This window comes from Lacerta agilis, chromosome 8, assembly GCF_009819535.1.
Source record: "Lacerta agilis isolate rLacAgi1 chromosome 8, rLacAgi1.pri, whole genome shotgun sequence".
Taxonomy (NCBI): domain Eukaryota; kingdom Metazoa; phylum Chordata; class Lepidosauria; order Squamata; family Lacertidae; genus Lacerta; species Lacerta agilis.
This window is the reverse complement of record NC_046319.1, coordinates 63,517,143-63,661,321: the sequence shown is the minus strand read 5'-3', so window position 1 is coordinate 63,661,321 and position 144,179 is coordinate 63,517,143. Positions and strand designations below refer to the sequence as shown.

At 46.4% G+C, this 144,179-nt stretch overlaps 1 protein-coding gene across 8 annotated transcripts; it reads left to right on the top strand.

Annotated features, from left to right (window-relative positions):
• The first annotated feature begins 91,999 nt into the window (after positions 1-91,999).
• LOC117051497 (mitochondrial peptide methionine sulfoxide reductase-like) lies at positions 92,000-135,657 on the top strand. Of its 8 annotated transcripts, XM_033157921.1 has the most exons (7): positions 92,048-92,136; positions 99,411-99,685; positions 109,197-109,265; positions 109,881-110,000; positions 117,317-117,421; positions 124,632-124,738; positions 134,923-135,657. In XM_033157921.1, exons 3-7 carry the CDS (start codon positions 109,223-109,225, stop codon positions 135,079-135,081), a joined length of 534 nt encoding a protein of 177 aa, XP_033013812.1. In that variant the 5' UTR covers positions 92,048-92,136; positions 99,411-99,685; positions 109,197-109,222; the 3' UTR covers positions 135,082-135,657. The 8 variants fall into 8 exon arrangements, with proteins under 8 accessions (XP_033013808.1, XP_033013811.1, XP_033013812.1 ...); XM_033157917.1 differs by lacking the exon at positions 99,411-99,685 and having other exon boundaries at positions 92,000-92,136; XM_033157916.1 differs by lacking the exons at positions 92,048-92,136; positions 99,411-99,685 and adding an exon at positions 99,858-100,003.
• The last annotated feature ends 8,522 nt before the right edge of the window (positions 135,658-144,179 follow it).

The window sequence follows — 144,179 nt, the reverse complement described above, 5'->3', positions numbered from 1 at the left end:
GTGAGCTCCCGTTGCTTGGTCCCAGCTCCTGCCAACCTAGCAGTGCAAGTAGATAAATAGGTTGCGCTCCGGCAGGAAGGTAAACGGCATTTCTGTGTGCTGCTCTGGTTTCAGTGTTCCGTTACACCAGAAGCGGCTTAGTCATGCTGGCCACATGACTCCGAAAAACTGCCTGCGGACAAACGCCAGCTCCCTCGGCCTGTAAAGCGAGATGAGCACTGCAACTCCAGAGTCGTCTACGACTGGAAACTCAGGGGTCCTTTACCTTTACCTTTTTAGCGGATTTGGACTGGGCAGTCCATCCATACTTCCTTAGTTCTTTTGTGATGCTTCCATGGGCAGCTCCCCACTCCCAATCAAATAAATAAATAAAAATACTTAGCTAACTGACCAATTGCATTGCAGATAACTCGGTTCTGCCTCCCCAACATAAAGCCTGCCCCGCTAAAATTAATCCTGGCTATGCCTATGGATGCTTCCCCGATATTATTCCACTGATATCTGCAGGGGGTGCTCTTGTGTAAGAAAAACAATGAAGGTAGGGAACAGACGCTCCAGTGGAACATTTGTGTTATGAAAATTTATGGGATTTCAATAGAAAGCTGTGGACCTGCACTGATTGGAAATGAAACAGTATATTAAAATTTAATAAATTCTTTTAAAAAAGGAAATGAAACAGTATGGCTGTCCTAAAACTATGCAGGTGCAACAGTATTGCTGCGTCGTGCCACTGCTCTTGTTTGCCCCAGCTTGTATACACTAGTGGAGTGGAAGCACTTTGCAGGCATTTTGCTAGAAGTGTTGTGTGGCTTGGCAAGGCTGCCGAGTTGTCAGGTGGTTCTGCCGCCTCCCAGCTCAACCACCTGCTCCGAAACCTGCCCATCTCACTGAATTTCCTGACAAACAAACTAACCTTCAAGCTTCTCCTGGAATACTGTGTCCAGTTCTGGGCACCACAGTTCAAGAAGGATACTGACAAGCTGGAACGTGTCCAGAAGAGGGCAACCAAAATGGTCAAAGGCCTGGAAACGATGCCTTATGAGGAACGGCTTAGGGAGCTGGGTATGTTTAGCCTGGAGAAGAGAAGGTTAAGGGGTGATATGATAGCCATGTTTAAATATATAAAAGGATGTCATATAGAGGAGGGTGAAAGGTTGTTTTCTGCTGCTCCAGAGAAGCGGACACGGGGCAATGGATTCAAACTACAAGAAAGAAGATTCCACCTAAACATTAGGAAGAACTTCCTGACAGTAAGAGCTGTCCGACAGTGGAATTTGCTACCAAGGAGTGTGGTGGAGTCTCCTCCTTTGGAGGTCTTTAAGCAGAGGCTTGACAGCCATCTGTCAGGAATGCTTTGATGGTGTTTCCTGCTTGGCAGGGGGTTGGACTGGATGGCCCTTGTGGTCTCTTCCAACTCTATGATTCTCCCACCTGCCATCCTTTTGCAAAGTTGTTGGCTGGTTCCCTTTGGTTTAAAGCCCCGATGAACCTAAATAATCATGCATGGTTTGATGGGCTTTTATCAGGAATGGGAAATATTTTTCAGCCCAAGAGCTGCAAACCAACTGGTAGCTGCATAGCAGTGGAGGGCAGAGTCAGAGGCAAAAGTGGGCAGAGCAGTGGATCCGTCCTTTGGGTAATGGACCTTTGTCCAATCTTCCAGCCATGGAATAAAACAGTTGTGGCGGTGGTTGTTGGCAACTGCATGCCTCGAGAGACAATGGAGTGTGCCTCCGGGGGTGAAGTCAAAGCGCTGCATTAGCACCAAAGTGACCTTCCTGGAGCACAAGCCTGGGCAGTGTGTGTGGAGGTCCTGGGCTGCCCAGAGGACAAGACATCCTTCTCGGCCTTGCTGATGCTGCCCAATATGTTTGGCACCAGCTTGGCTTCAGGAGTTGCTGGAAGGAACTCCTAAGGTGCCATCCAGCTGTTTTAGGGCAGGGGTCAGCAAACTTTTTCAGCAGGGGGGAAATGAATGAATTCCTATGCCCCACAAATAACCCAGAGATGCATTTTAAATAAAAGCACACATTCTACTCATGTAAAAACATGCTGATTCCCAGACCATCCGCGAGCCGGATTTAGAAGGCGATTGGGCCAGATCCAGCCCCAGTGCCTTAGTTTGCCTACCCATAGGATCTGTCCTTCCAGTGAGCACTCAGGGCTGATTTCCTTCATTGCTTTTCTCCCAAGAAGCAGGCGTCTTTTAATTTTGTGACCATCTGCAGTGATCATGGAACCCAAGAAAGTACCCCTCCCCTAATACCCCATACGCAACAAGAGGTTTATATTGGAACTTTCCAAACTGTGTGTCGTGCGAACGCTCCCCATGCTGGAAAGGGGTTAGTTTAACCTCCGGTTTCCTAGGAAAACTGAATTACTGCATCGTTAAATGATGCGTGTCTAAAAAGTGTGTCACCAACAAGAAAGGTTTGGAAAGCTCTGGTTTATATGCACACGTCTTTCCTCCAAAGAAGCAAGAGGCATTATTGCAGTTGCAAGGACACATTCCAACCAGGAATGGGGACTGAGGAGGAGGTGTTGCCTAGAGCAAGTCCCAAGGGCCATATAGAGAATGTGGCCCTGGGCCCTGAGGTTTCCCGGTCTGTTTCCTGCAACACTCCCAAACATTTGCAGGCTAGATGACAGCTGCAAGAGTTCTGATGCTGGTGGTTCTGTTGCTAAATTGGGACCAGGCAACAGTTATTTCTTGTCCACAGTACTTAGCTGCTACAAGGCAGAAGAAAGCTTTACAGCTTTGGAAGGCTTGTAGCCTCCGCTTATGATAAGTGTGGGTTCAGTATCTTGAGGCAAGAGGTTACAAGGGTTTATTAAGCAGAAGTTAAAACAAGTGGTTTTCGCTGGAGCCCTCTCAGCCAGTCAGGCTCTACAGCCTGCTTGCACCATTCTCCAGGGATCATCTCTAAACTCTCATTCCAATGTTTTCTGCAAGGAAATGTCTCCAAATCACTACATTTACAACTCACTTCTTCAAGATAGTATCCATGATGTTCACTTGAGGCCTCCTATCCAGGCATAGACAAACCTCAGGCTCTGCATGTGCTCCCAATGAACTCCAGCTGCTGGATTGTGAAACCATGTATATATGACGTATTTATATTCCACATAAATACTGCATTTTGATAGATCTGCTCTCTCCAAGCCATCAATCCAATTTGAAAATGTAAGCCCCCTCTCTCTTTGCATTCCACGTTCTCTGTGCACTCACAATTTTCAAGAAAAAGAAGGAAATACAGCCATTTTGTAAATTTAGGGAGTGATTTAAAAGAGTAAAGGATAACTTAGGATAGATATTTTTACAGAATGCTTGGAGTTTTCTCGTTATTTTACCCTTAAACTCTTACTTTTTGCAGCAAGCAAGCAAGCAAGCAAACATGCTTCTTTATTCTGAAACTGAAAAGCAAAGCAAAGTCCAGAGGGTAGAATCTAACTCTAGTCCAGAATGCAAAGTTCTAATATTTAATTTGTCAAGTGTTATGCTGCTACACAGATTGACTTTTTCCACGGTCACCGAAGTAATTATACGGGCTGGTTGCGATAATGCAAAAATCCATCCTCTGCCAATGAAAGTCTTGAGTGAGCAAACACTTGGGGTTTCTTCTAGATGAGACTTCTGCTGTGCACTCACCCTGCCTTATTTGTCAATTTTTTTAGAGGGTCGTGCTCTTAACTTGCTCCTGCTCTTAAAGCAAATGGCTGTTCCTTAAATGGAGGCTGTCTTATCATGTCACAGATGAAAAAGACAATTTCCCCAGAAAAATCCTGTGTGTGAGGAGGAAGCACCCCCCCCCCCCACCTCGCTGCAGATCTGCTTATCAACAGATAAGGTCTGTTGATAAGCTACAGATCTGCTTATCAGTGTATTTACTCTAACTTGGGGTACAACCCAAAGGAAGGCTCCATATGCAAATAGTTGCATTGAAAGGACGAGGCTTCATTGGAACTGTACTCTACCCATTAAAGGTAAAGGTAAAGGGACCCCTGACCATTAGGTCCAATCGTGTCTGACTCTGGGGTTGCGGTGCTCATCTCGCTTTACTGGCCAAGGGAGCCAGCGTACAGCTTCCGGGTCATGTGGCCAGCATGACTAAGCTGCTTCTGGCGAACCAGAGCAGTGCATGGAAACGCCGTTTACCTTCCCACCGGAGTAGTACCTATTTATCTACTTGCACTTTGATGTGCTTTTGAACTGCTAGGTGGGCAGGAGCTGGGACTGAGCAACGGGAGCTCACCCCGTCGTGGGGATTCGAACCGCCGACCTTCTGATCGGCAAGCCCTAGGCTCTGTGGTTTAACCAACAGTGCTACCCATTACAGAAGTATAATTCCTAGTTCCTTTCAAAACTACAGTCCCCATTTTTTGGGGGGAAGTGGCACTCTTTGGGGTGTGTGTACTCAGCCATGTCTTATGCAGAGCTCTAATCTTGACCGTAACCACAACTTGTGCTTCCAAACCCCAACCAGCAGAGGGACCCCTTACCTTACTACAATTTTTTAAATTTGATTTTACAGAGAACCTTTAAAGAAATATAAAAATGTAGCACTTTTGGCCTTAAGAAAGCAGTACTGTATCTCCCCGCTTTAAACAAGTCACGGCTTCACTCAAAGCTTCCTGGGAACTGTAGTTTGTGAAGAGTAGTGAGAGTTGTTAAGAGACCCCGCTTTCCCTTAAATAGAGTTGCTATACGTCCAGAATTTCCCAGACAAGAGCCTGGAAAAATGGCATTCAGGCAGAATTTTTGCAAATCGATGAACATCTTTTGTGTCCAGATTTTCACTTTTGGAAATATTGGCAACCCTATGCCACAGAGCTACAATTTCCAGAGTCGCCCTGGGAAGAGGATTGTTGAACCACTCTTGAGAATTGTAGCTTTGTGAGAGAAATAGGTGTTTCCTGACAACTCTCAACACCCTCAACAAACTGCAGTTCCCATTATGCTTTTGAGGAAGCCAATACTGCTTTAAAGGTATAGTAGTAGTAGTAGTAGTAGTAGTAGTGATGATGATGATGATAATAATAATAATGATAATAATAATAAATGAAACTTGTATACTGCCCTATACTCACAAGTCTCAGGGCGGTTCACAAGATAAAATCACAATATAAAAAGACAGAATACATAATCAAAATAAAAACAGAAAACCCCAATAACCCCCCCCAAACAACAACAACAACAACAACAACAACAACAACAACAACACATATTTTAAAAGAGCATTGGATGTCGATCAGCCAAAGGCCTGGTTAAAGAGGAACGTTTTGCGCGTGCGCGCGCGCACACACACACACACACACACACACACACACACACACACATTCTGTTTTATACTTTAGAATATTCATTTAAACAACCTTTAAATATCAAAAACTTCCCTTTGTCTCTTTCCATGGTTCACTTTGCATATCATAGATCCCTGCATATTTTATATAAACTAAACCATTCAGTTTAGTTCAGTTAAACCATTCAGTTAAACCATAGCTTTAACTATACGCACCTTCCCGACAAAGGTCTGTATAGTTAAAGCTATGGTTTTCCCAGTAGTAATGTATGGAAGCGAGAGCTGGACCATAAGGAAGACTGATCGCCAAAGAATTGATGCTTTTGAATTCTGGTGCTGGAGGAGACTCTTGAGAGTCCCATGGACTGCAAGAAGATCAAACCTATCCATTCTCAAAGAAATCAGCCCTGAGTGCTCACTGGAAGGACAGATCCTAAAGCTGAGGCTCCAATACTTTGGCCACCTCATGAGAAGAGAAGACTCCCTGGAAAAGACCCTGATGTTGGGAAAGATGGAGGGCACAAGGAGAAGGGGACGACAGAGGATGAGATGGTTGGACAGTGTTCTCGAAGCTACTAACATGAGTTTGGCCAAACTGCGAGAGGCAGTGAAAGATAGGCGTGCCTGGCGTGCTCTGGTCCATGGGGTCACGAAGAGTCGGACACGACTGAACGACTGAACAACAACAAAACCATTCAGTATTCCATTACTGCATCCATCAAAAATTATTTGCACTGTTGAATTTATCTGAATGTTGGCAACATTTTCAAGTGTACACAATCCCCCCCCCCATATATTCGATAAACATTTTCCAGTCTTCTTTAAACGTATGTTCTTCTCGTTCTCTTATTCTGTGTTAGGTCTGCAAGCTGCGCGTATTACTAATGGTAACTTAAAGAAGAACGTTTTTGCCTGGCGCCTAAAGTTACCTAATGAAGTGTGAAGGGGTCTGAAGACTTCCAAAATCTACACCAGAACAGTACTTTCACATGCCGTGCAAACCTGGATGATTTAATCAGGACAGTGGAGGGTATGCTTTCATCAGGCCAGTCCAAACCTCACAAAACGGGGTTTGAGCCTCTGAGTTTTTCCGAACTCTTTATCAGGCCTAGATGGTAAACAAAAGGAGAAGAGAAGGGAGCAAGTAGGCGGATATGGAAGCCAGGGAGTCTGCATCCGGTCACCATCTTAAGATGCAATATGAGAGGAAGTAGCAGGCATTCAAGTGAGGGAAAAGCGACTAATGTTTGATAAATCAAATTCCTCAAAAGGAATACTTGTAAACAAAAGCAAACCAAAGAGCCTTGTGGCACCTTAAAGTCTAACAAATTGATTTTTGTTTGTGTGGCATAAGAAACATCTGATGAAGTGGGCTTGGGTCTAGAATCATAGAATCATAGAGTTGGAAGAGACCACAAGGGCCATCCAGTCCAACCCCCTGCCAAGCAGGAAACACCGTCAAAGCATTCCTGACAGATGGCTGTCAAGCCTCCGCTTAAAGACTTCCAAAGAAGGAGACTCCACCACACTCCTTGGTAGCAAATTCCACTGTCGGACAGCTCTTACTGTCAGGAAGTTCTTCCTAATGTTCTTTCTTGTAGTTTGAATCCATTGCCCCGTGTCCACTTCTCTGGATCAGCAGAAAACAACCTTTCTCCCTCCTCTATATGACATCCTTTTATATATTTGAACATGGCTATCATATCACCCCTTAACCTTCTCTTCTCCAGGCTAAACATACCCAGCTCCCTAGGCCGTTCCTCATAAGGCATCGTTTCCAGGCCTTTGACCATTTTGGTTGCCCTCCTCTGGATACCTTCCAGCTTGTCAGTATCCTTCTTGAAAGTTTAACATAGCATCATGTGGGAATGTTCAGGGAGGCAGGAGAGGATATATTGTTTATTAGTATCCTTCCTAACTTGTGCTAGCAAGTTCTATAACTTAGCTGAGTTTTACATTCCCCTTTTAAACGCACAGCGGGTAGCTGGTTGCAGGCTTATTTGGTTCCTGGAAAGTTCCCTTTTATCCCTCTTAAAAGAATAAACACGCCACAATCTTGTGTAAAGTATATGAAAGAAGTTTACTTGCATCATCAGTTCACAGTTGGATCCCTGAAGGCAGACTTAGTTGCAAATATGTACATGTGGATCTACCCTATATGGAGGGTTAATCCCAGTGACTGCAGACTGGCAGTCACTGCAGTTCACACGACAAAAGGAAAAAGAGGAAGTCAAAGAGAGGGGGTGTGATGCATGCCTTGCCCTTTTGTTACCTGGGCAGGAAAGGTCACACCCACCTCTAGTCACATGCAAAGGAAGTATGTCCCAGCCAGGAGGAAACAGGAAGTTTTTGACTGGCTGGACCAAACATTCCCCCCGCATGTCCACTCTAGGGAAACAAGGAATGTTGTACTTGACTGCTACTTATGTATCACATCCCACACATCATAGAAGTGCAGTGTTGGAAGGGACCCCAAGATTCCTCTAATCCAACCCCCTGCAATGTGGGGATCACAGCAATCCCTGACAGAGAGCCATCCAACCTCAGTTTAAAACTCTCCAATGAATTAAGAGTTCACCACCTCTCATGGGAGTCTGTTCCACTGTTCAACACGTTCGTTGTTGTTGTTCAGCCGTTCAGTCGTGTCCGACTCTTCGTGACCCCATGGACCAGAGCACGCCAGGCACGCCTATCCTTCACTGCCTCTCGCATTTTGGCCTAACTTATGCTAGTAGCTTCTAGAACACTGTCCAACCATCTCATCCTCTGTCGTCCCCTTCTCCTTGTGCCCTCCATCTTTCCCAACACGCTTACCATAAGAAAGTTCTTCCTAATGTTTTATTGGAATCTCCTTTCTTGTAACGTGAATCCATTGTTTTGGGTCCTACCCTCTGGAGCAGCAGAAAACAAGCTCGCTCCATCTTCCATGGGATAGCTCTTCAAATATTTGAAGGTGACTATCTGATGCCACAATAAATAAAGGTGTTCCTCTTTAAGGTGGAACAATACTCCTTTGTAGGTTGTTGTTTTTTTTTCTTTTTTTGCTGCAACGTGAAGCTTGTAAGCAAATCAACTTGGGAGCCTGTCTATACAGGTTAAATGGCAGGGAATAGACATGCACACACATTCATCAAGGGTGAGGAATCTGTGGTCTTCTGGGTTCTTTCTGACTCCCATCTCCCCCCAAAAACCTTGCCTATTGGACATGTTAGTTGGGGTCAATGGGGAGCTGAGCAACAACATCTGGAAAGCCACAGATTTCTGATCCTTGATACGTGTATAAAAATAACAATAGCAACCCCAGGACTTTTTCCTGATGTGTCCAAGACCCCTTGATTGCCTCTACTGCTTAAATAGCTCATTCTTCTTGCTTGCCTGTCAGGTAGAGATGGGAGATCCAGGTGGCAGATACAAAAGAAGTATTCTCTAGAGAGAGATGTGAGCCTTGTAAATCTTTTTTTTAAGGGGGGGATGGGGAGGGAACAGAAAGGGTTAATGAAAACAGCTAATGCTATGCATGAACCCGGTTGGGGGTGGGAAGTGGTGCAGTTGGTGCGCTCTTGCAGCCTGTTCCCTTGGGAGGTTGGTCTGTGTGTTCCTCTCTCTGAGCCTGTGGCTGCTTGAAGTGATGCATTTATGTATGAGATGCATTTATTTATGAACTGCTGGCCTCTCTACAGTGGGGAGCAGCCCTTCCCTGTTATCATCCACGCTCTGTCAGATTAATATAACCAAGGCCTGGAACTGCGCTGAAATATATCAGCAGGTTTGATCCTATTCATTCAGGACTCAACTGAGACCAAAGCTCTCCCTCCCACAACCAGGGTTAAATCAGCCATGGCCAAGGTAGGGAGACTGCTGTGTTGCCCATTGCTAACTTTGTGAACGGTCACTGTGCTTGTGTGGTACATATCTGAGCTTTGCATGAAATGTTTCAGACTGAGTGACTCCTGCATTTCATGGCCTTCTTGCCCCACACCGCAGAACTTTTTCTGCACGTGTGTGTGTGCATGCGTGCCTGCGTATCCTTGCATATGTTATACACAGACTAAAGACAACGCATCACATGAAGTGGCCTCTCATCGACAGAATGTATAACCAGCTAGTCTTTTAAGATGCCACAAGACTCTTGGTTGTATTTTTGAAAACAACCATGCAATGCCTCATCACCAGTAGTTCCAGGATGGATCTAAATACAGGTGGGACGGGGCACTATAAATAAGTCAGAAATTAGTTTGTTTAAGCAAGGGGGGTGGAATCCCTATGGAAAATCACATTTTAAAATTTCCTGCTCTCTGGTGCCATCAGGTGTTGCATGTTTATAGCGCATTCAAATTGCTGTTTCTTTACTATTGTGCCCGAGTCCCCAGTCTCTCCTCTCCTATTTGCTGCAGTGGCTGCACCATAGTTTAGTGGGGACACTGCTCCTGCCATAGTTTAGTGCTGCATACACACCATCCATTGAAAGCACAAGGGTTTCCTTAAAGAATCCTGGGAACTGTGGTTTACCCCCCACAGAGCTATAATTCCCAGCACCCTTAATAAACTAAAGACCCCAGTATTCTTTGGTGGAAGTCATGCTTTAAATATGCTTTAAATGGAGCACTGTCACCAGTAAACTATGGCTGGGAAAAATCAAGGACTCAAAAGAAATCAAACCAATGTCTATTGTTTCCCCTTTGTTTGCTGAAGAACATTATGGTAGTTACCAGATTATTTTCAACAACAAGTGCTGTCTGGCTCCCTGTTTGAAACTCTGGGAAGCCTCTGCCAGTCAGTCAACACCGAGTGAGATGGACCAATGGCCTGTCTCAGTATAAAGCATGTTTCCTATCTTTCTCAAAGAGACTCCAAACAGTGATTTATATTTGGAGAAATCTCTCTTTCAGTTGCATTGAAATATCAGCCGGAATCACTGGGGAGGGTAGCTGACATATTTTAAGCTATAGAGAGGCAATAAAGTTACTGCAAATGTCAGTAGTTCAGTTCAGGTAATATTGAAAGGGGATTAGGTAATATTGTGCACCTGTAAGGTGTAACAATTTCCTGCATTTTGTTTTGAGTTTCTAAGCAAAGCCCCATTTCCTAGATGGAGATGGATTTCTTCCACACACCTACTGCTCCTTACAGAGCTATTTTGGCACATAAATAATAGTTGGGTTGCTTCTTTATTTGGTTCAGGGTTTTCTATCCTGCCCTTTAACAAATCCCCAGGGTGGTAAATTTTCCACGAAGAAAAACCCTTAGTTTCTATTGAGCCTTGAATGAATAGAATCAAACTTACTGGGCCAAAATGTCCCCCCCTCCCCAAAGCCCTTGCCCCAAAGGCCGTGCTCACCCCTTTCCTCCTCCACTGCAAACTCATCCCTTCTCTCTGTTGGAGGGAATTGTCCAGAGGACCAGACTGGAGACCATGTCAGAAGCATTCCTTTGATCCTTCATGTTGATGCAGCAGCTGCTGTCTGGGTCAGGCTGCTGCTCCATCTGTTAACCTACCCACCCAAAGTCCATGTCTTCTGAGGACGTGCATAAGCCCCTTCCTTGTTAGCATGTGCATGCATATACCTCCTTCTTGGTCAGCCTTGTGCATCCAGGAAAGTAGGCTGTTTCTAAGCAGAGCCCATTTCAGCCTAACACTTTGGGCAGAATCCCATTCGTCTTTCTATAGGGCTGGTTTGTATTCCATATGCAAGAAGAGAAGAAGATGTTGCCCAGTGGGTATGAAAATTTATCAACAAAACCAGCATGTTTGCATTTTGTCTTATAGATAGAGAGGTAGTTGTAAAAGGATCAAACAGCACTTCATGCAAGCTTGGTCTAGATCCCTTTTAGGTAAAGGTAAAGGTACTCCTGATCATTAGGTCCAGTTGTGGATGACTCTGGGGTTGTGGCTCTCATCTTGCTCAATAGGCCGAGGAAGCCGGCATTTGTCTGCAGACAGCTTCCAGGTCATGTGGCCAGCATGACTAAGCTGCTTCTGGCGAGCCAGAGCAGCACACGGAAACGCCGTTTACCTTCCCGCCAGAGCGGTACCTATTTATCTACTTGCACTTTGACGTGCTTTTGAACTGCTAGGTGGGCAGGAGCTGGGACCGAACAATGGAAGATCACCCCGTCATGGGGATTCGAACCACCAACCATCTGATCGGCAAGCCCTAGGGTCAGTGGTTTAGACCACAGCGCCACCTGTGTCCCTTTTAGGATCCAGTTAATCAGTAACATAATATGCCTGTTACTGTGATTAACAAGCAGAGGTTTTTTTCAAATTTACATGGCAACACTTTCCGGCTTTTGCATTCATCAGCTGCTCTGTATACCTGAAGGAGCATCTCCACCCCCGTCGTTCAGCCCGGACACTGAGGTCTAGCTCTGAGGGCCTTCTGGTGGTTCCCTAACTGTGACAAGCGAAGTTACAGGGAACCAGGCAGAGGGCCTTCTTGGTAGTGGCGGCCGCCCTGTGGAATGCCCTCCCATCAGATGTCAAAGAGATAAACAACTACCTGACATTTAGAAAATACCTGAAGGCAGCCCTGTTTAGGGAAGTTTTAAATGTTTGATGTTTTATTGTATTTTTAATATTTTGTTGGAAGCCGCCCAGAGTGGCTGGGATAACAACAACAACAGATAAAAATGAAATGATGTTATTTCCAAGGTGGCAGTTATAGATCTTTGAGGATGCAGTGCTCAGAGGGGCTTCATTCACTGAAGCTAAGTGATGGCTGAGACCATAGAAACATAGAGTTGGAAGGGACTGCGAGGGTCATATAGGCCAACCCCTTGCAATGCAGGAATCCTTTTCCCAATATGGGGCTCGAACCTACAGCCCTGAGATTAAGAGTCTCATGTTCTACACCCATAAGTTCTTCCTCTTTGCTAACATTGTTAGATCTGTTGGTATCTCTGTAGCCATTATTGGTAAGTCTGACAAGGTGTGGTCCTCAGAACTGAAATGTTTAGCAACTGGCTGCTTCACCTTTTTTGGGGGGGGATTGTAGATTTGTGGTTTCTAAAACATGTGCATAGGATGGCTGTAGTTTTACCTACCTACTGGATGTTGCATTCAAAAAACGTTTGCACTCTGTGATATGGCTTATATTGCAGGGCCTGCAGGTGGTCAGCGTTTATTTGGTTTTTGAAATAAACACCTAGTCCTAGACCATACTGAGGCTTAGAAATTCTTGAAAGTGTATAAGGTGAAACCTCCAAAATGGTACTTAGTGTGTGCTTGTGCGTGTGTTGTATGGCAAGTGACATTTCTTAATAGCTTTTTGCATGCACGGCCCTCTCCGTGGCTATGACAAGCAGGCTATCTTATGGCAAACATACGCATAAAACACATTTGCATGCCATTTTTTCGGAGTATGGACTTTTGAGAGTTAAAACATTCTGTCAGAATCGGACACAGAGCACTGGCTGTTCTGCTTGTAGTAGAGGTGTATGCAAAATGTCACCAAATAGCATAAATATTGTGCGGCTGGAATGAGTGCAGCACAGGTAGCTTGGGTTGCCCTCACAGGTGACGGGACTTAATGCATTACAATGATCCACTGAATCGACACAGTGACCCACTTTGTGTATATGCATGTGTAGTGGATGGGGAGAAGGAGTGCCGTGAACCAAGTCCTGTATATATAGCAGGACCTGGGTGAGTGTGTGGTGGTCCAGAGAGAGGGAGAGAGAGCGCACAGCCATGCTTCATCAGCCTGCAAAACTGCTCCGCAGCCGCTGCCAGCACGGTCTCGATGAGTGCGACTTTCCCCTCTGCAGTACGTCAGTTGCACAGAATGTTCTTTGTGCTGGAGCAGATGCCTCTTGTATGCAATCTGGCCGTGTTTGCAAAGCCGGGACAAGGATGGGGGCAGGGGAGGGAAGCGAATGGGCTCAATTACGTAAGTGGCAGTGCAGCATTTGGGCAGAGAGGCCCCAGTGATGCGTAACAGTTTGGAGGATCTTTAAAAATAGCGTGTGTAGGGGGGCTGTGTGGAAAGTCCGGAGGAAGCCAAATGGTGCATTGCTTGTTGCAAAAGTAAACAAAGGGAGGGATGCTTCTTTTGAATCTCTGTATAACCTTCTTCAGTGCCCTGCAGAGCCTGTCCATGGGCAGGCACTCCTTTCCGATTGCTAAACCTCTCAGCTTTCTTTCCATCTTCAGGCTCGTCTCCTGGTCCTGGTCCCCTCCTACTCATTATTCTGGACCACTCCCCTTTCCCATTTGCTTTCCTTGACCCCCTTGCTTCCTCATCCCCACGACTCTTTTCCTAGGCCCCTTTTTCTTATCCCAGCTTGGGTTAGGGCATTCTGCAGAAGGTTCCTGGTTCAATTCTTGGCTTCTCTGCTTAAACCAGGGTTAGGGAACCTTCTGTCTGAGGGCCATATCCAGGGCCCTGTCCGGCCGGCCTAATTTCATGCTGGATAGAAGAAGTAGAGATGGGCAGGTAATTATTATTATTAATAATATAACAGATGTAGTGCTGCTGCCTACTGAGACCGGCGTCATGGAAGGGCTGGAGCAAAAGATTATTTCCTTCTGCTGCAAAAGATACCAACCCTATTGCTCAATGCATGTATCTTGCAACCACAAAGGAGTAGAAGAGAAGTGGATACTCTTTCTTCTTTTTCTTCCCACAGGCACCCCCAAAAGGCAAAATACAGACGGATTTGTGAGAGGCAAGACCCAGAAAACAGAGTCTGCCCCTGGCAGGTGGGGCAGTTGGAGGCCATGTGGAATTTGCCCCACATATTGCTCCATTTGGGAGAGACTCTGCTCAGCATAACAGTGGATCCGAATCACAAATCTGCTGCATCTTGCAAGGAGAACAAACTTTTCCTGGATAGCCCTTGTGGCTCTTTGCAATGACAATCACAAAGCTGGACTCTGGTTCTAGCTTTACACTTAAAAAAAAAAGCAGATAAATTGACTTCAGTTATGTCCCCGAGGTTGTTACCCATACCCTGCTCCATGGCTGTGGTTGCTATGGAGATGGAATGACCAATGAGAGCTGAGGTGGGTGGAGGAGTCCAGCTGCTTAGTGCAGAAGTGTCTGCTGACCACAGGAAGAAATGCAACGTAAGCCCCTTTCCTACTTTCCTGTACAACCAGCTTTAAGGATTCAGCTACCCATCACATGTGGCTAATGCCTGTTTAACACCTAAAACTCAAGGGTGGGGTTTTTTTATGGTCCGAGGGCCGCATTAACCTTCTGGGAAGCTTTCTGAGGGCCACATGCCCAGAGCCAGATGCGAAAGTGGGCGAAGCAATGCATATAATTTTTACCTTTGTGCAGGAGGTTAGTTTCTGCACACAGCCACTCACCTTTCTCTCTATCCCTGCTTCAGGCAAGCAAGAGGCATTCTCAGAGTGCCAGGATCCATTGCAGTCCACTCTGGATGTGAAGCATTGCCCAGAAAGGGGTGTGACCAGTGGAGAGAGTGGACTTTGAGAGAGTGCAATGGGCCAGGAAGAGACGCCGCCGACGCCGCATACCGTACCCCTGGCCTGATGTTCCCCACCCCTGCTATAATAATAATTATTGTTATCATCAGTATTAATTATCTGCTCTTTGCCCTAAGTCCCCAGGAAGCCTTCTATTTCACCAGGCATAGGCAGGCCATTAAGAATGCATCCTTCCACAAAGGTTTATTGATGTCTCTTTTAAATGGTTTTTGTTGTATGTTTTTGTTTATATTTCTGTAAATGGCTTTGATATACCGTATTTTTCTGTGTACAGTATAAGACTATGTTTTTTGCTAATTCTTTTAAGTCAAAAATTGGGGGTTGTGTTATACACGGATGGGGAATGCACAGGGGTTTGGGGTCAGGCTCTGGTGCAGTTGGCCTGGGCTTGGGTTTGGGCTCGGGGGGGGGGGTGGCATGGGCTTGGGTTCAGGCTCTAGCTCTGGCCCAATTTCTTAATTTAGGGTTCAAAAATATAGGGGTCATCTTATACATGGGGGGCGTCTTATACACTATATTTTCTGACTGCCATAATAATAAATAACAACAACAATTTACCTGCCCTTGACCCTAAGGTCAACACTAAAACGCAATATGGAAAAAAAAAACCTGTTTAAAACCAACGTAAGGCTCTGACGAACCCTCCGTGATAAGCATGAGGATGAAAACCAGTCCACTGACTCTGCATTGCACCAGCTCCTTCTGTACCTTCTCTCTTCCCTCTCCTTCCTGTTGCCGACTTCTCAACAGTCTGTCCATTTCCAGGCTGCAAGCAGAGGGAGTCGGGGGCTGGGGAGCCTTCCCGCAAGTGCCGAGCCCGAGAGATCGGCATTGTGCTAGCTCCTGCCACATGGAAATATGGCGGTGCAGCTGCAGCGTAGGCAAGAGCAGGAGGCGCAGGCATGCGGTCCAGGCGGGGCTTTTTAAAAAGGAAATAAAAAATAAAAACCCAGACCCACCCCTCCATCACTTTCGGTAGCTCAGCCAGGGCTTCCCCTGGATGCAAGTCAGCGCATCAATCTGCGAGAAAAAAAGAAGTTTGTTTCCTTATCATCCAAAGCATGGTCTAGGCCAGAGGTAGGGAGCCACAAGGGCCCTCCAAGCTTCTCTATCTGATCCTCATTACTCACCCCGCATCACATACACCTCCCCATCTTCTCCCCCTCCCCAAATGTTTTCCCCGGCTGGAAGATATCCTTCAACCTGGAGAATGCCGTTTGCTTGCCAGCATGGAGATTTGAGAGGTGTGTGTGTGTGTGTGTGTGTGTGTGTGTGTGTGTGTAAAAACTAGCTCAATGTACACAGGGAAAGCATGCATTTTTTGCTCCACGTAGTTCTGCCTCTGGCTCCACACACCACTGTCATGTGACCCCAGCATGCAGCCCTCAAGGTTGTGAGAAGGTCCCCTACTCCTGTTCCACACTGTTCAAGACCTGCCAAGGGATGTGGCTGGGAGCCAGGGGGTGGGATTGTTGGGGGGAAGGAGGCACTTAGAGAAGAAACCAATGTAGTGGAAGGGGAGGCCAGTTATGGGTGGGGTTCCTTTGCTGTGCTATTGTATTGTGAGTGGAATAGTATTGTATAAGGTACGTTTATATTGCAATGTAGCCAAAGCAAAATTCCAAGTATGTTGGTACTTGGCCAATAAAATTATCCCTATCCCTATTCCTATTATTCCAAAGTTTTGACAAAATCAAATCTACGAGCCTTAGCACCTTCTGATGTGTTTCCTTGCTACGATTAGTTCAGAGATGCAAATGAGAGGCAGTTTCTCACAAGCTCAAACGGGCCTTTAAAATTTCTGAGTGCCTTGCCACAACAAGGGATGTTGGCTGATCATCTTTCAATGTGCCTGGTTCCAGGGAGGTCCTTGAAGGTCAGTGACACATTTCCCCTTCCCTCCCAAACAAGGCAGTCACCACTCCTTGGACCCACCCTGCCACATCCGTTTTGTCTAGTTCTTATCAGCCATGATGGGCTTGGGTGGAGAGGACATGGTGCTGGCCGAAATCCTTCAAGCAGCTTGCCCACATCCTCAGATTGCAACCGTGGAAACTAATCCAAGACGGCCTGCAGCCAGACGGTGCTCTGGGCACTTCCTCATTTGAATGCCGGTATCGCTTTTTGTGTGATTATGAGCGACTTTTTCCTTGGAGTGTCTCGCAAATTTGTCACCACAGGCCTCTGAAGGCACAATCATCTCCGTCTTCTGGCCAGATGTTACTAGCCCTTTCATCACTTGGAAAAGCTCTGCTGGACAGCTACTTGAGGATGCAGCGGCAGCAGCAAAGCATGTTTTTGCCACCACCGTCACCACTTTATGGCAGATACGACAGTGACGGACCTGTGGGTCAGAATCAGTCTTGCCGCCAATTTGCAATAAAATGGGTGGAGGCAAGTTCATTTAAAGTGTGTTGGGGGAGGAGAGATGGAAGTGCTGAACTGTGCGTTTTCATTTGAGATTGCTTCTTAAAGCTGTTCTCCTAGCCAATGATAATGGTATGTCGTCTAGCAAATTTATTTTATGAAATATAAAAAGTTCATTAAAATACTACCCCTGTTAGTGTCTGGGTCTTTCTGGGCAATCCATGTTTCTGTACACATGTTCCTTATTTGTTTATTTAAATGATTCCGGACCACACAATCATAGATAATATAACAAGACAGTATACATGATAACAATAAAAAAATCACTAACATGTCAATAAAAACTAGTTAGTAAAACATTTCTCATTCCAAAGGCCTGTCTGAACTGCACAGAGCAATAAAAAGACACATGAAAGCAAGCAAGGTGTGACTCTTCTCAAAGTGTCCCATCAGAAGATGTCAGTGACTAAAGTGGAGCATAAAGAATCTGGTGATCCTGCAAGTATTTTTGGCCCAAGTTGTTTAGAGCTTTGTGAATTAATGCAAGAAGCCTGAACCTGGCTCGGCAATGAATTGCTCCTCTTGTTGCTCCTGGCGAAAGGAGATGCACACAATAGTTCTCCCACACAGTGGTGGCCCTGTGATGGCTGCATGGTTCCCCCGGAACTCAGGAACGCTGTTTTCGGCTGCTTTCTTCCAGGCAGACAGCATCAAGAGAAACGATCAACAGGGGACCGACGTCTCGGGACCATCCTCTGCTACCAATGTTATGACACGTCCCGCGGGGGCAAGTTGTGAGACTGACCCCCAGGTAGGGACGAAGCCTGCGTGCCCTCCTGGCTACTCGAGTCCAGGGGCACGTTAATAATATGCGATTGCTCTCCAGCGTGAAGAACAACACACACAAGCCATTAAGGCTAAAACTACTTTATTGCAGATAAAATGCAGAGTATGTCTCTGCGTGCCAGCTCACATAGTCAGAGCTGAGCATAAAAGCGTCCAGCATCTCTCGAGCCAGAACTGAAAGTAAAGTACAACAGTACAGTACAAAACATCATGTGTGTGTGAAAGCTGGTAGGACCGGTGGCTTTCCCACAGGATGGAAACAGACACATAGTCATGGGAGCCTCACTGTTGAGGCGTTTGCAGCTCGGCTTGTAATAATATCACAAGAGTCACAACACCTCCTCCCGACATTGTTAGTGGTGGGGTGAGCAGCATGGCTCATTGCCTGCACCCTGGTTCTCAACGAACCTCGTTGTGCAACTCCAGTGTCAAAGAGTTCTTCTATCCGTATCACACACCCCCCCCACTAACAGATGGGGCACCACATGATTGCTACTGAAAATCATTACGCAAAGGCAAAAATGAACATTGTGGCAGGCTTGGATGGCATACAAGGCCTTCAGATTGAAGAACTATTTGGAATTCAAAATGAAACAATACTTTAATACAGGGGTGGGGAAGCTTTGGACCTCCAGACCTTCCTGGGGTACAGTTCCCATCACCCTTGACCACTGGCTGTGCGGATGGCAGCTGAGGGCTACACGGAGCGTGCGCAATCCGGCGTATGACTGTAAATAAGAAATAATAAAAAATTGTCCAGTAGCACCTTCGAGACCAACTAAGTTTGTTCTGGGTATAAGCTTTCGTGTGCATGGTATTGGAAGAAGTGTGCATGCACACAAAAACTTATACCCAGAACAAACTTAGTTGGTCTCGAAGGTGCTACTGGACAATTTTTTTACTTTTTATATTTAATGTGACTACAGTGTCAGATTCAGAGACATTTTGCTTTCCCTATATTTATTTGCCCTACCTTATTTATATAGCTGCTCTATAGTAGAAGTAGGACGTGGGTGGTGCTGTGGTCTAAACCACAGAGCCTAGGGCTTGCCGATCAGAAGGGCGGTGGTTCGAATCCCCACGACGGGGTGAGCTCCCATTGTTCAGTCCCAGATCCTGCCCACCTAGCAGTTCAAAAGCACGTCAAAGTGCAAGTAGATAAATAGGTACTGCTCTGGCGGGAAGGTAAACGGCATTTCTGTGTGCTGCTCTGGCTCGCCAGAAGCAGCTTAGTCGTGCTGGCCACATGACCCAGAAAACTGTCTGCGGACAAATGTCAGCTCCCTCGGCCTATAGAGTCCCAGAGTCGTCCGCGATTGGACCTAATGGTCAGGGGTACCTTTACCTTTACCTTAAAAGCAGAAGTATGCTAGGAAACCAGGATGGTGTAGTCGACTCCCAGGTCAGACTGGGAGATCAGGGTTCAAATCCCCACTCAGTCCTAAAGTTCCCTGGGTAACCATGGGCCAGTCACAGCCTCTTCACCTACCTCATAGGGTCATTGTAGGGATTAACTTAGGGGTGGGTTGAACCATATACTCTCTGGAGAAAAAGGCCAAGGCATAAAAGGGTTCAGTCTGGATCCAAGCTGCTCACTAGGAGCTCTCCGTGGTCCTGTCTTGCTCCACCTGGTGCTACTTCAGGGGTCCAGGACAGAATGTATATGACCTTATTCAGCTGTGTATGTAGATCAAGCTCCACTTTGAAATTCATCCCAGATTTATTATGTTCTGTGTGGGTTGTGAATTGCCTTGCAGGCTTAGTAATAACAGTAATAGTAATGGAAATAATAATTTCCATTGGACTTGATGTAGAAGCTGAGACTGACAAAATGACCACCATCCAGCTTTTCAGTTCATGCTAAGATGATAAATGTTGTAGCTGATCTTTAATTTCTGTCCTGGAAATGCATTCTCATGAGGGCAGGATTTCATAGAAAGATACAAAGAACACAACACTCTTCTACTTTTTTTTTTAATAAAAAAGAATAAATTATTTTCATTGTTCAGTGCTTCAGCTAATGCAGCATCCTCTCCCCCTTCCCCCAGATGCCCTCCATTTATATTCATTGTTTCCACTCCATTAAGTTTTTGTAACAACATATAGGGGCCTAGACACACGCTCTCCATGCTGAGACACACATTGAGAGAGGGAGAGAGAGCGGGGTGGGGTGGGGTGAACATATTAAGAAATAATTTAAGTAAACAGTTTACAGACTTCTTAATATTTTCCACCACTGAATAAGTAAACAGCACCAACCAACAAGAACATTAGATCGGAGAAATCCTGAAAGGAACCACCTAGCTATTTCAGTCCTTGCATTTATAAAAGCTATTAGGAGAAAGCCTTGCCCGATAGCCATAATGTTGGGGAAGGAAATTGTATAGAATAATGGGATTGGCCCCATTTTCTCAAGTGGCACTAATAAAGAGGGCACAAGATCCACCAGGAAGTCCTCCTGTGCCAGCCCCATTGAAATGGATAGGAGGCCTCCTTTGTTCCAAAGGGGTTTATTCATCTTATTTGCTTATGGAAGAATCCTTGGGTCCTGGGAATGGCAGATGGGACAGTGCTGGATATGGTGGCCTCCAGGTGCGCCGACTCAGGTAGGAGATTGGGGGTGGTTGACGTCATGCTGGTGGCCTGGAGTCTCATGCTGGTGGCCTGGAGGCATCACACTGGTGGCCTGTCAAGCCTTGTGCCAGTGGCCTGTCGGGCTCGGGGGGGGGAAATATTTCCCCTCTACTCTCTGGAAACAAATTGGTAGATTTTTGCTATCAAAACTAGTGGGGCTTCTGAACAGAGCTATGCAAGCTTGGGAATTTCAATCTGACATAGTCATGGTGATACTTGAACCAGAGCTAGAGGTGCTAGCTCTTGAAAAAGAATGGGGGAAGGGTCTGGCAGCACATGGCTCACAAGGTTGCACATGCAATATCCCAACGTTGTGAGCATGACATCAGGATATTGCAGGAGCCAGAGGCAAGTCCCAATGTGGCAGAAGTGTGGTGGCAGCATAGCTTCAATTGCCTTGTCTCCTTCTCTTCTTCATCCTGCCGCCATGGCCACCACCATCCTGGGGCTTCTTCCCGCCTCCTTCCCCTCCACGGCTGGATGAGGAGGAGGTGCCAACTTGGGGCCATGCTCAGCTCCGTGCTCAGTCTCCACTTTTGGACATGGGGGACAGCCCCCTCCCAGAAAAAAATTCAGGCGACTCAGAAGGGCTTAACCCCTAGGAGACGGCGCCCCTGAGCACGGTAGTCTTTAATCCAGACTAGTTAATCCAGAACTCTTTTGTCGCTGACTCCATCCACCATGGCCTCAGGCTCAGTGGTGGAGCAACCTTCTCTGGCACCTGGGGTGGGGCAGCCAGTATGGAGTGCGTACGCAGGGGATGCCGCACATGCACAGTCAGTATGGGATGCCGTTCGCGTGTGGTGGCCGTATGGGCTGCCTCTTGCACGGCGACAGTACAGGCTTGCTGCGTGAGCGGCATCCCGTACGGAGTGCGCATGCGCAGCAGGCCGCGCAGTCGCCGTGCAAGAGGCAGCCCGTATGGACGCCTGTATGGGTGGCGCGCGAGAGCGGCAGCCCGTACGGACACTGCCCAAGCGGAGCCCATATGGATTGCGCACACCCTCGGCTGCTCTACAGCTGGGGGGAGGCAGGGGTCACCTTGTCACCTACTCCGACTGGCACCCAGGGTGGCCCGCCCCCCACTTCTACGCCCCTGCTCTTCCACCTGCTGCCACCATGCCATTCCCCCTGCATATTACAAGCCTCCGGAATGTGTTCCTTGACTGGAAAAAAAAATGTAGAGGGTGGATTGTAGCTTCATATGTGCCAAGAGCTCCTAATTCAGGTCTGGGAACCCATAGTCCTCAAGATGTTGTGGGACTGCAGCTCCCATCATCCCTGTTTATTGGCCATGCTGGCTGGAGAGTCTGGGAGTTGAAGTTCAACAACATCTGGAGAACCACAGGTTCCCCACCCCTGTTCTGCTCCTTATTTAGGGCTGCTGCAGAATCTGGGAATTTGTTTGCAATGTGCTGAGGGGGAGAACCATATATACCTATCCCCTTAGCTCAGTGTTTTTCAACCACTGTTCCGCGGCACACTAGTGTGCCGCGAGATGTTGCCTGGTGTGCCGTGGGAAATTACTTTATATATAGTCAATATAGGCACAGAGTTAAATTTTTTAACATTTTCTAATGGTGGTGTGCCTCGTGATTTTTTTTCATGAAACAAGTGTGCCTTTGCCCCAAAAAGGTTGAAAAACACTGCCTTAGCTCCTTGGAGGAAAGGTGGAATATGAACATGACAAATCAAGGAGAGTGGCTTGCCTGTGTTATTAGAAAGAGGGAGCCCATTCAAGTGTCCAAATTACTATGAAGTCACTTTCTCTTTTTGATCATCCCGACAGGCAGTAGCATGGCTTTCATCACCACACATCAGGTGTGAACATGTGGTAAAATATGTAGGAAGGTTTGTGGTTAAATGGTTGCCTACATTTAATCTCTACCATGAGGAAGGTGTGAATTTATCTTTGGGTCCCATTTTGCTGAATTCTACGGAGAATAGGAAATGCTGTTGCACTTGTGGTCTTCCAGGGTCATAGATGTAAAGCAAGAAGGTCTGTCTTTGTTTTTAGTCTGCCTTAGCAGATGTTCCCCACAAAGCAGGAAAAAGGTTTAGCTGCTTAGGCCAATTATACATTACAGGAAATCTTACCTTTAAAGCCCTGGGATATTTGAGCAGATGCCTTCTTCCAGATGTGTCTTCCTGCTCTTTAAGAGGATATTCTGACGGTCCCACTGTCTCCAAGGCCAATGACCACTGAGCACACCTTAGCATTGGTGGCCCCTACATTCTGGAACCGGCAGTGCAAATGATTCCCGTTGCTTGCCCCTCTTAAGCAGGCCATTGCTTTATTTGAACAGGTCAGTTGTTCTGTTTATGGCTTCCAAGCACAATTCAAAGTGTTGGTGCTGACCTTTAAAGCCCTAAACGGCCTCAGTACTGCATACCTGAAGGAGCATCTCCACCCCCATCATTCAGCCCGGACTCTGAGATCCAGCGCCGAAGGCCTTCTGGCGGTTCCCTCACTGCGAGAAGTGAAGTTACAGGAAACCAGGCAGAGGGCCTTTTCGGTAGTGGTACCTGCCCTGTGGAATGCCCTCCCATCAGATATCAAGGCAATAAGCAACTATCTTACTTTTAAAAGACATCTGAAGGCAGCCCTGTGTAGGGAAGTTTTTAATATTTAATGCTGTATTGTGTTTTTAATATTTGGTTGGGAGCCACACAGAGTGGCTGGGGAAACCCATCCAGGTGGGCAGGGTACAAATAAATTATTATTATTATTATTATTATTATTATTATTATTATTATTATTATTATTATTATTATTATTTGGAAACTGCTTCCATAGCTCTGACCTGTTCTTCTGCCTGTTTTATTGATTTTTCATTTTTTTAAAAAAAAAATCTATTTGTTTAACCTTGTACCTCACTTTCAGACTTGCAAACAGAAAAGTGGGTTATAAATCTTCCAAGGGCCCCTCCTGGCATCCTATCTGTTGTACATTCCTGATTATTTATGCTCATGATGGTATCTGGGGGAGGGTGGTGTGTTTTATGCAATTCCATTTTCAACCCTGTTGGCATCAGCAAATGTCTTGGGAAGGGCACATTGATTCTCATCAGTGTATTTCCCGTTAACTTCCTGCCGAAGTCTCGTGAGGTTTCATGCCACAAATGTTCCAGTTTATTTATTTTATTTTATTGTCCCACTTTTGTTACTCTATAGAGCAAGGGTGCCCCTGCAGATGGCAAACAGGGAGCTGATGTTGGGGAATAATCACAGAACAACTAATAAAGCAGAATGATGTGTAGTCAGTCTACCACTTATGCATGATTATTGTGTCTATGCTACATTGCTGGATATGCCTGCCTCCGCCCCCCCTCACCCCCCCCCAAAACAGCCCAGAGAGGTCCTGTGTAAAGGGCTTAGTACAATTATTTAACCCTCAAAATCTTTTGGCCACAAAACCTAGGCATCTGAATGTGGATTGGTTATAGCAGTATTAAACTATAAGGGCCAAATGACCCAGGAACTTCTCCTATTGGTCCATCTACCTCAGTATTTTCTACACTGAACAGCAGTGGCTTTCCATGATTTCAGGCAAGGAGTCTTTCCCAGCCATAAAATGCCAAGGATTGTACCCGGGACATTCTGGGTGCAATGTGGATTCTCTACCATGGAGCTCCAGTCCTTCCCTTCAGCAAGTGTCCCATGGAATGGTCCTGTCCATCTTTCAGGGTTGTGTGTATGCAGATGTGCATAGGTGTCGTCCACCTCACCTGTTGTTGATTCATTTGGGGGGGAAATGAAACAGGTAAGATCATGGAAGGTTTTGAGCCTCCTAGCATAGGATGGGCATCTGGCTAGCACACGATTTGGATTGTGTGATGAGTTGATTCAAAGGAGAGCATTGAGGAGGCCTTGTGTTCCCAGGTGTATTTTTTGAGGCTGTAGAAAAGTTCTCAAGGCAGCAGAGAGCAGCATGGTGTGTGTGTGTAGCCATCCCTCACCTGGGTTTGAAGTATTCTATTTGAAGTATTCACAATTGTATTGGAATAGATGGGGGTCCACTTCTTAGATATGGGTTATAATATATTTCTTAAGGATCTGCAACACAACCTATTGGTAGTTATCCAAGACAGCTGAGTCCCCTCCCAGGTTTCTTTCTTTGGCAGGGCCAATGCAGGTAAAAAGGGGGTATAGATTAAAGTACCTTGGCTGTTAAAGGAGATTCTTTAAACCAGGTGTGGGGAACCTTTGGCCCTCCAGTAATTGCTGCGGTACAACTTCCATCAGGCCCAGGAATGTTGGGCTCTGTAGTGCAATGACATCTAGAGAGCCAAAGATTCCCCATACCCACTCTAAACCAACATCTCAGGACCATTGGGCTTGGCGGACAAGGGCTAGAACCCTTTGGGAGCTGCCCAACTCACCAACTTCAGGTATCTGAAGAAGTGTGCATGCACACGAAAGCTCATACCAGGGAGTGTGAGGCTCCCTGCTGAAATCCGTGGATCCTTAGCAGATGCCAACTCAGGCCGACTCTTAACGCCAGCTGCACTTACTGCTCTGAAGTTGTGCTGAGGAGACCAGGAGATGGACCTCTTTGATGACAGTGGTCCTACTGCTGTCACTCGAGCTGGATCAGTTTGGGCACACAGTCAAAATCAGCTTTAGCCAGGGAAAGACAGTAACATTTTATTTCTACACACCCCTCCTGCTGCATTTCAAGCAGATTAAATAACACCAGTGGAAAAAGAAATTGAGGCCAAACTATGCTTTTATTTCCTTCATCTGTCGTGCGAGTACAGTTCAAGAAGAATATAATCAGAAAAATATATAATAATAATAAGATCATCACTGGAATGTACAGGTCATACGTGGCGCAGGTGATCTGTGATCAGATTTCCCAATGTCTGTCTGTTTATATTTCAAAGCCGCCATGCTGGGTCTCAGGGTTGATCAGAGAAGTAGCCCATGTTATTGCTTTCAATCTAAGTCATCAGTTGAAGCTGCTATAAGCAGTGGAGGAGGAAAAAGTATATATGCTGAGACTTAATCCCAATTTCACAAAGCATCTTGGGGCCTGGGAGATTGGGGTGCTTAAGCTTCCCTCCCTCCAGTTTCCCACTCTCTCAGTATGGTTGCTCTGATCAAAATAAGAACCAAGAAATTGCTTTAAACTTTTCCCCCAAAAATACGGTGAACCTGATCACAGATTTCCTATAGCATGTGAAGTTTGCCCTTAAACTGCCAGTGGTTGTCAGAAGCACAGACTGCAAGCATGTGGCATTCTATGAATCAATACCAATGAAAGACAGAAGGATTTTGGTTGAGACCCCAGGTATGCAAAGTGGAGAAAATGGGATATTTACCAATCCTGCTTAGTAGCACCTCTCTCCTGATGGTCCAATGTGGCTGTTTCGCAGTCCCAAAACACCATGCCTTTGAATGGTTGAGGAAGGAAAGCCAAGCCAATGTCCCAGGAGATGGAAGTGGAGCAGTAAGGTGATATTAAACATGATTCTAATTATATACTGTGTAAAGTATAGATCCAGTTGTAGGAGACCACCCTACAGTTGTGATGGTCAAGTTACACTAGCCTCCTCCAACTTGGTGCCCTCCAGATGTTTTGAACTACGGCTGCCATCAGCCCCAGCCAATACATAGCCATGATCTCTGGATCTGATGGGAGTCGTTGCCCAAAAGAATTGGGAGGGAACCAGGTTGAAGAAGGCTGATTACATCAATGGCGCAGTGCTGAAATACCACTTGAGACGTGAGTTTGGGTGGTATGGAGTTTTGCCCCAATAACTTTCCTCTTGAAAAGATTAAAGTGTGTTGCTTTTGCCCACAGCCAAGGTATAGGGAAGGGAATAAATTTCCCGGAAGGTCAGGGGTGAGGGAAGCTGTAGGCTTCCAGCTCTTGTTGGACTACAGCTCCCATCATTCCTGACTATTGGCCAGCTGGAGCTCATGGTAGCCAGTGCACAACACCAGCTGGGCAGCTGCAAGTTCCCGTACTCCTGCAATGGGTCACTTTGGCTGATGATTGGAGATAGAGGAGATGCCTTGGCTTTAATTCAGAGATGGGGAACCTGTGGCCTTCCAGATGTTGGTGGATTCTACCTCCCACCTGGAATGTCTAATAATAGTCTGGGATGATAGCAGCTGTAGCCCAACAACATCATGGGGGGACACAGTGCACCGCTCCCCGCCCACTCAAATGGTTTGGCCTATTTGCTCTTTGTATGTGTGCTTTCCTTCTGGCTCTCTGCCAGAGGGACACTGAGGTCTAGATTATATGGATCAGCTTGCTGGAGTAGTGGTAGTCCTTGGACGGTCCTGACTTACAGCAAGCAGGTGGATAAATAGCCATCTGATCCGATTCAGCAACTGAGAGGCGAATGGCATGTTCAGGCAATATCATACGATAGGTGAGCTGAATATGTAAAAACAGGCAAACCTCCCTGTGCATTAAAGAAAAAAGCCCAAATGTATTAGGGAGAAGACTAGGCTACAATTCTTCTCCTTACCATGCCAGCTTTCAAAGGGCAGGGCGTTAATGAATGACAGAGCATTAAAACATACATGATGTGATATTTCTCAACAGATTATGCAGCAGCTACAACAGTGCTTGGGCTACAAGCTCTCTAGAGCTCTGGCAAAAGGGTTTCTTCAATCCTGGCCTCAAATATCTCTTCATTAGACACACAAAATGTGTGTCCTTGTGTTCATGAATATCACGTGCTTTGTCACTGAGCTAGAGCCCCTGTCCTTTGTGAAAGACACTCAAGGGAGCAAAATTATACATCACCATCTTTCCCAAGCTCATTTTTGAAATATAAAAACCAAGCAAACACTAAGCTGCTCTTGGAAACCAAGGTTGCATCTTAGTGACTTCACTTTGTGGGGAAAATATCAGTGGTTTGATGCACCACACTGAACACCAAGGTTTTTCTTTTATGGCTGAGGAGGAAAGACCTTAATACAAGAATGTCTCTCAAACGATTGCCAGTTACGTAGCCATATATTGGGGTGAAGTGAAGTGAAGGGAGGGGGGGTGGCATTTAGGAGGGCTATAATTAGCTGTCACTCCATCTCCAAGGATGCAGATGGCTTGACACATGCTTGAATGGTTTGTTAGACAGATTTCCTCAGTAGTGGGATGGAATATATTCCTGTGGAGTTCTTTAGCAATTTATAAAGACTACAGAATGTGTGTGCGTGCGTGTGTGCGCGTGCGCGCGGGTGTGCACATGTGTGTACACACACACACACACACACACACACACACGTTTGCAATAACTGGTCCCCTGATTCTTCTTTCAACACTGCTTTTTTCATTCTGAGTAAAGTTGTTTGGAGGGAAAAGTCCTTCTTATCCACACAGACTCCAAGAAAGATGGACTGCCCTTTTTGTCCCATGGAGCTGTTTAACCTGGAAGTTCTAAAACAGAAACAATTTTTAAATAGTTTAAAAAGCCAACAAAACAAGTGAGGAGCATCAGTTGTATTCTAAGTGGCTGCGATGATGTTATATCAGGGGCTGCCAATCTTTTTGCAGTGCACATTTCAAATTGTGAGTTGGTGCCAGGGGTGCCAGTCGCAAAACAGCTGCTGTGGAGGGGTGTGGCATAACAAAATTAGGAAGACATCTCCCTCCCCCAACAACCTAATGCTTACCGTGGGAAGTCAGCTATGTGCTGCAGGTCCTGATTGTGGACATCACACAATATTGATTTCACACAGATACGCAGAGATGCTATTGCTGTCTAATAGTCCCAGGAAACATTCCTCAGTACCAGCAAAAAGATACAAGGTGGCCACACCACACTCACCCTTATTTCACAAAATTCACTTAAAAGGTACCTGCACATTTTGTCCCATAACTTTCTTTCTAGGAGGGCTAGAGACTGACTTTAAATTTTTAAAAGGCTCAGATTATGTGGCATCTGCACAGGGGCACCACTAGTGAAAGCTTTCATGGGCACCATGGTGCCCATATGCACCAAATTGGATACCCATGTATATGATAAAAGATTGTGCTTATAAAGGGATCCCTAGAAATCCAGATCTGCAAGGGAAAGAGTAAAAAATAGGTGATTCTTGGAAATAAGCAGTTAGAAAACACTCTGGATTCTGACTAGCCACCCACTTCTGGGTCAGAAATGACATTAAGTGAGGGGGACTGCCAGATTTAGATTAATGCTTTATGATAACCAACACACAAATTAGGCTCCTCAACAAAAGGACTTCCAACAGCATGTTTATGCAAAAATAACTCTTCTGGTGTTAAATGGGGTTTCCTCCCACATAAGGGTGCATAGGTTTCAAACAATCCTGTGGACAATATTTGGGAGTGAATCCCACTGAACACAATAGGATTTACTTCTGAGAAAACATGCATAGGATTGATGTCTTTTTCTTCTTCCATAGTTTAATTTTAAAATATCTATCTATCTATCTATCTATCTATCTATCTATCTATCTATCTATAATCTATCTATCTATAATCTATCTCTATGGTGGATCAGTGAAGGGGTCAGCACAATGCCCTGGTTTATTGTGGCTGGGGAAACTCAGCCAGATGGGTGGGGTACAAATAAATTATTATTATTATTATTATTATTATTATTATTATTATTATTATTATTAAAGAGAAAGAGAGACCTTATCTCACGAATTAACTCGGCAACCAAGTTCAAATGCAGATTTGCTAGATGCATCCCCTTCTATCAAATCTACTACTAGCAGCAGCAATGGTAATGGTGATGACGATTGTCATCATTATTAAGTTTAATAACTTTGCCGTATGAGTGTTTATGACTATATTATTTGTCACCTTGACTATTTTGATAGAAAGACGGGATGGAAATGTTAATGCAATGAATAGGAACAACAATAATTTTCACTCCCCACCACATACCTCCGTTTCTTCCCATCCACATAGATGCCCTGTTTTTAAGCACTCGGTGGGAAAATGCCTCCCCCCCTCTGCCCAGTATGGGACTAGCACCGAGCAATGAGTGATTAAATAAAGAGCCATTAAAGAAGAAGTAAAGATGGCGATATGCCGAGTCTTCAGCTATTAGCATGTGCTGGGGAGGCGGAAGGGGGGCGCTGCATGTGCCTCCTATGATGAATGCACTCTAGGCTGGTTTCTTATCTGATTGTGTAGTTTAACCCGAACGGGCAACCCAGTTCGTTCTGATGGTTTCATTCTGATGATTTTTTTTTAAAAAAACACAATTTTCCCCTTGAAGGGAAACGCAGGTTGTTTTTTTCATCCTTTGGGCAGACTAACCCCCTTGCTCTGCACCAATCAGGAGCTGGGACTGCTCCTTCGGCTTCCGCTGGATTAACGGTGTAATCCTGTGCATGTCGACTCAGGTGTCAGTCCCATTGAGTTCAACGGCGTTTACTCCCAAGCAAGCAAGCAAGCAAGCAAGCAGCAGCACAGGTAATCCTATGCAGATCTAAGCAGAAGTAAGTTTTCCTGAGCTTCCAAGGTAAATGACAGCAACAAATGGCTTTTGTATCTCAGCCCTGCGGATCGGGGCCCTATCCTTCTGGACGAGGGTGTGGGGCTGCAGCTCAAATCAACAAAAGGAAAGAAGCTAAAACCCTTTTTTGCATAATCTGGGCGGAATCCCCTGAACAGCTGGCCGGGGGTAGGAGGGAAGCGGGGGAGGAGGGAGCGAGGAAGAGCGAGCGAAAGAAGGAACAGAGCAAAATGTTCCGCGTTAGATCTGAAGCCCAGGCTCCATGGCTGAAATCCTACAACTGCTGTCCAAAATCTGCTCCTGTTTTTTTTTTTTTAAGCCAGTCCATCAAGCGCTGCTCGCTCATCTCTGCACCCCGCCCTCCCCGCGCGCCTTCCCCCGCGATTCTGTCCTTAAGAAAGCTAAAGGTCACATAGGCAGATGGTGCGGACCGCGGGGGGAACGGCTGTTCCTCCCCTTCCTGCAGAAATGAGCACAAGAGATGCGCGCAGCGGGGGCATTACGGTAATGGGCAAAAGCGCCCCGGCACCGAAAGGTAAAGCAACGCTGGTAAACATTAACATAATTATGCTTTAAAAATATAAAATAACGTAATTGAGAAAGAAAACGCTATCTTTTCCTTGCTGCAATCTATGATGCTGCAAGAGACAGACAGACAGACAGACAGAGAGAAAGGGACCTCAATCAACTGTAGTGTCTATATCTGTATATATAGAGCCCTACAGACGTCAAGCAACCGCTTAAATGATTTTACGCAGAAGAGAGGCTCTTCGGAATCATTTAAAGCCCGGTCCTATGTCACGTGTTTACTCAGACACAAGTCCCATTGAGTTAAAAGGGGCTCACTCCCAGGTAAATGGGAGGTCGGGCTGCAACCTTAACCACCCGGGATTATGATCCCCGGCTTGCTTATTATTTATTTTGCTTAGGAATGGCGAGGAGGGGGGGAAAGAGAAGTCAACAAAGACCTGTTATCCCAACCCTGCTAAGGACCGCGGGAGGAGCTCTCCGTGGTGCTGAAACTAGAATCTCCTCTTTGGGTCTCTTGCTAAAAACCGAGATCGGACCATATTTGAGCCTGGGGTTAAGGACGGAAATAAATCGTGGTTGTGTGTGAAGTATGTGGGCAGGTTAGACTTTAAAAACACACAAGAAACCCACATTTCTTCTAAATCCAAGCTATCATGTACACGGGTCTTCCACGGTCCCTTTCACCCATTTCCAGATCGTGTGACAAAATGGAGCTGGGGGAGAGAGAGAGAGAGAGAGAGAGAGAGAGAGAGAGAGAGAGAGAGAGAGAGAGAGAAATGTCTCACCCTCTCTCTTCCTATTTAGCCAATCTTTGTGTTTCGAGTCGTGAATTTTTTTCCCAAAGGTTTTGTTTGTTTGTTAAGTTCTTTTAAACGAATGAGAGAGGTGTGGAAGAGAAAACCCGCTGCCCTTCCTTCCTTCCCTCCCATCCATCCCATTATCCCTCCAACCTGGCTCGGTCCTCACTCTGTGAGTGCTACAGAAATCCGATCAGGTAGAAGAAACAGACAGATGCCTTCTCACTGCAGCATTTGCTATTCCACCCTCAACACACGCGCCACCGACGCCCAGTTTCAAGCTGCTCCTTGCTCTTTCAAGAGATCCACAAAGCCAGCTCTCTCTCTCTCCCCCTCTCAACACGCCCTCGACTTTTTTTTTTGTATGCGCAGGACAGTACGCAGCCTGCGGGCAGGCGCTGCTGCTCCGCTTATCTATATACAAAAAAACCTGCCTGGAATTGACATCCTCTTTCAACCACATTTACGCGTACGCCTCCCCTCCCCACCTGCCGCACAGCCAATTCTCTGCCCCCCTCCAAATAATCTCTCCTTTCCTTTACCTACATTTAGTCATCTGTGCCTGAGAGGGGGAGGGCAAGGACTGGGGAGTCACGAGAGCCTCTTAGCGCGACCGTGTAGCCACCTCAATCCAAGCGATCGCTGCCAGCACCGCAACGCCTTACAGACTCGAAGGTTCCTCCCGCCCAGAGTCTTCGAGCAAGAAGCAAAACCCGCACTCTCCGAAATCGTTCACAGAGACAATATTTATTGCTGGCTTTCTGCAGCAAGCGCGGGGGGGGGGGCGCGCGCACACACACACACACACACACACACACAGACATGCAGCAAAATAAAAATGAAAAAGTGCTTTATTTATTCATTTTCTTACCAGCCAGGGAAGATCTGACCTCTTTAATGTATACATATATATATATATATATTGGAGTTCGATCCCCGGGAAAATAGGTAGCGAAAGCCTCTCGGCGGGTCCCGTCGCTTCCATTCAGCAACAGCGGAGCGCATCGCGGCCAGCAGTGAAGGCAGCAAGTGAAGGCAGGCGGGCAGGCAATGGCTTCTCTCTTGGCATTCACCGCGTGCCTTAATTGTATTGAAATTAAATCAAGGTCCGCTGTGAACACGAAGGGCTTAAGCCAAGCGCGGAGGGAAACGGCACCACCGCACGTTCGCAAGGAAGCACGAAGGACACCCCCCCCCCAAAAAAAAATAATCTTGCAGAAGGTTCGATGAAGCCCAGGCCCTTCTTATTATAAACTGGCATCTTCGTCTCTCTGCGTCTGTGTCTGGGTGATGCGCTGCTGGTGGGCGGATTAGCCCGGATCCCCGTTTTCCCTTCATTTCTTCTCTCTTCTTGGCTGAACTGCACCATTTCTTATTCTTATTCTTTTTTCTGGAGCAGAAATAGACAGGAAACCTCACGCTGCGATCAAAGTTGTGTGTGTGTGCGTGTCTATTGCGGGGAGGGGGCCGTTTGCTGCATGCGGATGATGCCTCTTGTCTCCAGAGCTGCTGCGTTCTTGCTGCTGCCGTCGCTGCTTTTGAATTGTCCTCTCTCTCTCTCTCTCTCTCTCTCTCTCTCTCTCTCTCTCTCTCTCTCTCTCCCCTGCCTTCGCTTCTTCTCCAGGTCGTTGCGGCACCCGCTTCCAGAGGGTTCCCCCCTCCCCACCCTCTCTCTCCCCCTACTCTCCCCCACCCATTTTCTTCTCCAGCTCTTTTCGAAGTTGTTGTGACTTGCTTGCTTAATTCTTGGCGGCGAGGCTGCTCTCTGCTCTCCCCCCCCCCTCAAATCTACAGCTTGAAATCAAGTGTGTGGGAGGGCGGCGTGGATATGTGTGTGCGTGTGCGCGTGTGTATATGGGTGCCTGGGAGAGAGTGAGGGTGGGGGAGAGGGAGAGGGAGAGGGAGAGGGAGAGGGAGAGGGAGAGGGAGAGGGAGAGGGAGAGGGAGAGGGAGAGGGAGAGGGAGAGGGAGAGGGAGGGAGCCTCTTCTTCCACCGCCTCCCAGCTTTGCATCAACCAGCTAAGATCCCTCCTGCTTTCCTGGGGAACCGAATTGCGTCTTGATAGCAGAGGTCAACGGAGGAAGAGAGAGAGACAGAGAGAGAGAGAGAGAGAGAGAGAGAGAGAACAGGGAGGAGGGGGAGGAGGGAGAAAACAAACAAGCAACAAACAAACAAATGGCGATAGGCAAGAGGGAGAGAGGTTTTTTTTTTAAAAAAAGAAGAAGATGCAATTTTATGGCTCAGTCAACAAGGAAAATAGGGCAGGTCTTCTAGAAAGAGGGTTTTCCTCCCCCCGGGGGTGGGGAGGAGTGGAAGGCAGGATGAGTGCCTTGCAGGCTTCCGTGGAAGAAATATATGTGTGTGTGTGTGTGTGTGTGTGTGTGTATCCGTCCCTCCTCTTCCTCTCTTCTCCCGTCTCTCTTTGCGCAAAAGCGACCAGCATCTTTCCCCGCTACCCCTGGAGCTCCGTCGCGGGCCAAAGAAGGGCTTTCGGTGGTCTTCCTGAGTCGGATGCAGCTCTTCAGCAGTGACCCCTGGACCACGGCGCAACATCCCTCCCTGCGGATCTGAAGCGGAGCGAGCGACGGAGTCAAAAAAATCCTCATCTCCTCTGCTGGGCGACGGTAGGGCGAGAGAGGGAGGCGGCCAGATCTCTTGACATCAACAAAACAACAAACGTCCTGGGGTCCTCCTGGTCCTTCTCTCTCCCTCTCTGTGCATCCAGCGACCAGCATCCGCGGACTGTGCGGAAAATGCCTTGTGATGTACAATTTACACTCTCCCTCCCTCCCTCCCTCCCGCCCTCCTCTTCCCTCCCTTCTTCTCACTCTCCTCCCGCCCCCCCCCCCCGCAACCCAAATGATGCTGAAAGCAGGATTAGTAGAAGAGCCTCAGCTGCCTCAGATTACTGAAGCCCCAGGGACTCGCAGGCCGAGCACAAAACGAGCAGGAGGACAGGACCTTCTTTTTGGAGGGGGTGCGGGGGAGAGGATGTCATATTTCGGGGGAGGGAGATTTAAGGAGAGGCATTGGGGTGGGGCGGGGGTGGGTTGAGTGCTTATGATGTTTCCGAGGTGGAGGAAGCGGTTATCTAGGGAACTTGCACTATATTTTATTCCGGGGAGTGGGGGGGGGAGAGCGGGAGTGAAGGAGGCGTTTTATTTCTTTCTTATTTAATACTCAGGAAGATCTCGAGGTAAGTAAAGGCAGGTCGCCTGTTAGCAGCAGGCTTTGAGGAGAGAGAGAGTCCATGGTGTTTTTTTTAATCATCATCATCATCATCATTATTGAAGCGACCTACATACTGTGATGGCGCGGTTCTTATTTTTAAAACAAAATAAAATATTGCAGCATAAACGCCCCAGAAGTACGCCAAGAAGAGACGTCGGCTCAATTTAATCTCTCTGTCTGGTTTCTGCAGAGTCTATAGGCACCTACATATCAACCAACCAGAACACGAACAAGCACTCCCCCCAACACCCCACCCCCGTTCGTATGTCCTTATCAGTGTGCGAGACGAACGAAGCGGCAAAACTATATGGCCATCCGAAAAATCTTTCTTTTTGAAAGCTCGTTGACCATACAGGGTTGATGCCAAAAATCCACGTCCAGTTACAACCGAGAAGCTTGCAGCTTATTTAAATGGGTCAGGATTATGGAGGGAGGGCCAAGTGGAGGAAAGAGGGAGGGAGGAAAAAGAGAGGGGAGGGAGAGAGAGAGAGAATCTTATAAAATAACGTAAAAATTCCCAACGCTACAGTATTTACAATTCCGTTTAATTCCAAGGGAATTGAGCGAAGGAATGATTAGTCTGCAATGCATTACCAACGGATCCAATAATATCACCTTCCTTCCCTTGTCCGGTGAGAGTCTCTCTCTCTCTCTCTCCTTCCCCCTCCCCTCTTCCTCTCCTTCTCTCGGATTAGGCCTGTACTGGAAGCCAGGATGAGAACGAGGATCGCTTTGCAGTTTTGGAGATCCGTTTATTGACACAGGGCTGGAGGCATCCTGGACGCGCCCTCCCCACCCCCAACATTAACCTCTTGGAGGTGTGTAACTATTGTAGAAAAAAATCAGAAAAGGACCGAACGATATCAACCTCACTCCCCCCAGTTCCACTGCTCGCAACCCCTGATTTTGCAAATGCTGGCTAGGTTGGTGGGGAGGAAACAAGCGCATCTAAGGATGTGTGTGTGTGTTGGGGGGAGGATGAAGTGGAAAATCAGAGTAAAGCCAGCAAATGGTCTGGAGGATAGGTGTATGTGTGTGTGTGTTGGGAGGCTAAGGGGTCGTTGTATAGGCCTGGGACTCTTGACCTTGGTGAGCTCTTCGGGATTAAGGGCTACGGGCGACCCCCCCCCCCCACCTCCTTTATTTCATAATCATTGGGGAGAAGTGCGCGTGGAGGAGGCCCCAAATAAACCTTAAGATGTAGAGATAAAACAAAAAGCAATCCTGCGCGCCTCTGAATTTGGGAGTCAGTTCCATTTAACTCAGCGGCTCTTACTCCTGAGTAGACGCGCCTAGCATTTTTCACTTCCGAGGGTGTTGCATCTTGAAGTGGCACCTTCACTGCGCAGCCCCGTGCTTGTCTACTCAGAAGTAAGTCCCATTGCGCTCCATGGGACTTACTTCCGGGTAAGTTTGCAGCCTTTCAAAGACTTTAACCAGCGCATTTAGCAAATCCCCGCTGAGGTCCACCGGGATTTAGGTCCTGGTAAAACGAGCCTAGACAGGACTGCAGCAATACCGATTACGCAACCTGCAAAGGACTAAAGGCGTTTACTAAGGAGTAAGGCCCACTGAACACAGGGAGACTTATTTCGAAGTAAACATGTTTAGGAATCTCCTCCCTGCTAATGTGGCATAAACCGTGGCCGTGGGCCATTTGGAGCTGATATATGCATGTATAAATAAATGTATGTATATATGTGTGTACAGTAAATGTACGTATATATAAATGTATGTATATATTATGTACAGGGAAAGGAGGACTCTTCCCCCACCATAGAAAGCAGAAGCAAGATACTGTGAATTGTAACGGCGTTTCCTTTTCACAGTTGCCTTCTGATGTGCGTGTCTGTCTGTCCAGTACATTCCCATTGAAAACAATGAATTTTGCTTCCATAATTTTCTCCCCAAACATATTTTTTTTAATGAAACGAGTCTCTCTGTACGTTCAAACATGGACAACGCGTCAGCTATATTTACTTAAATTATTTTGCTAAAAGAAAAGCAATTAAAGAGAAAAAAATATGTTAAGGGTTCTCCTCCCCGCCCCCACACTGTTGGGTAGGCGAAAACGTTTGGCCTTGAGGTGCGTGCGCTTTGAGAGGGGAAATCAGGATAAGGCAATGCGGGATGGGAAAAGGGTGGGTGGGTGGGGGGAGGCTGACCCACCGAAAACATCAGAGGAAACCGACCTGAAAATAAATTCACCCTTTGCAGCGTTCTGTTCTAAAAATAAATCCAAATATGTAGGTAAGGGATGCCTGCAGCGACATGGTGTACATTTTAAAAATAGCAATGTAACAAGCACAACCTGCCCCTATGTTGATGTGCCACACACACAAACACACACACAGCCATATCTTTATCGATCGATCGATCTATGGAAAGACCACGAATGGAAGTGAAATTGACATGATCGAAAATGATGATATAAAATTGTGTGATAGATCCGTCGGTTCTATTGACCGAGAGCGCAGCTATAAAGCAGATGTTAGCTAACTGGAGTATTTCGAATGTTGGTTTTGAAAATACATTTTTTCTCTCCCCTTCCTGGAAAAAAAGGGGGGGGAGGCTATGCTAGGAGATACATAGGACGCCCCTCCAGTTGTCTGTCTGTCTGTCTGTCTGTCTGTCTGTCTGTCTGTCTGTCTGTCTGTCTATCTATCTATCTATCTATCTATCTATCTATCTATCTATCTATCATCTGCACACACGCACACGAATACCCATAGATGCACATATGTGTCTGCCTATATCAAATATTGAGCCCCCACCTCCCCCACCCCCGACCCCGTGTGTGCTGTGGCTTCAGTAGCCTCGCATAAATATTAATAGAGACGCCGGTTCACCCTATAGAAAGACGTTAACCCTTTCGGGCAAGCCGGCCGCTGCGACTTAGAGAAGGATGCGCCGAGCTTAGCTGTTCCTCACCCCTCTCTTAAGTTTAGAGGAAGGAAAGAGACACTTTCCTAGGCGTAAAGTTTGCCAAATGAAGGCGCTCACTCAAGCAGCGGTGAGACCCCCTAATATGTTAATAGTGGCAAGGGGGCGGCCGGGAGAGCCTTCGCAAGGCCTGAGAAAGAGAGAGAGAAAAAGAGAGAGAGGGGGAGGGAGGGAGAGAATATCTGCTGTGGAATCTTGGTAGATTTTTTTAATGGCTTTTTTTTAACCACCTCCCTCCTTGGTCCTTTGGTAAAATAATTTGGGAAGATCTGGGAGCATATTGTGGTCAGGACTGGGCGTTGGGGGTCGCGTGTGGTGGCGGCTGGAGGGAGGGATCCTGAGCCAAGGGAGGCGGAGGAAATTCCGTGGGCGATTGGTGGTCTCACCCACAACCCAGTTAAGGCTCCCAGTCGTTCGACGCAAGGTAAAGCGTTGCCGCGCATCAAATCGGCTTAAAGCCAAGGCTGCTGCGCTACAAGGAGGAGGCGGTCGGTCGGGCTTTGGCTGCGAGCTTTCGTTCGACTGTTTTCACCGCCGCCTTGGTGAAGTAAAATGCCACCATCACGGTCTTTGGGTCGAAATAAGATTCCGTAGGTGTATCTGCCTCCGTCTCTAGCGGTCTGTATTCAGACAAACAATAAACCCATCGCTGAACGATGAACAGGAGGGATCCCAGCGTCTGTTTCCACCCGCCCCTCATCATTTCCATTTTTATTTTATAGTAAACACAAATATTTTATAATAAACATAAACAAATAAATATTTTCACCAGATTTCCTCGTGGTTTCTGTCTTCCCTTTTTGTGGAAATTTCTTTTTTTTTCCTGTGCCCACCCCAGTAAAGTAGACTCTAAAATTTCAAATAACGTGTGTTTGTATGCATGAGATTCTCCGATCCACACAAACACAGGAGTGCAAAAATTCACCCTATAGGAAATATGGAAGTTAGGAAATTCAGCGCCTCTTTCTCTCCCGCACCTATTTGTTTATCCACTCACTTTCCTGTTTTAATCGCCAAATTGTCAATAGCCGGGTTTTTGTTTTGTGGTGGCGTATAAGCTAAGGGTCGTGTTTCGAGCACATGTAATAAAATCAGTAGCCTAGACAACGCGTCTATGGATGTCAATAGGTTTACTCGGAGTATGACTTAGTCGGAGAAGACCCTAACAGCACCATCCCGTCAATGCCTACTCGGAAGTAAGGCCCACTGAGTTAAATGGCCTTACTTCTAGGTAAGTGGGTAGGAGCTTGCAGACCAAGCGGCTTTTTCCCCACTACTGGGGCGGGGTCTCGTTTTTAAAATTCGTCTGGTGGTGGTGGTGGGGAACGATGATGAGCCCCCAAACAAACAAGCAAGCAGAATGGCTTTGAGCAAAGGTTATTCCTGGGGAGGCAACGTCCTCAGCGGAGAGGGCGGGAATGATCTTCCCTGCCGCGTCATCACAGGCCCTGTCATTTGGGAATCAGCGACCAGGCTGCTTGTGCCTTGGGGAGAAGGGAATGTTCGGAATCCGTAAATCGTTTTCGCTTCGGTGCAAGGCCGGGTCCACTCGGAGATGTAGGATCATAGGAAAGCAACTGTTTCTCTCCTCAAAGGCTGGGGTTTCTTCCTCTTTCCAACAACCATCGACATCACCCCCCTCCCCTTTCTAGAAATAAAAATAAAATAAAAATCGAATTGATTGTCTCAGTGAGTCCCTACACCCCAGCCCGGAAATCGGAAGGCGAAAAAACCCCCAGAAAGATAAAAGAAGAAGACGGGGGGGGGGAATCGTCCCCTTTTCGATATGGTTTTTTAAAATTCTCCATCTCTCCCTTACACCTTGACTTCCCTTGTTATTTATTGGATAAATGCACCCACTGAAGTCCCGCAGTGCTGGGCGCAAGCTTAAAGGGGGAAAACCCGATGTAAAGCCCGACTTTTATTTAGATGAAATCTACCAGACTCTGAAAACCATCGTTTTTAATATATACAATCCTCAAAAGTTGGTTCCTGTTATCTGGCTCTGCGTTGCAAACTCGCCTTAGAGAGAAGCTCTGCTTGGCACAGAGGACCCTCGCCCGCCCCGCCCGAGCGCGCGCGCGCACGCGACTCCTCTGAATCAATCCAGGCTTCTGTAGTTGGAAAATGCAGCCCTGGGGACAGAGGTGGGACCAGAAATTATTTTGGAGGGGGGTGGGGAGAGAAAGAGAAAGCTCAGATGGAACAAAGTGCCTTTCTGGAGTTTTGCCCCACGAGTTTGATTTCTGAAAGTGGAATCGTGGTGTCTTCTTTCACACGAATGCCGCCATCCCACCCCGACACGCGTTTTCTCTGAGGTCAGTCCTGTTTTTTTTAAGCTTTCTTAACCGCCTTTCGCTCTAAGGTGCCAGGGCAGGTTACAAGAATGCACCCCCCCCCCAAACAAAGGGGGAAAAAACACTTCCCCCCAAATACCATATTAAAATCAGTTAAAGCAGTCTGCAATCCAAAGAGTAGGGAGGGTCCTAAAATTAGGTATCTCCCAGTGGTCAAAAGGCCAGGGGTAAAGAGATGCGACTTCAGCACATATGACCAAAAAACAATGAAAGTACAATACCAGGCGCACCTATGCGGGGAGGGGATTCCATAGCTTTGGGACTGCCACCCCTCCCTCTAATTTCCGTGGCTGGCAGAACTACCAAGAAGACCACGCTCTGGTGATCTTAGCACCCAGGAGGGTCTATAGGGGAGGATTAATTAGTTTTGATAGAGTTAACTTTCAAGTAAGCGTGCTTAGGACTGATGCCTTTCCCCCCTTTTCTTTTTTAGTTTATTTTCCAGCTTGTGATTTGATTAGAATAAATTGTATGTGAAAAGAGCTTTTTCCAAGTCAACGCAGGAATCTAGCAATGCTGCTGCTGCGAGTGGGTGGGGGAGGGATGTAAGGGTAAGGTATTTGTGCCCTCCCTTCTGAGAGTAAAGCTGTAGGCAACCCTCTCCATCCCCCCCCAACCCCCCACCCTACCCCATGGTCAATGGGACACCTCCAGAAGAAAGATCTGGTTTATGATGCACCGAGAGACTATGAAAATATTAACAATGATTCTGCAGTATAAATACAGAGATACTAGGGTTGCAACATGTTTTTGAATAAGTGATTAGATGAATCAATTAAAAAATTCAACTAAAAATGTGCCTCAAATCCACCCAGAAGCAGATTAAGTGTGTGAGAGATACATACTTTTAATAGAAGCACTTTAAAAAGACTGAAGATGGCACCACCCCCTCTCGCAAATAATACAGAACACCTTTTCTTTAAAAAAAATATCAAAGGGTGACACACAAACATTCTGTCTAAACACAAATATATTTTAAGGATTTCTACATTGCCATTTAAAACCTAAAGATTCCCCAAGGCAGCTTATGATCAGCTGAAAGACACATTTAAAATAACGTCAATATCTAAAAGGTACAAACGCAGCAGTAAATATAGCAACAGACCAGCTGCCAGAAATACAGTTTTAGCAATGTGCAAATGCATGCAAATTTAATCAACTAAAATTTCATTAATGATATATTGATAAAATGTAGATAGAACATCTTTCGTTGGGATGCAGCTCTGATAATTACATATATGTATATGCAAACTTCTAAGTGGTCCAATTGGTATGTTACAAACCAATCCCCACTCGGCCACAAGGCTCCCTTGGTGACCTTGAGCCAGTGGACATCTCTCAGCCTAGCCTACTTTACAGGGTTGTTGTGAGGATGAAACGGGTTGGGGGGGAGAGAACCACATATCCCACCATTTGGTCTTTGGAAAGGTGGGATAGAAAGGTAATTAATTAATTAGAATAGAACAAAAATTAACCCCCCACTCACCCTCCTGCCTCATTAAATTTACACACACACACACAAGGTCATCACTAGAATTAGCTTTGCCAAGAATATCCCAAGGTCAAGAACCAGTTCCCCTCCCAGCCATCATCATAATAAAGCAGAAGGAAGCTATCCTGCTTCTCTTTTGCCCTTAGCAATAAAATGATCTGAGGGTCTGCTGCTGGCACTTGGGGATTAACAGATGATGCTCAGGGCCCTATATGCATGTCCATCCAAAACAGGCAAGCTTTGATCCTTGGATGAAGAGCGGTATAGAAATAATAATAATAATAATAATAATAATAATAATAATAATAATAATAATAATTTCCTCCCTGTAACTCTTCTCTGCTGCATTTTCATGTAGGTCGAGCTGTGATAGGCAGAACACTGGATCAACCTCCTGGAGACAACCTCATGGTTGGGATAGGAAATGTCCAATCAGGAGGGAAAGAGGCTGGAAAAGGTTGATTTTGACAATTAAACCACTGGCTAGGGAAGAAGCTAGTGGGACTTAAGGGTTTGCCTGATAGTGACTAGAGTTGTTTTTATAGGCAGGACAAAGCAGATACCCATTCTAGGGAGAAATAGATATCATAGAAATAGTTGAAGAGACTCCTAAGCAAAGTTTTCATGAAAACCTGCCATAGCATTTATGATGGATCGTGTATTGTGCCTTTACATGTGAAACCGTTAAGCATTATCCCTTGTTCATTGTTTGTGAAATAAAGGACAGTTTCGTTCCCAACATGCCTCAGCTTTAATTTACACCCAGAAGTGGGAAGAAGTGGCCTTATGAACAGTCCTTGCTGCAGATTCATAATGTATGCTGCTTCTCAAAGAGAACCCATGATTTCTTAGTTATTTTTACAGGGCAAGACCAAGGATATATCTTCCCAGTCTTGGTCGTGTTGCCTCTCTCCCATCTTCATGGACAACAAAAAGTCACAGGATGCAGAAAGGCAGAGGCACTGGGCAGTCCCCGCTGAAACCTATGATTGCCCACAATGGAGCAGGAGCCGGGATCTGAAAAGGATTCTCCACCCCCACCCCAGAACTGAAGCAGCATACATACATAACTGCAGCACAGGACGCCCCAGTGTTCAGTTACTCAGCATCCACTTGTCTAATCAGTTCCTTCAGCTTCTTTGCTCGTCTTGCTTTCTGCATCTGATGGGCAGATAACTGGGGCACATTAATGCGGCCCAGAGATCCCTCTAGGGCTTAAGATCAGCCCCTGCTTTGATCCAAGATGGATGTTGCAAGATTGCAGTTGGATTTTGGGTTTTGTTTAGAGGTTTTCAACGGCTAACCATGGGGTGCATTTGCCTGGGTGGGGTGTGTGGGAAAGAAGGAACCTGCTGAAGCAGAAATTCTCTTCAGGGAAATTTAAGGGATAGGCAAGGGGGAAAAAACCAAGGCTTTGGAATATTAAGGACAAGTGGGACCTGCAACAATATTATCCTGACCTAACTGGAGTCCTATTGTTCAGGGTTCTTGCCAACCATACACTTCTCCAAGATTCCACCCCACCCTCTGGATTTCCAGTTTTATTTTTCAGCTGACATGCTACATTCCATGGCTACTGTACTGAGCATGCTTAGACCTCATGGGGGGTTTTGTGTGTGTGTGCGGGAAGTCATACCCAGTTTTTTCTTTCATAATAAAGAAAATAAACCAAAAACATAGAGCGTAAAGAAATACAGCTGGTTGAAAGCAGCATAATGTTGATTTTTTTTAAGGATTTATTGTAATTCTCAATAGTTGATACTTGCTTTATTTCACAATAGCCAGTGATTTGGCTTTAGTCCTATTGTTTAGTAACCATCTGAGTTCACTATTAGAGGCTGGGATTTGATAACACAATTGCAGTGTGATAACACATGTGCCGTTGTGTTCTATCTTGAATACAATGCCCTATTTTGGAAGGAGGGTCTTTTGATTCACTGGGTGTAGTTCAACTTACGATCACCATCGTCTCCCTGTTGGTCTCTGCAAAAACAGGGTTTGCAGGATTTGGAAATAAGACGAAAGCCTGCAGAACCTGTTTACCAAAGGCAGACGTGGTGCAAATATACCTCTTCACATCCATATAAATAGACTAAGCAGGGGTAGTCAACTCTATTTTTAAAAAAAATTGTTGAAAATTATGCTTTGTACCTATTCCACACTATATTATATTTAAGCTTTTGTTGGCAGTTTGCTTATTGGCTTATTAAACCATTTTACCCCAGCCTTTTGATTTCTAAAGTGGTTCACAAACCATAGGAAACCCACACTGCAAATTAAAACAGCAATCAAAGTGAACAAGGCATCGTAATCATATGTAGAGCAAAATGTAGGCAATTAATAGCTAATTAATTAACTTGCAACCAGGCAACTAGCAGGAACAGTCTAGATCAGTGGTTCCCAAAGTGGGCAGTACCACCTGCGGAGGGGAGGTGGGACTACCTAAGGGAGGCGCTAAGAGGCCAGGGTCTGCGGGGGGGGGGGGGAGGTGTGAATGACTACCAGCCTTTGAAAAGCTGGTATCACTGGATCAAGCTTGTTAGTTTTGTTGAATTAATTAACTGAATAGTTTTAATTGGATTTCGAATAAATGTACAGTTAACCATTACTGGCCCATCACCCACAACAGCGCATCCATTGCTCCAAAACAAACTATAAGGAAAATTCCCACAACACTAAACAGGTTCACATAATCCATGCTGAAAGCATGGAAAGAAAAAGTAGGAAAGCTGGCCCCATCCCTGCTAATTCCCCTGGCCTGTCTAAGCATTACGAGAATGACTATACATTACTGCATCGTTGGCATTTAACACCCCAATGACTAACAAGATTTTATGCAAACCTCGAGGACTGCTGTCAGAAATGTGGTTGCATAGGTGCTGGTTTTGTGCATGCCTGGTGTGTGTGTGTGTGTGTGTATGTGTGTAAAGCTTAAGAATTGTGGGGAGACGTTTGTTCAGGTCACTGCAATTATCATGAGACATGCAGTCCCTCTCCATGCACTTCTGACTAGGAACATAAGAAGCTTCCTCCTACCAGCTCAGGGCACTGATTCATGCCACTCAAGAGAGTCAAAATGGACTGGAGGCAGCTGGCCACTGTTTCTGACAGGGGTCTTTCCCAGCTCTACCTGGGAATTGAACTCAGGACCTTTAGGCATGCAAAGCTGATGCTCTACCACTGAGCTCTGGCCCTTCCTCCAAAGTAGACCCAGTCTGTGTTTGTTATCCATATTTTGTAGCAAAAACACAGAAGCGGGCTTGGTTAGGTTTATGTTTGTTGCAGTCTGTTTGATTATTGCACTGCCCTGGGAAAATGCCTCAGGACTGAATACCCAGAATTGGGACACCTAACTTTGGGACCTGGGAATAGTGGAGAAAGTAACATGCTGCCTTAAGTCACTTAGAAACCCAAAGGCAACAAACTCATTTCCAACAACTTGGAGTTCACATTTTGGCATCTTACAAAGATGGCAAGAGACAAGTCTTAGCCAGATGTCCACAGATTTGAGACCCATAAAAGGTTCATTAAAATTTGTAACTGCGGTCCGGAGTTGTGAGATGCTGATTTTAAGGATAGTCCCCAAGATGAATGAACTAAATGCTGGAGAAAGACACCAAAAAAATGACAGAGAAATCTTTCTCCTCACCTGCACCTGGGATTTGATGTCATCATCCATTGCTCTATATTGCTATACCATTTTGATGCGTTTATACTATACATCTTATTTTGGAAGGGCCAATGTGGCATAGTGGTTAGAGTGTTGGACTACGACTCGGGAGGCCACAGTTCAAATCCCCACTCGGCCATGAAACTCGTGGGGTGATCTTGAACCAATCACTGCTAACTTACCTCACAGGGTTGTTGTGGGGAGAAAAAGAGAAGCAGGAGACCTATGTTCTCCACCTTGAGCTCCTTGAAGGAAAGGTGGAGGGATAAATGTAATAAATAATAATAATAACAATAACAATAAGCAAATCATATTGCTTGTTTCTTATAATAAACATTTAATTTTTTTTAAAAAAGACATAGACATGCAGTTGGGGCTGAAGGATCTGTCGATTACAGTTCTCTCTGTTCCTTATTTTTAAAATCTTAAATTGTTCTCTGCTTTTCTGCAGCAGTTTGCATTTAAAAAAAGGCTCATCAAATTCCTTCAGCATCCTAGTGTGGATTTCTCCCAATGAAGCACTTTTTTTAGTGTACGCCGTTTTGACTAACGTATACATTCTTGCCAGCAATTTCCCTATTGCCTTGCATTTTTGAACATTCTTTTCCATTAATATGTTCATTTTTACGTGTGCTCTCTTCTCATACGTGCATTTTTGGTAAGCACGGTTTGGTTGGAGAACTGCGCTGCAAAATTCAGGTCAGTGTGAATTTTGTAGGGCAGCTGAGGTTCGCTTGGCATATTGTTCCAGAAACTGCAAATCTGACAGATTTGTCTTTAAATGCAAACGGAATTGAACTCCTCCATGCAATGCACACAATCAGGAGGAGTGTCTTGGGTGATCCCCATTTCTCAAGCCCGTCCCCTTCCCAGCTGCTGCTCAATCAAACCTGAGTCCCTTTCTTTGTAGCTGCTGGTTCCTCCTCCTCCTCTCCCCTAAATGGGGGCCTCACCGTCCACTAAAACAAAATGAAGAGGGGTAAATGGGGGCCAAGGGAGAGTCACAGCTGCAATGCTTATGACTTAATTTTATGATGTGCACTTTGAGAACAGGCATTGGACACTGGTGTTCCAGGGGCAATGGCGTTTCTCTGATTGTTATTTCGCATTGTCCTTATAGCTGGATTGTTTTAGTTTATGGATTTTTTTTTTAGCCACATCAAGGCAAAGGAAGATGGGATAATCACAACTCTAAAAGTATATATATATATTTTTAATAAAAAGCAAACACAGACAAACGGCCGTTTTCTACGATTTGACATTGCATGTGTGCGTTAGGGATGGAGGAGAAATTCAGCTCAGTAGGCATTTAAAAGCAGAGCTATCAAGCCCACGTTTTCTGAGACAATATGCAAACTGAAACATAGCCATCCTTCAAAATGGACCCCTAATGGGATTTTGCAATGCAGTTTGCCATCCAAACAATGTTTGCACATATATATATATATATATTGGGGGGGGGGGAGGAAGTGTGCAGAAAAAGGAAGGTATTTGTGAAAATAACGTACAGAAGTGCACTATTAACTAAGGAAAGTGGCTTGCAAAAAATGTGTGTGTTAGTCAAAACTGCATATACAAATGTGTTTATTAAGATAAAGAACAACTGAAATGCTGACGGATGGTTTCATACCTGCTTATTCTGACTTCATTTCATTCGTAAGCAAGGAGGAACAGGGCCGAGGAGTCCCCTTGGCCTACGAATGAATAAGGCCGATACAGTGACTCAGGGCATTCGAATACTTTAATTACTTTCCCTTAGTACAAGAAGGTTCATGTTTTGTAACCCGGTCTCGTTTAACCATTACGGCTATGCTATAAATAGTTCTCTAGTCGCTACCTTCCAGGCATTCACAAACCTGCTGTTTCCTTATTTTGGTTTTATTTTATTCCTGTTCCTGTTTTTCAGTGATCTATAATTGTAAATGGACACTATATAATCAGTTCCTGTTTGAGAACAATGTATTTTTTGGGGGGAAATTAATAAAAAAAATTTTTTTAATAAAAAAAGATAAAATTGTAAACGGCTGCAAAATATGGAGACCTGAATTTAAGATTGGAAATGTGAGAAGCTGAGGGAAATGGAACTCATAGATTATTCTGTCCCCAATAGATTAAGCAGAGGATTAAACAGCAAACCCAGAGCTTGCCCCACCCCCAGCCCCGTGTCCTTGCTCATTACACTGGACAATTTAATGCTCCAGGCATTTTGTTCATCCTTAAGAACCCTGCCTGCGAGGTCACCTGCTGTTTGGGGTAGGGGAATAGAGAGGGTTGGAAATTATGGAGTCACAGAGCTAGGAGGGATCTTAGAAGTAATCTAGACCAACCCCAAGGCTGATGCAGAACAGCCACTGATAGCTGCCATCTAGCCTTGGTTTAAAAACACCTTGCCCAGGGTTGTGGAACCTTTGGCCTTCCAGATGTTGCTGAGTGACATCTCCCATCCATCCCAGCCACCACGGCTAATAGTCAGGGATGATGGGAGTTGTAGTCAGGCAACATCTGGAGGGACACCGGTTCCCCACACCTGCCATAAACAACAGCCTGCCGTGTGCAGATTCCGAACCAAAAGGATGCCTGCTCTTTCAGTGAAAGGGCAGGTGAGAAAAGCATAACTCTGCCTTCACATCAAACTGAACAGTTCAAAATGAACCTCCCCAGCTGCGGCATGTGATATGGTAGGGCTGTGCAGCATGTGATGTCTCAAAGCCAATCCAAACCTTACACAGAATGAGTGTTAGACCACAGAAGAATAGTGGACTGTACCACTTTAGAATGCAAGTGTGGGGATGACCCCTTTTTTTGTAATGCTACTTCCCTGTGTAAAAAACAACAACAACAACTTGCATGTAGCAAACCAGCCTTTGCCAAGCTGGTGGTGCTCTCCAGATGTTTTAGGCTACACCAGCTGGTTGGGGCTGATGGGAGTTGTAGTCCAAAACATCTGGTAAAAGCTGCAGTAAACTAAGAGACCCCTTGATGCGCAGGGGAGCATTTGATCTACGCCCCTCCCCCAATTCAAGAACCAACTTGAAGTTTGATTTCTAGAGAGCCTGAGGAAGGAATCTGAAAAGAGAAGAAGGGCAGTCCTATTTCATCTGTGCACATGCTGCCACAAATCTGGTAAGCAGCAAACCCCCTCTAGGGCAAAAGAAGAACAGAAGGTGTAAGAAACAGGGACCAATGCACACCCTCCAAGATTTCTCCAATGAAAATAGGGATGTCATATTCAAGAAGAAGAAGAAGAAGAAGAAGAAGAAGAAGAAGAAGAACAACAACAACAACAACAACAATTTTGTCCTACCAGCGTCAGACTGCCCCTCCCTCCCTCCCTTCTTATTTACAATCAGCAGCTTCCTTCTTCTTAACTACCCATCTGCACTATACATTTAAAGCAGTATTACACCACTTTAAACAGTCATGGCTTCTTCCCCCAAAGAATCCGAGGAAGTGTGGTTTGTTAAAGGTGCAGAGACATGTTAGGAGACCCCTCTTCCCCCGTCGCAGAGCCGCACATTTCCCAGAATTCCCATGGGAAGTGGGAATGCTTGTTAAACCACTCTGGGAATTGTAGCTCTGACTTCAGCCCTTTGTTTTCCTCCTTGCCAGCTTCGCTTCCTTTTGGGCCATGACATCATACCTCCCCAACATTTATCCATTTCTCGTAAGAAAATAGGGATGTGCATCCTAAATAATAATACCCTGCCATCTAACTGGGTTGCCCCAGCCACTCTGGGTGACTTCCAACATATATAAAAACATAATACAGGTATAACATATATAAAAACATATATACAGGTATAATACAGGGGTTGCATAACTCGATACCCCTCCAACAGTTTCCCGATGAAAATAGGGATGCCCTAAGGAAAAACGGGATGTTCTAGGATCAAATCAGAAACCTGGATGGCTTCTGTAAACCCAGGACTATCCCTGGAAAATAGGGACACTTGGGGGGGGGTCTGCCAGTGTAGCATATGGAAATGCAATGGGAGATCCAAAAGCAAACTGCAGACCAATGCCCTGGTTTGGTTTCCCCTCCTGGCTATAACTTCTTCCTGCTCCTTCCCTCTCCACCCCAGTCTCAAACATAAGTGTGGGAAGACGAATGGGGATGTGGGGAAGAAGGAGCTGAACGCTGATGTTTGCATGGGACACAGTTGGCCCAGGAACATGTGTGTTTCAGCTGGGTGGGAAGGCCGCTTGTAGGAGGCCAGAGGAGCGAGCACCGCACCAGCCGCTCTCCCCATTTCCCCCCTGCTTCTTTTGAATTTGCGGGCAAGGCAGAGGCAGGGCCTCTCTGCCTCCAGCCAATTAGCATTGGCGCTGGGCTGCACTGCAGCACCCTGAGCATCTATCGGCAGGGAATCACAACCGGCCTGACCTTGATTGATTGGGATCCAAATCCACTTGACAGCAATTAATTTTTTGAATTAACTGCCTCCCTCCTCCTCGTGGCTGTGGCCTCCTTTCTCTCTGCCTCACCCCCACCCCCCACCCCCACGACTGGCCTCTCCGCACCCAGGCCGGGCCCAGACAGATGAGAATCTAATCAATATTTGTAATTCATTTCTTTGGAGTGCAAAACCATCAATCATGCTGCCACAGACACAGGACCCTCCCCTCCGCCAGGGCCCAAAGAACAGGCACAAACCCATGCTCAGGCTGGTGGAAAAGGACTTTCTGTAATGCTACACTACATTGTACTTTCCTAAGACTGAGATGGGTTTATGATTTCTCTCTCTCTCTCTCTCCTTTTTGGCAAACGTTTCTTGGAGGGCCGGGAAGCCTCCTTCTCCCCTCACTTTCTTGGGACAACATTTTGGTGCTTCTAGGGGAGACACAGTGGTGCCTCGTGTTACAAACACCTCGGGTTACAAACACTTCGGGTTACAGACTCCGCTAACCCGGAAGTAGTACCTCGGATTAAGAACTTTACCTCAGGATGAGAACAGAAATCGCGTGGCTGCGGCAGGAGGCCCCATTAGCTAAAGTGGTACCTCAGGTTAAGAACGGACCTCCGGAACAAATTAAGTTTGTAACCAGAGGTACCACTGTATCTGTTTAGATTCCCTTCACTTTCCCTCATCTGCCAGCACCCTCACTTGCCCTTAGTGATGGCAACACACAACCAAATGGAATTGGCTGGGCAATCGTTCTCTGCATGCTTTCTCTCACTGGGCGAGGAGTAGAAGAAAAATAAGCAGCTGGACATTCTGAGCACCAAACAGGATGAAATAAAAGGCAAATACTCAATATTCGAAAGATTGCATTCCCAGGACACTTACTTAGGAGAATAAGTCCCAATGAATTCAATGGATATTGAAGAGTTAAACCAAGCTGCACCTCCTGCAACCCCCCCCTTTTTACAAAGCTATTAAAATTACTGGAGCACTATAGTTCTTCAGATCTGGTTAACTTAGGTGCCTGACGGACCACCAGGGCTACTGGACGTGTTGTGGCAGGACCTGCCTGGACACTTGGTTTGTCCAGCAGGATGCTTTTTCAAACAATCAAGGAACAGGGAAGGGTTTTCTGCTTCTGTTACTGCTTTTTGACCAGGGCCAGTTTCCTTCTGTAATCAGAAGGGTATATATTTTTTTTTTGGAGGAGTTAAGAAACATATATTGTTCTGCATTTCTCATCAGTTATTCTGCATGCCTGCCCCCGCCCCCGCCAAGGGTTGGATTTAGAAAAGTGACATAATCTGATGGGTGGAACAGGGGATTTGCATATATTGGCATCAAATTCAGAATTACCTTCTACGAACACTTGCATTTTTAATTACACAAATCCAGCATGCCATTTATTCTGAGGTGGGGGTTAAGATAAGCATGGCATCTATGTGGCAAGGGGCTGCTGATGAGATGAGAGTGTCTCCCCCCCCCTTTTAAAGGGGAATTATAAAGTGGGTAGCCTCACTTCAGTTCTTAGGGTGACACCAGGGCAAATAATAAAGCTGTTTTTGCAACAAAGAGCCTTGTGGCACTTTAAAGCTGAGTAGATTTGTTATGCCAGAAGCTTTTGGTTTTTTTTTTTTTTTGACTGCAGTCCACTTCATCAGAAGCACAAAAAGTGTGGGCCATAATAAACGCCTGAGTCCTCCAAGTGCCACAATATTCTTTTGTTGTTTACGCTGCAGGAAGCTTGACAGAGCTACCCTGCTGAAAAGCATGTGATGGGTTGTCTCCAGTGCTGATACTGTGCAGAGTAGACCCTTTGGAATTAATGGACATTGGGCCATTAATTTCAATGGGTCTACTGTGAGGAGGGCAACGAGGGTTAAGGCAAACACAAGCTGCCTAGATGGATGTTTGGAAGCACATAAAACAAACAGGGGAAGAACTGCTTGAGCCAAGAAAGATACCAGATTAATTCAAGTTTGGTGTTTTCTGTTTGTAAATGGTCCTTTCCTTTGCAGACATGCACCCCAGTCCTACAAATGTTCATTTGGAAATAATTATTGCTAGGATGTCCAGATCCTAGAGCTCCTGCTTTAAGATTGGATAGGAGGGCTGAAACGTGCCCCCACTCCATGATCAGAGAAAAAAGAGGCTGCTTACAGTAGTTTGGGGTAGCCAGGGGGTTCCTCTCCAAATGTGGTTGGACTACAACTCCTATCATCCCTAACCATTGGCTATGCTGGCAGGGGCAAATGGGAGTTGTAGTGCAATAGCATCCATGGGGCGCACCATGCCAACTACATAGTCAAAGTTCTCTATCAAGAATGAGCAGAAGTAGGTAGACCTGGATTGACCAGCAGATCTCTAGGTGATTTTTGCAGTACATTGGAAAAAGTTACAATGTGCAATGTGCAATTGAAGTGTTGCAATGTACATGCGTTCAGATGCATACACTGTAACAACAGACTCCCCAACCTAATTGCAAGAATGAAGAAAGCCTGAGGAAGTCAGGACTGTTTTTTTTAATGTAGAAGGGCTGTGAGCTCTGTTTGGCTCTGGTACGCAAAACAAATCCCTGGGCTCAGGATTCTTCCATTTTGAAAATATATGATTTTTCCAACCAGGCTTCAGTTAGTGGCACATCCCACATGCTTGAAGTCTTCATTTTTACTTTGATCAGTTACTAAACTCATTGCAACATTATTGAACATGATCCGTTGCAACTTGGTTATTTACCCATTAATGAACTAATGTAATGGGGGGGGGGGAAGTATGCTGTATATTGTGGCCACCTTGAGGCTTCCTCTGCAGTTCAAAAGACACTTCTGGGACCCCTGCTTTCTACCTTCAGCAAAGCTTAGTCCGAAATATGTGTGCCTTAGAAGAGAGTCAGATGGTAATATGTGTGCCTTAGAAGAGAGTCAGATGCGTGTCATGATGGTACATTTCAAAGTTTCAGAAACACAGGGGAATCCATGCACCCATTTGAAGGGGAAATGGGTTCATTGAGCTCATGTCCCTAAAACCAGTGCTTTTTTCTGGGGGTACACAGGGGTACACATACCCCTAAACATTTTGTGAATCTAAGTTTGGCCTCATTGAGGGGCAGTATTTAAATATGAGTAGGAAAATGAGAGTACTCCTAACCATTTTTTGGGGGGGGGAAGCACTGCCTAAAACTTTTACCTGTGAGATCGAGACAAAAACAGGCAAATTGCACACGACCCAAGTTTGTAATTAATTCTTTTGAAATCTTCCTAGTTGAGCCAGAATCCAGAATGAAAGGAGCAAAGCTAGAAGGAGTGGAACATGGAAGGCAAAATCTGTGGTTTTCTAAACTAATTGCAGATTCCGGAGTCAATGGTCTTACAGAGGCCTCTGTTTAGATGGCAATGTGTATGGCTTCACTTTGTTTGCAATGTGGTAAGGCAGGCTTGCTGCGTGGGGCGTGTGTGTTCCCCCTGCTCATTCTGCTGACGGGGGCTCTGGACATCTGCCCCAAAGCCCTACCCCAATGGCACCACTGGGCAGAACCTGCTCTTCCAATACTCCAATATTTAGAAGTAAAAGCTGGTTCTAAAAGGCAGCGTTGGGCCTTTTTGCTTCATTCAAGTCTTCCCCTTCATTATACACAAGAGGATGACCCGGGGATCCACAGTGGAAGGTTAGGTAATAAATACGCTTCTTGATTTCACAACCTATGGGGTCATCCATAACTCACAGGGGTCAGGCGAGGCACAGCTGTGAGATGCACCATGCTTACTCATGCCTAATGAATGGAAATGAAAGTGCATTATCCCACAGCCTTCCCCATCATGTGCTGCTTGCTCCACATGGCTTTGTGTTTGTGAACCGTGCCTGCTGCTCGGGTCAGGTTTGTTGCTTGTTTGGGAAACCAGAGATTATGGGTCTTAAAGGACCATTGTCATTATCATTAATACAGCTTAACATCTCACTACTGCAATAGGGAAAAGATCAGACTTGCAACGGCTGGGTCAGACCTGGGCAAAGAGCGTGTGCCCGCTTGAAAGCTCTGTGCATGGTGAAGGGGTGGTCCCTGGGAGGCTGGCAGGATCAGGCCCATGCAGGATCAAGCTTATGTGTTTTACTGCCCTGAAATGCAACCAAGCTTCCATTTCAATCAATATTAGGGTGGATGAATCTGTCAATTTTCAGTCCTCTATTCCTCATTTTTTTTTCATTTTCGATTTCATTCCCCACATCTTTTGCAAAAAAATATGCACTTTTTCCATTAATACATATATTTATATGCACTTTACTCAAATAGATGCATTTCTATATACATTGCTTTGGCTTGCAAAATTCAGAAAAGTGCAGATTTTGAAGGATGGCTTTGTTCTGGTTCCCATCTTGCTTTTGAAAGTGCAAATTTGGTTAAGTTCTCCTTTAAATGAGAACTGAATCCAATTCCCCCCCTATCACTAATTAGGGCTAAGGTTTGGGACCTGAATTTAGCATGACCTATTTTTTTTTTATTCAGCCCTAATAGCTGCCCTCCTCTAATACATTGGAGCAGAAGTCCAGAGCCTCATTCAGTGGAATCGAGCAAGAGGACTCAAAATGCTGGCTTGCCATGCTTTGAAACGAAATGATATGCATTACTGTCTAAAGAGCAGGCCCCTTGTAAGAAGAGCTTTAAGTCCTGACTCATCCCACCCCCTCTGGTTAGACCATTAAATATAGAGAGCCTAAAATTACCAAACTGCACCACTGCCTTAACAGCACTTTGACTGCAGCACTTAGGAACTGAATATAAACATTCTGCAAAAAGCTTCCCTGTTGATGCTTGTACCAAAGCAAACATCTGTTAACCTTTTCCAACCTGCTGCCCTCTAAATGTTTTAGACTGCACCTTCCACCAGCCCCGGGAACACAGGAAGCTGCTGTAAACTGAGTCAGATTGCTGGTCAGTCTAGCTCAGTATTGTCTACACTGACTGGCAGTGACTTTCCAAGGTTTCAGGCAGTGGTCTTCCGCAGCTAGAGATGTGAAGGCCAGTGCAACTGCTAAAACATCTGGAGGGCACCAGGTTGGGGAAGGCTGCTATGGGGTTTTCACAGAATTATAGAATTGTGGAGTTGGAAGGGACCCTCAGGGTCATTTAGTCCAACCCATTGCAATACAGGAATCTCAATGAATACATCCCTATTTGGATGAGCCTTATTTGCATCGGGGTCTCCAGGTTCTGATGGAAATACAGATTTGGAAAGAGAAACACACGCACACAGAGTCTGATCCTTCACACTTTGCATTTCAGACAACAGTTCTTATGTCAGTTCTTATTCATACACACCTAGTGCCATATTTACATATAAGCTAAGCAAGCTATAGCTTAGGGCCCCACTCTCCTGCCCCCCCCAAAGAATTTAAAGGAAAAAACGACAACTGAATGTACATTTCCAAAATATAAGATAAAAAACCCTACATACAGCAACAGTGTTTTGTGTTGTGTAGGTTCCTATGATGTAAATAATGGGCCCCACCTGCTAGCCAGCTCCCTAAAATATCACTGGTTCGCTCATTTCTATATATAGGGTGCCTACATTCTGCATGTGCAAATGGCTTTAGATACCTATGAGGTCCATAAATTACCATATAGCATATATTCAGCACAAAAACAAGCAACAATTTGTTGTTGACAAAGGACAGCTGGACATATAAAGGGACCCATTTGTTTCAGTAGCTTAGGAGCTCATCAAACCTAAATCCGGCCCTGTACACACCATTCATTTGAACCACATGACTTTCCCCAAAGAATCTTTATCCCTTACCCCTTACAGAGCTGCAATTCCCAGTACCTTCAACAAACTATGATTCCCAGGATTCTTCAGGGAAAGTCATGTACACAGCCTGAGAGTCTAAACACCGCAGTTGTATTTCTCTACTAGAGCAAAGAGACAAGGCAAGAGGGAATGAGTGGGAGGAAAGATCTCAAGCAAATTTATATTATATAGGTCAGTTCATATCATGCACAAAAACACAAATCCAGTTCTGGGTTTTTTTGTGTTGGTTTTTTTTTACAGCCCCCTTCCTCGGGTGAGCATAAAGTCTGTGCTCAGGGAAAACAGAGAAACAAAACCAGCCAAAGCAATAACATTGCATACATTTGCCTGGTTTCCATAAAATGCTTTATTGAGAACTCCCTGCACAAGGGGGGGGGGTAGATATTCTGGAGGTGATAAAAGGAAAGAGGGTGCATAATGATATTTTTACACATGCTTTGGAAATTGCTTTAATGATCTCCAACACTTCTCCAGCTCATTCATATTTCTTTTGCTTGCTCATAAAGGCTCCTGCTGCTTTAAAGTCTCAAAGCAACCAGGTTATATATAAGAGAGGACATCCTCCCAATTCTCTGTTCCTGACTTTATACAAATCTGCCTGTCTATGCTAATAATGCTGGATGCCTCTTGTTGTTTTAACTACTACTACTACTACTTATTATTAACAGCTAGTGTGGCATAGTGGTTAGGGAGTTAGGCTAAGACCTGGGATGGCAGGGTTCAAATCAGTTGGCTAGAGCGTGGTGCTGATAACGCCAAGATTGCAGGTTCAATCCCTGTATGGGACAGCTGCATATTCCTGCAGTGGAGGCGGTTGCATTAGATGATGCTCAGGGTCCCTTCCAACTCTACAGTTCTATGGTCTATGATCTAATTTGCTCTCTCTAAAACAAAACAAGAACCAAAATACAGTCATCCTTCAAAATCTGCACTTCTCTGAATTTTGCAATGCAATTCTCCAACCAAGTAACGGGTACAAAAAGGAATATACTGGGCTATGATGTGCAGAAAAATGCATCTCTGCATAAAAGTAACATACGAAGATGCATTATATTAGGGGAAATGGCTTTGAAAAAAATCCATACATAGGACTTCCGGCGGCGACGCCATCGTGGAGCGGTCGTGGGTTGCCTCGGCTGCGAGGCGACCCAGTCCGTCTCGGGGGTTGGAGCCCCGCTACCGCAAAGCGGGGCTCCGGTGGGGTGCGGGAAGAGCGTCCTGCACCCTGGGCTCCCCAGCTGTGCCCATTATGGCTCCGAACCCTTCCCTCGCTCCCCCTGTAAAGGGGGAGTGGGGGTGAAGGGACCACGGAGCCGGGCTATAGGGGATATGCCCCAACCGAGACGCGGAGCGGCGGTCACCCCTGCGATGAGCGTCAATGTTCTACCTGTCAAGTCTGGAACTAAAGAAATCCGGTGGTCGTGAGTACTCGATTGGACTTTGTTTTTGTATTTTTCTAACGACCCGGGTGATACTCGCAAAGGAAGTCTGCCTCCCTCCCTTCGGGAGTTAGAAAGTAACCAGTTTGAGAGACTGCTGTTACAGCAATGATTACAAAGTATTTGAATTTTGACAAGTGAGACTTTTTTGATCTCCCTCTGGGGAATAAGTTTGTGGAGAATATCTCTTTTTAAAATTTGTGATTCTTGCACCCTGGATACAGGGAAAATGGCCGTGAAAGACTGTGACTGAGTGGAAAGTTACTGGTATTAAGATGGAGAACCCTGGAAATCGAAACTGTAATCTGACACCTGTGCCCGCTTCTGACATGTTGGGTTTTGTTTTTGATTTGGTTATGAACTGTGAGATGAGTGATGAACAAAGGATTACTATATTGGGACTGGAACTGCTCAACCGAAAACTGCAGATTTTGAACCGGGATATGTCAGAAAAGATGTATCCCACAGAGGAAACTATTCAGGAAATGGCAGCATTGGAAGAAAGCCTTGGCATGGAACTGATGGGGATGACCGAAGAGCAGAGTGGAATGATTTGGCGGCTCCGGAAAAATGAAACGTCCTTTGGGGGTGGCAGACCCAGGACGGGAATAAAAGAAGAATGGCATGATGAACCGGAGAAGCTGGAAGATGAAGACATGTATACCCTGATGCTCTATGCAAGGATTGTTTTGGATTTTGTTTGGATTTGTGGACATGCAAGGAAAGAAGACACCTCGAGGAGCGGTTCTGGAGCAATACGACTAAAGAAAATGGACAGAAGGGGGATAGGGTGAACTGTATTAAGGGAAAAGAGGAAAAATGGTATATTATGGTAACCTGAAACCGGTGTGTTAAGACTTTAAGCTTTTGATTAAGAGAAGAGATATTTAAATTTTGTTATTAACAGCAGTTATTGTGAAAGAAGATATTTGTGATGATTTATATTTGAGAACAATGTGTTAAGAACTAGAATTTTGTGTGGAATTAACAGGAAGTTATAATATGATTGATTTTTGTTGGAACTAGATTTATTTTTAGTATATGAAGTTATTAAAGTAATATTTGGTATTAGAACTGAAGGTGAAAGGCAGGGGAAGTCTGTGCCAAGATTCGATCAAGATTTTTTTCTTTTATGACACAAGAAGAAGAATTATTGGTGCATATGTATTTGTTTATTTTCAGTTAGGGGATGGGTTAATGTTGGTGTTTTATTTGTTTGTTGTAAAATCAATAAATTCTTATTAAAAAAAAGAAAAAAATCCATACATTAGGCAAAATTCCATACAGTCATGTAACATATTAGGAGAAAATTCATACTGAATGCTGATGAATTTTCACGAGGACTTAAAAAACAACAACAACTCAGACTGGTGTGGAATTTTGAGATTTCAGTTGGAAAAATGAGAAATGGAGATAAGCAAAAATGGATAGATTTGCACATTCCTACACAGCAGTTTCTTCTTCTTCTTCTTCTTCTTCTTCTTCTTCTTCTTCTTCTTCTTGTCATAAAAATTCACCCGCATTTTCGTACAAATTTATCCTAATATATGTATTTTTGTACGTAAATTTGCATAATAGGCACATTTTTGCAAATGCATTTCTGTATGTCATTTCCACAAATATATGCACAATTCCCATGAGCATATGCATTGTTGTACACATTACTTGACTGGAGGACGACACTGCAAAATTTGGAAGGATGACTACATATTGGTTCACGTCCTGATTCTCCTTCCTCCCTCTCTACCAAAAACCACCCAGCTGAACTTTTGCCCTCCCCTGCCATAGACAGTAATGGATTAAACAGAAGCATCATAAAGCAGTGCTATGAGTCCATGCACAAAATGGGGGCAATAATACTGACCTGCCATTAAGGGCAGTGGTAAGGCAGCTCACTGAGATAACATATAGAGAGAGCATTTTGTAAGCTTTAAAGGTCTCATTATACATGGTAAGTATGATTGCTTCTGCAACAGAACTCAAGGGAGAAAGTCTTATGAGTGTAAGCTCAGGGTCCGTACTCCTGAATTGCATAAATGGATTTGAGGGCCTTACAATCTAATCTTAAATACGCTAAGTTTACAATTCAGTTTCTTCGATTTCAATCAAATGTGCTCTTTTTATTTTTTAAATGGTTAAAAAAACACACCTATCTAGCAACTCATCCATGGGTTCTTGATCATAAGAGCTGCTACCGGCTTTCCTTCTGCCCTTCAAACTACTGCAGAGTAACTGCTAGTACATAAGAGGGAGATCTTGGAATGTAAAATTGCAATCCAGTTTTGAGTTGCTGCTTTGTTCATCTGCACTCAGTGGCTTTCTTTGAGCAGATGCCCAGTCAGGGGCATGGCAAGGGGGGGCATAGGGGGTGGTCTGACCCAGGTTCCATAATGGAGGGGGTGACAAATTATCAAGGAACAATTACTGCCCTACTAGGGCGGTTCACAAAAAACTTTTTTTTTTAAATGCCTGCTCCAAAGGTCTTATCTTACTATACTAGGGATTATATAGCTATATATGAAATTTCATGCATATCGGTTAATATCTTGACCCTCCTCCACCAAAATAGCTGTTTACTTGGCTGTTTTCCTATGTCGTGAAGGCTGACATTTCAGTTCAGTGGAGCACTTACTGTTCCCAACCCTAACCCTGTGGAAAGCCATCTAATTAGACTTTAATTTTGATTTTGAGATGTTTTTAGGAGGTAATTTAATTATTCTTTGATTTTATACCAATGTTACGGATCTGATGTTAGCCACCCTGAGCCCGACTTCAGCCGGGGAGGGCGGGATATAAATAAAATTATTATTATTATTATTATTATTATTATTATTATTATTACTATTACTATTACTTGTTATTATTCCTTTGTAAGAAAATATGAAATAATGTAATACCATTTTTGCGGGGGGGGGGGGGAAATCAATGGGGGGGTGACAAGAAATTTTCCGCACCAGGTACCACCTGACCTTCCTACGCCTCTGTCTCAGTTCCCCCTCCTTGTGAGCTGGATCGGGTTGCATCTAGATGACAATACTGCTCTCCCTCCCTACAATTACAAATAGGAAACACCTATGAACATCTCTCTCTCTCTCTCTCTCTCTCTCTCTCTCTCTCTCTCTCTCTCATAATAGTAGAACCTGGGGCCATTCAATAAAGCTGAATGTTGAATGTTAGAAGATTCAGGACAGACAAAAGAAAGCACTACTCTACCCAGACCATAATCAAACGATGGAATTCATTCCCAGAAGATGCAGTGATGGCCATCAAGTTGGAAGACTCGAAAACAGGATTGCACAGATCCCATCGAGGATATTACCCATGGTGCCATTGTAGGAGGCAGTATATGCATCTGAATACCAGTTGTTTGGAATCACAGGTGGGCACAAGTGCCATTGTGTTCAGGTCCTGTTTGCAAGCTACCCGCAGGCATCGTGGTTCACGAGATGCATTGAGGAAAAATTCTGGCGGTGTATGAAACAGCGAGATGACATGGGAGCTCTCTCAGAGTCTATGACTTGCTACCTTGAAAATTTGCAGCCCCTTTTGCAGGCCAGCTTAGAGAAAACAGTGAGTGAGGAATGTAATCAGCAGCCAGAGGCTTCTTCTCAGGAAGTGTGCAAGGCCCAGCATGAAAGGGAAGCGAACCCTCAGCTGGGCTCCAAAGGAAGTCACTTGCATGCCTAATAAGGGGAACAAAAGCCATCTGCATTGCAGCACAGCCCATTGCACAGAGAGGGTTGCTGGAAAAACACATGACCCTAAAAAAGGCCAGCACCCTGCAGCTCCAAGCAATAGTAGGCTGTGTGTCTAGCTAGGGTGAGCCCGAAGGCAAGGACCCATTTTTTAGGCTGCATGCACAATGCATGCACACCCACACCCACACACCCACACGAAATAATTCTGGGCACTATATTTTACCCCTCACTAAGCCACATTTCCCAGCCACCCTTAACAAACTACAGTGCCTAGAATTCTTTGTGGGGGAAATAATGTTCTTAGAACATTCTTTAAAGATACAGTGTAAATGCAGCCCTGCTTTTTGTAATCTCTGAAGCTCCCACCGGTGTTTCCTAGCTGCGCTCGACAGGGGAAAGGCAATTTCCATCAGGATCACAACTGGAAAGGGTTAAACCTCCCCTACCCACATGCTGTATTCCTGATGAAAACAGTGATGACAGATGTAGTTTCTAATGACGTATTATGTGTCATGTGTAGTTTGATTCTTAGCATAGGACTCTTGGAGGTCTTTAAGCAGAGGCTTGACAGCCATCTGTCAGGAATGCTTTGATGGTGTTTCCTGCTTGGCAGGGGGTTGGACTGGATGGCCCTTGTGGTCTCTTCCAACTCTATGATTCTATGATTCTATGATAGGGGAGCCTGGCACGTTTGATTCCAGAGGGCTGGAGCTGCAACACTAAAAGCCTTGTTTCTAGTACAAACTAAGCATACCTCTGGGGCATCCATGACTTACTTGGGGCACAGAAGAGCTAGTAGGATTCTCCCTCATCAGTAGGGACAGTTGGAGCAGTTGTGCACTTCTGAGTAACTGACTGCCATTTATATTAATGTTTTATTGCACCAAAACATCTTAATTGTATCTGACTTGGGCTTAATTATTTTAACAGCGGAAAAATAATTTCAATTAATAAGTGTACTAATGCTCAATGCTGTCTGTTTTGTAATGAATTTAAAATGTCATAATGTTAGTATAATTGGCTTTTGTTTGGGATTACTCTATTATATTTTGAAATGAATTGGTCCTCGACTGTTTATTGTAACGATACTTTGAAATGAATTTCCGTTCTGGTAGTGCTGTTCTCGTGTTGCTTTGGGCACACCACCATGGGGCATCACCCTCATCCTCAGAGTATGGTGTGAGTGGGGGAACATTCAGTGCAAAGTTTGTGCAAACATCTATCCATGTTCGTGGATAGATGAATGCTATTTAACACTTAGGGAGGTGCCCAATGCAGCACTAAGTTTTCATTGAACGTTTTATTGTGTTACAAAATATACAAATACACAAGAGTAAGTACCGTACTTTTCCGTGTATAAGACTCTGTTTTTTCCTTTAAAAATCACGCTTAAAAGTTGGGCTCGTCTTATACATGGATAGTGCATAGGGTGGACGTTTGATTGGGTGCTGCTGTGGCTGTCAGTGGCTATTGGGCTTCTTACTGGTTGCTGCGTCAATGGCTGGTGTTGATTTGCTGACGCTGTGTTAAAAAGCTCAACAACCCTGGGTAACCCCCCTTCGAAAAAGCTCAACAACTCTGAGCCATCTCACACCCCCCATTTTCTTAAATTTGAGTCCCTCAAAATAGGAGGCGTCTTATACATGGGGGCATCTAATACACAGAAAAGTGTGGTACATATAACGTCTCCACTTTTGTTGAAGTGACTTAGTGATATTCATTGCTGAACTAGTGGAATGCGGTTGTGCAAGGGGAAAAAAACACAAGCACGTTGCCAAAGATGGTTGCACAATGGATTGCACTACAAGAATCAGCAGCTGGACTACAGCTCCCATCAGCCCTGGCCAGCATTATCAATGGTCAGGGGTTACAGGAATTGTAGTCCAACATCTGGGCCATGGCTTCCCCTTTGCTACCTTAGCAACTGATCTAGGGACTGATCTAGGGAATATAGCCAATTCTGGGTCTACTCAGCATAGGCCAACTGAAATTAATGGACCTGACTAACTTAGGCTCATTCCTTTCAGTTGGGTCTACTTTGGGTAGAAATTACCTAGATCCAATCTTAGGGGCATATTAGATCCCTAGCTGTTATATTACTTCCCTCTCTCCAAAGTCTTACTAACTGGTTTCTGAAATGTTGACCAAAACTTACCTTTTTACTATAATCCCAAATTGTGTCAGGGTGTGTGTGTGTGTGTGTGTGTGTGTGTGTGTGCGTTTTTAAATAAATCATGAAAAGTGAGATGATCAGATTCTGCTGAGTCTGTGCTAAAAAGATGGATTCCACAATTTGCAGCACAATTCTGGTCATGCAGATTTTTGCACCCTCGGGAAAACGTTAATAACTGATCTCTATCAACTGAATAGCAGGCACATAAGTACTTGAAAACAGCCTCTAATATGATCAGCCCTCTGTATTTCTTACTTAAAGCAATCTGTGCCACTTCCCATCAACCCAGCCTCACGGGCTTGGCTTTCATAAGCTTTCTATACCCATCCTTCCCCCCCCCCATCTGTGCCTTCTCCAAATCCATCTGTCCCTTAACTAGATGTGATTGCAACAGAGCTGTCCTTTGGAAACTGCCTTGCTGCTGATCACACACAAAAAAGCTTCCGCCAACCTGGTGCCCTCCGAACGATTTGGACTACAACTCCCGTCAGCTCCAGCCAAAGAATCCTGGGAAGTATAGTTTGTGATGGGTGCTGGGAAGTGTAGCTTGGTGGTGAGCGGGGGACGACGACGTCCCTTAATGATTCTCAGCACCCTCTCAGCATGTGGGGAGGGCCATAGCTCAGTGGGAGAGCATCTGCTTTACATACAGAAGGCCCCATTTCCTGGCATCTTCAGGTGGGGCTGGGAATGTCCCCTGCCTGCTGCTGCCAGTCAGAGCAGACAATATGGGGCTTGATGAGCCAGTGGTCTGGCTCAGTACAAGGCAGCTGCCTCTGTTCCTATGCTCCCTTAACAAACTACAATCCTGAGGATTCTTCGGGAGAAGCCACAATTATTAAAGTGGGGTAAGAGTGCCTGAAATACATGGGGTGGATGTGAGCCAAAGGTCTATCCAGACCAACATCCTGTCTCAACAGTGGTCAACCAGATGCCTATGGGAAACCCAGAATCAGGACCTGAGCACAACAGTAGCTCTCCGCCTCCTACAGTTTTCAGAAACTGGTATTCAGACACATACTGGCTTTGACAGTGGAGGTGGAACCTAGCTATCTTGGTTTGTGGCCACTGATAGCTTTACCCTCCACAAATTTGTCCAGTCCTCTTCTGAAGCCGTTCCAGTTGGTGGCCTCCACAGCTGCTTGTGGCAATGAGTTCCCCTGTTTAATTAGGTGTGTGTGGGGGTGTGTGTTATTGGTTTGTTTTTGTTCTTATTTTTATTATGTATTTTGTGGGTGTTTTTAAATATTGTAATTCTATGTTGTGAACCGCCTTGAGATCTACGGGTATAGGGCGGTATGCAAATTTAATAAATAAATGAAATAAAGAAGTATTTTCTTTTGCCTGTCTGGAATCCTCCAGCATTGAGCTTCCCTGGATGTCCCTGAGCTCTGGTGTCCTGAGAGAGGAAGAAAAACCTTTGCTCTGTTCTCTTTCTCCATGCATAATTTTTATATTATTTTTTGTACAAAAAAATTATTAGTTTTCCAATATACCTCCAATAATAGCCAGATTATAACAACAATTACCGGCAATCTCCAAATTATACAATTATCAAAATGCCAGTCAACTTCCAATTAATACATTTTAGTTAAAGTGGCCCCCCACATGATTGTTTGGGTGCACCTCCAATCTTATATCACTGCGTTCCTTTACCTTAATTAATGTCAGTTACATTTCAGTTATAATAATAATCCCTTAGCTACATAATTAATGATATCCATTCCTGATGTTACCAATATACAAATTTATAAAGTTTCAAGGGAGGAACTCAAACTATTATCTTCATTCTGCCCTGTGCGTGAAAACTGTTATGTCCATGGAGATTCCTTCTGTCCATATGTGGTGTTGTCTCTTTCACCTCCCAGCTGTTTTCTCCCATCATGACTTGGGGAGGAAATGAATCTCAAAGTTTCTCAGCGGTCTTATCTCTCCGTCCCTTGTTTCGATGTCTCAGAACAGGCGACAATCTGCTAGAAACCTTTTTGTCTCACTAGTAAAACATGTCACAGATCTTCACCATTTCCCCCTCAGACTAGGAAAAGGTGGGCAGTTTTCGAACACGCTGAAGATTTAATACTCCTTTCCAACTCCTAGAATCTCTGCAGCGTTCTTATCACAGCCCCCAAATTCTTTTCCTTCCAGCAAAAGATTTATGGCCCAATTAAACTTTATCTTAGATTACATTCCGTCAGTAGCACACACAAATCTCGGTCTTTTTTTCGTTGTCTGTTGTTTTTAAACGGAGGTGAGGGGAATTACTCTGTCTTCCCAAAACAGTCATACTTGAGCTTCCCCTCCCCCTCCTTTCTTATTTCAGATCACACACAGTTTCAATTTTTGCTTGTTAATATCAATATTACTCCAACGTCCCTTCCTCACTTTAAATATCTTTTTATCTTATGTTACGGAGAGGGTTGTTGAATCATAAAAATAAAAAAGAAGCTTAGAATAAACAAACTGTGGGATTCCCTCTCCCCAACCGACTCTCATGCCGAAGAAAATCTCATCTCAATTCAAACATTTGATCCATGTAGCTGGTATATTCGGCAGTATGTTGTTGCAACCCTTTCCCATCACGTGCTGGTACTTTAAAGCCAATTAAAGATCCAATTAAACGGATCTTGCTTCTTAATGGTGGCATAGGAGGGTTTTTGCCAGATGAAGTGCTTTTGCAATCCGTACCAGAGCGAGAGTCAGGTGCCGAGAAGAACTGTGAGTGAAGATCATTCCTCCCATCCCCGGGGGGGGGGGATTTGCAAGGATGGTTTCCCCTCTGTCATCCTTGTTTTTTGTTTGGCGACGATTGCCCACTGTTGTGGGGGCTGCCTCCATTAAGGCAGGCGGGACCGGAAGCCTCCATGCAAAATTTTACATGCTTCTGTTATGCACGTGCAGAAGATGTGAAGCAACTCCAGTGAGGAGTGTGGCTTGGAGAAACAGAGTGTGGCCTGGGGAGAGTCACATGTGGCCTTTGAGCCTGAAGTCCCCTACCTCCCAGGTAGGGTTATGCTTTGTTCTATCAGACTATTAATGGAAAGGCTTGATGGGAATTTCATTCTTTGGTTCTTTCATTCATCACAAGCCGCCGTCCCCACAAAAGCAGAGGAGCGGGAATGAATGTTTTATTCCAAGGTTTCAATATATTCTTCTGTAGTTGCTTAGTTAAAAGGGGGCGGAGAGGCAGGAAAGAAAGCAGTTTTGTTTTTTTGTTTTTGAGAAAGCAATGCCATTTTAGAGCCAGCTTTCTTGGGAGAATGAAACAGATTTTGTTTTCACGTGTAGACAATAAAAGTCTTTCCATAACTTAGCCAAGTTCTCTTTGGTCAGAAGAACCACTTAGCAGCAAAACTGAAACACAAAGCATGATGTGAAGCGGCAAGGAGTTGGAGTGCATTAGAACCCTCCCTTGGCTGAAGCCCACTTAGCCAGACCCTGAGTGCTTTAGAGCACTTTCAGAGTTGGGGGGCCAGAGACAGCACATCTTTCGCTACTCACACGACTCATGCAATCCCTGAAGTTGGAATGGTCTACCACCTAATGATGGGGCTTTGCCCATGGAAGGAAGTACCCTCCAGCCCAGAGCCGTCTTTCCCATTGGGCTTAGTGGTGCGTTGTGCCAGGGCGCCAGCCTCTCAGGGGCGCTGCAGGAGTGGGGGAGCTGCGTGGCTTTGCTGGCGGCCTCCCCTTTCCCTGCACGCCCGCCAGCTGCGCCCCGTCAACCATATGGCTGGCGGGTATGCAGCTTGCCTCCCAAGCCTCCACAGGAGGAGAGCGATTCCCGCAGAGGCTTAGGATGGAAGCTGCACCCCACCAACTATATGGCTGGTGAACGTGCAGCTTCCTTCCCAAGCCTCCGTGGGAGGAGAGCGATCCCTGCAGAGGCTTGGGAAAAGGTTGACAACTCTGGGAAATGGGGCCCCCCCGCCGGAGGCATCTTTGCACCACAGCGCTGGATATGCTTGAGACAGCCCTCCTCCAATCACCAGGCACTTCTCCAGAAGATCTTACTGAATATTCACACAAAGCTTGCAGAGTGGTTAGGCCATGTCTGGTCAGTATTAATTCATTCATTCCAATTTGTTTGCAGGGATGTTATACAACATCCTGATTTGCTTACACGTTGTTTATGCATCTTCCCAGTCACCCCACACTTTTGATTGCATTTCCCTATCACTTTCCTAGCTGTAAGAAGTCAGTTTTTTAAAATAATAATAATAATAATAATTTTAAAAGCGGATTCATTATGGCAAGGTAAGTAGACATTTGATCAATCTTTTTAACTACTATTGTTTTTAATTGTACATTGTGTATCTTTTGTTGCAATGGCTGTTAGCTATGCGAACAAAGTTTTCAATCAATCATTATGGCAAGGGAACAGAATTCACTGTAAATGTTCAAACCTGGAGTGTGCCAACTTTTGAGCATTATTTAGCTGTCAATCCACACTCCCTGCCCCCATTCAGTTAGACCAGAGCAGCCCACACTTGCACACACTTGCACACATTTCTGGGCATGTCAAAAACGACCCGGTCTGCAGTTTGTAAAAGGAAGAATGGGGTGGGGGAGGAAAAGAAGAGGGGATGGTACACAGATTCAATCAGGCTTCCATACTGGGTGCAAAAAAAAGTTAGGCTCCAGTCCTTTGCACTGAAGGCAGTAAGTCCTGCTGAACTCAGGGCCACTTATTTATGAGTAAACAAGCTAAGGATTGCACCATTGGAGGCACAGGCAGTAGATGTAGTTTCTTTGGAGTCAACAGCTATTTGGATCTTTTTCTAGCCCTAACGGTTCATCATCCTTCAGAATGCTTGGATCCCTTGTACCATGTCTTTCCACTAGTGATAAAAAGAGATCTGAATAACTGCTAGTGTTTATGCTTTCAGAGGGGGAGTGCCCCTTCCCAATGCAGGAATCGCAATGGCTTGATATTGTACACTTTGAGGGCTATTTAGTGAGCATTCACCCTGTTTTGTTCGCAGGGAGGTTCGATGACGTTGTGCCAAGGCAAGTGCGATCTCACACTTTCCGGTGCATTTCCCCATCGCAAAATGTCAGATCTTTGGGGGAATCAGGTTTCCTGCACTAGACTTCCCAACGTGCTATAACAGCACAACCAGAATTTGCCGGTATGTGATCAAATCCCTTTTTGAAAAACAGAAAACAACCTGGAAGTTCCCTTTGGGACATGAAAACAGCTTCGTGCTAAATACATATTAAAAAGCAAAGGCCCAAAGGGGCCAGAAGCAACCATTATTTTTAAAGCATCGCTTTTGAAAGTGTTTCGTCAATCGTTCTGTAAGAGAGAACAGGCCATCAGAGTTAGGTTATTTTTAGCATTGTCCTCTACAATTCCAGTGTGTTCCTATCAGGCCATATTACAATGGTGGAGGAGAAGGAGAGTTTACCCTCTCTCTCTCTCTCTCTCATTCATTTTAACCTCTTGCTGCCCCTCCTTGACTTATTTGCCTACAAACATCTAAGAATGATGGGTGATGAATCCAAGGCTCTAATCATTGCTACTGACAATGATAATGGGAGGAACACTTTCTACATAAGGCAACGAAATGAATAATATGCCCATTTATTTTTAATGCAAAAAAGGCACAGAAAGGAAAGGGGAGGGGGGGGGGAAGAGCCGCTGTCTCTTTAACCCGCTTCCTGCTGCTCCAGATTTAGGTCAGACTCGTGCATCTGATGCCAGGAGCAAATCCTGCTCTAAAACCTCTTCAATTAAAATATGCAGTAAGGCACAGGGATTATTTCATGGGCTTCCTGGCATCACCACCCCCCATCGACCCACATTGCTCCACATCTGGCATGCGCCCCCATGTGCCCGAATGCATCCTGAAACCTGCCCCACCTAGCAAGGGGAGGAGGAGTTGGCCAAGCTGCAAAGGCATTCCTTGCATAAGTCCATGGGCTCGTGAGTTCCGGTGTCATCTCCCAACCACCACCGATGCTAGGAAACTCTTGGCCCTGCACTGTGGCATCAATGGGTTTGGTGGTGGCTGGTGCTCATTGGGGCTGGTAGGGCAGAAGGCAGTGGCTCTGGTTCAGGTGGAGTGAGAGCCAACTACCCCTGCTTTTGACCCTGTCCTCCTCCATGCTAAGTTCTACAGCACCGAGACTGAGGAGGAGGAAGCTGACAGCCAGTGCAACTCCCTGGGCTGGATGTGAGAAGGCAGGCAGGCAGGTGGAGGCTGGCTGAGGCCAGGCTGAGGTTGGTGGAGCAGCTCCCCTTTTGCCTGAATGGACCAGCTTCCACTGTATGGCCGCAACCCTGCATAGATTCAGGTTGCTTAACTCCTGTGGGTTCGCAGAGCCATTCTCTCACATCCATACCATATACAGTGGTACCTCGGGTTACATACGCTTCAGGTTACATACTCCGCTAACCCAGAAATAACGCTTCAGGTTAAGAACTTTGCTTCAGGATAAGAACAGAAATCGTCCTCTGGCGGCACAGCGGCAGCGGGAGACCCCATTAGCTAAAGTGGTGCTTCAGGTTAAGAACAGTTTCAGGTTAAGAACGGACCTCCGGAACGAATTAAGTACGTAACCAGAGGTACCACTGTATCTAAAACACATTTAAGTGGCTTCCCCTCAAAGTATCATGGGAACTGTAGTTTGTTATGGGCACTGGGAATTGAGCATTGTGAGGGGTAAGTACAGTTCCCTTACAGCTGTGGGAAGCCATGACTGTGAAGACTTCCCTGTGAGGAGGGGCTGATCCTGGGAGATGTTGCTTCTGGCAGCTCCAGCAGCCAAGCTGGCGCCCCATGTCTTGCTTTCCTTCGCTTTGGATCACATCAGTGAGGCCGAGAGCCGGGTCTTGTCGTCTGGACAGCCCAGGGCCTCCATGCATCCTGCCCAGGCTTGCACTCTGGGCAGAGGGGACTAGGGGCATTCTAACAACTCTCAGCACCCTTAACAAACTACACCCCCCAGAATTCTTTGGGGGAAGCAACAGCTGTTTAAAGCGACATCACAGTGCTTTAAAGGTATGGCCTAAGTAGCAACACTAGCAGAGAATGCCTGTGTGTAAGAGTTCACTCATGAATGTAGCGTGCTCCCGTCCAACTCCACGATTCTAATGCCACCAAGGGTTCTGTTTCACTTCCTCCTGCAGATTTTACTCTAGGACCAGAAACCCTTGGACCGGCTGAAGCGAAAGATGCTCCGGGGAGCTTTGGGTCACTGAACTGGAAGCCAGCTTCTCGATTGGCTGCTGGTGATGTCATAGCTCTGCCCGTGTTCTCCAGGAGGGATGTGACCAAGCCCTTAGTTAGTCTGCATGCGGGGCCTCCAAGGCAGCACTGTCTGGCCGCCTTCCTAGGGCAGCAGCCGACAGGAAACCCAAGGCTCTTTGCTGCCACCCTGGATCATGTTCCTTCCCTGTGGAACATATATTCTAGGCCCTAGGGGGGTAGGATGAACATTCCTCATAGTTCTGGCTTGAAAATATGTAAACAAAAGAGGGCGGAAGGCTGGGAAACCAGATGGGGTTTCCAGTATAAATTACCCACCCTTCACCCTAAGGTCCCAGTGTGGGTTGAATAAATTGGTCATCTGAAGGAGTCCTAATTCTTCTTCTTCTTCTTTTTAATGCTGCGTGAGCTGTCCTAAACGGGTTGGCCCCAAAAAGGTGCCCTAAAAATACTTCTATAAATAAATAAGCAGGGATGCTGGACTTTGGTCTGATCTGGAACAACTCTTCTGACGCTCACAGGCATCCTTGGCCTGCCCTCCCCTGTGCCTCCACTTTCTTGAGGTCTCCCAGCAGGTAAGGGAGGCCCCAAGACATTTTGCTGCCTGAAGCAAAAGGACAATATGACACCCTCCCCCTATTCCATGTACAAAAGCTGACCGAGTGGATGTCCTTCAGCAAGGGCAACGGGACAGGGTTCCTCACCACACCTGAGGGCGTCAGGCTAGTTGGAAGAGTGTGGGGAAGGGTGAAAGGTTCACAGAGCTCTGTTCTCCAGCACCTCACCTCCGCTGCCGGCCTCCACAGCATTGGCTGCCTGCCACACTCTGTCAAACAAGAGGGCTGGCCCAGCATCCGTTGTTCAGTGGTTAGCCTAAACACCCTGTTTTCCACAGGGCACCTTTTCTTGTGTTCACACTCCCAAGTGTTCAGGTTCCTCAGGCTTTTCGACCCCAAGGCTGCACCTGCACCATGCCCTGAACGAACTCTCAGACCACTGTCAAGTGTGCTAAGAGTTGTAAGGAGGCCCCTTCCACAGTTACACCTTCCAGCACTCTTGCCAGCAGGGGCACCAACCCGCCCTCAGGATTGTGGGTGCCCGCCGAAGGATGGCACCATACACACTACGTGCAGGCATGTGTGTGTGATGTCGCATGTCTGCGATGTGGCAGCCCGCAGTGTATCTTCTCCCTCCTCCTCTCTGCAGCCAGTGAGGCACCCTTTTCTGCAGGGAGGGGCTCAGACACAGAGGCAAAGAGACTCCACTGCTGCCTGCAGGCTTTTCTCGTGGACTTTGTGGGTGCCCAGCTCCCACAATTATATTATTTTGTGTGCCCAAGCACCTACAGCTTCCCGGAGTTGGCTCCTATGATCCCCAGGATTTTGGGAACTATGACTGATAAAGCGGCCAGGCTTTGAAAGTGTGTTATGTACACAACCCAAGCCTCCTTGTTCTGCTCCAGTGGAGGCAATGCTCTGAAAGGTGGAGTGGTTTCAAGGTGTGTTAATGATGGGCTGGTGAGCCAGCCACACGGGACCTTCTAAGTGCTGCTGCTCACAGTTTGAGGGTGGCTGACCTAAATTCTCCAGCTCTGGCTTCGGTGGGATGTAAGATAGCTTTGTAAAATGATTCCACTTGACAGATAACATGAGATTTGTTGTCTGCCTTGCATTTGTGATGGAGAAGGAGGGGAGTGGAAACTTTCAGGATAGTGCTCAAGGTCAGGGCTAAGAATAGGGACAGGCAAATCTGTCAATTTTGGTTTCCCTCCGTTTCTATTTTCCCCATCTTAAAGTTCCATGCTTGATATTTTCCACATTAGTTTGCATCTTTGTTTTTAAAAATTCACCAGCATTTTAATGCACACACACACAATTGCACGCAATTTTGCCTAATATTCACATTTCTGCAAAGCACTTTCCCTTAATGTAATACAGTTTTGTATGTTATTTTTGTCTAAAGTGGCCCCCCATCTAGTTCAGACTCCCAAGAAATTGAAATGTTAGGGTTACCACCTGCTTGAATGAATTCACTGCCATGATCATCATCACAGGTGGTTAATATAATTATCCCTTTACTACCCCTTAATAGAAGTGTTTCCATATTTCCAAACCAGTGAACAGGGTGGAGAACATATTGCGAATCCACGGGAGAGCCAAAAGGTGCAGAATTGGTTTTCTTTTTAAAATCCCATTTATTTCTTAATAAAATATTTTTAGCACCCACAAGGCAGTTCACAAAGTTCTTTAAAAGATCAAAATACAAAAAGAACAGCAAAATAACACCAGTGGTAGCCCAGGGCAGTGCCAAATCTTCCAGCAGAAACAAACAGATATGAATGAAAATAGCAATCCATATACACACTTGCATATGGCAAAGACTTACGGAGCTCAGTGCGACTTAATTCTGGGTAGACTGTAAGGCTACAACCTTAAACACCTTTATTACAGTCAGCTCAATTAAATGATTTGACCTTTCCCCCCTCTTTTAAATTAGGTTGAGCAAGGATGAGAAATCTCAGTCGGGAGGGGGTGGGAATAGAGTTCTCCAGGTCACACTCCTCCTAGTACATCCCTCCCTCTAACTTGGCACCTTCCTTGAGTGTTTTTGCCTCGCTGAACTCTAACAATGCTTCCTGTTGTCGTGGATGGAGAATAAAGAAGAGTGTGCAAATGTAGAAACTAGCCTACTGTACAATGGTAACATTCACAACATCCATTGCTCCGCCCATTTTTGCTTCTGACCCCGCCCACTGCTGGGATGTGGCCCCTGGGCTGAAAAAGTTGCCCCACAATTTAGATGCTTCTTTCCAGCCTTGGAAAGGGCCCCTAAGCAGCACGTCACAGGAGTATGCCAGCCAGTTCAAAGATGGAGTTAACTCTTTATTAGCAAGAACACGATCTCCACAGGCTTGGCAGAGTGTCATGCCTAATGAGCACAGCAACCCATCTCCAGTAGGTCTTGTCCCTATGAAGCAGTTGCTGAGACTGAAGGTCCCCGCCTCCCCACAGCTGTCTAAGTGCCCTCCTCTCTAGGACGTTTTCCAAGCAATCGGAAACAGCGCCTGCATGCGGCCAACCACTCCTCTGCCTTTTTCATGCCGCTTCTGATTCTGGGAAACCAGGAGGGAAGGGAGCTTGTCACAGCAGGAGGGGGAGACACAACATGCCTCTTCAGCAGTCAGACTCATCTCTGCCTCTTGGGCTCCCTCCTCTCCTTCTTCAGCTTCTGCTTCTAGACTTCTCTCTGCTACAGACTTTCCTATCCCTGTTACCCTTTCAGCTTCTGATACCTCCCCTTCCCAGTCTTTCCTCTCTTTTCCCTGTGACCACTCATTGTCCATCCACCAGTCCCTGGGCTCTGAGCCTTCTTCCCTTGGTGATTCCCCAGCTGGTTCCTCCCACCATTCCTCTACGCCCAACCAGTTCATGACAGCGCACACAAAGGCTCATCTCCACATAAGCATGCACAGAATTCTACTGTAAGGCAGTCAGAGCACCCCCAAATCTTCTACTCCTGCTGGCATACCACCTTTATTTATTTATTTTCATTCTTCTATCCCTACCTTCTGGTGCAAAGCCCCGTCCGAGGAAGCTTGCAACATTTCAGAACAACTGTTTTGTAACAGCAGCAACATAGAACAAGGGAGCCAAAGGGGCAGAATGGTAAGACACTGTCCAACGAGGACCTGACAGACCAGGGTTCAAATCCTCTCTCACTGGGTGATCTTGGGCCAACCACTGTCTCTCAGCCTGTCATGCGTCACAGGGTTGTTGTGAGGAGGAAAATGGAGAGGGTGAGAAGCATTGCATGCCACCTTGACGGAAAGGTGGAATAGAAATGTAATAAACAAACAAACAAACAAACAAACAAACAAACAAAGCAACCAATCAAAGAGATTGGGTCAGTGGTCAAAATACAAAAACACTGCCTGCTACACATAGCAAAAAGCCTTCAGGAATAAAACAGTCTTCAATAACTGGCCATAACAAACAAACAAACACCAGCACTTCGTGGGGCAAAGTGTTCCATAATCTGGGTGTAGCCATGGAAATGGCCCTTCTCTCTTGCCTCACCCAGTTGGGCTTCCACCCTTGGCAGGACACAGAGAAGGGCCTCTCTTTCTGATCTAAGGACTTCTGCCTTTGCCAAATGCCTGAAGGGCTACATTGAAGAAGCAACGAGCTCCTTAGGCAAGGAGGGATAAAACGAGGGCGGAATCCAGCTTTCTCGAGAATCTTCACAGTTCCATGTGGAACTGTGGCATGTGCAGGCTCCAGGTAGAAAGCAGGTGGGTGGGATCTGGCCCATGGATAGAGATGCTGGCTAAGGGCTTGGGAAAGAGGACAGAAACAGCAAGAAATGGGTAGGGCATGAATGACACCACTAGGCAGGGATGGATGGACAGGATATGGGCATAGCCCTACTAGAACATCCAACACACCACAGGGCAATAAAGGGCATGTCCAAATGTGAGACTTTTGATGTAACATGGTTTCAAATTCTTTACTTTGTCAACAACCAGAAGGAAATGTATCATCCTCCAGCAACACATGAAACATTACGGCATGGATATATCCACATGTCAGGGTAAATTGTATTTGTTCAAATTTTGTTCATTATGGATGAGAATTGTTATGATTTTTTGTCCCCCCTCCCACATTTGTTATCCTTTAGGAAAAACTAATACAAATTACATTTTTTTAAAAAAAATGAAGAAGAAGGAAAGGGGATAGATGTTTTATCAAGGCCATCTTTCCTGGGACATCAGGTATCTCTCTAGAAATCTGCCTGTATGATTGACAGCTTTCTATTTTAAAGCTATTCTGGTCTAAAACACACACACTGTGTGTGTGTGTGTGTTTATGTAATGAAGCACAGAGAGGCTGAAGGGCATCAGCTGGGATTTGCGTAGCCCACAGAAAACTTGGATGACTGAAAGAACAGCACAATGGCAGAATAGTGATTTGACTAGACTCTCTTAGAGCTTCCAGGGATGCTAGCAGAGAGCAACCATAGTAAGTGAGGATGAAAGGTCCATCAGGGCCAAGGACCAGTAAAAGTAGCACTCAGTTGAAAAGACATGGGGCCCCTCCAGACGTCCTTTTGTCCTGGCGCACTCACGATTTGTGCTCATGATGCTCTCAAGGCAGTTGCACACAGTCCTGCTTCCAATACAGCAAAAATGTTTGGGCAGTCACAAAGCTTCACTCCCAATCAGTGCATAGCCCTGCTGAAATCCTGTAACATTTTACACCACAAACGCCTCGTTTATTTTTTATCTTTGCTTGTGTTGCGCTCCAGTCCCTCTGGACAGCAGTAATGCGGCAGTTGGGGAAGCCTCACAGACAGACTAATAAAGAATAATAAATCCGCCATGAATTGACTATTAATATAGTCAAAAGCATGTTGTGGGATACAGCCACAATAAAACATTGCTTTGGAGGGGTTTGTGGCCTTGGTGGCTTTTCTGCTGATCCAGGACATAATCACCAGTAGCTTGAGCACTAAGGAAGGCAAGGAAGTTGGGCTCCTTGCCATTGTGGTCCCCATATTACAAAGTGGCCTTGGTGCAAAGTGTGGAGGTGGAGGAAATGTGCAAGTTCCCCATTTGTGCACAGAAATGAAAGAAGCATGGAAAGTGCTTCTTTCCAATTTCATTTCCCCCCTTTCCCTTAACAAAAGAAACAGGCATGAACTGGTACGAGTGCTCTGGAGTCTGGACTCTGCTTTTGCTGCCCCGAGGTGTTGAAAACTTTAAAACAGGCATAGGCAAACTCGGCCCTCCAGGTGTTTTGAGACTACAGTTCCCATCATCCCTGACCACTGGTCCTGTTAGCTAGGGATTATGGGAGTTGTGGTCACCAAAACATCTGGAGGGCCGAGTTTGCCTATGCCTGCTTTAAAAGTTTAGCCACTTCAGTACCATGGAGAGCTCCTAGCATTTAAATTGCTGAAGTGCCTCTGTTCTCGCAGAACGTTGTTGCTTTTGGTGAGAGGTGCAGAGATTTGGTTATTGTTTGTTTTTGCATTAATGTCATAAGCTCCTGCATTATGCATGTTCACAAAGATACCATCAAAAGGTGTCTAAGTAATTTTTGTTGTTGTCACTATTTCCTTGTTTCGGGTTTTTGTTTTTTGTTTTCTTACATTTAATAAATTCAGCTGCCGGGTCTGGTCTGTTGGTTGTGTAATAATTTTCTGAACTACATCAAATGCTAAGTTCCAGAGGTTGCCTGCCCATGGACTCAACCGCTTTGTATGGCAATAGGTGTCTGGTTTGGCACAACCCCTCCAGGATACCAGAGAGGTTTCAGGGCTCATTTGGGATGTTCTCACTAGTGTGAGTTACCATCTGGGCTAATTTCAACACAGATTCTACCCATTGGCTCTTTCTTTCCAATTCAGATAACTCTTTAATACAGGTTCCATGCAAAAGAAGCTTCCATAGATTTTCATAACACTGTTACGGACCCATCAGGGGTATCTTTTATTTTCTCAGGATCTACTGCTGAGGTGAGAAGTGATGAATTAAAATACTGGCTGGGTGTGTGTGTGGGGGGGGTGTGGGCAAAGAATTCAAAGCCATAATTTCTACTACGATTGGAGCATGGTCAGTAATGATGATTGCCCCTACCTGCACGAAGCTGGTGTTTGAAAATAAGCCTTGCAAGTGAAACATATGGTCAATCCAAGACTCTGTTCCATGGATAGAAGAATGGAATGTGAACCTATGGTCTGTGGTGTGTGTGTGTGTGTGTGTGTGTGTGTGTGTCTCAGTCCAGACATCTCACAGACTATAGTTCTGTACTAAGCATAAAAGTGTGCCTTTTCCTTCAAAAATTTATTCACCCTTTTATTTTTAGATTTCTTTGCAGGACAAATGAGTAATTTCATGTCTGCTCCTTCCAAGTTCCAATTAAAGTCCCCTCCTAATAATAAATCCCCCGTTTTAAATTTCTTAAGCTTAGAAAGGGCTTTATTCAGAAAGTTAGCCTGCCAATTATTTGGGGGGCATACAGGAAGCATAATGTTATTATGGTTTCGTTGTCTAATTTACCAATTAAAAACAACAAAAACATCCCTGAGGGTCTCCTCCAAACTTCATTCACACCAAAAGGAAAATCTTTGAAAAATATCTGTGACTTCTCTGGATTCAGAAGCTCCAATTGCTGTTTCTCAAAATGACTGTTTTCAAACATTTTCGGAACTGAAATCAACAAGTTAGTCATGTCCATCAATTTCAACAGGTTGACTCACAGTGGGACTAGCATTGAATGCCAACCAATGAGTCACCTTAACTGACTAATTTCAATCCAACCCCGTGTTTATATATCTAGGGTAGTGCCCTTGAGAGGTTGTTGTACCATGGCTCCCATAAGCCCCAACCAGCAGGGTCAAGAGTCAGGGATGATGGAAGTTGCAGTCTAAAACATATGGAGGGGAACTCATTGGCTAACCTTTGGTACACATGCTTGCCAGTTTAGGATTATGCTTCATGCATCTAATGGAACCAGTTCTTGACCCACTGGGCTGGAGCAGTCATTGACTAATTGAAAATTTATTTCATTTTATTAAATTTGTATACCGCCCTTCATCTGAAGATCACAAGGCGATTCACAACATAAAAATACAAAAAGAATCCATGATAAAACAAAAACAAATCAATAACCCCACTTCCACAAACACTTCTATGGCAAAGGCCATAGAAGGTTAATCAGCAAATGCCCCCTTTGAGGGGAAGTTGATAGAAAAAGTTGTGATAGTGCTTTTCATTTAGATCAGGGGTCAGCAAACTTTTTCAGCCGGGGGCCAGTCCACTGTACCTCAGACCTTGGGGGGGCAGACTATATTTTTTTTGGGGGGGGGAAATGAACGAATTCCCCACAAATAACCTGGAGATGCATTTTAAATAAAAGGACACATTCTACTCATGTAAAAATATGCTGACCGTCCGTGGGCCGGATTTAGAAGGCAATTGAGCCAAATCCAGCCCCCGGACCTTAGTTTGCCTACCCATGATTTAGATCCATTCCAACCTGGGTTTAGGCCTGGCTATAGAACTAAATTGCCCTTGGTCTCCATGTTGGGGGGCCTTTGCAGACAGTGGGACAATGGGGAGTGTGACATTGTTCCTGCTTTTTGATCTCTCATTGGCTTTTGATGCCATTGGCTGCAGTTTCACAAATACCACTGTTCCTGGACAAGGAGAGCTTGCCCACAGCAGTTCATGCCCTGGTTCCTTCGAGGTTGGATTACTGCAACACACCCAATGGGGGGCTTCGCTTGTGTACAAGCCAGATGCTGGAGTTAGTGCAGAATCCTGCAGCATGATTGCTGACGGAAGTGAGATCTGGTCAGCATGTGACACCTCTGCTCCGAGACCTGCAGTGGCTGTGGATCTGCTACCAGGCCAAGCTGAATGCATTACTATTAGTATATAAACCCCCATAACAGCTTGGGAACAGTTTAGTTGCAGGTTTGCCTTCATGTGCCCACTTGACTGCTTCAATCTGTGGAACGGGCACTGTTACAGGCGTCACTTAATACTGTTGGGGATATATTGGGGGTTCAATACCCAGTACTGCTGTGGGTTCAGCCAGTGAAATACAGACACCCATCGTCAGATGGGTGACAGCAAGTAGTCAAGGGATGACACACCAAATATGAAAAAATCACAAGCATTTATATACTTGCTAGCAAAGGGGTAGTTATGTCCATATATGGCAGTACTTCCTTCCGCTAGCTTCTACTGGTTCAGTAACAAGGCATAACAACTTTCTTCTCTTTCTCTCCTTCCTTTTTCCTTAACAATTATAGCCATAGCTCCTGTGCATATGCTGCCCTGCAGTTCTCTAATGGTTCTCTTGCAAACGCAACCTTCACTACCCAACCTTCACTTGCTCAGACCCTTCTCACACGTTTCAGTTTCCATTCAGTATTTCAATAATCTCAACCGTTATCCAACACCACTCATTCCGCCCTTGCGAGAAATCAACCTTTTCCAATGGCAGCACACCCACACTTTGCGACTCCTTCCTTGTTGACACCGGGCCCTGGCCCTGGCTGTGCTTCTTTTGATACCTGCTTAAAACATCTTTGTTTTGGTAAGACATATGTAGAAATGGTTGCATATTTTAATCTGTTTTAGCTTATTGATTATTTAAATCATCCCCCCCCCCAAAATAGTGCTTCTTTTTAACAATTTTTTTTAAAAAATGATATTTTTATCGTTTTTCTTCTTTTTGTAAACCACTTCGAAGTTTTAGTGCCATCAAGCGGGATATAAACATTGTGAAATAAATAAAAATAAATAAAACGAAGGGCATTTGGAGGGGCCCTTTAGGTCTGTTCCCTGGTCCAGCAACTGAAGATCAAGGGTCTAAGGCAGGAGTGGGGTATGTTTTTCAGCCCAGGGGCTGCTTTCTCTTGCGGACAACCTTTCAGGGAGGGTGTATGTGAATGCCAGTGATGGGCGGGGCTAGAGGCAAAAGTGGGCGGAGCAAATAAGCTATCTTTTACCTTTGTACAGTAACTAGTTTCCGCACACATCCATACACCCCTCTCTATCCTCTATCCAGGAAAGCAAGAGGCATTCTCGGAGTTCAAGGACACATTCCAGCCAGACAAAAACACCCAAGAATGTTACAAAGCTGGGCTGCTGAGGGATGTGGCCTAGGGCGACGGTGTGGGGCTGAGGAGGGAATGTGACTTGGGGTGAGTCCCAATGGTCAGGTAGGCAGGCCCAGAGGGTCACATATGGCCCCTGCGGCCTGAGATCCCCACCCCCACCCCTGCTCTAAATGCCATTCCACACACAAAACAGTGCACTCGAGAAGGAGCAGTAGTCATTCCTGGCTCTCTGACAGCTGAACTAGCCCTGGTGGACTTCTAAAAATCAGCAAATAAATGAGAAGACACCTCGGCAATTTAAACAAAGATGCTGCGGCGGGGGTGGGAAGGAGTGCGATGGGCTGCATGTAGCAATCATCTGATGTGATATGGAGGGAGTTCTCCATTTCCTGCATGATGGTTTTGCTAGAACTGGACACTATTCCTAACAGGAGAAAAGTAAAGGTAACTGTGTTAGCCCATGGAGGGGGGGGGAATATCCCAAATCCATAATGGGGCAATACCTTTCTTTAGTCAAGCATTTCATTCATGATATTTTAGGAAGCTGCCTTATTTTGCTGAGCCAGTCCAATGGTTCCTCTAGAGCTCAATATAAATAAATGAATTATTATTATTATTATTATTATTATTATTATTATTATTATTATTATTATTTTGTCTACACTGACTGGCAGTGGCTCTCTCCAAGGTTTCAGACTTGGGTCTCTCCCAGTCCTTCCTAGAGAGGCTATGGATTGACCCTTGGGCCTTCTACACTCAAAGCAGCTGCTCTGCCACAGAGACGCCGAAGGAAGGTATTGTGCCTTAATAGGGATTTTGGAATCCTTAATTGGGGGGGGGGGTAGGTTCATTTTATGCTGCACAGTCACTGAACTCAGCAAGAATGAAAACAGGGAGGGCGGATGTGCTTGTTCCATTTTCATGCCTGTGTTTTAAGATTGCATTTCTGCTCTCCCTCACCTACTCCTTCTGGCCAGTATCTCCTGCATCGCTATCTCTTTAAGTTGACCTGCAGCCTCCTAACAAAGATGAGAGAAAGAAAATGGGTCTGGGCAGCAGCTGACTCCCATCTGCAAAAAAAAAAAAAAAAAAAAAAACCCCATCTTTGTGGGACTTGCTTACACTCCAATGGCCTCAGCTACATATGCATGAGCTAGTTTCTTTTTCTTTTAAAACCACCCTGAATTTACCCTAGCTTTCTCCCTGAAGGTCATCTTTGAACCAGGGTTATATCAGAAAGTGGGGTTGTAGGGGAGAGGAAGAATGTGTGTGGGGGGGGGAAGCCGTGCTTCTTTTGTCCCCCACCCCACCCCAACAAATGTATTTAAACAGAAGTGCTCATTGGGCAAAGGATGATCACCCAATTCACAGCATTGCCATTTCAGCCCCCACCCACCCCCCAAAATAACAGCTGATTTGTATAATATTGGCTCTGAGATGAGCTCTCTGGAAGAACAATGGGGGTGCTTGGGATGGGGGGTATGGGTGGGGAAGAGCCAGAGGAAATCTTGCAGATGGGATGGGGCAGGTAGGCAGGCAGACAAAAAGCCTCTCTCGGATTTAAGGTGCAATGCGCAGGAGAGGGTGGCGTGGCATTTCAGGGTCTTGCCAAAGGATGAGATGACAGGGGAGAGGAAGGCTGTTCTGGCAGTGGGAGGAAGGAGCCGTCTTAATGCTAATGGGTGACTGCCTGTGGAAGGAATGGGCGAAGCTGGAAAGAGGGGAGGGGGGCTTCTCTATGCGCTTCAGGGAGCAATGGGACCTGCAGGGGAAGCTGTGTGGAGGAGAGGGGAGACGGACAGGACAATGGGATTCAGAGGAGTGGCTGTGTGGGGAGAAGAGGCATCTGTGTTGTCATGCACTATAGGGAAGGACCTGCCTGCCTGGAGAGATGCAGCTATCCAGACAGATATAGGAGTGCAGAGAAAAGCTTGGCCAGGGAAAGTGTGACAGTTGGAGGAAATCTGCATCTGAGGCATGGGGACACTGCTGGCAGATTTGGAGATGCAGCCATAGGTCTCTCTCTCTCTCTCTGGAGGTATGCAGCTAGCTGCTCCTTAAAATACATGCACAAAAAGACACCTATCACCGGGCTATGTTTAAAAATGGCCCACATTAGTCTCTTAGTGCCAGCTCTTATCCTGTCTCTTATAGCACGCACACACACACCCACACACACGGAATCCCATCAGGAATCAAGAGACATCTCCCACCCACCCTCTCCAAGCCCTTTCCCCAAATTCCTTGCTTGTAGTGGAAACAATAAGGCATTCATTACAGGACAGTGTATCACCATTCTTCCGCCCCCCCCCTCCGTGTGCTCCCTCTTCCCCCCTTCTTCCATCCCCCCCCAACACCCGCTGCATCATAATTACCTTAATGTTTGAACTGCAGAACACTCCAAGCTGTTTCTTCTTGGTGAAGAGGGAGCAAAAGAGAGAGAGAGAGAGAGACAGAGAGAGAGAGAGAGAGAGAGAGAAGGAGGGAGGGAGGAGACGGCTGGCGTGCAGACAAATAAGACCCAAGTGAGGGAATGATCTTAGCAGTGAGCTGATGGGTGACACCCAGGGTGTCAATGTCGCCTTTCCAACCAGAATGAGGGCACCACCGTTGTTAACTGGCCTCCCCCCCCTTTCCTGGTGTGTGTGTGTGTGTACGTGTGTAGATTTAACCATTTTATACCAAGGCAGTGGAAGCATCTTCTGACAGCTCCTGCCAAAGAGGACGGAAGAAGGTCACTCTGCACCTAAGGTCCTGGGAGGGAGAAGATGGAAGCCTACAATGCAGCTGAAATTTTGGTCGGCGTACAAGCAAGGGTCCGTTGCTGATACCCAGCAGGACCGGCGTTCTTTCTCCAAGCATCAGTATTTTGGGGGGAGTCCAGGTTACCTGTTGGTTGACAAAGGGGGTTGGGTCTTTTACAAACACTCTGCCAATGGCAGAAGAATTATTGGTACATCGCAGCAGGCAGCATCAAAAGCCCTCCAAATGACACAATGGGTTCATTTTGTGTTGGTTGATGGAGAAGAAGAAAAGAAAATCTGCAGGCCTTAGAACAAGGGAGCAGTGGCCCTTTGGAGGTTGTTAGATCAGAACTCCCATGATCCCTGGCCATTGGCTATGCAGGTTGGGGCAGATGGGAGTTGGCGTGCAATAATATCTGGAGGGCCACAGACCTGCCTTAAGACTTTGAATCACGGTTGTGCACACATTGCCGGCTTCAACTAGGTCATTGTTGTTTTGTCTGTTTGGATTGGAAGTGGGTTGGGGTGATGCGGGGAAATGCACCCAGATGTAGGATTTCCTCTGAAATGAGAGGACAGATCTAGACTGTCTGCGACTAACGCCGCATGGCATGCCCACTACTCTCCAAACCAGTGACGGCAATGCACCAGGCAGAGAGTCAACAGCGGGGTGTGTGCTGCCCAAGTGCCAGGTTCTGCTCATCGCAACTCCAAAGGGACAGAAGGAGTTTTGGAAGAGCCAAACTGAAAGGTCAGGGGCTGGAACAGCATCTGAGGAAGGCAAAAGGAACGGGTGTGCTTAAGCATGTGGGATAATAGGTGGGTGTCAAACCTATTTTGAATACTGAAGGCAGCGACTTTGAAACAGGTTCTGGCAACAAGCCAACATATATTTGGCTAATCTAGTCACCCCCAGCTTTGCCCTCAATAGCTGAGACTCCTGGGCCAAGGTCCCATTTAGCCCTCTGAGATGTTGGGCCAGCAAACATGTGCAGGAATGCTGCTTTTGTTCCCACTCTTATCAGGCTGCATGATTCAGCGTCCCTCTCACGTATCTGAAGGGGTGGGAGCAGCACAGGAAGATGCTTTATAAATGCTGAGTCGGATCGCAGGGCTCAGTATTGTCAACACTGCCTGGCAGCAGCTCTCCAGTGCTTTTCATTTCTGCACCCCATTTCTTCAGTCTAAAGGTCTCCTAGACTGGCTTCATGAAGAACTTAAAATAGCAAAACAAAATTCTATAGCAAATGGCAGGGATAGCTAACATGGGGCCCTCTAGATGTTATGACTGCCACCATAGAGGATCGTCTGGTCCAGGGTTTCCCAAACTCTGCCCTCCAGCTGTTTTTGGACCACAATTCCCATCATCCCTGGGCAGGGATGATGGGAGTTGTAGTCCAAAAACAGCTGGAGGGCCAAGTTTGGCAAACCCTGATCCAGTCCAACACACTGCAGTGCAGGAATATACAGCTGTCCCATACAGGAATCATGCTTGAACATCAGCCATGCCAGCTGAGGCTGATGGGATCTGGAGTCCAACAGCAGCAGGAAGGCTAGCACTTACAGTGCTACCTCGGCTGTCGAACATAATCTGTTCTGCAAGACTGTTCGACTTCTGAAACATTTGACAACCAAGGCACAAAGGGCGGTCTGCAAAGTCAATGGAGAAAATAATTTTAAAAATGCAGCAGAAGCCATTCGACTTCCGAGGCGTGTTCGAAAACAGAGGTACCACTGTATTTGAATTCCTTCAGAGGAGGGATCACTGGAGAAGTGGTTCACACACACTTAAAGCACATTTAAAGTACACGGCTTCTCTCAAAGAATCCTGGGTACTGTAGTTTGTTAAGGGTGCTGGGAATTGTAGCTTGGTAAGAGGGAAACTACAGTTCCCTGGATTCTTTCTGTTATTATTACTATTATATTTATACTCTGCCTTTACTCCACAGAGCTCAGGGCAGTGTAGCATTTCTCTAAAGGAAAGGGCAAAAGCAGAGCTGGTGAGGGGTGTGACCTGGTAAGGGAAGCGGTGGAGCTCGGAGAGAGAGTCCTGAGGGCCAGGCGGAGAGGCCTGAAGGGCCATGCCGCTGATGCAGATGATTCTGTAAAGTCAGCAGCATGTTCAGTACTAAAGAGAACAGCAGATCAGGAGAAAAGCAAAAAAAATCAAAGGCAGAAGCAGCCATTTTGATTAAGATCCTAAATCAACACGCTATACCTATTTCCCACCCCACTGAGCGACAAATGTCCCTATTTGGAGCTTGGTGTTCTCTCCCCCCCCCCCATTTCCCCCATCTATATTACTTTCTGAGCACGTTGATTGTGACCTAAATTGCTTGCACTGGGATTTTAATTCATTCTCAGCTGCAGTAATCACTTGAATTTAAGATTCCCTTCCCCTCCCAAACACGCAGTTTTACTCTGCAATTTAATCCACAATGCAATTTCCCCCACCGATGGATCCTTTTAATGACACAGCCGCTCCTGCCACAAAGCACCACATCCCTCCCCCATGGAGTTTCCTTTATGCGTTTCATGTCATTTCAACATTATTGGAGAATCTAATGAACTCAGAGCTATCTGGTTCAGCTGCCATTGTGCGGGCCACGGAGGAGGGTTTCACTTCACGTGGTCTCTCCATCTTTGTTTTATTTCAGTTGTAGGTGTTTTCGTTCGGGGGTCGCTGGGCCCATCATCTCTCCCCCCGCTTTTTCTTCTGATGTAGTCCACTGGCCACTGTCACTTGGATCAGGAAAGAGGACAAAACAGCTGATCATCTGTCTTTGTCATCTTCTAAGACCTTGAATGTGGGTGATGCTGATGTTAAGCCTGGAAGACACACTAAAGGATATGGATCGATGCTACGCTGGGTCTATCAACATTGCGGAAGGGCTTCAGCTCATGTGGTAGAGCAGGCATAGGCAAACTCGGCCCTCCAGATGTTTTTGAGACTATAATTCCCATCATCCCTGACCACTGGTCCTGTTAGCTAGGGATGATGGGAGTTGTAGTCCCAGAGTGGCTGGGGAAACTCAGTCAGATGGGCGGGGTACGAATAATAAATTATTATTATTAATAATCATTATATTCCCTATGCCTGTGATAGAGCATCTGCTTTGCATGCAGAAGGTCCCTGGTTCTTTTTCTTTTTTTTGAAATAATGTTCATTTGATTTTACAAGTGAAGAATTATAACAATACAAAATACGTATCCATACTTAAGAGATTTCTCCGAATCTCCAGACTTCCCACCCTCCATGGGTCCTTTCGTCAACCTTTTCAACTGCATATTATTTCATAATCCATGTTTTATATCTCTTCATATTCATGATATTACAAGTGTTATTAAAATCCTGCTAATGTTTTCTTCTGCTTACAGTGGTCTCCTAAACAAATTACATTCCCCCCCCCATTCTTTATTGAAGTTTTTGTCTTCTTGCTTCCCAAGCTTTCTGGTCAGTTTTGCCATTTTGGCATACTCCAACAGCTTGTTTTGCCATTCCTCTCTGGTAGGGACTTGTTCTTCTTTCTTCTTTCTTTCTCTGGGCTAGTAGCATCAGTGCAGCTGTAGTCACATACATAAAAAGTCTTTTCTGCTCCTTTGGGATATATGTGTGTGTGTGTGTGTGTGTGTGTGTGTGTGGTTATTTTAAACATTTTCCCTAATTCATTATATATCATCTCCCATAATGCTTTATTACCTTACATGACCACCACATATTGTTAAAGGTACCTTCTTTCTCTTTACATTTCCAGCAGGTGTTTGTACTTCAGAAGGTCCCTGGTTCAGTCCCTGGCATCTCCAGGTAGGGCTGGGAACATCTTCTGCCTGAACCCCTAGAGAGCCATTGGCAGCCAGTGGAGACATTACTAATGGTCTGGCTCATTGTAAGGCATCTTCCTATGTTTCTAGGTACAAAAGGCAGCAGAATGTGGGATTGAGGTGGCAGAATGGAGGCGGTGCCGTTTTTGAAAGCTCCTTCAAGTAAAAATTTACTGCAGGTAGAAAATGAGTCCATCAAGGAGAAGGGTTCTAGTTCTGTCCTCCCCCTGCTGTGCTAGGTTTCTAGAGATTTATTTCTGTTTTTACATAGGGACACATTTGTATGCCCCCCCCCGACACCACTGGTCATTGGTACAGTATCTGTAGCTTCTCAGGAGTCCCCCACCTCATTCTTCCAGCCGTAAGTGTAATCTGGTGGGTATGGTACAAAAACACAGCCATGCACTTGAGCAGGTCAGCCAGAGCTTGGTTCACCTCTGGACTTCAGGGGTGTCCCAGGCGATTAGTTTTTCAGTGGGCTCCAGTCATCTTGGTACCATGTTGCCCTCCCCTATGAGCCATAGAACCAGAATTTATCATGTAAAACAAGCAAACAGAGGCCAACTTTATCTTCCCCCAGGTTCCTCTGCTGAATGAAGTGAGAAGTGAGCAGCTACTAGGAAGAGGGCCTTTTCAGTGGTGGCATCCTGCTTATGGAATAATAATAATAATAATAATAATAATAATAATAATAATAATAATAATAATTTTATTATTTGTACCCCGCCCATCTGGCCGGATCCCCCCAGCCACTCTGGGCAGCTTCCAACAAATATTAAAATACATTAAAATATCACAGATTTAAAACTTCCCTAAACAGGGCTGCCTTCAGGTATTTTCTGAATGTCAAGTAGTTGCTTATCTCTTTGACCTCTGATGGGAAGGCTCACCTGGCAACGGGGAACCTGTGGCCCTGCAGCCGTTCCTGGACTGCAACTCCCATCATCCCTGACCATGCTGGCTGGGGCAGATGGGAGCTAGAGTCCAACAATATCTGGAGGTTTGCCAGGTTCCCCAACCCTGGCCCAGACCCTGATCTTTAAGTTGCCATCTTGAGGACCTTTTGGTTCTCCCAGGTTCTTTGCAGCACAATCCCACCCAGCTCTTCAGTTTCTGCGCCAAGTTCCCCCTTGCTGCGATTTATGCTGCTTTTATTTGTTATAGTTTGCTGTGGTTTATGCTTATTTTAGTTGTGCTCTGCTTTGCCAGGCTTTTGTTGGTTTCATAATTTATCTTGATTTTAGAGGTTTTTATTGAGAACTGTATTTTATTCCTTACAGAAACCGCCCAGAGCACTTAGGTGGATGGGCGGCATAAAGATGAAACGAATGAATGAATTGGTTTCATTTATACAGGTAGGAGGCTCCTTTTGCTGCTGGATGACACATAATTTGGATTGCCTTCCCCCATAATTTTCTTTTTTCATCTCATCTCGCCTGTTTATTTGTATGTTGTTTCCCCATAAGATAGTGCCCAAAGTGGCCCACAACAACTCAAATAAACAGTAACAACTAAAAAAACATGAGAAACAATTACAAATCATAATATAAATAAATGTGTGCGCACAAAAACCAATCCATGCAACATTTTGAAAAACAATGCAAATAAATTAATTCAACAAACAACATTGTATAAAGCAATACAAAAGAGCAAGCCTAGTTTTTGAACTTAGCACGGGACAAATGACTGCATACCCACTATATGTTTAAAGCACACACCCTGCTTGGGAATCATAGTCTGCTCTTCACAAAGCAACAACAACAACAACAACAACAACAACATATTATTATTATTATTATTATTATTATTATTATTATTTCCACCCTGACCATCTGGCTGGGTTTCCCCAGCCACTCTGGGCGGCTCCCAACAGAATTAAAAGTACAATAAAACATTAAACATCAAACATTAAAAACCTCCAGGGCTGCCTTCAGATGTCTTCTAAAAGTCAGGTAGTTGCTTATTGCCTTGACATCTGCTGGGAGGGCGTTCCACAGGGTGGGCGCCACTACCGAGAAGGCCCTCTGCCTGATTCCCTGCAACCTCACTTCTTGGAGTGAGGGAACCGCCAGAAGGCCCTCGGCGCTGGACCTCAGTGTCTGGGCTGAACAATGGGCGTGGAGATGCTCCTTCAGGTATACTGGGCTGAGGCCATTTACAGTAGGGTTTTAAAGGTCAACACCAACACTTTAAATTGTGCTCAGAAACATACTGGGAGCCAATGTAGGTCTTTCAGGACCAGTGTTATATGGTCTCGGCGGCCACTCCCAGTCACCAATCTAGCTGCCGTATTCTGGATTAGCTGCCGTTTCCAAGTCACTTTCAACGGTAGCCCCATGTAGAGCTCATTGCAGTAGTCCAAGTGGGAGATAACTAGAGCATGCACCACTCTGGCAGGAGAAATGGATAAATGTTGGGGTGTGTGTGTGTGTGTATGATGTTATGGCCCAAAAGGAAGTGAAGCAAGCAAGGAGGAAGACAAAGGGCTGCAGTCAGAGCTAAAATTCCCAGAGTGGTTTAACAGGCATTCCCACTTCCCATGGGAATTGGGCAGCTCTGTGATGGGGGAAGAGGCATCTCCTAACAAGTCTCTGAAGAGCCAGTGTGGTGTAGTGGTTAAGAGCAGTAGACTCGTAATCTTTTGAACCGGGTTCGCGTCTCCGCTCCTCCACATGCAGCTGCTGGGTGACCTTGGGCTAGTCACACTTCTCTGAAGTCTCTCAGCCCCACTCACCTCACAGAGTGTTTGTTGTGGGGGAGGAAGGGAAAGGAGAATGTTAGCCGCTCTGAGACTCCTTCGGGTAGTGATACAGCGGGATATCAAATCCAAACTCTTCTTCTTCTTCTGCACCTTTAACAAACCACACTTCCTTGGATTCTTTGGGGGAAGAAGCCATGCCTGTTTAAAGTGCTTTAAATGTATAGTGCAGATGGGCGCCGTAGAAGAAGGAAGCTGCTGATTGTAAATAAGAAGGCAGGCAGGCAGGCAGGTGAGGACAGACTGAAGCTGGTAGGACAGAGCCCATTTCCCCCTCAAGGATCAGCCTAGGCTACTGCCCTGAGCTCTTTCCCTGCAGCCTGGGTGGAAATTACAATAAGGAATTGCATCCTCCCCTGAATGGCTTTTTGCTCAGCCTGGCTCTGTTCATTGGTTGTGGCTTTTTGGCTCTTCATTACTGCTCAGGCTTCTCCCTCCTCCAGATTTCACTCTTTCCCATCTCCTTTCCACACAAAAAAAGGAGAGTTAAATCAAAACAAAGGAGTTACGAGCACAATTAGCAGAGCAAATGGAAGTGAGGGAGAAGAAAGCAAGAGAGCTGTGAAGTAGGGGGTGTCTCCCTCTTTCTCTCTCCGCTGGCAAGAGTGTTATTAGGCACTCACAAAGATTCCTTATTAAATGCCTTTTGACATCAAGTAGGAAATTATAGGACGTGTGCATTCATTCACTCACTCAGGTGACAATTGAGCCCTGGCTGCCACACTCAGGGAGGGGGGGGATGGGGGGGGGAGGATAATAAAGCAGGTAATGGAATAAAAGCAAAAGACAGCAGGTTTATAAATCATGTTTCCAAAGCATTTTTTTTTCCACCATCGAGCAACAATATCTCTTAGATCTGAAACAAGAGATGGAAATGAGAAAAGCCGATGGTGGATTAAGGACAACACTGCATCTCTGTATTTATTTAGTCCTTTCCAACGTAAGATGCTACCTTATGCATGGGGCTGCCCTTGAAGACTGTTCAGAAATATCGGTTGGTTCGGCCCTATTATCTGGGGCCACACACACACACACACACACACACACTATATATATTCCAAACACATGACTTCACGCAATCCTGGGAACTGCAGTTCACCCAACGCAGAGTTACAATTCCCTGCCCTCTTCACAAAACAACAGGGCCCAAGATTATTTGGGGGAAGCCATGTGCTTTAACTGCGTGGGGCGTAGGTGCCAACTCCCTGGGGCCCTTGGTGCCCGAGCACCCACAAAACTCCCCATGAAGGGACCAGGCACCCACAAATTTTGGTGCCAGGGCCATTCACCCTGGGCACACACAGTTGTGGGGCAAAGTTGGCACCCCTGGTATGGGATATGCGCAGCAATAGACTTGCTGGTCCAGTTCTATTTGGCCTGGGTCCAAGAAGCTTCACTGGCTTCCAGTGCGTCTCTGGGAACTATCTGAGGTATTCGTTGGGATCTTACAAGCCCGAAGCCACAAGGGAGGGGCAACCATTTCCCCTTTCCATTTAAAAAGGTGATCAGGAAGAGACAATGCAAGAGAAAGTCTGCCTCCACCTGCCACCCAACTCCAGCAATGGAATGTTCTCTCCAGTGAGGCCTGCCTAACATCTTTCAGCACCAGGTTAAGACCTTTCTCTTTTCCAAGGCCTGTTGTCTTTGTCCATGGAGTTTTCTTGGCAGGGATACTGGAGTGGCTTGCCAGTTCCTACTCCAAGTGAGGAGGAATTAAAGAACCTTTTAATGAGGGTGAAAGAGGAGAGCGCAAAATATGGTCTGAAGCTCAACATCAAAAAAACTAAGATCATGGCCACTGGTCCCATCACCTCCTGGCAAATAGAAGGGGAAGAAATGGAGGCAGTGAGAGATTTCACTTTCTTGGGTTCCATGATCACTGCAGATGGTGACAGCAGTCACGAAATTAGAAGACGCCTGCTTCTTGGGAGAAAAGCAATGACAAACCTAGACAGCATCTTAGAAAGCAAAGACATCACCTTGCCGACAAAGGTCCGTATAGTTAAAGCTATGGTTTTCCCAGTAGTAATGTACGGAAGTGAGAGCTGGACCATCAAGAAGGCTGATCGCCGAAGGATTGATGCTTTTGAATTACGGTGCTGGAGGAGATTCTTGAGAGTCCCATGGACTGCAAGAAGATCAAACCTATCCATTCTCAAAGAAATCAGCCCTGAGTGCTCACTAGGAGGACAGATCCTGAAGTTGAGGCTCCAGTACTTTGGCCACCTCATGAGAAGAGAAGACTCCCTGGAAAAGACCCTGATGTTGGGAAGGATGGAGGGCACAAGGAGAAGGGGACGACAGAGGATGAGATGGTTGGACAGTGTTCTCGAAGCTACTAACATGAGTTTGGCCAAACTGCGAGAGGCAGTGAAGGATAGGCGTGCCTGGCGTGCTCTGGTCCATGGGGTCACAAAGAGTCGGACACGACTGAACGACTGAACAACAACAACTTTTCCAAGGCATCTGGTGGATTGTGAGTTTATCATGGCTCAGATACCACTGATCGTTTTACTGGTGTTACTGCTGTGATTCTGATGCTGCCCCATGATTTTAAGCGATCAAATGTTTTTAAATGAACCAACTAAACCCTGCAGCCTTTATTGTTACATTGCGCTTTTTGGGGACGCTCCTTACAGATTCTTAAATATTAAGCATCTTAGAAACTCTTTTAAATACAAGACTATATAGCACTATATATTTAAAGCAGTGTCACGCCACTTTAAATAGCTGTGGCTTCCCCCACAGAATCCGGTTCATTAAGAAAGATAGCGTTGTGAGGAGAGCCCCTGTTCTCCTACAGCTCCCAGAGTTAAACCACTTCGGAGAATGGAATCTCTGTGATAGGGAACAGCAGCCTTAGCAAACTACACTTCCCAGGATTCCTTGGGGAGTGGGGAAGCCCTGACTTTTAAAGTGGTATGACACTGCATTAAACGTACAGTGCAGACGTGACCCGAATTAGTAAACATACATGGGGTGTTTGTGTATGTGTGTAAATTTCAAACGCTGAGGTGACAGGATCAACGAAAGGCAGAAAAGTAAGTAGCGAGTGGGCTCCGAGTCCTGACGACGAAAGCACCGACTTTGGCATGGAGGCGGGTGGATCTCCCAACAGCCCACCCCGCCCCTTGCGCCGCTTGAAGCTTCATCAGCCTCACGCACCACTTTACGTCACACTTCCCGCCCCTTGGCCCCGCCCACCTCTTATCCCGTGCCTGAGACATTGAAAAGTGGAAGCTGGCTACTTAATTGCACGTGGGTAGCGGTGGGTCCCCCCCGTTGTTGAACTCCGACGCCATGCCTGGTGATGTACGGATGCCCTCTCGGGAAGAGGCTCTGCTAGGCAGATCTGAGGCAATCGTAGTGTCAGGTACGGGAAGAGAGAGACCCACGCGTGTCCCTGTATTTTCATGGGGTGGGTGCCGCCGAGGTGGGAGTGGGCTTAAGAAATCCCCACCCACCATGATCAGTTATGCTTTCTTTCTCTCCTTTACTCGCCCGTGTCTATCTCACAAGGCACAAGCGCCTCCCGGCTAGGAAAAAAGGGAACGCCAGTCATTTAAGGCAGGGAAGCTCCCCGTGGGGTTTGCTCCCGAGTAGACCTGCACGGGACCGGGCTGTTCCTGATCGTTGGCAGAGAAGAGCAAGGAGAATCCAACGCCGTGTAGCTCAAGGGTCTTTAGATCCCAGGTCCTTAGAGCAGAGATTGCAGGAGGGATCCGGCACGCACGCGCGCGCACTCCCGTGGCGCTCCGGAGGAAGTTTTGAGCCTCCAGGAGCGCTTGGAATGTGCGTTGTTTTGTGGTTTGCAAACTGGCTCTGACGCACGACGCTCCCGGGGCAGAGAAATCGGGAGCTGGGATTTGCACCCCAAAATAAGTTACGGGTGTGCAGGCTTCCGTTCGTTATCCAAGCTGCTCGAATAAGGGGCTGGCCGCATGGGCGTAGCCAAGGGAGGGGCAGCTGCCCCACCCCCCAGTCCAATAAAAATCTATAAAAATACATAGCAAACGGAGTTTCTGTGTCCCCCCCCCAAAAAGGCCTGTGCCCCATAACAAAAATCCTGGCTACGCCCATGGCTGGGTGTGGAGAGTGTATGGTTCTTTCCAAAATGGTAGATCTAGGGGAGAGGGTGGGGGGGCCCTCCTTTTCCAGGCTTACTATTGTATTCTGCGTATTACCTGCAAAACTGAACTTTTGGGTGGAGGTGAATAATATGAGATGTAGAAGACTTCTTCCTATAAAAGACTGATGAGTCAATGTGGTGTAGAGAATGTCTCACAGGTCACATTAGTGCCATCATACATTTAGAGCACATGACGATTCCCCCCCCCCCCCATGAATCCTGGGAGCTGTCGTTTACTCCTCAGAGAACAGTTCCCAGAATTTTTAACAACCCAAAGGTTCCCGGGGTTCTTTAGGGAAAGTCCAATGCTATACAGTGGGTGTGACCTCAGACTATGGCTGCTGAGAACCCAGGTCCAAATCCCCGTGCCCAGCCATGAAAAGCTCACTGGGTGACTTTGGGACAACCTACCTTACAGGGTTGTGATATTAACACTGAGAACCGTGCACGCTGTGTTATCTCCCTGGTGGAAGTGGGACAGGAATGCAAAGCAGTGTAATAAAGTGATTATTGACAGCAAAGGCTGAAGTCCAAGGGAGACAGCATGCTTGACCTCGGTGCTTCCTGAAGCTCACACAGTCTAAAGTTCTAGTTTGTGCATGCAGTAGATAAGATTGTAAAGCCTCCTTGTCTGTTCCATTTCTAATTAGCGCTAAGGAGCAGCCTGGTTAAATGTTTCCCCATTTGGCAAAGAAGGGATAGTACACATTCAAAACAGTATCAGGGAGAAGGCTAAGCTAGAACTCCTCACCCTGATTTCTAGTTTGGATCCCTCCCCCAGAGAAAAGTAATTCATCTCTGTCCCACCCACCCACCGCTGCCATCTGAAGTGGTAGATTCCAAGAGTTGACCATTGCATCAAATGTTTATTACAGTACTTAAAAAAAAATCCCACCTTTCCCCCAAGGAAATGTAGATGGTGTATAGGACTGGGCAATACCTGGTTTTCAACACCACAATATATCACCAGCTAAGCATCGCAATATTCCAATAGATCATGATGTCGGAAATAAGGATGGAGCTATGTTGAGACATTCGCTGGCTTCACAGTTTCCCCCGCATTGTGATTTCTGCATAACACACATGCACACACCGTGATTCATGGTACAGTATATTGCTAGGTCAAAAATTATGAAGCAGATATCAAGCTACAGACTTCATATGGACTGGTTTTGGACAAAATATTGCCCAGCCTTGATGGTGCACATGCCCCCTTCCCTTCTCATTTGCTCCTCATGGCCACACTGCAAGGTAGGTTAGGCTAAGAGATAGGAAACTGCCTCATGCAAAGTGCACATATAGCTCATTGTTTACACTGGTGGTAGTGAACCTCTGGCCTCAGCTATGCCCACTGGACCTCCCTGTTTGGCCCGTGAGGCCATTTTGGACAAGCCACACCCACCTGCTACACACCTGGTGTCATGTATGATGTCAGGGGCAGAGCTGGTAGAGCTTCGTGAGCCTGAACGATCCGCTGATTGTCGGGGATTTCAAGCACCGCACTGGGCTGTATGCAAGCTCCAACCATCACCCGATAGTTGGGCTTAGGCCTGCACAGCTTAGGTGCACATCAGATGAGTTGCTTGATGTTGCTGCGAAGTCAGGTGATTGTCAGGTGGGCAGCCTCGCAAGGGAGAGGGGAGATAAGGATCTGGTCTGTCAGCTGAATCCAGTTCCTAACCGCTGGCCAAACCCTCTATAGTATACGAAGGATGGGGAACCTGTGGCCCTCTGGCTCCCACCAGCCCCAGTCAGCATGGATGTTGGGGACAACGAAAGAGTCAAGCAACCTTTGAAGGACCAAAGGTTTCCTATCTCTGCTCTTCCTTGGCTGGTAGCTCTAAAACCCTAGAAGTCTTCCCTAGTCCTACTTAAGGGATACTGGGGCAGTCTGCATACAAAGCAAGTGATTTGTCATACTGACTCTGAGATGGTGTAGCCACTGCACCACACTTCCTCTGTGCTTATAGGAGTTAGAACCAATTAGAAAGCTAAACTGGCCTTTCAGAGTGTGGTGCCCCAGTCTTCTTTTGTCTATGCCTTTGTTTAAAAATTGGGTCTCTGCTTGTTTTTCATTGAGGAAGGTGGTGAAAAGAGTGTGGCTTTCTTCTTCTTCTTCTTCTTTTAGTAAGGGCCTTTGCTCACGTTTCTATCCCACCCTTAAGGCTGTCCTAAGAGCCCTGCTGGAGCCAGGCAAAGGCTTATCCAGCATTCTGTTTCTAGAGCGGGCAAACACTGGGTACTTGTGGGAAGACCCCAAGCAGGACATGAATGCGAAAACACTCTCCCACTGTTGTTCTCCAGCAACTGGTACTCAAGAGGGATATGCCACCTCTGATCCTGGATTCGGTATGATGAGCCATTGTGACGAGCACCCGCCCATACAGCCTTGTGGTCCATGAATTTGTCTAGTCCTCTTTGGAAGCCTTCCAAGTTGGTGGACATCACTAAATCTTCAGAGGGCAAATTCCATAATTGAACTACAGCACTCTGCAAAAAAAGTGCATTCTCTTCTCTGTCCTGAATTTTCAGCTTCATGGGATGATCCTGAATTCTAGTATTAAGGGGGTGGGGAACCACTCTCTTTCCACTTTCACCACACCAGGCACATTAGTTTTATATGCCTCAGCCATGCCCCTCTTCCTCACCCTTTTTCTAAGCTAAAAACCCCAAACCTTGTCACTGTTCCTATATGGTGAGCAGCAGGGAGATTGAGGCACAACCCCATCCACCCGCATTCATGATAAATTTTATTTGTATATTATTTTTTGTATTATAGATTATATTTCTATTAATTAAGTAGGGGAAGGGCAACAGCTCAGTGATAGAGCATCTTCTTCACATGCAGAAGGCCAGGTTAGCAGGACTGGGACTGCCCCCTGCATGAAACCCTGGAGTGCTGCTGCCAGTCAGAGCAGACAATATGCAGCTAGATGGACCGGTGATCTGATTCTGTATGAGGCAGCTTCGAGTGCTCTTAATATTTTCATAGCGTTCATTAGCACTGTGACTGAGCTCAAGAACTGTGTGTGAAAGTACAGTGGTACCTCTGGTTACTTACTTAATTCGTTCCAGAGGTCCGTTCTTAACCTGAAGCACCACTTTAGCTAATGGGGCCTCCCACTGCCGCTGCGCTGCCAGAGCACAATTTCTGTTCTTAACCTGAAGCGTTGTTTCTGGGTTAGCGGAGTATGTAACCTGAAGCGTATGTAACCCGAGGTACCACTGTAATGCCGTCATGAGCTGGACAGGGTGAGTTGGACATGTGCTCTCAGTAGAGGAAGAGCTCTGAGCTACATTGCTTCAGATCCTGAAGGTCCAACTGAGTTCTTCTTACAAGCAATAAAAGAAAATAATGACTTGACCATCATTTGATGCACTTTGCATTTCAGATAAGCTTTGTCGATCACCTGGAGATGGTGTGAGCATGTTTTATGCTCGCTCCGTAACTTGTGTTATCTATTATTATTATTATTATTATTATTATTATTATTATTATCATCTTTGTGCTGGAATGAATGGGTGGGTGGTTATATGCATTGGGGGGGGGGAATTGCTTGCTGATTCCCCAGCTGCTCTTCCCAAGAGAGTGTCATCCCTGTTTACATTCTGAACATGTGCCAAGGGCCTGTGCTATGGAATGATACTGATTGGGGATGGGGTATACTGCACTCTCCATGGCAACAGATAAGTGTTGCTAGGAGACAGCGGAGGAATAAAAGGCTGGGAGGGATGCCCAGCAGCCTTCCTACCCCTCCTCCTCCTCCTCCTCCTCCTCCTCCTCCTCCTCCTCGTCTTCCACTCTCTCCCCAAAGTGTCTTTTGGAACAAGATTATTCCTGAAACGTGGCGACTGCAATTGCAACCATCACATGGTAGCGCAAGGCGATGGAGGAGCCGGGAGCATCTGAAGACCGGGTTTCTTTTTTTGCACATCTATCATGCAATAATGTCAGTCGCCATTAACCCCTGTAGTCTTGCTTGGTACAAAGGCACTTGTATGACCTTCTGCCATGTCTGTAAGAAATGAAAAGGTGCTCACCAGTGGTGGGGCATCTTGCTTAGGAACACAGGAAGCTGCCTTCTGCTGAGTCCCATTGTCTACACAGGCTGGCAGTGACTTTCTAAGATTTCAGGCCTAGAGTCTCTTCCATCACTACCCGAAGATGTTGGTGACTGAACTGGGCACCTTCTATAAGCTGAGCAGATGCACATTTAAAGCACCCCCTAATTTTTTTTTTGTTGGAAATTGTAGTTTATCCTTTACAGAAGCTACAATTCCCAGCGCTCTTGAAGACTACAGTTCCTATGGTTCTTTAAATGTATGGTGTGTACGCAGCCTAAGTATTTGCATGGAAACGTCGGAAGCTGCCTAACCCTGAGTCAGACCATTGGTTCCTCTAGCTTAGTAATGTCTAAATTGACTGGTAGTAGCTCTCGAGGGTTTCAGGCAGGGAATTTCTCCAAGTCCTACATGGAGCAGGCAGGGTTTGAACTTGGGACCTTCTGCATGCAAAATCAGAAGCTCTGCCACTGAGCCACAGCCCCTTTGTTTTAGATTATGAATGCAGTGCAGAAGAAGATGCTGGGTGTTGCTATAGTTCCGTTGATCATAAGATGTACCCTACTGAATTGGAATGAAGGTCCACCCACCCCACTGTGGCAAGTTAGATTATTCTGTGCTTTGCAATGGAGAAGATTCCTAGCTTTAGTTCCTGGCAAGGGCTGGAAAAGACCTTCAGTCTGGACTGCTGATCACTCACAGTGTGGCACTGCCTCACCTTGGACTGCCCAAGTCAAAAGGGGAAGATGAGGGTCTGCTGAGTGGACGTTTGCCGAGCGCAAGGGGCATGGTGGTGAATTCAAGAGCCTTGCAGAGGATGTTTGTATTGCCAGATTCAAAACTATGGAGACTGATGGGAGGGCATGCTGGTGAAGGCACAACAAAGCAGGCCTGGGAAGTGTTGTGGCAAAGCATGTACCTTGCATTCTGAAGCTTCCTGGCTCAACAACACTTAGTGGAAGCCTAGGCATGTTCACACAGAAGTAGGACCCGGTGTGGTCACTGAGACCTGTTCCAGGTAAATGTGCCTATGATTGCAGCCGCCAGTTTTTTGTTGCAGCTGACTAACACAGTCGACTCTCTGGAACTCATAATCTTGAAACAGCACCGGTGCTCTTTCTACTCAGATGGCCAGTTTGCCACCTCGACGTCAGTGCAAGAAGATCTTGGATTGCGTCTCAGCTGAACTGGTTGCAAATCGACTTGCAAACAGACCAGGTTTTTTAAAACAATAATAACTTCTCCCTATTCTGGTTAGTCCGCTGTTTTTTTTTTTTTAACAAACCAAACGGCTACTTTAATCTCAATCAAGTCATAGAGCTTTTTGTTTCATATGCCTATCTCTACTCCTAGACTTTGGAGCTCCCTCCCTAGAGAAGCTGGACTAGCTCCCTCCTTGCTGTCCTTCTGACGGCAGGTGAAGGCTTTTTTGTTTCCACAGGCTTTGAGGAACTGACTGCTTTTAATGACAGGGCAGGTGCTGTAGTGTTAATTATTGTAATCATATGGTTTTAGATCCTAGATATTCAGCAGTTGCCCTCTGTGCCAACTTTTAAATGCCTGCCTTCTCTATTCCGCCACAATAGTTGGTTTGTTTTTTATTTCTTTTTGCTTTTAACTTTAAAAAAACACAACTTTTTATGATATTGTTTGGCTTTAAGAGGTAGCCGTGTTGGTCTGCCATAGTAAAAACAAAATTAAAAATTAAAAATTAAAAAAAAAAATCCTTCCAGTAGCACGTTAGAGACCAACTAAGTTTGTTCTTGGTATGAGCTTTCGTGTGCATGCACACATTGTTGCAAACCGCTTTGATATTTTTTTCACCTGATACAGCGGTATATAAATAAATTTAAAAAAGGTTTACTTCTACCAATGTTTAATTTTTTTAAAAAAAATTATTGTTTTTTTCTGTGTTTTGAGTTCTTATTTTTACCCCTAAGCCGCCTCAGGTCCCGTCAGGGAAAAAGGCGGGGTATAAAAAAACACATGAATAAACAAATACTTTATATTTCCTTCTGTTTTCCTGGGTACAAAACTTTGCAGCAGTTCCAAGCAAAACAGTGTTACTAGTCTGGGAGAGATTCATATCAGGTACTTAAGAGCAAGCAAGGTATGGATTTGTTATTTAAGTAGCCCCGGTCAGCATAGCCACCAGGGATCAGGAATGATGGGAGTTGTATTCCATCTGGAGGTCCACAGCTTCCTGACCTCTGCCTTAGGAAGAACTATTAGCAGTTTGGTATTTCGGCTCCTTGGCTAATCCTGATCTCTTCTTCAGTGTGTGTTGCCCGGATGCACAAAACACGCGTGCGCATACTGCCGCAGAACTGGCGTGTTTAATGTAAATTTGCTCATTGTCTCCCCTTCTCTTCCTGCCTTCACCGAGTTGTTCTTTCTCTCTCCTCCCTTTCTCTTTCTCTTGCTTTCTCTCGGTCCCATGATGCTTTGCACCTCAGCAAGCTGATGCCATATAAAAAGAGTGGCTGTTTTCCTGCCCGTTCTTCCGATGGCAGAAGGGGGGAAGCAACCCCGGCACCGTTTGGAGGCGAAAGTTGCCAGGCTTCCGACAAGGTCCTCCTTGTCTTGTATTCTCTGGCTCTCTTTATATCCCTCCCGCCCCTTTCCCTGACATCCAGAACCTCTTGTGGATAGAGGGCATGAGGCGGGCACCCACAGGGAGTCCAGGGCGGGTACTGGCCTGAAGGAATTGGGGGACCGCGCACCAGAGGAGGTAAGCTTCCTTGCTTCTGCTGTGTTCTTTTCTTTATCTCTGTGGGTGTTTTTAAATAAATAAACCAGTTGCTGTGAATGTCTACTTTTTTTTTTCTTGGCTAGCTTTCTGGGTTCCGCCAGGCAGGCGTAGAGCGAAAAGGGGGTGGGGGGTGGCATAGAACCACTACAGTTGGGATGAAGGTTGGCAGGGAAGCCGTGAGACAGAGGGAGAGAGAGAATAAAGCTGGCACGGGCTGGAGGTCTGCCAAGGATGCTTGGCAGAGATGCCATGGAAGAATGGGGCAGCCTGGACGCGGCGATGTTGTATGGATGGGAGGTGAGGAAGATATGGTGAAACGCAGGAAGGCAGAGAATAGGAATTACAGACTACTGAATTGGACATTTTCTCGTGTCTACATTTTAATTTTTTTTTATTTTGGAGGGGGGATCCATTTCATATCTGATATTTTTCTCGTGTAGGCTGTTGGTTGGCTCGTTCTGTTTTGTAATATATTTTCAGGCGGAGAGGGTGGGGGTTGCGTTTAGGGAATGTGGCAGTTCCTATGCTGATTGAATTGAATCTGGGCCAAGGAAATTATGTAGCCTGCTTGTTCTCGCTCGGGAAAGGGAGTGAGAGTGAGAGAGAAAAGCAGAGAGACAGGGAGGAGTTGGCTGGGAGCTGCCGGGCTGCCTGGCCACTTTGGCAGCCAAAACATCGAGCCGATCCAAGCGGGCCTCCGTGCCTTTTGACGACTCCTCGGGTTATCTGCTATCTCCCCTTTTGTGGCTCCCCTGCATGGCCCTGGCTTGTTCACGTTGGGCTCCTGAATGGGCAGCGTCCGGAGTCTGTGGCAGGTAGATCGGGACAGGTAGGAAAATCGAGGACCAACTCGCCCATGCTGGGTCTCTAGCATTTCTTTTTGTTCTGCATGCCAGATGGTTGGGTATGATGGTGGGCTGGGCTGGCTGAGTCCTAGGAACATATGATGCTGCCTTGTACGGAGTCAGAATCTTGGTCCCTTCTAGCTCTATATTGCTTACACTGACTGGCAGCACCACTCTCCAGTGCTTCAGATGGAGTTCTTCCCAGCCCTACTTGGAGATGCCAGGGATCGAACCGGGGACCTTCAGCTTGCAAAGCAGGTTTTCCACAAGCCTTCCCAAGCCTGCTTTGTTATTTCTTGACTGGCATCCATTATTTTCCTGATTTCTGCATTTGGCAATGCATTATCCTCTCCATGGCCCTTTTCCTGGGCAAATTCCACCTTGCAGACCCCTGATTTCCCCACCTTTCCCATATGCTTTGTGCACTCTGAGGTTTAGGGACAGTTGAGGCAGAGCCGCAGACATGGCTGCATCTTTTCAGGTTTTGGATTGCCAGTGCAATGCACTGCAAAGCGTATCAGGTGGGTGTGGTCCAGAAAGCCAGAGATAAAACGGGGAAATAGCTCTCTGCTAGAGGGCAGCTTGGGTTGGCTGGAATTCTCCCAATGCAGACATGTGTTAAGGAGAATGTTAGAAAGAGAAGAGAACCACAGTCCTTCCCTCAGCTCTTCTTTACATGTTAACACAGTGCTGATTTATTATATATAGCTGCCACCTGGCTTGTATGCTATATCCTGAGGTACAAAGAGGCTGGGATGCTTTGAAATGCTAATTTCTCTTTTACCAAGTAAGGATTTAAGGAAGCTGGGCAAGCTATGTCTTTGGATGCTCCTTACCTTTCTGTGACAGCGCTGATTTCCTGGTGCCTTTCTTGCCTCTGGAAACATCATGCTTCCTAGTTGTCTCTTTAAAATTTCTCCTTTACAATGAATCCCCGCATGCTGGAGGCCTCGTTTTTTTGAGGTTTCAGCCTGCTTGTTTAGGTTTCTGGAAAATTAAATGGGTAGGTAAGGGAGCGAATTCATGTGAACTCTTTAATATTCGCGTATGTAACTGCACATGCATTAACTCAAGGCATGGTTGGCGAACCAGCTATCTATATGTCAATGGACTCCAGCTCTGATCAGCTCCAGCCCCTGTGGCCAAGGGGTCAGGGATAATGGTCTCTGCAGTCCAGCAACATCTGGAGGGCCACAGATCCCATATCTCTGCATGAAGGCACCATCATCCCGCCTTGTACAGCAAGCCATTTCACACTCTGCAGCTGGCAAGTTTCCGTTTGAAGTGGGGGTGTGCTGTGTCTTTGCAATGTACACGTAGCCAAAAGGGAGTGCAGACAGTTCCTTTGTTGTTTTTTTAAAAAATGGTATGACTAGACCAGGATGTGACTACCAGTAAATTGAAACTTTCTTAGCTGTCCAAACACACAATGGCAAGGCAGCAGTTTCCTACAGAAGCACACAGTGAATTCTTGCATTGCCTCTCGTTCTGATACTCTGTTCATTTTGTTTGTTCGATTCAGCCATTTGTTTCATGATCCACGCATAGAAACCACATATTTTCCTGCTCACATTTCTTTTTGCCATTTATTTCTTGTGTCTTTTTTTTTAACCCCTGCCTGCAGTGGCAGCAGCTAGGCTGATCAGGGAGGCAGGAGGGCGACTGCTTCTTGCAGCCACCCCTGTATTTACCCAGAATCCCCTGTGCTATGACATTGGCACAGGGAGGGAGGAATTGTGGCAGGTGGCATACTTTTGATGGGGGGGGGGAGACCACTTCATTTACTTACAGTGCCTGGAGTGGCACAGCTGATGAGGAGCCTCCCCCTTTGCCACCAGAGCAGGTGAGCTCTCCTACCTCCAACTGACACGAATGGGTGTGATGAAAAGAGTACCCATTCATTCCCCAATGCATTTGCTTCAGAACAAATGAAAGATCGAAGCAGATTATCCCTATTCACTGATTTCAAATATGCTTCCTCCCCCCCAGTTTTCTTTCCATACCCCAGTACATTCAGTTCCATTCTGATATGAAATATACTTTTAAATTTTTTTTAATAAAGCTTTTAAAGCACAGTTTGCTGACACACTGCTTCAAATGCCACTGCAGGTCAGTCTTAACATTGTGTGATCTTTTCTATAATATATAGTATTTATTATTAGAATTGTTCTTTGGGAATTTGGGAGGGAATTACTATTTTATTTGTTACAGTTGGCTTACTCTTTGATTTTATTATTTGTATTATTCCTCCAAGGAGCTCAATGTGGCATGCATAGTTCTCCTCCCCTCATTAAGCCCCACAACAGTCCTGTGAGGTAGGTTAGACTAGGAGATGGTGACTGTCCCATGTTGACCCAGTGAGCTTCCTGGCTGAGGGCGGATTTGAACCCTGGCCTCCCAGGTCCTAGTCTGCCACTCTTAACTGTTGTACCACACTGTATCTCTTAATATTTTAATATATAAGCCGGCTTGGATGAATTTTTATTAGGAAAGGAAGCATGCAGGTTTTTAGTTATGTAGTAACATTTAAATATTAGCTTTCCTCCGGGGACATTAAAGCAGCCACTGTGTCCCTCTCCCCATTTTGTCCTCTAAGCACCCCTGGGAACCTAAGATAGGTTAATGATTGGCCTCAGTTTCACCCAGTGAACTTCATGGCTGAGTGGAAAAAAGCTCAGAATGTGCTGTTGGGCAAAGGTTCTTAACTTCTTGAGAATCGTGTTTTGTGTGTGTGTTTAAAGAGTCCCATTTCTAGTGTTCTACAGCAGCTGTGAAGATTTGCAAAGCTTGGGGGGTGGGCGGGCTTCAGTCTCCTCCAGTAGATCTCAAATAACATGGGCGTATGAATTCCATGGACTGTGCTAATTTCATCCAATAGTTGTTTAAAAGTGGTGATGTAAGAAGACAGAGTTCTCCGTTCTGTCCTGTATTCATCACATGCAGTCCTGTTCCTTTTCCATTTCATCTTCCACCAAAACCTGTGTTGTTCGTCTCACGGTCTGGTGTGGCAACATCACAGTTAATTACAGAAATCACACTGTCATTACGTTATTCCACTCAGTTTCAATGCAAAGGGTTGGGGGGGCATGATCAGTTATGTATCGTTTGTAGACTGAAAGCAACAACAACAACAACAACAACAACAACAACAACAACAACAACAACAGCGAATGCCAATCACATTCGCTGGATTGATTGCTGTTCTGTTCATGGGGCAGATGAAGAAATGCTGGCAAGTTCCCTTCCCATTTCCCATTTTTGTTGGGATTCCCCAATCTCCCTATATAAAATATAATCGGAAAACATTGGAATGCATGTTTATTTACTGAACAATTATGATTCATCTACACAATGCAGGTTATGAGACTGCAGAGCTGTGTTCTGGTTTGGATTGACTAAATCAGCTGTTGGCCTCTTACATGCCTGCTGCCAAACATTGTTGATATTCGCTTTCTTGTGTATCCTTCTTCGGCCAAAGCCCATTCCCTCCCCTCCCCCTCCTCCACCGTTACATTCTGCTCCTGCTGCTTGGGTATCCTCTAGAGAAAGATTTCCTGCTTCTCTCTACGCAAGCAGCCATTGTGCCCCTTGGCACTGCCCCTTCTCCGCTGATCCACATAATAACCAATGGTGCTAAAGGTCAGAGGAAGAAACGGGGATGCCCTGACTCACAGGGTTGAGTTATGTGCGGCCGCCCACATTGAGAACGTCCAGGCTAATCTTCCAGGAAGGTTTGTGGACTCTCCCTCCCTCCCGCTTCACCTCGGGAGGCCCCAGCAAGCAGCACTGAAGCCAAAGCAGGACTCGGCTGGTCTGTCCCAGGCTGTCTATAAACTTAGCCTGCTTCCATCTGTTGGGGTTGGAAGCTGCTCATGAAGCAAACCTTCCTGCTGATTGATCACGTGTTGTTTAAGAGTCTTAAAATAGAGATCTGCAGCGGAAGGAGGGCTGGCGCGGAGTGCAGGTGAGGAGAGAAATCAGTCCTGGGCTCTTGTAGCCTTAATCTGTGATAGAGGGAGTGTATAACTAGAATTACGGTGCTGGAGGAAACTGCAAGAAGATCAAACCTATCCATTCTGAAGGAAATCAGCCCTGAGTGCTCACTGGAAGGACAGATCCTGAAGCTGAGGCTCCAATACTTTGGCCACCTCATGAGAAGAGAAGACTCCCTGGAAAAGACCCTGATGTTGGGAAAGATGGAGGGCACAAGGAGGAGGGGACGACAGAGAACAAGATGGACAGTGTTCTCGAAGCAACCAACATGAGTTGAGCCAAACTGCAGGAGGCAGTGGAAGACGGGAGTGCCTGGTGTGCTCTGGTCCATGGGGTCACGAAGAGTCGGACACGACTAAACTTAGCAGAAGGCCTAGTTTCTTGGGTTGTGCGGCTGCATGGCACTGTTCTGACAGCATTGTTCCCCAGTGGGTCAGTGTGCCTGGCTGTTAACCAGAAGGTTGGTGGTTCAAGCCCACCTAGGGAGAGCTGTGGGCAGGGTTCCTGCTTTGCAGGGGGTTGGACTAGTTGGTCCTTTGGTCCCTTCTAACTCTACAATTCTATGGTTCTATGGTTCTATTCCATGAGTGGTCTGACCCCAGCTCTTGGCATTGAGACCTGCACCCTCGTTCAACTTGCTGCCAGTCCCCGTCCTGCTAGCAACGTCCTTTTAAGGAATGTTTGGGGCTTTTTGGTTTAGAGCAGTGGTTCCCAAAGTGGGTGCTACCACCGTCAGGGGGGCAGGTAGTGGAGTTGCCTAGGGGGAGCGCTAAGAGGCAAGTGTGTGGCAGAGGGGAGGTGCAGACGTAAAGGTCTTTCAGACTTGGAAAGGGTGGCATCACGGCATCAAGTTCACCCCATTTTGTTGAATAGTCTTGATTTGATTTTGAATAAACCTGCAATTAATTGCTACTGTGTTGGCGCCTGTTGTGTTATTATCATCCTTAGTGGGCCTTTCAAGCTTTTATTCTGAATAATGGTTTTTATAGGGTAGGGGATACCAGGAATGAGTTGACGGAACCAAGGGGGCGGAAAGAGTTTGAGAACTGGTGGATTAGAGAAAAAGCAAGTGAGAGAGGAAATGATACAGGTTTATTAAATGCTGCAGTGTGGAGAAAGTTCATCTGGAGACTTTGTTCTCCTTTTCTCATTACACATGTAATCCTCGTTTTGTGTGGAAGTTCCATCCTGGAGCCCTGCACACATTGGCGGAATGCACATAAGACCGCTTTGCCCCTTTATATTACGTTTTCGTGACATTTGGGGGCTAATTCAGGGCTCAGCACGGTGTGCATGATTGCTGGTCATTCCGATGCGCCTAAACTGGGAGTTGCCTGGACTAGAACTTGGTAACATCCAATGAAACCAACCGTTGGAAAATTCAGATTATTTAAAGAAATACTATAGCGTGATGAATTTGCGAGCAGGATATGAACTATGAGCAACAGAAGGAATCGGAGATTGTCGTATTGTCGTCACGGTATAAGAGAGAGAAGATAGGGTGCAGCAAGGGGGAGAAATAAAGAACCCAATAGAAAATGGGGTGAGAAGTTGACAAAACGAAAGAAAAAATCTATGTATTGAAAATTTTTGTGCAAGTAGTTAGAACTATGGAATTTGTTCGCCAAGAGGTGACAGCCACCAACTTTTGAAAGCTGATTAGACAAATTCATGAAGGACAAGGCCATCAATGGCTACTAGCCATGACGGCTGTGTTTCACGTCCCGCATCAGTGGGAGTGTACCTCTTGATTGCGTCGGGAGAGTTTTAGTTTAGATTCCTGCATTGCAGGGGGTTGAACTAGGGGTCCCTTCCAACTCCAGTTCTATGATTCTGTAAGAAGAGTTCTGCTGGATCAGGCCAAAGGCCAGCCATATACTTTGGGGGGAGAGCAGCAGCAGGACAAGGAGGGGCCCAATCCCCCTCTTCTGCTGTTATTCCCTGGGACTGGTATCCAAAGGAATGCTATGCTCCCTCTGATCCTAGAGGTATTATATAGCCATAATGGCTTGTAGCCATTGGCAACCTTGTCCTCCGTTAATTTGTCTCATCCTTTTTTAAAGTCCCGCTGAGAGTAAGTTGTTGTAAGCCCTTAGAGTAGTGGCGCCGATCACTTCTGGGTTCTGTGGAGCGGGGCTGGTTGCCGTTTTCTATGGGCTCTCAAGTCACAGGGTGTCCATGGGTCTCCCTATGCTGTGGCAACCTTCCAACACCCCATGTTTCGATCTGGTCTCTTGGCTGAGATAGCAGAGTGAAAGAAGGCTTTGGCTGCACAGTCACCAGGTTGTCCCCCCCCCCCACCTCCAACCAAGATTGCCCCAGATACAGTGGTACCTTGGTTTGCAACCGCTTTGGATTACGACCATTTTGGATTACAACCACTTCAAACCCAGAAGTGCATATCCCTTTTTTTTTTAATTACAACCCATTTTTTGGGATTAAAACCCATTAATTTTTTTTGGGGGGGGCATTTGCAAAAGTGCACCTTGGGTTACAACCTCTTGGTTTACAACCGGACCTCTGGAACGGATTATGGTTGTAAACCAAAGTACCACTGTATAGGGATGGGTGGGAGGAGAAATTTGATCCAGTTTGCATTTAAAGTCAGACCTACCCACTTTACATTTTTCTGAAATAAGATGCGAACCGAAGCACATGGGAATCCTTCAAAATTTGCGCTTCTCCTAGTTTTGCAATGCAGTTCTCCAGCATAGACTAAGTGTGCATATAAATTCATGTACAAGTGAAAGTAACATTCAAAATATCGGAGAAAGCTCTTTTTTTGGGGGGGGAGGAGGAAATGTGTATATTTGGAGAAAGTGCAAGAAATACAAATGAATTGCAATGAGGCCATTATTCATATTTTAGTCTTTTGCAAACTGAAATGAAAAATGTTGGAAAACTGAACTTACAGCTGGAAAAACGAGGAACTGAAATTGATCTATTTGCTCATCCCAGAAACCTCTGCAGTGATCCGTTGGGCAGTGGGGTGTGGGTGTGTGAGTGCCCATTGCCCCGGGGGAGAGATGCCTGGAGGAGGAAGAGGAGAATGACTCTTGCACCCTTATTTCTCCTGCTGCTAATGAGAGATGGACTCAGCAGTGAGCTCTCTGCTGGCCTCTCAGCCTTAGAAAGCACCTAACTGTGCCAGTTGTTGATGACGGCCGTGTTATAGTACTTGACAATATTCTTGGCATCTGGTGGGGGAAAATGCTCTCTGGTTGGACTGGGTTGGAATGGGGGGGGGGAAATGGTCAGGCAAAAAGTTGCAGTTTTTTAAGGGTGCTTAGGTGGTCTCTCGCAGAGCTACGATTCCCAGCATCCTTAATGGTTCCCAGGATTATTCTTTTTTTGGGGGGATGGGGAGCCGTGACTGTTAACGTGTTATTATATTGCTTTAAACATTATGGTCTGGAGGTGACTTTCCCCCAAAGAATTCTCTCCAGTTTGTTAAAGGTGCTGCGAGTTGTTAGAAGGTCCCTATTCCCTTCATGGAGCTACAGTTCTCAGAGTTCCCTGCGGGGGGGGGGGGGAGGAATGATGGTTAAACCATTCTGGGAAATGTAACTCTGGGAGGGAGAACAGGAGTCTCCTAGCTCATCTCAGCCCCATAACGAAGTACAGCTTCCAGAATTCTTTGGGAAGAGCTTGTGACTATTTAAAGACGTTCCCCCACTTTCCAGTGTTCTGACAGACAGTGATCCTTGGATGAAGGGTGGTATAGAAATTTAATAAATATAAATTTCAAAAATTGAAAGGGGTACTGGGCAGATGCCAAGCGCTCAACGTAAAGGAAATCTTGCTAGTCCGTGAGAAAAGGAATGATAACAATAGTAAGAGATACACCCATGGAGGATGAGGCTCTGCTGTTGGAGAGCCATTGACCTGGCCCACCAGTCTCTTTTCATGTTCTTCAGTACATCCTGCATGGCAGATCTTGAACTGGCAAAGTGGGTTGGAGTAGATGACCCTCAATATCCCTTCCAAACATATGATTCTATGACAGTAGGTGTATACCGCAAGGATAGCCAAGGTGATACCTTCCAGATGTTGTTGGAATAAAGTTCCGATCAACTCTGATCATGGTCCATGCTGACTGGGACTGTTGTGAGCTGGAGAGAGCAGGAAACAACAACAACAACAACAACAACAATTAATAATAATAATAATAATAATAATAATAATAATAATAATAATACTTATGCCCCGCCCATCTGGCTGGGCCTCCCCAGCCACTCTGGGCGGCTCCCAACAGAATATTAAAAACACAATAAAACATCAAGCAATAAAACTTCCCTAAATAGGACTGCCTTCAGATGTCTTCTAAAAGTCAGATAGCTGTTTATCTCCTTGACATCTGATGGGAGGACATTCCACAGGGCAGGAGCCACTACCAAGAAGGCCCTCTGCCTGGTTCCCTGTAACCTTGCAGTGAGAGAACAACCAGAAGGCCCTCAGGTTGAACGATGGGGGTGGAGATGCTCCTTCAGGTATACTGGGCCGATGCCAGTTAGAGCTTTAAAGGTCAGCACCACTTGCTACCCCTGTGTATAGGATTGCAGTGTGCACTGTTTTGTGATCCTTGTTGTGACCCAGCTCCTGGAGACTTAGTGAGGAGATTTTCACATCTCTTTCTCTTTTCCCTCTGCCAGCCAGCCATGCCGTCAACAAAAACCCAATGTACCCGCCATTCCCGGAAGGAATGCAGATGGCAATATTTGGTACGTGACTGGTTCTTGTTTTGTGGCCAGGTTTGAGTACAATTTCTCTCCGCCCCCGTTGGGTTTCAGTACTGGCTGTCCTCGAATCTTGCCCTAGAACAGAAAGTAAAGAAATGAATCCAGAAATCATTTGGCCCACCGATGGACAGCCATGATTTCCCTGCAAAGAGAACTGTAGCAGTTGCAGTTCTTCACACCCATAATCGGTGATACTTGCCCTAGTTTCTTTGGGGGAAAGCCATGACTGTTCAAAGGGGCATAAGAGTGCTTTAAATTTATTGTGTAGGTGTGACCTGAGACAGCCATGGTGTGTTTGCTGAATGCATGAAGCATGCTCACTGACCCTGCCCGCTTCCCCTGCCCCTAGGTGTTGGCGCTAGTTTGAATGTGTATTGACATTGAATTTGCAGTGGTTGGGATGGAGCCAAGAGGCATGGCCCCACCCCATTCTCCCTATTCAGTGAACACGTGGCCTGGGGCAAGGAAACATCACCACAACGCTGTGATCACCTTTCATAGCAGTGATAATACACCGAAATGACTCAAAATCCAAGAATTCTTTCTGTAGCCTATTCATAACGTTCAGTTTTTCCTCCTACCTCTTTTCCTACCCAGGCATGGGGTGTTTCTGGGGAGCGGAGAGAATGTTCTGGAAGCTGCCGGGTGTCTTCTCCACCCAGGTGGGCTTCTCAGGAGGGTTTACCCCAAATCCTACCTACAAGGAAGTCCGCAGTGGTGAGTGATTTTTCTCCCCACCTCTCTTAGCCCTTGTGGAGGGTTTTGGTTATGATCTTCTTGCCTAGTTAACCTGTGAGGTAACATCCCAACATTGCAGTTGCAATCGAAATTATCCAACCCCCGTTGCAAATCAGGTTTATTATCAGAATTTACAGGCTTTTAGCTGTTTGCAATGAGCAAATCAAACAAAAGCAATAGAAATGAGTAGACCAGGTTTGAGACTCTAAAGCAGAGGACTCTAAATCTTATGGCCTGCCAGACATTGTTGGACTGCAGCTCCCATCATCTCCAGCCAGCATGGCCAATGGATGATGGGAGTTATTGTCCAGAAATAGCTGCCAAGCAAGCCTTTCTGGGGAAGGCATTGTGTAAGCAAGATGCTGAGGAAAAGGCTGTTTTCCTAGCAGCCACCCACCTCTCATTCCATTGGGCAGGGTATCTAAGGACATTAAAATTATCATATTTTTGCATGTTTGACATACTTAATTCTGGTTCCGGAGCCCACGAGAAGTGGCAGGCTGCCCTTCCTCAGAGGTTTTTAAGCAGAAGTTGGATGGCCATCTCTCATGTACGATTTAGTTGATATTCCTGCATTGAACTAGGTGACCCTCAAGGTCCCTTCCCAACCCTACAATTCTGTGACAGTTTGGTACCCAGAAGACTGGAGCACCATCTCCTGCTTATTGAAAAACCAGTCGCCTGGGACACTTCTGCATTCCAGAGGTCAACCAGGCAAGAATACCAATCTGCTAAGAACAGGCATAGGACTCAAAAGAAGAGGCGGGGCCCACTAGAGTTGTTGGGACTCTCAACTTCCATCAGCCCTAAGGTAGCACAGCCAATGGCCAGGGTTGATGGGAGCTGTAGTTCAATAACACCTGGAAGGCCATGTTTTGCCCCACTTCTGCTCCAACAAAGAGGTAGCCCTCTGGACATTCTTGGATGATGACTTCTATCATGCCTGGCTGTTGGTCCTGATGGGAAACTTGGAACGTTGGGAGTGCACCTCATTGGCTAGCCCTGGTGGAAAGAAGAAGCTGTTGAGGTGCCCCTCTTCCAAAACATTAACATCAACTCACGTGTTTGGCTTGGTAAAGGGAGGTCCTCTTGGCCTTATTTGTGCCTCCCCATCAGAATCTGGAGCAGCTGCGGAAGGGTGTGAGTGGCCCCCGTTGTTAATGAGAGATAGCACTACCCTTTTAGTAATATCACTGTAGGATGTGGCTGCCCCATTTCCCCCTCAGCACGCCAATGCATTTATGGGCGAAGTTAATCCCCCCCCCCCCCGCAACATCCTCAACCTGGATCAATCAGAACAGACGGTTTTGCAGCTTATCTGTGAAAACATTTTGAGTGCTGGTACAGGGGATTATCTGTCTGCAAGAAATATTATCCACGTCTGTTGTCTACATTCTGGGTATTAACACAATGCAGCTGGGAAAAGGAGGGGCTTTAATTATTTTATTTATGGGAAAGTATTTCTAGGCTGCCATATTATAAACTTTCAGGGCGTGGTGTACCATGATAAAAACATGGTTTAAAACAATACAAATAACCATTAAAGGGATGAAAACGCCCATTGACATAATAATAATTTTATTAATTTATACCCTGCCCATCTGGCTGGGTTTACCCAGCCACTGTGGGTGGCTTCCAACAAAATATAAAAAATTATAATATGTCAGACATTAAAAACTATCCTGAATGGGGCTGCCTTCAGATGTTTTCTAAAAGTTGTGTAATTCTTCTATCTCCTTTTTTAAAAATGCTTTTTTTAAAATGCCTGCAAATCCAGAGGGAATTAGGTGCTGAATCTCTGCTAAAGTTGTGTCCCACAGCATAGGATGGAGTACACCAAATGCACAACTTTCAGCTGAGGCCATTGGGATTTCTGTAACATTGGCATCAGCTTACAGCGCTCCTCTGGATGATCTCAGTGATCGAGCTGGAATATAATGGCTCAGGTTTTCCTTAAGGATCTCTCTCTCTGTCTCTCTCTCTCTCTCTCTCTCTCTCTCTCTCTCACACACACACACACACACACACACTAACTCTCTACTGCTGTCTGGTTGGCAGCCATTTTTGTACAAATGTAATTTGATTCTTTCTCTCAGTTCCATCCATATACTTGGCCAAACTTGCTTATCGTAGATAAACTATGGAGTTTGTTCCCACAAGAGGCAGGGATGCCCACCAACAACATGGGCAAATCTAAGGAGAACACGACTTTCAATGGCTCACCGCTGTGGAAACCCCTGCCCTGCACTTCTTTTTTGGGCAGAGCTGGGCCCGGAGGGTGCCCAGGAGGGAGGCAGCGGCTCAGGCACCCTGCAGCCTCAAGTGCTGCCCAGGGGTGCCACGCCCCCTTCCTACGCTACTGTGGTGGCTACTAGTCCTCATGGATATGTTTAGAGGTCATGTGCGACTGAATACCATCTGCTGGAAACTGCAGGAGGATTGAGTGCTATGGCGCACAGGTCATTGCGGGCTTCTCAGGGCATCCAGGGAAGCTGAATAGCAGAAGAATGTTGAAAGTGCTTCTCCATAGATTTATGGAATTCGCTCCCACGAGAGGTTGTGGCGACGACCACCAAATTTGGGCAGCTTAGAACAATCTTTAGAGCAATCCACTCCCGAAGCCAGCAAATACAAGACGCCTCATAGTATAATCTCAAGTCTGGCAGGGAAAAGCCACCTCTTTTCCCCTGAGCATCTGTTAACAATTTATATTTTATCCTTAGCTTCTTCCCCTGCCAGATATATTTTGAAATATCTTTCTGCCATTGTTTGAAGTGTCCTGCTCCACTGATTACTGGAATCAACTGGAATCGAAATAACATTCTTGGCAATACATTCATTTTTATTACTGATATCCTTCCCCACAATGATACATTCATCCTCCCCCATACCTCAAAATTTCTCTTTATTTCTTTCCAAGTGGTTATATACGGTAGTTGTGTTCAAAGATATTTACCGGTATATTCTTTGCTGTCAACCATACCCCTAAGTATTTCACCTTTTTTTCTATTAACAGTTCTGTTTTTTGTTGTAAGTCATATTTTTTACCAACATTTTTGTTTTATTTTTATTTAACTTAAAGAATGAGAGGATTAGGCAAATGGAGGAGGATGCTCTCCGTGGACACGATGGCTGTGTTCTACCTCCCCTGGCAGAGGGATGAAATGGAATCCCAGTCACTAGGTGCCAGAAGTGGGCAGGCAGCTGCTGCCCTCAGGTCCTGCTTGCTGCATCCCCATCGGCATCTGTTTGGTCACTGTGAGGACAGGATGCTGGTCTAGAGGAACCACTGGGCTGATCCAGCAGGGCTGTCCTTATCTCTTGCCCTCCTAATGAAACGGTGGTCTTGTCTGCAATTGCTTTGCTTGGCTATTTGGGGTAGCAGCTCTTTTGCCCGCCCTTGCTGAGCACACCCTTCCCAGTCGACTCTGCTTCTCTCTCGCTGGTTGGCTGGCTGCAGATAAAAGAAGGCAACAGACTCTTATCTCTTCATCCCCACCCCCCCTTACATACATACATACTGTGTTGGGCTGCAAATGTAGCAGAGATGCATCTAATTATAACCTGTCTCTGAGCTTAACCCTTCCCTAACTGGGCTGAGATGATGCATCTCCAGATAGAGAGAGAGGGAGTGTGTGTGTCCTGCTCTTGCTTTTCAAATTTAAGTCTGTATCTGCTTCCTGGGTGCCATCTGGGAAGAAAGGAGACTAGGAGATCCTTTGGCACCTCTGGGGAGGAGAAGCGAGGCCTGATCTTAAGTAATACTGGTGCAGATGTTAAAATCCCCAGCTCAGGATTAAATGTCTTATTTTGGGTTAGGATATGGGGAAACTGTGGCCCCCTGGATGTTGCTGGCAAACAACTCCTACCATTCCTGACACTACGCTAGTTGAGGCAGATAGGAGTTGAGTAACACGACAGAGGGGCACCAGTTTCCTATCCCTGGGCTAGAAGCTGGTAGGGTTGCCGTATTTTGAAGAGCGAAAAAGAGGACACATTTGCCGACTTCTCCTGTTAACTACCGTATGGGTCGCTACAACGACTCCACCCATGAAAAAGAGGGTGTGTCCTGGAAAAAGAGGACATATGGCAACTGAAAAGGGTTAAATGCCATATTGTGTTAAGTGAGTAGGGAAGGAGGCTCAGTTGCCTTGCAGGAAACCACTTGGTGTTAGCACCCTATAGTGCTTTCTTATCTAAAGGGGTAAGTCAGCATCATTTGCCTTGCTCATATGTAACAGTCAGGGTCAGGGTCAAAAGGTGGCTTCGTTGGGCAGCTGCTGAAGCCCACCCACACCCCTACAGGGGTCCTGCTGTTTCCACCCAGGGCCTCACAGACCTGCTCTTCCTCCTTGCCTCAAGAATTGTTGATCCAATTTTACAGAGGTACTACTGAAACTGTTCTCTGTAATTCTATTACTGCCTGGTATGGCACAGCCTCTAAGCTGGATAAGAAGAGGCTCCAACGAGCAGTAAGAATTGCAGAGAGGGTAACTGGTGTTAGTTTGCCCGCAATAGAGACACTTTATGCTGCTCGAGCCAGTAAGAGAGCAGAGAGAATTGTCGCAGACCCTTCACATCCTGGTCATTACCTGTTTGATTTACTTCCATCTGGACGTCATTACAGGACTCTATACACAAAAAAGTCTGGGCAAAGGAATAGGTTTTTTTCCTTGTGCCATCTAACTGTTGAATTTGTAGTTGTGTGCGGGAGGGAGGTCAGTTGGTGGTATGGGGTTCCTTTGTTAGGCTGTTGTATTGTGAGGGGAATAGTGTTTGTATGAGTTACGATTTTCTTTACGTTGCAATGTAGTTGAAGCAAAATTCCAAGTATGATTGATACTTGGCCAATAAAATTATTCCTTATCCCTTATTCCTTGCTTTTGCTACCTGGTTTATTACAGAATGCAGCCGATGCACAAACCAGATGATCTCGTTGCCCCAAGAAGGGCTGGCATAATGAGTTGGCACCTGGCAAGCCCCTCTCTGCTAGCAGGGCTGTCTCAGCTTAGGCCCCTTCATTGCCTCTTCTCCACATTCCTGTTTGACTGCCCTCTCCTGGTGCACAAGCAATGACAAAAGCAGCAAGCAGCCTCTGCTTGCTTTGACCTCTCCATCTGGATGGACTGGGCCTCGGAGGGTGAATTGGCAGTGATAACAAATGAATGGGCAGGTGCTGACAGGAGCAATAGTACTGGATTAGAGAGGGCCTGTCCCAGAATCTGGGTTCGGCCTGGTTCTTTATTACGCTGCAAAATGGTCAGGGGGGATAACCCAGTGGCTATTTTACCCCCTGCGTCCCCAGTGCAATGTACCGAAGAACCTTCTCTTTCATCCTTTACCTACAGGTAGTTTTGCAGCTAAGCTCTGTCAGCACACCCAGGCAGGCAAACTGTAACGGTGCTTCAGATCATAGTGGTGATGTCAGCTCCCCCACCCCGCCCCACAGGCTTGTGCCTATCCGTGCTCCTTTTGTCTTTCAAGGCTGTTGGAGGAAAAGTTTTGCCAAACAGCGCAGGGTCTCTGGTGTGCAGCTATGCAGTGCCTCCTTGGGTGCAGCAGAGGGCAAGAGATGCACGGCCGTGCGCATCGGCACGCTGCAGCAGCCTCGAGATGCAGGCCTATTTTGAGGCTGCAGCTGCAAATCTCTCTCTGCCGCAGGGGAGTGTGATTCTCAACACACACACACACACATTTTTATTTTATTTTTGGTGCGGGAGGGAGGAGTAGGAGAGACTGCCTTGTTTCATGCGCTTGCACACTCTGTGTTGCTTTGCTAGCATGGCTGCTCCCTGAGCCACACAACTCCCTGCTCTGGCCTGCAGACCTTGGCCTGCCGAGCAGGAGAAGATGGGGAGCGGGGGTGGGGGTGGGAAGGCTTTGCCCTTCCCTTCTGCTCCTGGTCCCCCACCTTAATGCATCCTGGGCGAAAGAGCCCGTGGCTGTTCCCCATCTGCTCCTCCCCATCCGCCTGTATATAGGGCAGCTCTCAGCAGGCGCTAGTGGCTCGCTCGGCTGCCTTGCTCATCACGTTGCACGGCTGCCCCTCCTTTTCCTCTTAATTACCGTGTGAGGGGCAGCAGGTTTGCTTGAGCAAAATTAACTGGAAACTGCTCAAGGGAAATGGCCTCCCCAGAAGCATCTCCAGCCCTGTTGGGGTGGGAGGGGGTGGGGGAGGTGTTGGGTAGTGAGCACCGCTCTCCCCCATCCCCATCCTGACTTTATATAGGAGACAGTAATACCAGGGAGATGCTTCAGGTACTACCAATAGGGAAGGAGGCTCTGGGTTAACCCTTGCAGTGTTGCTCGCTGTGGTTCTATCTTCCCCAATCCATCCGCATGCATAAAATTCTGCTCAGTACTGTTAAGGCAGATGCAGGATTTGTTTTGCTTTGGGGTTTTTTTTTCAGCCATCGGATGGCCAACTGCTTGTTTTGGAGTTTGGAGATTTGGAGAATACCTGGGTGGCATGCAGAAATGCGATGCAAAACATAATGCAGATCATAAAACAGTTTGGTGAGGCTTACTCCACATAATGCAGATGCTGTCCTATACGCAGGCATAGCAGGAGAAGAAGGAGGGCCTCCTGGATCAGGCCAGTGGCCCATCTAGTCCAGTATCCTGTTCACACACTGTGGGAAGCCTGCAAGCTGGACCTAAGCACAAGGGCAATATTGCCTTTGCTGGCCTGGATCTTGCATAGCGCTAAAGCCAAACTATGCTGCTGCCATGCTATTGAGAACTAAGCTATGGTTTGGCTTAGTGTCATGCCCAAACACAGGCTCGTGGTTTGTCTTGCTCCAAATGCATCACAAGCTGTAACCGAGATTTGTCCTTGGTTTGCTACTCATGGTTTGTTTTCGGGAGACTACTTGGAAACCAACCATGAGCCTAAGTTCAGATATGAAGCTAAGCCAAACCATGGGATAGCTGTCGGTATCATGGTGGCAGCTGGACCAACGGAGGAGCAAAGCAGCTATCTTCTAAATGTGCATGCTTGCACGTTCATGGTTCTTGGTGCTGATCCCAGCGCCCTTGTTGTAAGCTCTGGTCAGCCACTAGGGGCAGATATTAGCTGTTTTGGCCCACAGGCCAGACTTCCCAACTGGGGATTCTGTAGCGCAGCTGATCCCTGCCCAAAACAGGGTAGTTGTAAGCACCAATCAGCTGACGGGCACTACAGCAATCCCTCCTGGGAACGGTGCTTACAACAAACCACTGTGCTAATCCAAAGGAGTAAGGAATTTTCAGGTTTACGGAATAACAATCTATTCCTCCACTTTCTTCATTCCCAGGGATGACAGGACATGCGGAAGTGGTCAGAGTTGTGTTTGACCCACAGATCATCGGCTACGAGGACCTTCTCAAGTTTTTCTGGGAGAACCACGATCCAACCCAAGGTAACGTCTCATGTCAGAGGAAAGGGAATGAACAAGAGCTCTAACTGGCCTAGATAGAGCAACTTTCCCCAACTCAATGCCGGAATTGTGTACCATGACCAACATCACCTTGAAACAATTTCCAGCAGGAACCTTTCTCAGCCCAACCTGGAGATCCCTGGGATTGAACCTGGAGCCTTTTACGGGTAAAGCCTGTGGTCTTGTCACAGAGGTACAGACTTTCCATTTCTAGATCTGCAAGAATCTCAGTAGTCTGTAGTTATTTGCTGTTCTAGCACCATGAAGGGGAAAGCTGGGACAGTAATCTAGTAGTGCTGGAGGGAACCTGTGGCCCTCCAGAAGTTGCTAGGCTACAGCTCCCATCATCTGTGACCAATGGTTGTGTTAAGTAAGCCATTTTTCTAAGTAGGATGCCACCACAGAGCAGGCCCTGTCACTGGTTGCCATTTGCCTAACCTCAGGTGGGGGCAGCCAAAGCAGGGACTTAAGGAACAGTTGGCTTCATGTGGGAGAGGGCAGATCTTTCAGCTATACCTTGCTCCCAAGCCAAATAGAGCATTGTGCCTAGAACGGCATGGAAGCTGATGAAGATGTCCTAACCCTGGTTTAAGGGGTAGAGACCATGGTTTAGTAGTAGAGCACACCCATTGTCTCTGATTCGACCCTCGACATCTCCACTTAGAAGAATCAGGTAATGTGTTAGACCTCTACCTGAGACAAAGGAGGGATTGAGCAATCTGTTTCTGACATATGTCAATCTTGCATGTGTTAAGTCATAAGCCTGTTCTGCTCCACTCATCTGTGATTCCCCCCCAAAAAAGAAGACCTGCATGGATACTCTCACTTAAATTTTCATTTTAAGTAGTATTTATATATTTTATTATCAAAATGCATCTTTAAATGCGTATCTTTTATGTATTGTGCAGCTTTGTTTCACCCTAAGATCACACATTTTAAAATGCATTTTGGTATGTGTGGGCTTCCACCCACCCCCCCTTTTTGAACAGAGAACTCTCATTCCAAAATTTGGGAGATGCGATGGATAGTTGCATCATGGTTTGCTCATTTGTCTGGGTAGGAGCAGAACAGGTTGGCCTGCATGGGGGTTCTATAGCACTCGTAGATTCTTCAAGCATCCCTACCTGAGACCCTGGAGAGAAGCTGTCTGTCAAAGCAGACACTAGTTGGGTTAGAAGTACAAACAATTTGACCCAGTCTGTGGCAACTCCCTGCGTTCCTTAGCTTTCTTCGCTCTTGCTAGCAGGAGGACATGTGATGCGGCAAACCTTGCGGATACTGTGCTGGTCTGGATCTGGGCAGAGTCTGGTTGGGCACTGCCTGGGAGCTCCACCTCCGTCCCCTTGAGTCAGGCTATTGATGCTAAATCCTCGGGGGAACGCTGGGCAGAGCCACAAAACAGCACGCAGCAATTTGCCCGGGTAACTTCATGCAGAGGACATGCAAAGCTCTTCACCCAGGGAGGTTTTGCTAATGCCTCTTCTGAGGGTTTTGTTTTGGTTTTGTTATGACGCTTGTCAGGCAGCCTCCATTTCCAACCCTCTGCTTTTAAGGTAGTTGTCTCTTTAAGTGACTTCCAGTCCCCGTTTCCCCCCCCCCCAGCAACACTGGGGTGGGGTAGGGAATGGTGAGCATGTTGAAGGGAGGGGGGCCATGGAAGTAGAAGGGAGATCAGTTGCAAAGAAGAGGGCAATGGGGACTTTTAATGTTCTCTCTCTCTCTCTCTCTCTCCCTCCGTGTGTGTTTTAATAACCGGGAGGTGCGGGGGGGGGGGAGGAGGCCTATTTGAAACCCGCCTCACGTCAACACTGAGTGACAGCAAGGGATAGGGGGAAGGGTTAGAGGCTTGGGGAAGGCTGAGCCTTTTTTTGTAATGAAGTGTAATTTTAATGAGGAGATTAGCATTCTCTCTGTGTCACCGGCAGGGCACTCCTCTGGGTTCGTAATTGCGTGTGGGTGCTTTAATGAGTTGGGTCTTCGTCAATGGCTTTATTTATTTTTTTAAAAAACCATTTATATCCCGCTCTTCCTCCCCAAGGAGATCAGTGTGGTGTGTGTGTGTACACAGACACACACACACACACGCACATATACGGTGCATTTGTTGTTGTTACAGTAAGTGCCACACTTTTAACATTTTTTTGGGTGGGGTGCTGGTACCCCATACCCTTGAGTACCCCCAACGATATGATGATATGAGCATATGACATGACAAAGCTCACAGCTTATTACGGGGGCAGACAGTATTTAACTCAGACAGGGCCACTGTTGGACTCTGCAAGTTTGGAGAAGGTTACTCCCCACCCCGGCATCTCATAGTGGTCCCTTGTAACACCTGTCCACCACCTAACCACTAGGCAGCGCTGCCTCCAGCTTTGCTGATTCACTAGGGAACTTAGGAAGCTGCCTTATACAGTGGTACCTCGGGTTAAGAACTTAATTCGTTCTGGAGGTCCGTTCTTAACCTGAAACTGTTCTTAACCTGAGGTACCACTTTAGCTAATGGGGCCTCCTGCTGCCGCCACACAATTTCTGTTCTCATCCTGAAGCAAAGTTCTTAACCCGAGGTAATATTTCTGGGTTAGCGGAGTCTGTAACCTGAAGCACCTGTAACCCGAGGTACCACTGTACGGAGTTAGATCATTGGTCCGTCTAGCTCAGTATTGACTACACCGGTGTTTTTCAACCTCGGGGTTCCCATTGTGGGTGGGCTACAGTTCCCACCATCCTTTATTTACCAGTGCGCTAAGCAGACTGTGGATGATGGGAATTGTAGTCTACCCACATCTGGGGACCCAAGGTTAGAATTGTAGCATTGTAGAGTTGGAAGGGACCCTGAGGGTCATCTAGTTCAACCCCCTGCAAACAGGAATCTCAACCAAGGTTGAAGAACACTGCTCTACACTGAGTGGCAGCAGCTTTCCAGGGTTTTGGGTTTCCATGTTTATCTGTGATTCTCACAAAGCCTGCATTTAAATACATATTTTTGAATGTATTTTATGTCAAATGCACATTTTAAAGTCATTTTGCTATGTTTTTTGAGTCAAGAATTGCATTGCAAAATTCAGAGCAGTATGAATTTCCCACTTGCCTAAGAAACCTACATTCTGATCCACACATTAGTTTAGGAAGTGTAAATGAGGTCACTTTTTTGTACAGTATCAGGATTTGCAAAAAAATGAATTCTTCAAGCAGCCATCGGCATAAGAATGACTGATGTGTCCCTTAAGACATGCCTTAATAAATCCTTGGCCATGAGGCCTAGGACGCTGTTGATACTCATTTAAAACTAAAACAAGTAAAAAACATTCAAATACATCTGCAAACCATCATCATAATTCAACAAATAAAATCTCCTTGAAAAACTGCATCAGATTAGCTGAACCAATTAAAATACTGTTGGCAATTAAAACAGGGGGGGAAAACCGCTTAAAAGTCTGGAAGGAAAGAATTGGCTTTGCTTGGTGCCAAAAAGAATTGCAAAGTGGGTGCCCAGCGATCCTCTTTAAGGAGAGCATTCCACAAGCATGGGGCTACTACTGTCTTCCACTGCCTACCGCAGTTTGGTCAGACTCATGTTGGTAGCTTCGAGAACACTGTCCAACCATCTCATCCTCTGTCGTCCCCTTCTCCTTGTGCCCTCCATCTTTCCCAACATCAGGGTCTTTTCTAGGGAGTCTTCTCTTCTCATGAGGTGGCCAAAGTACTGGAGCCTCAACTTCAGGATCTGTCCTTCTAGTGAGCACTCAGGGCTGATTTCTTTGAGAATGGATAGGTATCAAACACAATATGTTCCGGTTGCCTGATCCCTGTGGGTTACCTCGCCGCCTAGGCAGATTTGTGCGGTAGCATCCTGGAAACGGCAATGCTGGTCCATGCAAACTGCCAGCTGGTGGCTCCTTCCTTGTGGAAGCGGTTTTGCTCTTTTTTTAAAAAAATAAAAAATATTTACTTTATTGTTGTTGTTGTTGTTCAGTCGTTCAGTCGTGTCCGACTCTTCGTGACCCCATGGACCAGAGCACGCCAGGCACGCCTATCCTTCACTGCCTCCCGCAGTTTGGCCAAACTCATATTAGTAGCTTCGAGAACACTGTCCAACCATCTCATCCTCTGTCGTCCCCTTCTCCTTGTGCCCTCCATCTTTCCCAACATCAGGGTCTTTTCCAGGGAGTCTTCTCTTCTCATGAGGTGGCCAAAGTACTGGAGCCTTTATTACATCTATACAAAAGAAAAAAAGAACATTGAATAAAAAAACAAACGATAACCAAAGAATAGCAATGTTAAAAGATTACATGTTGAATTCTTCCTAAAAAACCACAAAATGCATTCAATTAATGCCTTCCTATATTCCCAATAATTCAGTTGTAAATAATACAAAGCAAAACATAACATCCAATTCAATATTCATATAAATCAGTTCTACTAACCTTTAGTAATACTTCTTTCTTCCTTTCTTCTGTCCATTGTGGAAGCGGTTTTGTAGGAGCGAGCCCAGCTCCTTAGTCTGGAGCTATAAGCGCCTGCCAGGAATACCGTTGTTATATAATAAGAGCTGTGCTGGATCAAGCCAAAGGCCCAGTCTTGCTCAGCATCGTCTTCTCACAGGGTCCAACCAGGAAGCCTGCTAGCATCAGCAACTCCCCCCTGACCCTTTCTGGTATCTGGTGACCAGGATTCAGACCTGCTCCTCTGCCAGTGGCAGTAGAACAGAGCCGTTGAAGCTAATAGACATCAATAGACTTCCATGGATTTGTCTAATCATCCTTTAAAGCCACTCAAGATTGTGGTCATCACTGTGTCTTGTGAGAGCGAATTCCATGATTTAACTCTGTGCCTTGTGACAAAGTACCAGTACTTTCTTCTATCTATCCTGGGTCCTCCTACACATTCAGCTTCATTGGCTGCCCCTGAATTCTGGTGTTATAAGAGAGGGAGGAAAGCTTTTCTCTCTTCACTTTTCCCCATCGTGCATCAATTTATTTATCTTTTGCATGTCCCCTCTTACTTGCTTGCCTTTTCTCTCTCAACTAAAAAGACCCCAGCGCAGCAACCACTTCAGTTCTTCTATCATTTTGGTTGCTCTTTCCTGAACCTTTTCTAGCTCTACAATATCCCCCTTTTTCCCCTTCAAACTTGTGTTTAGAACTATGTACGGGTAGAAAAACAAGTCCTAATTGTATATATTTTTACAAGAGCGAGAATAGCGTTTGCAAAACTTGGAAAAGGAATTTGAGCCCCAACAGCATTGGGATCAAACTTTGAAATTGTTAAGTTGCCTGTGTGTGTGAGAGAGAAATTATAGATTAAATTGGCTCAGCAGGGACTCAGTAAATCATTTTATAAGCCTATATTTGGCTTTAAAAGATGAATTATATTATATTGTGATAACGGGAAAGGTTGGGGTGTTAAATTTGGAGTTAGAATGTATGAAAAAGAAGGATACTGTGTAAATAGTTGCCAAGTAGTGATTTTTGTCAAAAGATAATGTTTTTTTTTTTTAAATCCGCTTTTTCCATACCATGAGCAATTTTACAGACCATTGCCATGTCCTTAAGGAGGAATACCATGAAGAGGAGTTCAGGGGATTAAAAAACAATAATAATTTTACAAGTTGTGTCTCTTTGCTTCTCAATTTATATTGTGTTATTTTATGCACTGTGACTTGCTGCTATTTTTATTGCTTACAGTCTAGAAGTTATTTATTGTAATTGTGAAGAGTGAATTTCTGTTTAGCTTTTTTGGGGCTGATATTTAATTTTACTGCATACTATTATATCCTAATGGATTACTGAATATTACTCATATCAAATAAAGTAATACAGTATGAGTTGTTTATTTTAAACCTATGTTTTTATTATGACGTTTCTGCCTTGGATCGGAGGTATGCGGTCTTTGTTGATCCTTCAGCTTGTAAAACTGCCTTGCATACAGTAATATAGAAAGGAGGTGTACAAATCACAAGTGAAATGGAAGTGAAATGAAATGTCCTCCTTTATTGGCCTGCTGTGTCCCTGGTCCAGATAGGCCAGGCATAGGCAAACTCGGCCCTCCAGATGTTTTGGGAGTACAACTCCCATCATCCCTGACCACTGGTCCTGTTAGCTAGGGGTGGTGGGAGTTGTAGTACCAAAACATCTGGAGGGCCGAGTTTACCTATGGCAGGGAGTTGGACTGGATGGCCCTTGTGGTCTCTTCCAACTCTATGATTCTATTATTCTACCTATGCCTGAGATAGGCAAAGGGCTGTAACTCAGTGTAAGAGAGCATCCACTTTACATGCAGAACGTCACAGGTTCAATTCCCAGCATCTCCAGGTAGGCCTGGGGATGTCCTCTGCCTGAAATCCTGGAGAGCTACTGCCTCTCCATGTAGACAGTACTGAGATGGACGGAGCAGTAGCAGCAGCGTCGTTCCAGCACACCGCAAGCGTCCTTCCCTGCCCCTCCTCTGGTAACATTGATCGTCTCCAGTGTGGTGCTCCCTCCAGGCACTGCTTTCTCCCTGGGCTCCGTTCTCTGTGTTCCAGATGAGGGCTTTGTAATATATTCACATTACGCAGACACAGGATTGGCTGGGCTGACAAGTCACACAGCGGGCACAGTGGATTTGTTGTGCCTAGGTGATTAACAGCCTTTCCCATGAGAGGAATAGCAATCGTTTGCTCATGGCTGGGAGGCAGAGGGGGCAGGGGGGAAGTGTGTCTGTATGGATACATGGGGGGCAGGCCAGTGTTTGGTGAGGACGGTCAGCCGGGGAAGAGCACAACTCAATGGGAGAGTATGCCTTTGGTTGGCTGAAGGTCTCGGGTTGGAAAGGAACAGTAGACCAGCCTTCTCTAGCCTGGCATCCTCCAGATGTGGTTGGACTCCAACTCCCATCATTCCTTACCAGTGGTGATGCTTGCTAGGGCTGATGAGACCTGGAGTTCCACAACATCTGGAGGGCATCTGGGTAGAGAAGGCTGCTGTAGATAATCCTGGGCTAGATGAACCAATAATCTCATCCCACCATCCCTGACAATTGACCATTCTGACTGTGGCTTATAGGAGGGTGCCACAATGGCTGCCCTGGCTTATACCCGCAGACTCAATAGTTGGTGGAAAGTGCAGAACTCCAGTTTTTTACCAGTTGCTGCCGAACAAGGGTGGCCGCCTTGCATGTCTGCTCCCTTTAACAACCACTTTCTTTCCAGGCATGAAGCAATACGGAGACGTCGGCACCCAGTATCGTTCAGCCATCTATCCCATTGGAGCTGAGCAGCTGGAATCTGCCCTGAAATCCAAGGAGATGTATGAGCAGGTATGGGAGCTATGGGCATTTGGATGGGGGAAAGGTTGGAGGGTAAAGGCGCCTTAAGTTGCCTTCTGTGATCAGTCCGTGTTAGCACCCTAAGGTCTGAGCCTAGGACTCTTCTGCAGTTCCCATCAGCCTCAGCCAGAATGGCCACTGGTCAGGGATCATGGAAGCTGTAGTCCAGCTACATCTGGAGGGGCTACTCCTGGGTTAGGTTCTTTTGCAGCCCAGCTATCTGACATCTTTCAGCCGGAGGTACCTGGGACTGAACCCAGGAACTTGCGGCATGCAAAACGTGTCCCGCTGTGCTGCTACTCCTTGAGTCTGGTGCTAATGAAGAAACCTGCTTAACAGCGGTTGTACCCCATAACCCTAAAAAAAAAAAAAAGAGCTCAGAGCTCAGCAGCTATTCTGCAGCCATAAAGTAAACCTGAGAATGTATCTCATTTATGATCAAGGACTTTGTACTGTATATGCCGGTGCAGAAGCCCTTTCAAGTGCAAAGTAAGATTTTGGTTTCAATGCCTATCTTGCTTGCAATTATAATTGTGAAGATGGTCTTAAAAGTGTGTGGGAAAGGAAGTTAGTGGAGCCTTCAAAACATTCATCACTGTGAAAAGTTCTCTGTCTTTGGCTACTTCCTGATACACATCAACACAGCTGCCTCTGTGGCAGATGGGCGGGGTATTATTATTATTATTAACAACAAACAACAACAACAACAACAACAACAACAACAATAATAATAATAATTTATAATATCTTCCTGCAAAGGACTGCCATTGCCCCACACGGAACTGCCAATGCAAGCATTCACTGGCTTCCTTTGAGCTTTGAGGCCCTGGGCCAACCCACACCCCAATTGGCCCTGGCTATGCTGGCTGGGGCTGCTGGGACCTGGAGTTCAAAAACTCTACGGGGCATCAGGTTGGGGAAGGCTGCCTTGAACGGTCTGTGTCCTGACTATCCCGGGAAAACTCTTTTCCTATCCAAACTGTCAGGAGACTCAAGGTCAGCAAATAAAGCCCTGCTGACAGAACCACTGGGTGCAGAAGCTAGGCTAGCTGCTGTAAGAAGCAGCATCTTCTCTGCAGGGGTCCTGGACCACTGGGACAATTCCCATCGTCCCTGACCACTGGTCCTGCTGGCAAGGGATGATGGGAGTTGTAGTCCAAAAACAGCTGGAGACCCAAGTTTGGGAAACCCTGCTCTAGAAGCTTGTGAGATTCCATCTGTTGTCTTTTCAGGAGGCAGGGGGAGAGGTTTCTCTTTTGATGTGCCTTTGAGGGGTGGGGAGCAAAGCTCCTGTTAGCAGGATTCTGGTGCTGGGATCCTGCCCCCCCCCCCCGATGGCTTCCTTGCTTGTTAATATTGCTTAAAATTTTAATCCTCCTTATGTAGGTTGATGTTGCCACCTGTTTTGGAAAACGGGTGTTGGACGGCGGTTTATAAAATCCCCTAAATAAAAGGGTCCCAGGGGAGATAGTCACCTGCTGTTTCGTTGCTGACATTTTCATAGGACCTGAGATACCAATGGGGCTTTTTTGGGGGGAACACACACACACATGCCTTGTTTCTTTACCCTCCAGTGAATAGGACTTGCCCTCTAAGCCATGCCCCACAACAAAGGCAGGCAGAGTGCATGCAGATAATTGCTCCTCCAAGGCCATATGTGTACTATGGGCTGGAAAAGAGGGGTTGCGCGGGGGGGCGGGGGCGGAGAGAGAATATGTTGGTTTCCTTGGCAACTTGCCACCACGGCAATTGGCAACCAGGGTGCAAAGGTCAGCGGCACAGGCAGGTGTAGCCTCTCCACCCATCGCCCCTTTCAATGTGATTCATTGCCGTAAGCCGTTTGCCCCCCTCCCAGCCGCCATTGCAGAGGCAATTAAGGGCAACCCTGCTTAGAATCGGCACGTGCTGGGCAGACGTCGGCCTGTGCCTGAACCGGGGTGTGTGTGCGTGTGTGTGCGAGGATAGATGGGGGTGCAGGGTGTTGGTGTGTGGGTGTTATAGGCAGAGCTGGTTGAGCAGCAGCCTCTGGTGAGGAAAGAAGCTCCACATTTGAGGCTGTTGGGAAGAGGTGAGATCAAGGGCAACCTGGGTGACTTTGGGAAGCTTCCGTCTTCCCAGGTGGAGCCACAGTGAGATGCTTCTGACTACGGATGGACAAATCGGTCAATTTCAGTTTCACTAATATTTTCAATCTTAAGGTCTGTTCTCCACATTTCCACATCAACTTGCAAATTTCAGTTTAACGTCCTCTTGGGTAGGCAAACTAAGGCCCGGGGGCCGGATGCAGCCCAATCACCTTCTCAATCCGGCCCGCAGACAGTCCGGGAACCAGCGTGTTTTTACATGAGTAGAATGTGTCCTTTTATTTAAAATGCATCTCTGGGTTATTTGTGGGGCATAGGAATTCGTTCATTTTTTTTCCAAAGTTTAGTCTGGCCCCCACAAGGTCTGAGGGACAGTGGACCAGCCGCCTGCTGAAAAGGTTTGCTGACCCCTAAATATTCACATTTTTGTGTGCGGTTTTGCCAAACATGCACATCTTTTCAAACAGGTTTTCCCTAATACGATGCATCTTTGTGTGCTTTTATTTTACAAGTCCTTGCACACTCTCCCCTAGCTTTTACCTCTTCATGACTTGGAGAACTGCATTGCAAAATTCGGAGAAATTAAATTCTGAAGGAGGGCTGTGTTTAGGTTCATATATTGCTTCAGAAAGCGCAAGCTAGGTAGATGCACTTTAAAATGTGAACTGAATCGCTTTCCACCATGCCCCCCCCCCGCTGCCGCCCCTACTCAAGAGTTCAGTCTGGTGGACAGAGCACCAGCATTCTGGGAATACACTGGTTAAATAATTTTAAAAATATGCCCTACTGCATAGCTGTCACCTTTCCCTTTTTTTGCATGAAATTCCCTTATTCCAGCGCCGTTTCCCATTGCAAAAAAATGGGAAAGCCAGTTTGGTGTAGTGGTTAAGAGCGGCAGACTCGTAATCTGGGGAACCGGGTTCGTGTCTCCACTCCTCCACATGCAGCTGCTGGAAGGGAAAGGGAAAGGGAAGGGAAAGGAGAATGTTAGCCGCTTTGAGACTCCTTCGGGTAGTGAATAGCGGGATATCAAATCCAAACTCTTCTTCTTCTTCTTCAGCTATGGCGGTTTCCCAATGCAAAAAAAAGGAAGGTTGACAGCTCTGCCTTACTGTGGCATGTGAAGCTCGAAAGATAGGCTGAAGAGGACCAACCTAGCATAGTCCTATGTTAGCCAAAGCTAAACCAGAAATGTCACAGCTGTGAACTGGCCCAGAGAATAGCACCCGAGCATTTGCAAATTAGACCAAGCACCTGTATGAGCTTCTAATGGGAACAGGCGGTAGCTCAGTGATAAAGCATCTGCTTTGCATGCAAAAGGTCCCAGGTTCGATCCCCCGCATCTCCAGGTAGGGCTGGGAGAGACCCTTGCCTAAAATCCTGGCAATCCTATGCTCCTAAGTGCCAGTGGGCTGCATTGAGTTAACCCTAGCTATGATAGGCTGGTTACTCTAGAATAACCACCCAGGATATCTTCTTTTTTCGTGTGTGTGTGTGTGTCTGTACGTATGTGTCTCTGACTACTCAGCAGCGTGACTTTAAGGCCAGAAACTGTCTCCGTCTTGGTGATCCCAAATATGACATGTCGCTCAGCTCTGCACTGCTGGCAGGTTTGCTTCCAACATCCCATTAGTCATGCTAAGATATACCCCACCGGGGAGAAAATATTCAGTAGCCCCCGTCCCAGAGGGTAGTGGGACAGCATGCTGCCTCTAGGAACAATCTGTTATTTATATATTCTGTTCTCCGCGGAGCCTAAATGCTAGGCACTTTGCTCCCTGCTCCCTGGAGGGGCCCCTAGAGCTTTGCTCATCTGAGGCCTGCATGTGGCAGAAGACACATCTTAGCATTTATTAATAGCTCCAAGGGCAGGGAGCCTCCTTGCTGTCCAGAGCCACCTGGGATCCTGTCTCAATAGCATTGCCTTTTCCTACGGGGGTGCCTTCCCAACCCTGCCCTCATGTGCTTACTTAAGACCATCTTTACGCCGCTTAATATACCAATAAAATAAAATAAAATTCTAAAGCGTTCTACTGCAAACTAAAACACACATATGCGGATACCTTTCCAAAATTTACAATAAGAGCATCGTTACAAGCCACTAGGAATAGCAGTAATAATAATAAAAAAGTACAGAAAAGCGATAAAGCTTTCCAGCTTTCAGAGGAAATGCTTTTTTGAGGTTGGAGCAGGAGAAAGATGACCAAAGCAGGTAACTGATGGTGATGACAGAGGCAGCAGCATGGAGGCAGGATCTGTGTTTCCTATTGGCAGCTGCTTGGATGATCACAGATGGGAAAAGACACGGATCTTGAACCTTTAAGTGGTTGGGCATAAAGGGGGCACGGAAACCTCTTGCTTCCACCAGCCAATCCTATTTGGCTTTGGGGTAGAGATGCAAGATACACACACGTGTTCATACACCCCCACACATCCATGCGCCCCCACAGCCACATGGTTGCTTTGGTGTCTGAACCAGTGGTGCATTATGCTGTTAGAGTGCTTAATTGTACAATGGCTTATGACAGTCATTTATATGCTGCTCCTTTACTCACCTATAAAGGGCCGCTCTTCAGCAATCTTTGCTGCTGGTTGGTAAGAGATAAGTGGGTGAAGGGCAGACCAGCAACATTTTTAGCTGCCACCAGGAGCACTCAGGTGGGAATGGGAACTTTGCCTAGGATCAAAGAGTTGCTCTGGGATGTTCCAGGATAGCGATAGTGATGTACTTTCCCCCCATTTAGGGTGTGTTCTGTATAGGCAGAAATATAGATTGTTTGACTGGGGGATTTCAAGGCTTTTAAACTGGTTGTGATACATAAATGCAGGCCCTGCATTCATGCCAATGGATAAAGGTAAAGGACCCCTGGACGGTTAAGTCCAGTCAAAGGCGACTCTGGGGTTGCGGCGCTCATCTTGCTTTCAGGCCGAGGGAGCCAGCGTTTGTCCACAGACAGCTTTCCGGGTCATGTGGCCAGCAGGACTAAACCGCTTCTGGCGCAACGAAACACCGTGACAGAACCAGAGCGCACAGAAATGCCGTTTACCTTCCCTCTGCAGCCGTACCTATTTATCTACTTGCACTGGCGTGCTTTCGAACTGCTAGATTGGCAGGAGCTGGGACAGAGTAAAGGGAGCTCACCCCGTCGTGGGGATTCGAACCGCCGACCTTCCGATCGGCAAGCCCAAGAGGCTGAATGGTTTAGACCACAGCGCCACCTGCGTCCCTATATCAGTATACATATATCAGTATATATATACTCTGTGTGTGTGTGTGTGTGTGTGTGTGTGTGTGTGTATACACAGTGGTACCTCAGGTTAAGAACTTAATTCATTCCGGAGGTCCTTTCTTAACCTGAAACTGTTCTTAACCTGAAGCACCACTTTAGCTAATGGGACCTCCCGCTGCTGCTGCGCCGCAATTTCTGTTCTCATCCTGAAGCAAAGTTCTTAACCCGAGGTACTGTTTCTGGGTTAGCAGAGTCTGTAACCTGAAGCATCTGTAACCTGAAGCGTCTGTAACCCGAAGTACCACTGTATAGGTAGGTAGGTAGGTAGATATAGATATATTAATCAGTTGCTGGTGGGCATCCTTGAAGCATCTGATCGGCCATTGGGGGGAATGGAATGCTGACTAGCCGACTCTTTGATGTGGTCCAGTAGGGGGGCTCTTCTTTTGAATCTGACCCTTTATAACAAGGGTGGGGACCCTTGGCCTAATTCCTTTCAGAGGAGGAGTCTGGAGGGAGGGAAGAAAGGTTGTGGGGGGGGGATAGGAAAAATGCAAACATGGGTGGAGTTATTGGGGTGGGGGCGGAAATGCTTCTGCAAGCATCTAGTTTGGGCTTGAGACAAGAGCAATTTGTCCTTTCCCTGGTAGCCCACGGGGTGGGGAGGAAGAACAGGCATGGGGGAGAGAAAGCGGGTTGGGGGGGGAGAGAGAAGGTGGCAGAGAGAGAAAGTCAGTGACACACAGAGAAAGCGGGTGGCAGAGCGAAAGAGAAAAGGGGGGTGACAAACACACAGAGAGGCGGCAGGGAGAGGCGGCAGCAGCGCCAGAGAGCCAGCCAGCAAGCAGGATGGATGTATCCACTTCTGTTCATCTCCACCCGCTATCGGCATCCTGAAATGTGGCCCCTCAATAGCTAAAGGTTCCCCATCCCTTGTTTATGCCGTAGTAGCGATGCTTGTATGGGAACGGATGTACCTCCCAAAGCAATAGCCGTAGCGCTGCAGAGAAAGCAGTGCTGGATGAGGGGAAGTTCCTGGGGGCTGGAGATCAAAGCGGTGAGCTTTTCAATTAGTGCCACCCATGCCTAGCCTGCTAATAGAGAGAACTGGGGGGGGGGGAGAGAAAAGAAATTCCTTAGGATCTGTGACCCCTGTAACATCCACAAGCACACACATCACCTTGCACATTCTCTCTGTCTCTGCAAGCCTGCCCTCCGCTGCTCTTTTCCCGCTGCAGCTTCTCTGCCAGCACCAGGCCCAGCTGGGTTCCAGTTAATTAACTGTGTTGTCTTATCGGCTCTCTTGCACGCACCATCCGTGCTGCCTGTGAATTAACTCTGCCTGCGATAAGCTTCATTGTTCTGAGCCCTGGAGAGCCATGCGCCTCCCTCCTCGCCTGCCTCCCTCTCAGCTGTTACGCACTCCCGCCCCCCAACCATCACAAAACATGTGCAACCCAGTGTTGTTGGCTGGAAGCCCTCCAGAGCTGGCAGAGCCTTTGAAGTGGGCAGCATCCTTAATTGCATTTAAAGAGATGGCTGGGAAGCTGGGCTGCGTCCGCCCTCTCCCCCCACCCCTCCATGTTTCTCGTGATGCAGATCCCTCCCACCACTGCTGAAGACATCCATTGGCCTCTCCTCTCCCTCCTTACCACCACCTCCCTACGTGAAGGCTGCCAACTAGGAGGAGAGGGGGAAGCTGTACTTGGCACCAAGGCTTAAGAGGCTCGCTACCACTATTGCTAAAGGGGAAAGGGTCGAGGAGATGCCGGAGGAAGCAGGCCAATCCCTCCTAAGCCCATCGGAAGGAAGTAATTTGTTTTGACAGCGTCTGTCTCCTCCTACCTCCTTGCTTGAGAATTCGGCTAGAAATTTCAGTGCCGTTGAGCGTCTCCAAGCTTGACAGGGAGGCCCAAGATGGAAGTGGTGGGCAAAAGCTTGCAGCCGCCACTCTGTGGTCTTGCGGCAGGCAGCGGCTGCGAGCTGCCTGCCATTTTAATGATCCACAATGGCATTTCTGGGAAATTTAAAATGGCGGCCAGCTGCAGTATGCCCCAAACCCAGGGAGGGAAGGGAGCAATTTCGAAGCAGGCGTCGGCACCAATGGGCCCTGCTGGGGCACCAGAAGCTGCCTGAGGATGCAGAGCGGTAGTGTCAGCCATGGGTTTGAAGGCTGACTGAAACCTTCAGCTATTGCTCTGCCCAGGTGAAAGCAGGGCACAGAGAGCACCATCCTAAATTTGGCGCTGAAGAGTGAGGTTGCAAGGGCTACCAGAACAGTGATGGTGCTCTCCAGGCTGTCAGTGGACCCATCCACCCTGAATTTGTCCAATCACCTTCTGAAGCAAAAGTGGTCGACCTGTGACCCCCTCAGATATTGATGGATTCCAGCTCCCATCAGCTTCAGCCTGACTGGGATGGTGGGAAGTTGTTGTCTGGCAACATCTGAAGGGTCACAGGTTCCACACCCCGTTCCAAAGCGATTGGAGTTACTGATCATCACCTCACTTTGCCAAAGTCCGTCCTTCCCTATACGTTCAAGGTGGTTTGCGTTAAGCTGACAAATATATACAATGCAAAAATAATGTTAGTCAATAAGACCTCGATAGTTAAAACACAAATTTGTAATAAGAAGAGACAGACATAAAAAAATATTAGGCAATACCAATCCATTAAGCAATTCATCAAAATGTGCAATTTATAATTACTAGATCATAACATTTCCAAGCAACATGAAAACATAAGTGACAGACCGAGAAGTAACTCAATTAATGCAGATTGCAGGAGAATCAATCATGTAACAAATCCACAAGCCCAAAATGCACAGGAGCCACCGAGACTAAAAATGATATTAACTTAAGATTCCATGCACATGCCCCAGCTGATTAAATGTGCCATGGTATCCTCATCTTTCCTCTGTTCTCACCAGACCCCAACCTTGTGGCAGTGAGTTTCTCTGATTGAAAATGTTTTCTGTGAACAACTTGTATCTTGTCTGCCCTCCAGGGGCAGGAAACCCTCTCCAGACTCATTCCTTTCTGGACAACCTTCCAGGGCCACATGCCATTGGGCGACCAGAGGCCAACACTGAGCAGAGCCTGCTGGATCAGGGCAATGGCCCATCTAGTCCAGCATCCTGTTCTCAAGGTGGCAACCCAGATGCCTGTGGGGAACCCTCAAGCAGGACCTGAGCACGAAAACACTCTCCCCTCCCATGGTTTCCCGCAGCTGGTGTTCAGAAACAAATAGCCTCCAACCATGGAGGCAGAGCACAGCCATTGTGGTTGGTAGCCACTTGAAAGCCTCATCCTCTATGAATTTGCTCAATCCTCTTGAAGCCATCCAAATCAGTGGCCATTACTGCCTCCAGCAGGAGGACCAGGGACGCAGATGGCACTGTGGTCTAAACCATTGAGCCTCTTGGGCTTGCCTATTGGAAGGTCGGCGGTTTGAATCCCAGTGACAAGGTGAGCTCCCGTTGCTCTGTCCCAGCTCCTGCCAACCTAGCAGTTTGAAAGCACACCAGTGCAAGTAGATAAATAGGTACCGCTGTGGCGGGAAGGTAAATGGCGTTTCTGTGTGCTCTGGTTTCCATCACAGTGTTTTGTTGCACCAGAAATGGTTTAGACATGCTGGCCACATGATCCGGAAAGCTGTATGTGGACAAATGCCGGCTCCATTGGCCTGAAAGCAAGATGAGCGCCGCACCACATAGTCACCTTTGACTGGACTTAACCCTCCAGGGGTCCTTTACCTTTATCTTTTACCTGCAGGAGGAGCAGACTCCATAGTTTAATTACGCACTGTGTGGAGTATTTTCTTTGGTCTACCCAACATTCCGCTTCATTTGGTGCCCCTAAGTTCTAAATTTTATAGCCTTCTGTCATGTCACCTTTTCCCTAAAGTCCCAAACGTGGCAGACTTTCTTCATAAGGGAACCACTCCCATCCCCATGAACATTTTGGCTGCTCTTTCATCTCTTCTTTTCCAGCTGTCCCATATCCTTTTTGAGCTGAGGCAGCCAGAACTGTGCACAGTATTCCAAGTGCAGCCACCTTCACGGTCATGTGGGCCGGAAACTTGTGTTCTTTTCACACGTGGTGAAATTAGCATAAGCATCTTGATATTTTATATCTCCAGCACCAAGCTTCCAAAATTTGAAGGATGCTACAAAGGTGGGGGTGGGGGTGTAGACTTGTAACTACAGGTCTTGGAGGCAGGTGGGGGAAGGCCATAGCTCAGTAGTAGAAGACATGCTTTGCAGGCAGAAGGTCTCAGGTTCCAGTACCCAGCATAGACTCATAGAGTTGGAAGAGACCATGAGGATCATCTAGTCCAGGGGCCCCCAAACTAAGGCCCGTAGGCCGAATGCGGCCCAATCGCCTTCTAAATGCAGCCCGTGGACGGTCCTGGAATCAGCGTGTTTTTACATGAGTAGAATGTGTGCTTTTATTTAAAATGCATCTCTGGGTTATTTGTGGGGCATAGGAATTTGTTCATAATTTTTTTCAAAATTTAGTCAGGCCTCCCACAAGGTCTGAGAGAGAGTGGGCCGGCCCCCTGCTGAAAAGGTTTGCTGACCCCTAATCTAGTCCAACCCTCTGCGAAGCAGGAATATGCAACTGCCCCATACAGGGATTGAACCTGCAATCTTAGTGTCCTCAGCGGATAATGGTTGAACTCCAGATCCCATCAGCCTCAGCCAGTATAGTCATTGGTCAGGGATGATGGCAGCTGTAGTCTTGACAACATCTAGAAGGGCACATGTTACCTATCTGTGGTTTGTGTTTTTCTCTAACCATCCTACTGGGAGTGCTAACTATCTGAATGTCTCTTCTTCGTTACTGTCATCCTTTGGCAGGAGCTGTCTAAGAAGCAGCGGGGACGGATAACGACCGAGATCCAGGAGGCCGGCAAGTTCTACTACGCTGAAGATTACCACCAGCAATACCTGCACAAAAACCCCCAGGGGTTTTGCGGCCTGAAAGGCACTGGGGTTGCCTGCCCCATTGGCAAATGAGAGCCCGCCTCCTCCAAAGGGGAGTGTTCTTGGGAACCATGGTGATCGGAACCCTTCAGCAGTTGCCATGGAAACCGAAGCAGCCTAGCATCCTCCTTAATTCAGCTGCAATTTAGCAATTGGGGCTGTCCTTTCCTTCCTTTGTGTTTGTGGGATGCTGCAAGATTTGGGGAAGCAGGCAGACAACGGCCAGCCTGCCAGGAGACCGCCCTGTGCCTTGGATAAGATACAGCTACCCACCTATAGAGGCCTCACATAGGAAAGTGGTGCCTTCTTCCTGGTTGCGGCCTCTTCACATGTCCAGACCTGCCTTGGAGAGGGCCGATGCACAAAGACGAGACTGCCATTGCTCTGAGGCTGTGTTCACACTAAGGCATTAACACATGCGTGGGCCGCCGTTTCCACATGCCTGTTGTCCCACCTTGGTTGTCCGCGCACAAATGCCTTTAATTTTCTGTGCCTCCGAATCTGTGCAGATGTTTCCCATCCATAACAGTTGGGCACTGCTCACTGGGTTGTATTGGGGCTGCGTGTTGTTTTCTATGCCCTTCCATTAGCACTGCCATCACTTCTGGACTCCTGTGGTTTTTGTGTTTTTTAAAAAAATAAATACATTATTCAGACCAACTGGGCCAGTTACCTATTGAGACCCTTCTGTATGCAGAGTGGGCAGCATTTGGCTAGTGAAAACTGGGCTAGTGAGCAGACTTTGTACCAGTTGCCATTGCCCACACAGAGGTGCTTGCAGCTAAGAAAGCAACAAGGTTGTTTATTGTAGGAAATCTGTAACTTGGATAGAAAATTTTCTAGCCTAGAGAAGAACGAGGCAGCCATGCTTGGTTCTTTGTTTTCAGACAGGATAATTAAAGGTGACCGCTTATCTTGAGGTTCAAGTTGGAGAAGAAAGAGGAAGTTGTAAGCAGGATGCAGCTGAGAACATCAGTCTAACATCAAAGAGACAGAGAGAGGTCAGCTCAAGAGGTTAAAGATACAGTGGTACCTCCGGTTACAAACTTAATTCGTTCCGGAGGTCCGTTTGTAACCCGAAACCGTTCTTAACATGAGGCGCGCTTTCACTAATGGTGCCTCCCGCTGCTGCCGTCGCACAGCTCCCGCTCACATCCTGGGGCAAAGTTTGCAACCAGGAGCATCTACTTCCGGGTTAGCGGCGCTTGTAACCCGAAGCATTTGTAAGGAGGATGGTATGTAACACGAGGTTCCACTGTACAGGGAAACTCTGGGAATCTGTAAGTCCCTAACACTGTCTGTTTTAACCCACGCAAAACCCCTCTTCTGCAAGCTGAGTTGCACCCAGACTTGCAACATAGATGTGTGTGTGTGTGTGTTGTGCATGATTCTGCCAACAGCCTGCTAAGGAGCAGCCCTCCAGAGCGGCAGAGGAGAGGAAAAGGGTTGATGTACCCTGTACAGTCGTACCTTGTGTTGTGTTCGCTGCGGGTTGCGAACGGCACGGGTTATGAACGTGCCGATCCCAGAAGTAACGGAACGGGTTACTTCTGGGTTCGGCGGGTCGCTCATGTGCAGACGCATCAAATGGCGTCACGCGCATGCGCGCCGAATCGCAACCCGCACGTGCGCAGAAGCGGCGCTGCGGGTTGCGACCGCTCAGGGTGTGAACGGGGCTCCAGAACGGATCCCGTTCACATCAAGAGGTACCACTGCACAATGCTCACCAGTAAGGAGCCACCTGCAGCTCTTCTGAAGACAACCGAGACAGCCTGCAATATAAGTAGGTGGTTGTAGGCAGTGGGGAAAAACAATTCCAGTGCAGTTGCATTTAAAGAAACTCTTGACTCTTACCAAAAGTTGTTCGGGAGAACTACTGGAAGACAGACAAGAGCCATAGAGGAAGCAGGGGATGTGGAAGCGGGAAGGGGATTCCCCCCCCAAAAAAGTTCTGACATGCCAACCCACAAAAAAAGCCCCACTGCAGTGTGTCCAGCTCACTGATGACAGTGAGGTAGGTAGGTTTCCCCTTTTCGGATTGTCCCAGGGATAGGGGGATTCTTAACTGAATGCTCAAAAGGAGGCTTTCATGTGGATGATGGGCCAAAAATTTAGGTTCCAGGAGCTTCAAACGCTACTGTGGTCAAGCCCTGAGTGTTTTGGCAATGGTTTTTGCATCAAATACAATCTCTCCTGTGCTTTCCTTTGTAGCGTTCTCTTTAGGTCAACGTGACTTGGAGAAGCTGTCTGGAACTATGAAATATCATTCAGGATTTTCCACATCTGTGACCTGTGACTAAATCCAAGACCTTGTTTTCTCCCTCCGCTGTGTCTTATGGGCATACCAAAGGCCAGCTGCTATTGAACGCAGCTACACAGCTCCTTCCCCATTTCACCAATCTGCAGCGAGAGACAACTGGCCTGTGTCTCTTCCTTCCCATTCTTCCTACCCATCGGCTGTGGCAGGCTATGCCACACCCACGGGGCTCTGATTGGCTCCTTTCTGCTCCTGCCCCTGATTGGCCACGGGACCATTTATAACGCCACTCTGTTTTCAAGGTGCATTTCACAGGTTAATGGTGATGGGGAGTTGTAGTCCACCCACATCTAGGGACCCAAGGTTGAAGAAATGGCACTAGATCACAAATCAACTGCTTAAATGTCTTCAGTGCGTGTAGTGGGACTGAGAGAAGAGTCTCTCTCAAAGATTAGCTATTAGCGTTGTTTGTGTGTGTTGGGGGGTGGGGGTGGGACTCATAGTATCTCCATCTTTTGGAAGTGCCCTCTGCCCTCTGATGTTCATGGTGGTACTGGTGCCAGTGTAGGCTCCTCTCTGTGTTGCATCAAGTCACTGAATTCAAAGTAGGTCACAACTGGGGGGGAAACAGCCCTGCTTCGGCACCCTCCAAAAAACATCATAGAGTAATGCTGCTAGCAACACAGGTCCTTTTTTCAAGTTGCTACAGCTTCCAGAAGAATTGAGGGGGAAGGGGAGAAGTGGAGCAGTAGCTCATCTGCATATGCTAATTGTACTGTTCCAGTGTCTGGCGGTGCTTAAAAAAAAAACACCACCAGCTAAGCAGCTGTAAAGCAATCCATGTGTCAACATATACAGTGATAAATGCATTTAGTGGGGGAAAGCATGTGTTATGGGGGGTGGGGAGGGGATATGTCTAAGGCTACAACCCTACATAAATTTACATGGGAGCCACATTTAATTCCATGTGTCCTACATGCAAAGGATTGGTTTACATGGAAGCATGCACCCACACCCGTTTTAGAACATTGAAAGAATTGAGGTGCGCAGGATCCTGCCTTATAACTGAATCAGATGGTTGGCCTATATCTAACTCAGGTCTGTCTGCACTGGTCGGCAGTGGCTCTGCATTTTCAGACATGATTCTTTCCTAGCCCTACCTGGAGATGGCTGGGGATTGAACCTAAATCCTTCTGCATGCAAAACAAACTGATCTGCCACTGAGTTAAGTAAGGCAGCAGTCCTATGTGCGGTTAACCCAAGCTCCACTGAACGTAGTGGTACTTGCTCCCGGGGGAACGTTGCAAGGGATTGTGTTGCACATCCCACTGAATTCGGTTTAACTCCCTCAAAAAAACAAACAAAAAAAACTAATGAAAAGCAGCCTTGGAAGGCTGTCCTTTAAAAATAATTAATATTAAACAAATAGAAGAAATACAGAACACTCTGGCACATCGGTGTTTCAGTGTATGGTCCCCATATTTATTTAGCGAACTTATTTATTTCCTGCCTCTCTGTTGGAAAAGGAGCCCAGAGTGCCAAGAATGATAACCCAGCATGAAAGAACAACAGCATAGGAGTGTTTTCCCCCCAATATACAAAGTTAGAAAAGAATGCCGTCCGTACCCCCCAAACATACACAGGGCCCCTCCAGGCTTTGTTTTTATTGTGCATTCATGACTATGTGCTCATGGTGGTATAAAAGGGAGCTGGTTATATGCTGTTGTGCTTCCAATACTGTTTCTGCCTTCAAAAGTTTTGGGGCTGCCCTCTTTTTTTCTGGTTATAGGTGGGTAGCCGTGTTGGTCTGCCATAGTCAAAACAAAATAAAAAAAATCATTCCAGTAGCACCTTAGAGACCAACTAAGTTAGTTCTTGGTGTGAGCTTTCGTGTGCATGCACACTTCTTCAGATACACTGAAATGGAAGTCACCAGATCCTTAAATATAGTGAGGGAGTGGGGAGGGGTATTACTCAGAAGGGTGGTGGGAATGGGTGATCAGCTGATAGGTGTGGAAAACCTGTTGACGACTCTTGACTCTTATCGGCTACAATTAGTCTTGCAGGGAAAGGCAAGGGGTGAGATGGCTAAAGATAGCTTTGTCATGTATAATGAGATAAGAATCCAATGTCTTTGTTCAGACCAGGTTTCTCCATGGTTTTAAGTTTGGTAATTAGTTGTTTGGTAATTAGTTGGTAATTAGTTTGGTAAAAAGTTGTTCTTTTTTCTGCCTTTGTAGCTGTGTTCCAAGAGGCTGCCAGCAGGGGGAGCTGCAACATTAATCAGAGTGTGCTGCATGCGCCAAAAAGGGGGGGGGGAATAACCAAATCAGCCTCTCCTGGTCAGCATCCATCTGGAGATTGAGAATGAAAGAGAAAGAAGTAATCTATGCAAAGGGGAAAGGGGTTTTTCAGGCGGGATCAGATGCAAAAAGTGAAATGGTTGATATGAAACGGGTTGGGGTCATAAACCACAAACACCTGATCTGTGACTGGTGCCCATTGGGATGGAAGGGTCAGAAGGCTCGGAGCCCAACAGGAGGTGGATCCAGACCCAACTAAACCCTACTTTTGTCCCCATCTTCACTGCTGAGTTCTACAAGGGCAACACTGAGATGGAGGAGGAGGAAGTTGGCCTCCAGGGCACAGTGAGGTTAGTGGGGCAGTACCCCATTTGCCCTAATGGCCTGGATAGCTCGGTTGGTTAAAGTGTGGTGATAACGCCAAGGTTGCAGGTTCGATCCCCATTTGGCGCAGCTGCATATTCCTGCACTGCAGGGGGTTGGACCTGATTATCCTTCCAATTTGACGGCTCTTGTTTGTGTTGCTGTGAACAGCGGCAGACCTTGGGATCTCAGATTTCAGTGGCGCAACACCAAAACCCAGTGCCCCCATACCTCCCACTTTCCATTCTGCATCATAATTGTGGTGCCCCCAAGGCTCCCCTAAATCCATCTCTGCTGTGAATTGTTAACTGAGCGGCAAAGGACAGTGCCCATAATTCTTTGAATAAAATAAGGTGTTGCAAAGGCATAGTGCATTTGCGACTTGGAACCCTTGAGTAATCCAAACAAGAGTCCTGGACAGGTGCTGGCAATTCCATACGGAGTAGCCACCTGTATTTTAAGTCAGGACCTAGCATTAACTTTCTATTATCTTTACCTACCACTGGGTTACCCTGAAACAATTACTTTTGGCTCTGAACTGGGAAGCAGCTGTATGGAAGTGAGAGCTGGACCATAAAGAAGGCTGATCGCCAAAGAATTGATGCTTTTGAATTATGGTGCTGGAGGAGACTCTTGAGAGTCCCATGGACTGCAAGAATACCAAACCTATCCATTCTGAAGGAAATCAGCCCTGAGTGCTCACTGGAAGGACAGATCCTGAAGCTGAGGCTCCAATACTTTGGCCCCCTCATGAGAAGAGAAGACTCCCTGGAAAAGACCCTGATGTTGGGAAAGATTGAGGGCAGAAGGAGAAGAGGACAACAGAGGATGAGATGGTTGGACACTGTTCTTGAAGCTACTAATGAGCGTTTGACCAGGGGCATCTTGCCCATAGAAGCAAGTGGCACAGGGCGCCAAGTTCTGGAGGGCGCCAGGGAAGAGGCAGAAGCTGGACGCGGCGCCTCCCGGCATCAGCTTGCCACCCTCGCCCACCTTGCTGAAGCAGCGCTGCGCCCGGAGCCTCCGCCTCTTCCCCACCGGAGGAGCTGCCCTCCAGCCCCGCAAAGCTGCCAGCAGCGCCGTAAAAAGGTTGGCAACTCTGGGAAATTGGGGGGGGGGGCTCCAGAGGGATGTTTGCACCACGGCGCTGGATATACTTAAGACGGCCCTGAGTCTGACCAAACTGCAGGAGGCAGTGGAAGACAGGAGTGCCTGGCGTGCTCTGGTCCATGGGGTCACGAAGAGTCGGACACGACTAAATGACTAAACAACAACAATCTTTACCTACCAGGGTTACCCTGAAACAAAAACTTTTGGCTCTGAACTGGGAAGCAGCTGAATAGCTATTGGAGCTGCATGTTACAAATGCTATTTTTGTTTTTGTATTTTGGGGTACGGACCAACATTTCGGCTTGGGTAGGAATTCTGCAGATATTCACCACCACCACCCCATCCTATGCAGCAGCATTCTTTCTGTTCCATGTGGTGTGTTTGCGTGTGCAACCCACCCACCCCCCCAGCTGCTGCTTTTTTCACTTTATGGCAGTGGTGTGGAAATGTTGCTGGACTCCAGCTCCCATCATCCCTGACCATTGGCCATGCTGACTGGGGCTGATGGGAGATGGAGTTCAACATAACATCTGAAGGGTCACAGATGTTTCCCCGCCTCTGCTGTACCGGTATAGGCAAGGGGGGCCATTCTAGGCAATCAGGGATCACACAACAGCAAACAGGACAACTATCCATAAGCAATCGGATTTGCCTATGTGTTTTCCCCCCCAGATAGGGCAACTCAACCACCTTTCTTTCCTCTCAGCTTTTTGAATAATTTTTAAATCTTTCCTTTGTTAGCGCTGTTGGTATTGCTTAGTCTGGTTGATTAATTTTAGCGGCGGTGGTGATTACATGGTTTGTGTTTCTCTGAGTTGTTATTGTTTGTATTAAGTGGTTAGCGATGTTGTGTTTCCGTTTTTGATTGCTATTTACAGTGCATTGGAAGGTTTATTGCTTTTTAATTGTATGTTGCCTTGAGGTGCACCCACAGGCTTGTGGCAGTGGGTGAACCTGGGTGCACAGCAGATGAGAAGCAGCGGGTGGGGCGCGCGCATGCCATTTTTTATTTTTTTACCTCTAATAGTAATACATCTAAGGCCGGTCCTGCAAGTTACACCAATAATGAAAGTCAAAGTCAGTTAAAACTGTAAAAACCAGAATTCAGTTAAGATGCCTGCTGGAATTTTCAAAAATATTCAGTAGGTGCCAGCAGTTCAACAGGGAGGGGCCATTTCTGACCTTGACTGGAAAGGAGTTCCATAAAATTGGCCCCACCATACTGAACGCACAGCTCCTGGAGGGTACAAACCATCCATCCGAGCCATGGGGAACCACTAACAGTGACTTACCCAAAGATATAAGTGGCAGGGATATAAGTGACTGGCAGGTCCTTGAAATATCCAGGACCCAATTTGTTAAGGTCTTGTAATTTAACATAATTAACTTTGAACCTGGCCTGGTAGTGAATGGATAGCCAGTGATGATGATGATGATGATGATGATGACGATGATGATAGGATTTATTTTCCCCCCGCTGCTGAGAATATTTGTGAAGAACTAAAGGGTTGTTGCTAACTAAGGTCTCCTCGTGAGTAGACCCACTGAATTATTGGATCTAAGTTCGTCATGTCCATTAATTCCAATGGACCTCCTCTGAGTAATAATAATAATAATATTTATTTATTTATACCCCATCCATCTGGCTGGGTTTCCCCAGCCACTCTGGGCGGCTCCCAACAGAATATTAAAAACACGATAAAACATCAAACTTCAAAAGCTTCCCTAAACAGGGCTGCCTTCAGATGTCTTCTAAAAGTCAGATAGTTGTTTATTTCCTTGACATCTGATGGGAGGGCGTTCCACAGGGCGGGCGCCACTACTGAGAAGGCCCTCTGCCTGGTTCCCTATCACCTCACTTCTTGCAGCGAGGGAACCACCAGAAGGCCCTCAGAGCTGGACCTTAGTGTCCAAGCAGCCTGTCCACATCCTCGGAGATAACAGATTGGAATTGATCCCATGCAACTTGACCAGACAGGACTCTAGCACTCTCCCGCCCTGGCCCAGCTCCCATGATAGAGTCTACCTCTTTCCAAATCTGAGCGACTTTATCTGAGAAAAAGAGCATTGGTTGAACCCTAGGTTACTTCAATACAGAGCCAGTTTTAGAAGTCGGTGAACATACTTCTCGGTTGCTGGTGCTGTTGGAACCATTTGCTGTGATGAATCATCATCCCTACCTCTGCTGCAGTGTGTGGAAGGACACATCAGGAGTCTCCAGACCCACAGTCCGCATTCCCAGAGCACCATGGGCTCCAGCCACCATTTGATAAGATCTCTGGTGAACTCCTTTATTTCAAAGTTCAGTGGAGTGAGCAATCTGCCTGCCTTGAACCTGCAGGTGATTCACTGCGGGAAGTTATTTTAGAAACAGGTGCAAGAGGGTGGCTCAGGGCACACAGGAACTGCGTGAGTCAGGCAGGGAGGGAGGGAGGGAAATGCCTGCTTCCAGCTGTCTCTTAAGGTCCCTCCTTGGTCCAGTGGAACCATCAAAACAGGGCCTGGTGGGCAGAGGACAAGGGCCCTGCTTTGCAGAATAAAAAAGGGGCCTTAAAAACACAGCAGGGCTGGCTTACCACATTGGCAAGTCTTAAGTCCTTAAGTCAAACTATGGAACTCGCTTCCACAAGAGGCAGTGATGCCCACCCATTTAAAGGTAAAGGGACCCCTGACCATTAGGTCCAGTCATATCCAACTCTGGGCTTGTAGTGCTCATCTCGCTTTACTGGCTGAGGGAGCCGGCGTACAGCTTCCGGGTCATGTGGCCAGCATGACTAAGCCGCTTCTGGCAAACCAGAGCAGCGCACGGAAACGCCATTTACCTTCCCGCTGGAGCGGTACCTATTTATCTACTTGCACTTTGACGTGCTTTCGAACTGCTAGGTGGGCAGGAGCAGGGACCGAGCAACGGGAGATCACCCCATCACGGGGATTCGAACCGCCGACCTTCTGCTCGGCAAGCCCTAGGCCCTGTGGTTTAACCCACAGCGCCACCTGCATCCCTGCCCGCCCATTTATAGTAGATGGCTTTAAAAGAGGATAAGATGAATTTGTGGAGGGGAAGGCAACTGATAGCTTCTAGCCATGATGGCTATGCT

Coding starts and splice junctions, on each gene's coding strand:
- LOC117051497 (XM_033157916.1), top strand. CDS start 99,862: ATGAAGGTTGGCAGGGAAGCCGTGAGACAGAGGGAGAGAGAGAATAAA. Junction 110,001..117,316: donor CTACAAGGAAGTCCGCAGTG/GTGAGTGATTTT, acceptor CTTCATTCCCAG/GGATGACAGGACATGCGGAA. Junction 117,422..124,631: donor GAACCACGATCCAACCCAAG/GTAACGTCTCAT, acceptor CTTTCTTTCCAG/GCATGAAGCAATACGGAGAC.